The sequence below is a fragment of the Vulpes vulpes genome, chromosome 15, assembly GCF_048418805.1.
Source record: "Vulpes vulpes isolate BD-2025 chromosome 15, VulVul3, whole genome shotgun sequence".
NCBI classification, from domain to species: domain Eukaryota; kingdom Metazoa; phylum Chordata; class Mammalia; order Carnivora; family Canidae; genus Vulpes; species Vulpes vulpes.
Window position 1 is genome coordinate 83498936 of NC_132794.1, and position 135214 is coordinate 83634149.

Genomic DNA, 135214 nt, shown 5'->3' on the forward strand with positions numbered 1-135214 from the left:
GGACAGGCTTTGAAGTCTTATTGTCTGGATTCCAGTCTTAGCTTCACCACTTTCTAGCCGTATGATTTTGGGCAAATTAGTAACTCCCTGAGCTTCAGTTTCTTGTTGGTAGATAATAATTGTATGTAGTGCAGAGTGTTTTTGTGAGGACAAAAGAGAATAATTAAAATTCCTAGAGCAATGACCGGTATATAGAAACTGCTTAATATGGGACAGCTCTTGTTGTTATTATTAATTTATTTGTTTCTTTTGTTTCTTTCCCACTACAATGTAAGCTCCGTGAAGGCATACATAGTCTATTCACTGTGACATTCTCAGCACATGGTAGCCCCACAATAAATATATATTAAATGAATAACTTTCTATGTACCAGGCATGATTTATCCATGGTTATTACAAAAACTCCATGAGGCAAGAATTATCATCATCCTCGTTTTACAGATAAGATTTTAAAAGGCTAAATACATCTAGACCACATAGCCAAAACATGGTGAGCCAGGATTCAGACCAAGTACCTCCACCCTGTTATACCACCTGGCTTGAAAGCCAGGGAGGACATGGAAGTGCAGTGAATGAGGCAGAAGCAAAGGGCAGGAAGAAGGAGAATTGGTTGTTTTGTGACCTTCAGTTTAGGTACCCTGGAAAAGCTGAATAGGTCTGGACAGGGTTTCTGAGTGCGTCTGACGGATGGGCAGGATTTATGGATAGAGATTGAGGAGAAAACACTTCTGGAAGCAGGAGAAGGAAGAAGTAGAACATAGGCCTGAAAACAGGAAAGCTCTGGGCATGTTTAAAAAGCAAATTGTCTGACTAGGATATGAATGCCCTGGGGTGTGACATATTGAGTCACTGCTGGCCATAGTCATTGCTAGAGTTATTGCATTATTTGAAAAGGGGTGATTGCTGAGGGAAATTATGCAATGCCAGTCTTCTCTGTGTCCAGAGGTGGAGACAGCTAGTCATCTTGAAGCAGACTTTTGTATTAATGGGAAAAATCACTTGAGTGACTCCTTGTCCAGGGAAGGGGAAAAATGGGGACTCTTTCCTGTGGTCTGGCCATGGCTGCCTCCTCCCCACAGCTCTACATGTAGAAACCCCGAGTAGTGGAGCCAGGAAATGATGAAAAGCAATTGGCAAAGGAGCCCTTCTGGAAGGGAAGAGACCACAACCACACTTCTCTTCCCAGAGCAGAAAGGTAAAAGCAATTAGTCCCGCTCACAGGAAGGGACACAAGCCATTTCTTGGAAGTGAAATGGTTTGTGTCCCCCTTGGAAGGGACACAGCCATTTCTTGGCCCAGAAGGAACTTGACCCAAGGTAAAAGCCATGGACTGGTGTCTTGAGTTTAACACAAAGTTAAGGTAATTGGTGTGGCACAGGGTGAGGACACAGGACACAGGGTCCTTTGGACCCCAACCACCCTGATCAGTATCATTCTTTGGAAGCATCCCTTAAGCACATAAGAGAGCTGAAAACCATGACCCTGGGGTCACAGCCCTGCTGTGATCACTCACAGCTCTCTTCATCGTTAGATATGTGTCCACAGACAGTGAGGGATGGAATGGCATAACCAGAATAGTGACACTATTGGAATGATAGAGCATCTAGAGTACCTAGATCTGGAAATGGTTTTGATGGCCACTTGTGATTTTTGGCTAATTTTGAAGGAGATAAGCTTTAAAAGCAGATATGAGTCTTTTTGCTACTAAGAAAAGAGGAGCTAGAGCAACTAACTGGAAAAAAAGAGATTGAAATTTGACCATATTGGTATTTTAACCTAATGATGTGGTTATAGTTTTCCAGAAATAAGCAAGATATTTCCCAGCAACACCCTGCAGCAATAAAGCAGGTGATAGTTAGCCAAGATACACTAACTAGTAGGAAGAGGGTAGGAAGAGGGAGGAGCCTGAGAGCCCAGGATAAGGAGCAATGTCAGGATAGCAGGAAGGAGTGGGAAAGCAGGTGGACGCCAGGGAAGACACAGCATGTCTATGTCTATGGCTGCTTCTGCCTTCAGCTAGTCCCACTTTCAACTTCAAAGATTATAGAGATGTTTCGAACAGGCTAAAACTGTGACACAAGGACTTAATTTTTATGTAAGGCAGACTCTCCCAACATATTATCTAAAAAGTTGTCAGATTGTATTCATGAAGATAAAATAATAATAATAGTAGACTGATTCTCACTGGTCATCAGGAAAGCTTTTGGGTTGGGCAGTGGCTGTCAAACATTTTTAGTCACAAATCTTTATTTGAATAAAATCTTTACAGAATTTCAATATTTAAACTAGAGAAATATGAGCAGTTTGGAGGGAACCAGTTGCAAGATCCACTGAGCCATGGATACCAAGATCTTCCATGTATCCCCCATCCCTGCTCCAGCAGCCCTGAGGAGTCTATTAGGAGTACCAGGGGCTTTGTAACATACCGTGTAAAAAATGCTATAGTGGGAGATGTGATCTGGTAAAATAGAGTATAAGTCATAGTCCCTCGTTTCTCATGAATCTTTACTTATAATACAGCTTCTCAAATCACAGCTGCTTCTAGAACAGAGAGGGTCCCATCCTCAGTCAAGATCACTGGCCCACCTAAAGTAATGGGTCACAAGTCTACTGCAGGCATATTTCCCTGAGAGTCAGCTGATGGTCAGTGTTCCAAGGCTCAGCCATTTCTTGGCATTGATTCCCAGCCTATGCAACACCCTTCAGTGATGGGCAACCTGAAGTGGCACCATTCCTTCATATTAACACCTGCAGCCAAGCCCACTTTGAACCAACCTCAAAGCATCCTCAGAGAGGAGAGCCTCTTCAGAGTTCCACTTTTCCAAGTGCCATTAGTGTCATCCAAAGGGTGACCATAGAGAGCCAGGCTACTCCCAGAATAATCAGAGATAAAGGTGACAGACACCAGCTTAGACTTTAGTGACAAGGCCTAGATTGAAGGACTGACAATCCCATGTTCACTATGGCTTGTTCACCATCAGATCTCACAAGCCTGGCACAGTACTTGACACATGTAGATGCTCAGCAGATGCTTGCTGAATGAGCAAAAGAATCACTACATCAGGAGATAGGATTTGCTCTGGCTCTGTCACTAATTAATGTGTAACTTAGGACAAGTCATTTCACTTGTTTGGATCTCAGTCATCCAATTATAAAATTAGAAAGTTGGATCATATAAGTTGTTCCTCAAGAAGTGAAATATTGTTCACTAAAAAAATAAACATTTTAACTCCCTAAGAACCCATTCATTTTCATTATTTGGGTATAATTTTGAATTCTGCATAAATTTAAATTGAAAAACAGTGGAAAAAAGCTTATTTTGGCGGGGGGGGGAGGGACAGCTTATTTCTAAATGTTTGCAAACTACTAAACCAAATGACCTATAGGATTCCATCAAGTGTTGATATTTTTTGAAACTTTATTTCCCAGATTATTCATAACCTATTCCAAAGAGATGATGAGATTGAACTAAAAAAAAGTGAATTCAATCTCCACTTGGGATTGTACACCAGAAACTAATATAATGCTGAATGTTAACTATACTGGAATTAAAATTATTTTTAAAAATTCTACTTGGGGGATCCCTGGGTGGCGCAGCGGTTTGGCGCCTGCCTTTGGCCCAGGGCGCGATCCTGGAGACCGGGGATCGAATCCCACGTCGGGCTCCCGGTGCATGGAGCCTGCTTCTCCCTCTGCCTATGTCTCTGCCTCTCTCTCTCTCTCTCTGTGACTATCATAAATAAATAAAAAATACCTTTAAAAAAAAATTCTACTTGGTTCCACCTCCAGATAAAACTGTGAAAGAGACTAAGGTAGGTTCCCATGTCATCTGTGCATCTTCATCGGACACCACTGACCCTTGGACACACTATCATGCTGGGCCAATAAACACCTGGAGCACAATCCTGGCACATGCTTCCACACCAAATCTATTTTCCATTATATCCCCCTCAGAACCTATTATGTTGATAAATCTATTGGATTAACAGAGTCATGCTAATGCCTTAGGATCACAGGCCTAGAATGGACATTATAGTCACCTGCTAAGTCATGTGGTAACCAAGGCCGAGAGGAGGAGAGTGATTTACCCAAGGCCAGAATCAATATACAGGTTTCCCAGTTCTCAGACCAGGGTTCAATTTACTGACCAGCAAGTAGCTCACATCCCTGACTATAAATGAAGATTGCCTGGAGCTTTGGAAAATGCTGTACTCAGTCTCTACCTCCAGAAAGTTAGAATTAGTCTAACATGGGTCCAAGCATCACTGTTTTTTTTTTTTTTAAAGAGTTTTTATCCAAGTGTAACATATATAAATAAAAGTGAATAGATTGTAAATATATATGTTAATGAATTTTCACAAACACCCATAAGCCCAGATCAAGAAAGAGAAGATCTCCAGCACCTAAAACTCCCACCAAAGATAATTATTATTCTGATTTCCAAAATATAGGTTGCTTTTGCCTGTTTTTGTATTTTGTATAAATGAAAGGTACAGAATGTCATCTTTGATGTCTCACTTCTTTGGCTCAGAATTATACTTTTAAGATTCATCTGTATTGTTTGCTGTGGTTATAACATGTTCATTCCCATTGTAGAACAGTATTTCATGGTGTGAATATACCACAATTTGTGATCCATTCTACTGTTGATGGACATCTGGGGAATTTCCTGTTTAAGAATACTATAAATAGTGTATATGCCAGCATATATCTTTTAGTGAACATATGCAAGCATTTCTTTTGAGTGTATACTTAGGAGTGGAGTTGCTGGGTCCTTTGGGTATACCTTATGTTCAGCTTCAGTAGACACTGTGAAACGATTACTTCAAGTGACTGTACCAATTTGCACCTCCTACCTGAACTGTATAAGAGTGTCAGTTATCCCACATCTTCACCCAAACTTGGTATCATCAGTCTCCTTGGGTTGTCATTCTGGTGTGTATGTCAGGATATTACATTGTTTTTAAGGTCCCCTCATGACCCTAGGGACAGAAAAGGATCAGAACCTCTGCTTTGTCCCTACCCTGATGACCAATTGAAGCTTATGAAAATTATGCTCTTGCTTTTATTGTCTGACTCAATGCTTCTACAATATCCTACAAGCCAGCTCAAAGTGTTAGGCCCCTGAAATAAAAAATGCTCTTATAGAGCTTTTCCTAATTTATACAAAAAAATAAGTTGGTAGATAAAAATTTTACTTAATTTTAAGTTCTCTGGTAAATTGTCCTTATACTTTTGGCACCCAGTGTTGCTTTCCACTAGCAAATGCTAGTAGTCAACAAAATAAACAAGAAATGAAACAATAATCTCTTGCAATCCCTCACATGGAATTCTAGAATATGCAATTTGCTTCTATAAATTTGTTGTTGTTCTAACAACAAGCATTTCCTGCTAAGTATACAAATTTCTCTGTGCTAAAAGGGCCCTTACGGTCTTTCATTCTCTTCTCTGGAATTCCATCTTTCTTACAGCTAGGAAAAGGCAGTCCTATATACCACATGATCCTCTTCTGCCTACAACTGACAGCATGAAGAATAAATACCTGGCTCAGGTTGAGCCAATCAGACCCTCTCTCTTTCAGCAATCAGGAATTAGGACTTAAAGGCTGAGTAAGTTATGTAGAGCCACACAGTTATGTGAAATTGGAACAAAAATTGGTACCAAATTACTTGGAAGCCACATAAAAGCTGATGTGACATTGGCACAAGCAGAGCTTAGGAGTGTATATCTGCAAGAGAGCTTGAGAGCAAAATTAAATACAGATTGCAGGGGCAGCCCTGGTGGTGCAGTGGTTTAGCACCACCTTCAACCCAGGGCCTGATCCTGGAGACCTGGGATCAAGTCCAGCGTTGGGCTCCCTGCATGGAGCCTGTGTCTCTGCCTCTCTCTCTGGCTCTCATGAATAAATAAATAAAATCTTTAAAATAAATAATAAATATGGATTGCACAAAATAATTTCAGTCTCAAAAACCCAAATTATTTTAGATATCTAGTACTGTAGCAGGACAAGTGGAGATGGATGGCAAATACTTTTGCCATTAAAAGAGAAAGGCATGAAAAAAAAAAAAGAGAGAGAGAGAAAGGCATGGAGCCTGAAATAAAGACCCAGACTTAGAAAAAATTCTCTTAGGGGGCACTTGGGTGGCTCAGTGGTTGACCATCAGTGTTTGGCTCAGGTCGTGATCCGGGGTCCTGGGATCAAGTCCCACATAGGGCTCCCCAGAGGGAGCCTGCTTCTGCCTCTGCCTATGTCTCTGCCTCTCTCTGTATCTCTCATGAATAAATAAATTAAATTAAATTAAAAATCTCTTAGCATGTCAAGAAGGGTAATCCTGAAGAAGTCCTCTTGAATAAGGATGATAAATGGAAATTGATGGTTCAGATGCCATTGATACTAATTTAAGGTGCATTGAATATCATTGATTTTAGTATTTGGTATCATTAAATATTATCTATCATGGTTTTTTCATTATTTGATGTGCTGTCTTTGTGGTGTATTTTAATGAAGTAAGATAATTCATAAGCCTTCATCAGCTCATGTACTTATTATCCATCTAGCAAAATTTTGCCCATACAGTCCTAAATCTTTCTAATATGAATTCTCCAATCATGTGGCTATTAGGTAGCAGATCTCTCAAGTTAAAGATGAACAAGTGAATTAACAGACAAGTTAGGAGGAAACCAGCAGTACTCCATTTAACAGCTTATTACTTTATTTTTAATGAATATATCAGTTAGACTTGGCTATGTTTTGCTATGGTAACAAAACTCCAAATTATTAATTAATTATTAAACAGACATAGATGTATTTCTTGTTCATACTACATTTGATGTATGTTGGCAGAGAAGCTCTATTTATCATAGCAACTCTGTGACTTTGTTGAAGAAGGGCTCCATCTCAATGTAGACTTCCACAAAGACTGTACTATTGGGAAAGGAATAAGGGGCACCCTGCTCTGACTTTAGAAGTTTCCATTCACATTTCTTTGGCCAAACCATGTTATATGGCAATGCCCATGAAAGAAAATGGAGAAGTGCAAGCTCACCATGTGCACAGGAGAACCAAAATATGTGGGACTAGTCTTAATGACTAATATGGTGTGTGTGATTACAAAGTTATATTGTATGCTTTACTGGCTGGCTTTTCTGCTGGCAAAGTGGCTTCTTATTTGTCTGATGGAATTAAGTAAGTCAATAATTTCTGGTGTCTCACAGGTGCACCGACACCTGAGTTCATTTGAAAACTGCTGGCCCAACCCATGGTGGGAATTCCAGTTAAATGGACAGGGACACAGACAATCCTGGTCACCACAACTTAGGTCAGTCCTATTTCCAGACCATGGTGTACATGAAATATTATAAATCTGGGCACTAGTTTGGGTTTTGGGAACTGGAGAACTGGAAAAAATAAATGGGCCTCTCTGAGAGAAAAGAATCCAGCCAGGTATTCTGGGTCCTATGTGATTTAGAGTAATACCGCACCACCACAGTGAGAGAGTAGGGGTGGTGGTGAACACCATAGTGTTATGTGGTGAACTGGCTTTAAGTCTCCGAGAGGTATCTTCCTTTCCTGTCAAGTGAAGAAGTGAAAAAGGAACAATTTTTAAGTACACACCCCTTCAGAGAAATAAATCAGAATCAGAATCCCAGTGTATAGACACAAAAGTGATGCTAAAATGGGGGGAGGAGGGGGACCAGCCCCACATTCCATTATACCTCACAGAAATAACTCCAGGGAACTCGACTTTTAAAATCTTCTTCCCTGGGACCCTGTTACTCTAGTTTTAATGGCAGCGCTTCCTGGTTCCGAGTCTAAAGAACCAGCGCTCTTCCGGTTGCGTCCAAGGGGCGAGGAAGAGGAGCGGCACGAACGTTGGTGACCAGAGTATTTAGCCTAACTGGCAAGCGAGCCATTCCACCTCCGGGTGTATGTGAGCACCTGGAAGTGTCGTGAGGAGTGAAAACTCTGCTCTCCGAGTTCTGCCGACCGGCGCTGACTATCCCTCGCCTGATGCGGCCACGTCAGGATCCTCTCTGCCAGCCAGAGGGCCTTGAAACAAAAGGAGGAGGCCCCTTTGAGCAGCCTCTCTTTTTGATGAAAATGCTGCGTCGTGCCGCATTAAATTCTGCGAGAGCTTTGCTGACGTGAACAGGAGCGCACACAAGCACAAGACGGTGGGTCGTGGGCGCCGCCATGTTCCTCCGGGGCGTTGGCTACCGCCGCTCTGGGAGAAGCTCTGTGCGCCGTCCCTGCCGCACACCTGGGAGGAGCCGCGGGGGCTCAGGCAGACCCAGAGGGTGCGCGGCATGAAGGTCAGCCGGATCCAAGGCTTCTCGGCCATACAGGACGACGACAAGGACACATAGAAGAAGGAACCCTCCGCTCATGCATCTATCTGAGCCTCCCCTTATTCTGTCACCTTCATGCAGTTCAGTGTATTTACTGGAAACTGTTGTGTTGCAGTCCCAATGCTAATAAGTGAGCAGTTTATGTGGAAGAAAAAATAAACAGCCAGCATTCACAGAGACCTTGTTCCCCGGCCCTGTGATTGGCCCAGCCTGGACCCAGCCCCTCACCCTTCCAGGCACCAAAAAGGCCCTCCCTTGCCTATCCCCAGGGCTTTGAAAACCGTTATTATTGCAATCCCAAAGCTCCGTGCCCAGGACAGCTAATAACGCTGACATCTTTTGCCTCTACTTGCGGGAGGGCAAGCTGTGCCTGTAATTTCGAAATCTCACAAGCCAAAGCTCTTGTTTCAGTGCCCAGGCTGTTTCCTCTTCTCAAGCGCAGCTTTTCCATCATCCAGGTGTCATGAGTTTTGTTGTAAGGCAGTTGAAGGAGATGCGCATCCCATCCGAGATTTTGTTCAAGAAGTTGGTAATTCTCCAGGTAGTTAATGAGAACTCTGGGAGACACTGGGAACGCCTTCGGAATGTTAAACAAAGCGGCTTTTATTCTGCTGGTCTTGCTGCTCCTGCTTCCTCACAACAAAGGGACTTACTGTGCTGCCACTGGGTGTGTCTGAACATCAGTTGGCCACCAGGGCCCCAGGCCTTCCTTTGGCTTGTTGAGTTGGTCTCCTGTCAAAGTGTTTCCGATGGAAAAAGGACAAGACCTTTATTTTAAGACTCATAAATACCAGAAACTACTTTCCAGTCAATGACATTTAAATGCTATACTATTCATCAATAAGCTCGGTCTTTATCTAGGTCATTTGCTTTGTCTTTATCCGAGCCATTCTCTAGCTGCTTGCTACTCAGAGTGGTCTGGAACCTAGACATCACCTGGGAATTTGGTAGAAATGCAGAACTTTAGGCTCTATCTCAGACTGGGCCAGAATTTGCCTTTTTTTAACAAGATCCCCAGGTCAGTGCTCTAGTCTATAAAACTATAAAAGATTGAGTGACATTGTCAATGGTGACAGCCCAGCTGTCACAGAGAAGGACATTATGTGTCTCAGAAAGCAGTCATGGGGAGACCTGGCTTCCAGTCCTGACTTGGCCACTAACTCACTGAGTGGCCTTTGCCAAGTCACTTAACCATTCTGGAATCTTGGATTGAGCTGAACTCCTGACTCTCCAAGTGCCTGCTCTGAGGACAGAAAACAGAAAGGTAAGTGCTCTCCTATATGCTGATGACATGGTTTTACGGCCCAACACTTAATAGACAGTTGTCTCCAAGAACTAATTACTTTAAAAAAGAAAAGCTTCAGAGCAACTACCATAGTCGTTTTGTTAACTGTTCTTCAGAATTTGTTCTATCAAACACAGATCTCTCTTTAGCAGCTCCATTCATTTACCTGAGGGCACTTTTTGGTAACCTCTTTGTCCTTGGGTTCTCTCAGCTTCTAAAATGTGTACAGTCACATCTGCTCTGTCATACAGGCCTGTATGAGGAGCTGCCGAGAAAGCACCTTGAAAAGTGTGAGGTGCTGCCACACACACTGTAAACTGACAGCCTTTTGGGGAATGCCACTTGGTGATATGAATTTTTATTTTTTTTTATTTATTTTTTATTTTTTTTAAATTTTTATTTATTTATGATAGTCACAGAGAGATAGAGAGAGAGGCAGAGACACAGGCAGAGGGAGAAGCAGGCTCCATGCACCGGGAGCCCGACGTGGGATTCAATCCCGGAACTCCAGGATCGCGCCCTGGGCCAAAGGCAGGCGCCAAACCACTGCGCCACCCAGGGATCCCTGAATTTTTATTTTTATTTATTTTTATTTTTTTTATTTTTTTTATGATAGTCACACAGAGAGAGAGAGAGAGAGGCAGAGACACAGGCAGAGGGAGAAGCAGGCTCCATACACAGGGAGCCCGACGTGGGATTCGATCCCGGGTTTCCAGGATCGCGCCCTGGGCCAAAGGCAGGCGCCAAACTGCTGCGCCACCCAGGGATCCCGGTGATATGAATTTTTAAAACCTTTAAAATATGCATAGCCCTCCCAGCAGATCTTCCACTAGGCTTTATACCCTAGGTAGAAGATTAGGAATGAGTGAGACGGCTGTTAATAACTATAGTATTGTTAAGAATAGTGAAAAATTGTAAACAACCTAAATGCCCAACAAGGAATTGGTTAAATCATGAACCAGTAAAAATAGTAAATGATGGTACTCACGTTATTGAATTCAATGGAAGCAAACAGTGCTTAAAACAGGTATTGAAAGATGTAGAAAGCTGTTGATTTCTCACTGATTAATGAAAATATACTGAAGACTATAGTATGGAGTGTAATTAGATTCCAATTTGAAAATAAAGTGTATAAAAATGCACAGGAAAAAGACTAAAAGCCTGCACATTGTTTATGAATGCTGATACGTTCTGGTTATGGGCAGTTGTATGTTCCTTGTTTTGCTTATCTGTACTTTCCATAGTGCAAGTGCATTACAATTTTCAGAAGGAAAAAGGTTTTGTTTTGTTGTTTTGAAAGAAAGAGATAGCATTCCTAACAAAATAGAAGCACTGTTTATATCATCAAGGTGTTCATCAGTGGAGGAAGCTCCCTCTGGCTGGGAGAGAGCAGACTTTCAATTAATACCCCTGCAGCGTCTACGGGGTGGAGGGTTGGAGGGGTGGGGGGTGAGGAGAGCTATCTTTTGCATTCAGGGGCTTAGAGGAGAGAGAATACTAGGGAGTAAATCATAAATTCTTCCTGGAGGACAGAAATGGAAACTCACAGCCCTGTAAACAAAAAGGCAGCAGAGGTAGGTAGCATGCTTCCTGAAAGGCTATCAAAGCACTACTTCAAAGCCAGCAGTTCTCCCCTCTCTTTGACCAAAAGCAGCAAGGACAATTCACCTGCCAGATGGTCCTTCTAAAACCCAAAGGAAGATGATTTGTTTCAACAGGGTAGAGGAATTTGATTCCATGATCTTCCCTCTTCATTCATTGAAAGGTACTTTTGTCTTCTTCACTTAACATACCTCTGTCTAGGGGCGCCTAGGTGGCTTAGTCTGTGAAGTGTCTAACTTTGGCTCAGGTCATGATGCCAGCATCGTCGGATCAAGCCCCAGGGCAGGGCCCTGCATCAGGCCCTGGGTAGGCTTTTCCTACCAGCATTAGGGGAAGCACTGGGCCTTGCGCCGGCTCTGCACTCAGTGGGCAGTCTGCTTCTCCCTCTCCCTCTGCCCTTTCCCCCGCCCATGTTCTCTCTCAAATAAATAGAATCCTTAAAAAATAAAATAAAAGCTCCATCTAGAACAGAACTAATACTGATGCAAAACCTGCTTTGTCTTTTCCATAGTAAATATTAGTGATGGTGAAGGTGATGGTAGTTAGTGGTAATACTGGTAGTGATAGTAGAGGAAGTAGTAACAGTAGTAATAATATATGCTAGCTATTTGCCCATTTGATTTTATTTAAATCTTCATAAAAACCCTTTGAGGTTGGGAGTATTATGAAGGAGGAAATCAAAGCTCAGAGAAAGTAACTGGCCCAGAGTTAGTAGGAGCTGGAAGCTGGATTTTAATTAAGTTTGTGAACTCCAAAAATCTTTCTTTCTACAGTAACACACTAGAAAATTAAGATGCTACCAGTCCCAGTTATATTTATCATAAGCCTGATGATTATAGGCTAATTCAGCCCTTGTTTTACCCCCATACATGGCCTGAAGTTGGTTCTGGAATTGTCTACAGGAGTCATATTATATTCAACAGGCTCAAGATGCCTTTTTTTGAAGTTCAGTCTCTTCTTATGTCAACAGTTATGAGATGCTTAAAATATTTTCCTCTCCACTTTACTAAAGAACCACTTCACTTTCTAGGAGATAGTACTCTTCCTCCTAGATAATGTACCAGCCAACATTCCCTGGTTTGGCTATCACTAGTGGGAGGCTTTCCCTAGTCTCTGCCCTGCTATAACACTATTTGCTGATGAGCAGAATTTCACATAAGACTGGTGCATTCTGACCTTACCCAAGAGTATTTAGTTAGAAAAAGATAAAATTTTATTTCTCAGCTTTTACAGAGTGATTTGATGTCTTACTTTTCCCAGTGACTGATAGTATATAGCAGGGAGACATTTCTGCAGTGGTCTAGGTATCATGAAACCATCTGCCTGTCTGGGGAACCACCAGGCAGCCTTCTGCTAAGCCAGAAATGTAGGAATTGTCTGGGTATCAGAAAAGATGTGTCTCCCAAAGGCACTGGTGAGTCAATGGAAGCATGTTAGACAGAGTCTTTGTACTTACAGAGATTAGAGAGAAGCAGGAAATGCAACAGGAATATTTTCAGATGCAAGTAACAGAAAACCAGCAAGGAATACCTTTTAAAAAAAAAGTAGAATTATTTTTCTCCATAACAAAAAGTCTGTGGGTAGGCAATCCAAAGTTGTTTCAGCAGCTCAACAATATCATCAAAATCTCTATATGTTTCCTGTTTTCTACTCCAAATCTTCAGCATGGTGGCTTTTCAATTTTGCCTGTCACATGTCTCAAAATGGCAGCCACAGCTCCGGATATTATATCTATGTTTAAGGCAAAAAGAGAGTGTAGAGTGTTGCTAGCCATGTCTGATGATTTCATTCAAAATGCAAAGTCTTTCTAAGAAGTTCCTCAACCGATTTTTTCTTAGATTCCATTGGCCAAAATGGTTACATGAACCAGCCCTCACTGTAAGGGAGGCTGGAAATATAAGTATCTGGTGAATGAAATTACAGTGAATCACTTTGACTAATCAGATTCAATCTCTGAAACTAGGCCATTGCCATCCTAAACATAACCAGGGTAATCAAAACAGCTAAACAAAATCATGGTATTGTAGGGTGAAGGGAGGGATGGCAGATAACTGGCTAAAATTGTCACAGTGAGTTAGGTTCAAACCAGTCTAAGAAGACACCAGTGGAGTTTAATGTCTAATGGTATGAACACTTGGCCATCTCAGCTGCACATCAGGCTGAAGACATACCTTGTGATTCCAGGCATGCCTCACTTAGGAGGGAAAGTAGAACCAACACCAGGGGGCAGCCCAGGTGGCTCAGCGGTTTAGCGCCCCCTTCAGCCCAGGGCGTGATCCTGGAGACTCGGGATCCAGTCCCAAGTCAGGCTCCCTGCATGGAGCCTGCTTCTCCCTCTGCCTATGTCTCTGCCTCTTTCTCTCTCTCTGTCTCTCATGAATAAATAAATAAAATCTAAAAAAAAAAAAGAAGTCAGCAATAAAAAAAAAAAAAAAAAACAGTCAACGCCAGAGGCAGCAACAGCTGCTCTGGAATCAGTGGTGACAATGGTGTATGTTAATGTTCTTATGTGAGCCAAATGTTGATATGTGTCCTCAGATTATAATCTGTCGAGTCACTTGGAATCTAGAGGTCTCTTTGCTCCCTCTCCCACTGTTAACTTCTTGGATTAGGTACTTATAAACTTCTCTTGGGGTTTTTTTTGGGGGGGGAGGGGTTATTGCAGAGAGAGGAGTATCTTAAGCAGGCTCCATGCACCATACGAAGCCTGAGGCAAGGCTCTGTCTCACAATGTTGAAATCATGATCTGAGCTGAAATCCAGTTGGCCGCTTAACCGACTGAGCCACCCAGGCACCCCTAAACTTCTCTGTGGACTATGGATCTCTAAGAATTTCCCTTCCATACTTAGGCTCTTGCTTTCTGCAAAGAAAGAAAAATACACCTAAATGCCCACCAAACTGAGAATGGTTTGGTATGGTATATATTTACAGTGAAAAGTATGGTATATATTTACAATGAAATATCATTCGGCAATTAGAGAGATTGATGTAGTTCTGTATGTGCTGATAGGGAAAAATCTATCTCTAAGGTGTTTGTTGAATGGTAACAAGCAAATTGCAAGACAGCACATTGAGCATGATACCACCCACATATGTCTAGGATAAGCTTTGTGGTGATTGTAAAACATGTCCATAAATTCTATTACAATTTCCTTCAATTCCTCTTCCTGGAATGTGGGCCATATGTAGTGATTCACTTCTAATAAATAGAATGAAGCAGAAGTAGTAGTATGCAATTTCAGACAAAGTCATAAAAATGCTTTGATTTCTTCCTCACTCTCTCTTAGATTGCTCACTCTGGTGGTTAGTTGCTGTGTCACAAGGACACTTAAGCAGTCTGTGGCAGTATCCATGTGGCAAGAGATTAAGCCTCCTGCTGACAGCCATATGAGTGAGCCATCTTGGAATAGTGTACCTCTGTTAGCCAGCTCTGACACATCCAGTCAAGTCTTGGATGGTTGCAGCCCCTGCCAACATCCAACCATATGAGAGGCCATTAGAACCACCCAGCTAAGCTGCTCCTGGATTCGTGACCCACAGATAATACATGTTTGGTGTATAAGCCACTACATTTTGGTGTGAGTTGTTAAGCAACAATGAATAACTGATATGACCTCCTTATTTGCATATGTAATAAGACTCAAGCCCTTACTCTGCATTAGTCACTGTTTTAAAAGCACCAACATTTAATCTTCACAACAACCCTATGAAATAGAGAACAATATTATCCTTATTTTATAGAGGAGAAACCAAGGCATAGAGAAGCAAAGTATTTTGCCCAAGGACATATAGCTATTCGAGCCCAGACAATCTTAGAGTGATTAACCTCTTATACTATATTCTGTGTGTATATGTGTGTGCATGCGCGTTGCATGTGTTTTGGTATGATGTGTGATGTGTGCATGGAAAAAGTTTAGAAGATACATATCAAACTGTTGATTACAATTACTTTTGGAGACAGAGATAGAATTGGAAAGAGATAAGGGAAAAGGGAATTTTTCACATTTTTCTCAACCAACTTCTGTATTGTTTGAAGGTTTTTGCAACAGAAGTGTATTAATGCAATATTTGCATAATTAAAAATTTAACTGAGCTGGCTAGCAGATGTACTCTATTCAAAGAAATGAAGTGTTAGGGAAAGAATGGCACTTCTGAGCAAATACACATCACTGATAGATTTGCTGAGGAGAGAATCAGATTGGCACCTTCAATGGATTTGCAGGGGTTAGAGGGAGCGCTCCCAGCCCCCTTCCCCTCCAGCCTTGAGCTTCCTCCCTTTCCCACCACCTATGAGGCAGGTAGAAGATGTGTTCACTCTCTGACCCAAAGAATTCTTACAGGAGTACCCAGGAGTCCTGCCATCTGCTCCACGGCTGCCCACACGCTTGACATGTGGTGTCCTATCTGGAGACCACAAGTAGGACAGTTGGCCAGGACACAGAATCTATTTTTAGTCTGGGCCAGAGACTGGTTCAGGAATAGACTCTGAGAGGAAAGTGACTGGGGTTTCTCCCTTGTGATTGAGAAGGATCATATGGCTAGTGTGCTCCCTGACACTCTTTGTCATTGTGGGGAAGATATATTTAGTGTCTGACCTGTGATAGAACTGTCACTGGAACCTCACTGCCTTGGTAACTTCAGGGCACTGGTCACAACCTAATCCTGCCTATTTTTACAAGCTCACATTGTGGAGTGGTGATAAGAGTTATCTTTCTGATGCAAGATAGGATCAGATGGGCCTGCTCTGGTGGCCAATTGCAGTCTGCATGGGGTGATGGATGGCCTTGAACTTCTGATATGTGAGAAGTCACACACTGCCCACTTTCCTCCCAGGTGGCTACAGTGTGATAGAAGGTTCACCTAGCTTGTAGGAATAGATCTGTCACATGTGAATGCCATACACTTTATTCATATGTCCATGAAGAAGGCTTTTTCCTCACCCCTAAGGGATAAGAAACCAGGTCTCATAACAAACTTTTGCCCCAAGAGTCTTCTTTTTTTTTTTTAAGATTTTATTTATATATTCATGAGACACACACACACACACACACACACACACACACACACAGAGGCAGAGACACAGGCAGAGGGAGAAGTAGGCTCCCTGCAAGGAGCCCGATGTGGAACTTGATCCTGGATCCTGGGATCACGCCCTGAGCCAAAGGCAGACTTAACTGCTGAGCCACCCGAGCATCCCAAGAGTCTCCATTTCTTGAGCAGCAACCACTATCGCCTCATTAATCCCAGTAATATTTCTCACTGAGCCCTCAAAATTATCCCTGGGAGATTGCCTCCGGAAGCCTCTACAAACCAATACTATTCCTCCCTATGATGAAAACTACAAGCCATCCTGGGCTGGAGGAACTGAGAAAGACAGTAGAGGAGACTTGACTAGGAAAGATGGTGAGGTAATACTGAGTTCTGAGAGTGGTGGTAAAGTGAAGGAGCCTGGGTGCATTTCTATGGCAAGGAGAAATCAATGACGGCTGAATACTGGGCTTTGGACATTAATAAGGGTTGGTGGAGACCTTCGGTATAAGACAGTATCAGGACTGCTGCTTTTATCATATGACCCTGGGTGTATTCTTTCCCTAGTTTTGTCCTCAGATGTTCTACCTATAAAATGAATGAGTTGTACAAGAACGTTTTATGACCATTTCTAGCTCGGAGATCATATAATACATATGATATATCCTGTAATCCTATAATAAATAATATTTACTGTAGCATAGAATTCAGTGACTATTAATTGCTTTGCCCCTGAAGAGAGTTTTCTCTTCAGTGTTGTGTGGAAGGGACTGCTGGTAACTTCCCAATATCCTTTCCCCTTTCTTCATTGGTAAAGGAACTCTAGTTTTTAATCAAGCAATTTCACTTAGCTTCCTACATTCCCAGCAAGATAACTATGTTCTATCCAATGAGATATATGTGAAAGTGTTATGTGAACTCTCCTTTAAGAGGAAGAAGCTGCTGTGATGGAGATAGTCTCTGCCTTAGAGATTATTAGATTCTGTTTTGAGAGAGAAATAAAACTGGAACAATTAACATATACATGACAAAAGCATGTATGTTAAAAAACTAGATGTTCTATTCAGTCTTTTAGGAAGAAGTAAGTAAGTGGAAAATTTTGAACTTATCTATTCAACAAATATTGAGTTCCCATTATATTCCATATTCTGCTGAATTAATCATCTACAAAATTTGACCTCAAGGTGCTCTCAAACTCAACAAAAACACAATTGACCTAATATTTTAAAATCATATTTAACATTAAAAGACAGAGTTTTCCCCCCAGCTCTATTGAATAATGGAAGCATTGGCAACATGAAACTTGTATTCCCACCTGTCAACAATTAGCCAGAACTGGATCACAAAGCCTCCTCTCAAGAGGGTTGTGTTCTCCAGTTTATGACAATTGTTACCATTCATTTTCTTTACATCAAACTACTTTATCCATCCCCATTATTTCTCCCCTGTCCCTGTAGGACATTGGGAGTGGTGACCCTTGCCCTAAAAGCTAAGCAGCAAAGGGAGTCATATATTCCCATTATCATCAAAAACAAACATTTTTTTGAGCATTTGTATATCAAAAGACTAAATTTGAAATATAGTTGGGCCTAAAATCTACTTTGAGCCTCTGTATTGGTTGTTTGGAAAGAAAAAGAAAAAAGACAGGAGGAATGATGAGGAGGAGCAGTACAAAAAACAACAGAATCCTGTTTCATCCTTTAAAGGAAAAATAACACTTCTTCCTGCTCTGTTTGTCTGCCTGAGATTTAGATGTGATGATGGCTCTCTAACATCCATTTTTGACATACGAGTGAGAGCTACACCCTAGTAATGATGGATCAGAGATGTGGAAGGAGTTTGAATCCCTGAGGACTTCATGGAACTGCCACTGTTAACAAGTATTATGGAAAGAATAGCACCTTGGAGGTGGAAACTGTCATTTTGTTTCCTGTCATATGAAGCCTTAATCTTACTGATTGCAGGGTTCAAGTCCAAATCTCAGGCCCACCTGTGAGATCTTCCTTGGAGTCCCCAGTTTTGTATAGGAGCTCGATCCAGCTGCTACTACATTGACGATCCCAAACACTTCTTTATTCCCCTATTACTTTCTGGTAGTCACAGGGATCACTCCAGCCATTCCAAGAAGTCATGTAAACACTGCCTTGGGAATCTGATCTTACCTGGCTGTGTGGATGCTTTGGGAGACAGATAATAGAAAACCCAAGTCAACTATTTTAAACAGTAAGGACATTTTGTTACCTCAGTTGATGAAAAGTCCAGAGGTAAAGGAGTTTCAGGGCTGGCTAATCCACTGACTCAGCAATGCCATCATGGGCTTGGGCTCTTTACACCGTCTGCTGTGCCATCCATAGTGTATTGGCATTTGTCTTCAACATGACCCTTTTTTGGCTGCAATTACTCCAAGCATTCTGCCCTCATCCAACAAACTCCGAAACCACAGAATCTTAAGATTATAACCTTCCCTATCATGGCTCCTTAAGATGAAAGAAAACCTTCCCCAAAACCCCTACCAACAAGTTTCCCTTCAGGTTATATCAGTTAGTGTCGTATCAGGGCTCATCCCCAAACCAGTCACTGGCAGAAAGGGTAGAATTGTGGTTGGCTGAAACTAATCAAGACTCATTCTCTTGGGACAGAGGAGGGTAGGTAGGTATTCTCTTACACCATGGCCACCCAATATCAAACAAAACTGGAGCTCTGCTTTGAAGGAACAAGGAACAGGAAATGGATATGTTGGATATGCAGTGAACAACAGCTCCATCAAACCATGTGACCTTGGGTCATTCATTTTCCCTCTCTGTGCCTCAGTTTCCTTATCTGTAAAATGGGAAGAATGACTAGACTATCTCTAGGGCCTCCCACTTATCTTCCCAGTTGATTACGAGTGCCTATTGCTAGTGGCAGAAGATACTCCCAAACTGACTGACATTTAGGAATCACAGCAGCATCAATAATAGCCTAAGAAAGTCTAGAAAGGACTCATGGAAGTGTTAAGGCTGTGGTATCCTTGGCTGTAGCCTCCTTCTCCAGGGAGCCCCTTTATTTTTTTATTTATTTTTAATTTATTTTTTTTTAATTTTTATTTATTTATGATAGTCACAGAGAGAGAGAGAGAGAGGCAGAGACACAGGCGGAGGGAGAAGCAGGCTCCATGCACCGGGAGCCTGATATGGGATTCGATCCCGGGTCTCCAGGATCGCGCCCTGGGCCAAAGGCAGGCGCCAAACCGCTGCGCCACCCAGGGAGCCCCAGGGAGCCCCTTTATAATATAAAAGCCCTCCTTAGTCTTCTCTCGGGCCATTGGCCTTTCCAAAGGATGCTCATGCCCATCACTAACTGACCTCACCCATCTGCCCAGTCACTCATTCATTTGTTTGCCACTGAGGATCTGCTGTATTCTCAATTCTGTGTCTGATCTCCACTCTGCTCTACTAGGGGATAAAATGAGAAAAGACTTAGGGGTAGGGGGTTGGGGACAGATGGAAGAAGAACTATACAATCCAGGCCCTTGTTTTCCCTCTGCCAGTCAGTTAAATTCTAGTTCACAACTCACTTCCCCCAGGAAGCTTACCAGCTTCCTGCTCAGCCTGGAGCCTGTATAATCCTGGAGGCATGCTGTGGTCTTCCAGGAGAATGAGAAGTCACAAAATAAATTATGATGCATCTTTCTGAAGCACCAGGTGATGTGAAGATTAGGGGAGAGAGTGAGTTAAGTAATGAAAACTAGTCAGTGGTTTAAAAATATTCTCTTAGATTGAATTAACCGTGGACATGTTAGAAAGCAAAGATGGTATAAGGTTTTTAAAGAAATTAGATTTCTAAGAAGTGTCAAACTTTAAGTCGTGGCCTACAGATCACTTGGGGAGTGACAGATACCATCCTCCTTGGTTGGATAGGAAACTGGGGAAGAGATTCTGAGAACCCATTTATTCAAACCCCTGGCTCTGGCACTTAACTGCTTGATAGCTTAGTGTTGTTGGGGGAAGTATTTAACCTCTGGAAATCTGTTTTCTCTTCAGTTAAAGGAATGCCCATTCTTAAATGGAGATGTTAACTATATACTTCACTAGGTTAGTGTAATGGGTAGAAGCGATATTGCCTGGAAATGCTTAGCATGGAGTACCAATAAATACTAGCTTTTATTAAGTAATAAGTGCTTAGTAGTTAAAAAATAACAAATAGCCAGTATGTGTTTAACATCTATATGCCAAGAACTGGGGGAGGTATTAGGGAAATAAAGGTACAGAAGGGAGTATTTTGTAATTAAGTGCCTACTTTGTGCCAGGCACTGGGCGTAGCCTAAACCACAATCTTTTTATATACACTTTTTCATTTAATGAAAGAGAGACAATGCAGTCCCTGTCTTTTAGATGCAAGACAGTGTGCAGAGAGCACAGAATACTCAGTGCTTGGAACTTCACTTTATAGGATCATCATGGCCATGACAGTAATTTGCACTTTCCCAAGTGTCTTCTCTCTTTTTTTTTTTTTTCCAAGTGTCTTCTCTTAAAGCCCACTCCCTTTAATTAATACAAATACACTCTGTTAATTATTAATACATATTTGTTACAGTCAGTTATCAAAAGCAAAGAGCTAAAGACAATGTGAGCAACTGCCAGTCACCAGAAACCTACCAGCTCTAATTTATTTTATCCATCCAGCATCCTGGATTATTTTATCACTTTTGGCACTTTACTTTTTTATCACATTTGCATTCAGACCATATGCCACAGCTGAAATTCTAGCTGTATTCCTTTGCCATCTCAACAACCTTGGACAAGTCACTTGACCTCTTCAAATTTCTTTTTGTCATTTGTAAAATAGGAATAAAAATAGTTCTTCCTCATAGGATCAAGTGGTTGCTTCCTTATGTGTTAAGCAGAACAAAAATAATTCCAACCTTATACAATTGAATGAGGTAATACATCTAAGCCCTTAGCACATGGCCTGGGACATGGAACATGTAAAATGAGTGAGATAGTAGCTGTTATAAAAATTATTATTAGCTCCTTACCGCTCTGCATAACCTTTTACCAGAGCTAGCACACTGGTTCATTTTGCTACTTAGTATGAGTCATCTCCTGTCCTATCTCATGGGATAAATATGAGAAAACCAGTGGGAGTCAGTGAAACACAGAAGTGAGTCCTCAGCTAGAATAATCCATCTTTGCGGATGGTGATAGAACTACCCCTAACAGAGCAAATACTGTATTGGACCCTTCACACGCCTCTTCAGACTTACTCCTCAAATTATTCTGTGAGGAGGATATCCTGTCCACGACTCCACACTGACTCTTCCTGGGCCCCCTTATTCTTCCTTTAGAATTTAGAGGGGAAGATTTCTCCTCTGAAATCAATAGATATGTCCCAGTTATAGTGTTTCCCTGGATAGCTGACACCCAACAGGATGATATCATTTTATATGATCATTCCTTACCCACGTGTTAGCCTATTTTATTTTCTTTTCAGGGTGTTTATATGTGCATCTGTGTATATTCCATTTTCAGCCCAAGTGAGCAAACTCACTTTAGCTCATGAGAGTCCACATCAGATATTTTTGGTGCTATAACTCTTCAGAAACAGGAAATAGTCCTTCTTCCTAAATAGAAAGGCAGACCATTTCCATATGTTACTTCCAAAGACCCTTGAGAATTAAGGAAGAAGCTACTGGAGAAAAAGCTCATGGCAGTGGTGTTTGGCGCAACTGAATTGACATTGGGGCATCTTAACCCTACTGGGCCTCAGTTTTCTCTTCTGCAAGATGAAGACATTGGGCCCATGACCTTAAGCTTGCTTCATTTACCCATTAAACAAGTAACTATTGAGGGATACCTGGGTGGCTCAGTCAGTTAAGTGTCTGCCTTCCACTCAGGTCATGATCTCGGGGTCCTGGGATCGAGACCTGCATCAGGCTCCCTGCTCAACAGGGAGACTGTTTGTCCCTCTCCCTCTGCTTCTCCCCACCCACTCCATGGGTCATGCTCTCTCTCTCAAATAAATAAATAAAATCTTAAAAAACAAAACAAGTAACTATTGAGCTCCTGCTGTATGCCAAGTACTTGGAATGCCACAAGACCAAGACAGACTAAGTCCTGCCCTCATGGACCTTCTATTCTAGTCATAAAGACAATCACCAAATAACTTCAGACAATGAAGAGTACTGTGAAGAAAATAATGAACAATAATGAGATAGTGCCTTGGGTGGGGTGGGGGTAAGGTACTTTCATTGGGATAGTCAAACAAGGCCCCTGAGGAAGCCACAGTTAGGCTAAGAATTGAGTGAGAAGGAACCAGCCAAAGAGGAAGAGGGTGCCAAGCAGGGGGGATGGTTATAAAAGTTGCAGAGTGTTCATTGAGGAAACAATCTGGGTGTATAACACAGGAGGCACTGAGCTAGCTCAGAAGAGGAGATGCTGCTTTCACAAAGGCTGTGATGGCATGGACCTCCAGCCAGTCTATAGATGGGACATGACCTAACGACCCCTCTAGGAGCAAACATTTATAAGTGCCTACTGCGTGCAAGGCTCAGTGCCTCCAAGTTGGAATCACTGCTCCAAGCCAAAAGACTGGAGGGAACCAAGAAGAATGCATACTGACCTTTCTGAGCAGCAGCGACAATGATAAATGACAGGGGATTTGGATGCTTGCCCTTGACTATAAGAGGAAACAGGCAGATTGTGGGCTAGGGTTCATGTTCTGAAGCTTAAGTTTCACCAGCTATTCAGTTTCTAGAGCTGCTTGCTCCCACAGAGCATGGCAGGCATTTGGACTCAAGACCAAACAGCTATCAGCCAAGATCTCAGAGCCAGGGATGCACGGGCAGCCTCACAGAGCATGCAGCCTCTATGTGGGGACAGATTGACCTCATGGGTTCATGGGTGACTGAGGCTACCTAAAGGGCTGTGCTGGGAGTCAGAACACCTGGGTCCAGGCCCAGCAGTGCCCACATGAGTCAGGAAATCTCTCCAGCCATTAATATGGAAACAAGGGAGCATCTGCTGGGGCCAGGCATGGCGTGGGCTCCTCTCGAATGGGATCTCATTTAATCCTCCACACAACCCCTTGGGGAAAGTGCTAGCTTTATCCCTAATAGATGAGGCTGCAAGAAGTTTTGCAGCCTGCCTGAGGACACTCAGTGGCAGAGGTGGGATTCTAATTTGGGTCAGGCTAATTTTAAGTTGTCCCATTCTTTTAGCAATTCATCAGTTACATGGGAATAGTAAGTATGTGTGTGCTACTCTCCTCACATACTTGTTGGGAGACTCAAACAAAATGAGAAGGTGATTTGTAAACACGGACAAGCTATTCCTAGGCCTGCTGGTCCCAGTGTAGTTTCCAGCAGCACTGCTGTCTGCACAGCTTCCTGCCCACCCCTGCCCACCACCTATTTCCCAATCCTGTATGGAGCAGCTACTGGGACCACCGCTGCAGGTACCCCTGGAAGTGCTGCCCCTATGGCCCCTGCAATGGTGGTACATCCCTGCCCTTCTCCAGGGCAGCAGCAGCCCTTCCCCCAGCCTTGCTGGGAAGTCTTGGCATTTGGCCAGTAGGATGGGGAGGCTGTGTGGAAAATCTGAGGAGATGTTTTTCTTTCTTGGGAAGAAAGCCAAACTTCAGTTCGCTGGAGTTGTATAAATTTTGTACCCAGAGAAGATCTCATTTAGAAAGGAAAAGGAAAAAAATCTCTTGCTATTTGTGTAATGAGCTGGGTTGGCCGAGCCAGGGCTAAACCCCACATATTTGGCCTAACTTGCTGTGTTTGCAAAACAGGCCCATGTTCCAGGAGATGACTGGAAGACCACAGAACAGCCAGGATTTCTCTGCAGGTTTCTTCAGCCCACTTTCCATCCCCTTGCTCCAGTCTGGGCCTGTACGTTGGTCTCTTGGGCCTAGAAGGCTGGGGAGCTCAGGGGAAAGGGGGGCCACGGCGATCCCTTTTTGCACATACCTGTTCCACACCCTACCCCTTCAGCCCCATGAAACCCAACTGACCGAAGGACACTGCCTCTAGGAAGCCTTCCCTGGGCCCTGAGGCTGGGTCATGGCTCTTTCCTAAGGGCTCCCACAGCACCTTGTATTTATCACACTGTATTGTTGAACTGGCCACCAGCCAGTCTCCCCTTCCCATTGGTTAGGGACCCCTTATCTTGGATCTCAGTAAAACCCTGCCTTGCTTATCACTGGGCTTACCACAAGGCCTCTAGCAATTTGTTTATATAGTTGTTCCCACCCCCCAGACTCCAGGCTGCTTGGGAGCAGAGAACCTATTCTAATCATCTCTGTGTCTCTAAGACTTAGCACAGTGCCTGACACACAGCAGCTGTTCAATACATGCTTGTTGAATTAATTAACATGCAGAAGATAATAATAGCATGCCATATCATGGGGCAGAGTGTGATTAAGATCCCAGCAAATGCTGTGAGCTCAGAAGGAGTGATTGCTGTGGGGTAGAGCAGGAGGAGATACTGTTGTAGAAAGAGAAATTGACATGAGATAAAGCACAAAAGACAGGATGGAGAATGGCTGGAGGGTAACAGGAAGAGTGAAAGTCTGAGCTTTAAAAAATGTAAATCAGATTATGGCCTACTCCTACTTAAAATATCAAATAGCTTCTTCCTGTATTTTGGAAAAAATCAAATGTCTTAATCAAAAGCTGTGAGGCCCCATGAATCTAATCCAGGCCTCAAACATTGGAAAAGGGAAACTGAGACTCAGAGTGACATTTATAGGGATGCTAGATCATAATGTTTCTATTTAAAACACCTTTTGTTTAGGGGCACCTGGGTGGCACAGTTGGGTAAGCATCCAAATCTTGGTTTCGGCTCAGGTCAAGATCTCAGGGACCTGAGATCAAGCCCTGAGTCGGGCTCTGTGCCCAGTGTAGAATCTATTTAAAACTCTTTCCCCCTTTCTTTCTGCCCCTCTGCACCATGCTCACCCTTGTTCTCTCTCTCTCTCTCTCTCTCTCTCTGTCTCTCAAATAAATCTTTAAAATAAAATAAAACTCTTTTGTTTAAAAATTGTTTTTAACAAATCGTGTAATATTTTTACCACAGATGTATTTGCCTTCAGTTTGAAATCCCTGGTACAATTTTCCAGATTTTTTTTTCCTATGTGAATCAAGTTCTATGAGCCTGCCTTTATATAACACAGTTGATTTTCTGTTTTTTTCCATCATGGCCGATTTGAAAGTTGCCCTATTTAATACTGTAGGAACCTATTCTGGAGTTGTTTATCTTTTAAATTGCTGTGGGACCTAAATGGTAACAGCCTTCAAACTAGGTCTCATGAGAAGCAAGGACAGAAGAATTATTTGTTTTTCTGTCACTGGCTGATGAGGCCCCTCTTCATGCCAGCACAGGCCCAGGAGTGACTGATGTGGGCCTGCCTTATAAGGTCTTTATGATCTGAGAGGTGTGTACCAATATCAGATGAGAAATTTGAGCCAGGCACTGCACTGACCACTTTGTCTTATCTCCTTTCCTTCGTCTTCTCCCAGTAACCCTAAGGGATAGTTATTATTACCTTCATTTTGTAAGTGAGAAAACCGGGGCTGAGAGAAACCAGACACCTAAGTCTCACACTAAGTCTCACAAGTGAGCATCAGTGTGGGACTGTGAACCCAGATGTGTACTTTGCCTCAGTCTAAAGCAAAACAGGATTAGCTATATAAAGGAAGAGAAGAAATTGCTTCAACCATTCTGAGTAGAAGAAACCAGCCCACAGAGCCCTTCATCCATCCCTACCCCCATTGAATGAGGTAATAGTAAGAGCGAACAGTTGTTAACCATCTGCGTGTATAATGCGCTTTGGCGTGACTCTATTCCTCACAATAACCTTTAGTGAAGTAATACAATCCCGTGGCAGCAGCGTACGGAATGCAACTCCATTTTACAGTGGGGCTTAAGAGATGCTCAGAGAGGCTAAAGAATTTGTGCTAGGTCACACAGAGGCTGAGCCAATATTCTCTCTTTTTTTTTTTTAAGATTTTATTTATTTATTCATGAGAGACACAGAGAGGCAGTGATGTAGGCAGAGAGAGAAGCAGGCTCCCCTCAGGGAACCCGATGTGGGACTTGATCCCAGGACCCTGGGATCACACCCTGAGCCAAAGGCAGCCGCTCAACCACTGAGCCACCCAGGTGCCTATCTCACTCTGTCTTGATGCAAAGGTTCTTTTGTTTTTTGGTACCCCCCCCCGCCCCCCACTGCTCCCAATTTAGAAGAGACAATGAGGATCACACTATGAGGTTAACTACTTATGACTCCAGGAAAATCTCTGAGAAAGGACTACAGAAATTGTGCTCAGTGGCAAAGGGCTGAGGCAGAAACTTGCAGGAAATATATAGAAGTTTCAGCCTCTAAAAAAGACCAGTGAGAATGGGCCCAGGAGACTGGAACAGACAGAACTGTTATATTACTGCAGGGTGGGACCGACCGACCCTTCCAGCTACCATTACCAGCCCGGAAACAGCCTGGTTCCAAATAGGGCCTGGACTAAAGTCAGGTTACCCAAAGGTATAACTGACCACTAGACCAATCTAGATTTTATTTATTTAGGTAAATAAGAGAGAGAACAAACAGGGGAAGCAGCAGGCAGAGGGAAAGGGAGAACAGGCAGAGCTTCTCCCGGCAGAGCAGAGCCCAATTCAGGGCTTGATCCCAGGACCCTGAGATCATGATTGAGCCAAAGGCTTAACCAACTGAGCCACTCAGGTGCCCCAACTAGACCCAATCTAGATTGAGTAAAAGGTATATAGTCAAGTTTAAGGATTAAAAAAAAAAAAAAAAAAAAAAAAAAAAAAAACAGCAAAAGCCACCAAGGAACAATCCACGATGGCAGACTACAAAGAATACCAATGGAAATTTAGAGAGACCAGGATGCAGACTGACAGGATTGTTTGACTGCCCAGGGCCTGGCACAGAGCCAGCAGGTATTTCCAACACAGTGGAGTCCTTTCACAGCCCAAGCCAACTAAATGCACATGGGAGAGTCCAGATGGGGAGAGAGAGAGAGAGACAGTAGAGAGAGGGAAGAAGAAAGAGAGGAATCGAGACAATGACATTGACTACACCAGTCATTGTACTCCATCAACACATACCCCTGAGTGACTGTGAGGTAGGAGATCTGCTGTCCCACGGAAGAATAGGTCCCCTCAAGCGTCTCTTAGCAAGAGCATCAAATGACAGTAGGGTGTTATTTTCCTAATGCAGAGTCATGGGGAATTTTGACTTTAGGGTGAAGCTTTTAACCTTTTGTGCTGACCGTGGAATTATTCCCAGGGCAATGAGACTTCACTGTTGACGGATGCCTGATGTGGTGAATCACCTTCTGAAGGCCCAGGGCCCAGAGCCTGAGTTCTGACTTGACCTGATGTTATGAAAAGTGGTTGTTTGGTTCTTTTTTTTTTTTTAAGATTTTATTTATTTATTCATGAGAGACAAGGAGATGGAGGCAGAGACATAGGTAGAGTGAGAAGCAGGCTGCCTGTGTGGAGCCTGCTGTGGGACTTGATCCCAAGACCCCAGGATTATAACCTGAGCTGAAGGCAGATGCTCAACCACTGAGCCACCCAGGAGCCCCTGAAAAGTGTTTTTTGTTTGTTTGTTTGTTTTTGTTTTTTTTGCTTTTGTTTTGTTTTTAATTTTTTTAATTTAAATTTTAGTTAACATACAATGTAATACTGGTTTCAGAAGTAGAATTCAATGAGTGGTTTTTTTTTTTTTTTTTAAGATTTATTTATTTTTTTATTCATGATAGAGAGAGAGAGAGAAGCAGAGACACAGGCAGAGGGAGAAGCAGGCTCCATGCCGGGAGCCTGACATGGGACTCGATCCCGGGTCTCCAGGACCGCGCCCTGGGCCAAAGGCAGGCGCCAAACCGCTGGGCCACCCAGGGATCCCCTGGTTTTGTTTTTAAAATAAATTCCTTACCACTAGCAATTATAGCATGGCAGGATAGACCTACTGGGAAATGTATGATGGAGGCTCTTCAGGAAAAAAAAGAAAGCTTTTTTTCCCCCTATTGTCTCCCTCTACTATCTCCCCACCCCACCCAACCCCACCAGCCACATCCCTGTACTCCGGGAGATCTGAGGTTCTCTTGCACCAGTGGAGAGTTTAGCAGCCTTTGTTTTTGAAAGCTTAGCCCTGTGGAGATATAGAAAAGGCTGATTCAAGATGCAAAGGCAGGTAGAGTTCTTGGAGGGAAAGAACTTTGGGCAGAGGGGCAGGGAATATCTGAGAGGCAGGGACATGGACCCTGCTCCTATGTAAGGTCCCACAGAGGCCTAACCTCAGATGGGGGATGATTGCCAGATGCCACTGGAGGCTGAACACTAAGCACAGTGTTCTTGAACTGTGAGAAGTGTCCCTGTGGCCACGCCTGTGGTCAAAGAAAGGCTTAAGGTTTACAAGGGAGAGCAAGGCCAGGACAGTTGGAAGCCTTCCAAGAAGCAGTCTTGGGCAGATAACAGAAGATCACAGCACCAGACACCAGCACAGGGAAGCAGAAGTAGCCATGCAACAATGGAGCTACCAGGAGTTACAGCCCAGACCCTCCCACATTTTCCCAGACCCAGGGATCTTATACAATCCAATGGAGGGGAAGTAAGGAGCCCAACTAATGCCTGATGTTGAATTTCTCCTCTACCTGAGGAGTGGGAGAGAAGGTGCTCAAATTATTTTTAAAAAATGAGTGAATGTATTGTTTCTTAAGCCTGAGATCCACTCCATACTTTCTTCTTAAATATCATTATTACTGTAATAATAATAATAATAATAATAATAATAATAATACCTAACATTAGCAGAGTGTTTTTCCATTTACACTTTTCACATGCAGAAGTTCCTGACTCTGGATATTATTATCCTTTGGGATATAGATTATACAAAGAACTCATGGTCTTTGATTTCATCCTCAAAAGTGGGGACCTCTTTCATAACACCCTTCAGTACTCTACTAACACTTGCTATTATCTATCTCAACCTTCTTGAGAACTTAGTTTCTTTAAATAATATCATTGGAACTCCTCTCTGAACAAGTACCACTAGATGATCTCACACGTGTGGCCATTTAATGACCAACATCACTGACATATACTAGATGCTCAATAAATGTCAAAGTAAAACAAATAAGCAAAGAAATTATTTGATTACTTTGATTAGCTGGGTTTTTTAATTAATAGGGTATTTCATAGAGCAGTTCTGAGTTTACAGAAAAATTTGAATAGACAGTACAGAGTTCCTGTACACTCCCTCCCCTCCCCTAGCACATACACACTTTCCTCTCTTATTAACATCTTGCATTGTGTGGCACATTTGTTACAGTTGGTCATACAATATTGATGTATGATTATCAATTATTAATTAAAGTCCATAGTTTACAACAGTGTGTTTTGTATGGTCCTATGGGTTTTGACAAATAACATGTTTTGTATCCACTATTACAATATTATAGAGAAGAGTTACACCACCCTAAAAAGCTCCTGTGCTCTGCCTTGTCAAAACCCTCCTTCCTTCCCTGATAACTGCTGGCAGCCACTGATCTTTTACTGTCTATTTTTTGCCTTTTCCAGAATGTCATATAGTTGAAATTAGACACTGTGTAGCCTTTTCATATGGCTTCTTTCACTAGTAATAAGTACTTAAGTTTCCTTAATGTCTTTTGTGCCTTGATAGTGCATTTCTTTTTAATGGTGAAAATTTTTCCATTGTATGGATATACCACAGTTTACTCATTTATTGAAGGACATCATGATTGCTTCTAATTTGGAGCTCTAATGAATAAAGCTACTATAAATCTTTGTGTGCAGCTTTTTGTGTGGTCATAAGTTTTCAGCTCGTTTGGGTGAGGTCCTAGGAGCATGATTGTTGGATTGCATGGTAAAGACCATGTTTAGGTTTATTAAGCCTGGTTTTTAAAACGCGATTTCTAGCTAGCATTATCTCAGGAAATAGGGAAGAGAATGATTAGTTATGAGTTGACCTCATAGTGTAGAATTATAAAATGGCCCTGCTTTTATGTATACTAAACCTATTGTTTAGCTTCACAGTGTACACTTAAGTCCTATTATGCTTGGATTTGGCGAATAATATGCTATAAAATCACCCCTATAATTTCATTTTGGCCCTTTCAATTTGGCTGCCAAGATAGACTAGTCTGAAAAGATCCCTAGCCACTGAAGTTAAACATCCTAGTGAAAGAGACAAGAAATAAATACTCAGTTAAAACCTGTTCAGGTGGAAGTACTGGATAGGAAAAGACCATACATAGGCACACAAGAAAAGAAATGAGTTTTTCTATTAACTTACAGTGAATCTGCATGTGCAGCCAAACTAGGATTGGGGGAAGAGGAGGAGAGTAATTCAGGGACAATTTAGCTTTAGAGAAATACTACTCCAAAGTCAGCCACCTTTCTCTGTACCTTTATATCATAGCTTCTTTACCTGGTACATCCTCTCCAATTAAACTGAAAGAATCTTACCTTTTTCCTAATGTTCCTTACATTGCTACTTTGCACATGGTAGGTACTCAAGAAGAGCTCACTATATTGAAAGAAGTTTTCACCAATATCCACATGAAAAAAAGGATTCCAATTTTACCCTCAAAGTTCAACTATTGCAAAAGTCAAAACCAGAAATATCCTGCTCTTGGTAATTAAGTGTTTTTAAGTGGTTTTGGAATGAAACCAGGATATACATTTTCAGAGTTTTGTAATCATTAACTATTCTCCACCATCCGAGGAAATGTGAACCTGGATATGCTCCAAGCACCTTAGCAACAAGCCAGCAGCTTCCAAAGAGAGCCCCCAGTCCTCTGATGGAGCCAGAATCCCACAGACAAAGCATTATTTATATCGACATAGACTCTTTTGCTTCTGAAGCTAGAATCCCAAGAACCAAGCTAATGAGAAGACTCAGTGCCAGCATGTCATATTGAGTTAGGAAGGCCAACCCATTAACAGTCCATTTCTCTGTGCTCAGCCCAGACTGGAGGAGATGCAGGACAAACATATACAGTGGCTTCTGAAAGGCCCCAACACGATGCTTGAACACCAAAACAGTCACTGCTTAGCTGGGAGTGTGGGAAAGGGCGCAGACCATGGAATGCTTTCCTTTTTTTTTTTTTTTTTTTTTTCATGGAATGCTTTCCAAATGGATGAGCAGTGTCCTGCATAGAATAGCAGAGGCTGCCAGCTGCAGGCCTGGGCAGTGTGATGCTCCCAAACTCCTGAGCTTTGTGTTTGGTGAGCCTGAAGGTGAGACCCACCCCTTCTCCTTTCCTAATCCCACCTCTACCAAAGGCCTTATCTAGGGCTTAACCACTGGCACAGGTGGAAGATGCAACCTCAGCATGGCATTAAGTGTCCCTTAGTTTCAAGAGGATAATTTCCTTCTCTGAAAACTCCAGTGGGAGGTGATGTTTCTCTGCATCCCCATCTAGAATCACCTTTGAGTGTTTCCTGCCTCTGAAACATCTGAGTGACTTAGCAAGCTAAGCACAGAAGAGGGCTTCAGTTTGTGTTAGTAACAGCAGATGATCACTAAAATATACTAAGCTCTGCACATGGCAATATGCTAAGCACTTTACAGCCATTACCTCACCTAATCTTCATAAGAACTCCATAATTTAGGAATATCATGAACCCCACTTTACTGAAGGGAAAACAGAGCCTTAGAGAATCTGGGTTAGCAGTTCTCAGTGTAGTCCCTGGACCAACAGCACTGATACTACCCAGGAACTTGTTAGAAATGAGCATTTTCAGGCTCTATTCCTGACCTACTGAGTCAGAAACTGGGGGCAAGGCCAACAGTGAATTTCAACTGCAGGTGATTCTGACACATTCTAACATATGAGGACTCCTGGATTGGACAACTCATCTGAAACCACACAGCCAGTAGGATCCTAATGTCAGCACACCTCTCCTACCTACAATCACAAACTCCATATTCACAGAATTGGCAGTTGTGAATAGATGCTTGGCTGCTGAAGTGTCTAATCAGATTCATCAGGGGAATAAAAGAGGAGAAGCAACCTGCCTTTTCTACATTAAGGCCTCTCTCTAACTTCATGAGATACTATCACATTCCTCAGAGGAATGAAGATTTTCTTCCCTCTAAATACCTCACCCCACCCTAGCCACATAGGCTATACCCTGGCCTTATTCAATCTTCATTTCACACCCAAGATAGCAGACAGAACAACTAAAGGGATGGAGAGTAACTGACATTAAAAACTAAAAAGTTAAAAGCATTCTGTATTATTTTCCAAGGGCTACCATAACAACATATCATAAACTGAGGGTGGGGCTTAGAACCATGGAAATCTATTGTTACAAGTTCTGGGGGCAGGAAGTCTGAAACCAAGGTGTTAGCAGAGCCATGTTCCCTCCTAAGCCAGTAGAGGATCTTTCCTTGCCTCTTCTAGCTGCTGGTTCTTTGGCTCATGACAACATAACTCACATGTCTTTCTTCCTGTATGTCTTCACATCATCTTCCCTTTATATGTGTCTGTGTCCATATTTCCCCTCTTAGTAAGGACACCAGTCGTATTGGATTAAGGGCCTACCCTACTCCAGTGTGACCACATTTTAACTAATTACATCTACAACAATCCTATATCCAAGTGAGGTCACTTTCTGAGGTACTGGAATTAGAACTTCAACATGAATTTGAGAGGAACATAATTCAACCACAATATCTATTTATGATGGTGATAGATGAGTCTACAGAAGGTTTCATGCATGGTGTTTGCTGTAGAACCTTTTAAAGATTCTTAGGCTGACATCAACAAAGCCATCTACCTGAAGGTAGTAGTTTCCATCATGGTTGGTGATCAGAACCACCTGGTATCAGTTGAAACTGCAGCTTCCCAAGCCTCATCCTAGACATCCTGAATTAGAAAGAGATTCAGTGATTTGTATGTTAATAAGCGTCCCTGTGACTTTGATGTAGGCAGCCTTCAACGTACTCAAACTTGGGAAGCGCAATTCTAGCCAATCCACATAGGGTGCTCAACATTCTGGCCCACGTGATAGTCAAGCATCTTGGAGATACTACCAGACTCCCCCAATCCTCCAGACCCTGTGATGCTCATAGTGAGTTATAAGTTCAGACCAGCCATCTCCAGAACACTTGAGAGAGATACCCATAGGACTTCTCTAGATATTTCTTTCCATTATGATCCCAGGCTATCTGCTTTGGTCCACAGGTAGCACTAAATGGTCAGAGAAACCTGACTTCCAAGACAGATGATTTCATTGAGTAAAAGTCAAGTTGAATCAGATCCCCTGGGATCCAGCTCCACTAACCCAGGAACTTCTCCCTTTTAGAGAAACAGAGACAAGGAGGCCGCTGAGAGCTGGTACCTACCAGAGGCACTTTCAGTACTCTGAGCTGAGCCTGGGAAAGCAGCTGTGTGGAAGGTGGAGGAGAAACAGAAGTCAGCAAGGGAAAACATCAGGGCAAGTTTAGCACCACATCTTCTGTGACAGGCCACATCTTTCTTCCACAGCCCACCTCAGACTGCCAGTTAGCAGGAAAGACAAGGGAATCATGTCTGTAATAACAGTCCTCACTAGGTAAGGAGGATTACAAGGCAGCAGAAGGCAGTAGAATGAGCCCTGGAGTGGATGTCAGGACTCACTAACTCATTATACCTGTCAGGACCTCCATTTCTTATCAGTTGAGTTCTCATCATTCATCTTCTTGTGAGAAGGAACAAATACACACTCAAGCCAGCCCAGGAGGACTTATGAGGATAGGGATTCCGTGGAATCGGGGGAAGGAAAAATCTACCTGCCTTCATGGGAACCAGGAAGATACTAAGAGCTGTAGGTCTGTCTGTCAAGGGCTGTGTGATCCATCTCTTCTACCCTGTGCCTGTGCTCACTTCCTCCTTTCTCTCCATTAAAGGGTTTCCTCTCCATTAAAGGGCTGAGGCCACTACCTCAGCATGCACAGTAGTCATCCTGATTGCCTCAGTTCCCCAAGACCACATGGCCTTTCAGCTTAGTTCCCCACAACTCACTGACTTAGTTCCTCAATGTTCCAAATCCAAATTCTTGGAGGAATCTGAACCTATTCTGGGTCAAGAAGCCTTCCTTCCACCAGTTAGCTGTGACTAAGTGGTAGACCACAGAGCATAAACCCAGGCATCTGGCTGTGGGTAGAAGCAGCCCAGAGCAGGGTGCTGTGAATGGGTAGCAACCCAAGGCATGGCTACTACAGTAATACTAACAAGTCATCACCATGTTGTAAGTACCTACTAGATGACAGACACTGAGCTACATCAATACATACAATCCTTAATTCAGACATTCAAGATAATTATCACAGATACAGAAACAGAAACAGGCTCACAGAGCTGAGCTTACTTACTTACCTAAAGTCACTCAGCTAGTACAGGGTTGAACAGGGACTCCCAATTCAAGCCCTCCATAGCAGGACATTTTCGTTTTTGTCATCTAGCCTAGAGCAATTAGGTCAGGAGATGGTACCATTTCATTGTGTCAGGAGAAAAACAGAAGTTAACAATCTCTATCTGCCTATCTGTCTGATTATATTGATAATAAAATAAAATAACCAACTGAGAAATGCATTGAGAAAGTGGTACAAAGATAAATTTGAAGTCTTGAACATGCCTGCTTTCGCTCCCCCACAGTGTGGTATTTACTTACTGGACATTTCCCTGAGGACTGCAGAGCATTTATTCACTGCTGCTCTGAGGCCAGAATGGGTCATAGCCACAGCAAGGGTCTTAGAGCAGTCTAAAATCCCATGGAAGGGACCACCCACTGCTTACAACCTGGTGGTATGACCCCCACATAAACAGGATCTGAATTCTTAACCTGGAGCTTGGCACTTCAAGGCAAGTGCTGTTTGAATTGAAGTAACTTTCTTGTTTTTCAAGAAGTTTAGCCTCCAATGCCAGAAATGGTCAGTCAGGCTCAATTTGGGTATAATAGAGCACAAGCCATAGTCACAGAGGCAACACTCTGTGTTAAGAGTCAGGCCCTTGGAGTCTTTGTCCTGGAAGGAAGAAGGGTTTCAGAGACTCATTCATACTCTGACAGGTTGGGGAACATCTGAAGCCATGCAACAGGCCTTGCCTTTTGGCCCTGTGATGTTTCACTTTATGTATCACTGGCCTAGGCTATGGTGCTCAGTTGTTTGGTCAAACATTAGATGTTGCTGTGGTGGTATTTTTGCAGAGGTAAGTAACATTTATAATCAGTTGACTTGTGAAACAGATTACCCTCTAAAATGTAAGTGGCCTTTATCTAACAAATTGAAGGCCTTAAGCACAAAAACTAAGCTTTTCCAGGAAAAAAGGAATTCTGCCTCAAGAAATCCTGGGTTTCTAGCCTGTGGCTTGCCCTACAGATTTCAAACTCAAGACTTTTTACCTGAATTTCCAGATTGCTGTACTGAAATAATAACTCTTCCTCTTCCTCGTCTCTCCCTCTCAAACTCTGACTGAATCTATCCTCAGGAACTGCTAATAGTGAGAAGGAACTGCTAATGGTGGCCAGATGATATCCCCTCACACTGAGGGACTGCTGTAGGTCTGGCAGTAGGCCAGACTAAGGAAGCAGATAATGATGTTCAGTGGCCAGATGCAGATATTGCAGACTGAGTCCCTTCTCCTTCCATAGATTCTGTCTCTCCCCCAGACTCAGGCAGCCTCAGACTGCTCACCAAGGCTGGTATAAAGCCTCACTACTCAAAGTGTGGTCCACAGACTTGCCCTGTGGCAAGGGCATCACTGGGAACTTACTAGAAATGCAGATGGTCACGCTCCACCTCAGACCAGCTGAATCAGAATCTGTGTTTCAACATTCCTTAGTTACTCAAAGACACATAAAGTTTAAGAGGCACTTGTGATTGAAGGCAGCCTGAAATTCCAGGATGAACAGTGGAATGTTAAGAGATATGTTAGGTGGTAGGAGAAATGGGTAGAGTTCCTGATTAGATTCTAGACAGCTCTGAGCACATAGGCAAAATTAATACACGTGCTCAGAACTAACAAGCAAGAATAGGTTTCATTGATGAGGTTTCCCTATATGACAGGCACCAAACTCAGCACTTTGCATGTATTAACTCTCCCAATCCTCCCATCAAAGTATGAACAAGGTACTATTACTCTCTTCATTTTTCAAATGGCAAAAACATTTTTCAAATGGCAGAGATTTTTTTTTAATAAATTAATTTTTATTGGTGTTCAATTTACCAACATACAGAATAACACCCAGTGCTCATCCCGTCAAGTGTCCCCCTCAGTGCCCGTCACCCATTCACCCCCACCCCCCGCCCTCCTCCCCTTCCACCACCCCTAGTTCCTTTCCCAGAGTTAGGAGTCTTTATGTTCTGTCTCCCTTTCTGATATTTCCCACACATTTCTTCTCCCTTCCTTTATATTCCCTTTCACTATTATTTATATTCTCCAAATGAATGAAAACATAACAGTTTGTCCTTCTCCGATTGACTTACTGCACTCAGCATAATACCCTCCAGTTCCATCCACGTTGAAGCAAATGGTGGGTATTTGTCGTTTCTAATGGCTGAGTAATATTCCATTGTATACATAGACCACATCTTCTTTATCCATTCTTCTTTCGATGGACACCGAGGCTCCTTCCACAGTTTGGCTATTGTGGACATTGCTGCTAGAAACATTGGGGTGCAGGTGTCCCAGCGTTTCATTGCATCTGAATCTTTGGGGTAAATCCCCAACAGTGCAATTGCTGGGTCGTAGGGCAGGTCTATTTTTAACTCTTTGAGGAACCTCCACACAGTTTTCCAGAGTGGCTGCACCAGTTCACAGTCCCACCAACAGTGTAAGAGGGTTCCCTTTTCTCCGCATCCTCTCCAACATTTGTGGTTTCCTGCCTTGTTAATTTTCCCCATTCTCACTGGTGTGAGGTGGTATCTCATTGTGGTTTTGATTTGTATTTCCCTGATGGCAAGTGATGCAGAACATTTTCTCATGTGCATGTTGGCCATGTCCATGTCTTCCTCTGTGAGATTTCTCTTCATGTCTTTTTAAATGGCAGAGATGTTAAACAACTTTTATCTGGTCACACAGAAAATAAATAGTTGTGTCAGGATTTGAATTCAGAAAGCCTGACTCCATAGCTCTATACTATTTCTCAGATTCAAAGCAGAGTCTTCACAGCGTTATATCACATGTATAATAGAAGCTCAAGCATGGACTAATTCAATCTGTCTATAGGGTTTGAAAAAAAACTTCATAAAAGAGGCAACTTTTAAAATGGTCTTTGAATGATATCAGTTTTATAGGAGTTATAAATTGGGTGTCTTCCATGCATAAGAAGGCTCTTTCTATAACCATGTTAGAGTTTCCTTGCAGCCAAGTACACTCTTGTATCCATGCTATTCCCTCTGCCTGGAGCATCCCAACATCATCACACCTCCCTTTTACCAGGACACTTGATTTCACCTGATGAGTGTTATCAGGTTTCTAAAACTCCCAGACTAAGTCAGGCTTTCCATCAGAACTGCTTTTCCCTCATGACACTTAATGCCAGCTTATAATTAAACAGTTACCATGAAAGCATGTCTGATCAATGTGAGATTCTGTGAGCTTTTTGAAGGCAAGGACTATACGTAATCCTTTTTTTTAGAATGTGCAACATAATTTGACATATGTACACATTGTGAAATAATTACCACAATCAAGTTAATTAACACATCTATTACCTTACAGAGTTAGCATGTTTTTTTGTGTGCGTGTGTGGTGAAAATACTTAAGACCTGTTCTCTTAGCAAATTTCAATTATACAGTAAAATGACTGTTATTAACTTATAGTCACAATACTGTGCTTTAGATCCCCAGTGCTTATTCATCTTATAACTGAAAGCTTGTATCTTTCGACCAACATCTCTTTGTTTCCCTTGCCATCCTTCCCCCCTCCCCCAGCCCCTGGCAACCACGATTCCACTCTGGTTCTATGAGATCAGCTTTTTAAGATTCTGTGGAATTTTAAAGTAGGATATCTTCTGGATTAATCTACATTGTCACAAATGGAGGACATTCTTTTTATGGCTGAATATATATATATATATATATATATATCTGCAAACTTTGGGTTTACTCATCTTGACTCATTCCTACTTTGGAGCCACAATGAGCACAAATAGGTACTTAGAATCCTAATTACTTGTACAAAGTTGTGCCATTATCTCCAAAGCACGGAAAATAAATCATGGAACATGTTTCAACAATACCATGGCTTCTCCAAAAATCCAGATATATATATAATATATATCTATATATATATCGTTTCCTTTATCCGTTCATCTGTTGACAGACAGGTTGTTTCCATTTTTTGGCTATTGTGAATGATGCTGCAATAAACATGGGTGTGCAGAAATCCATTCAAGACAGGATTTCATTTCCTTTAGCTATACACCCAGAAATAGGATTCCTGGATCATATGACAGTTCTATGTTTAATTTTTTTAGGAATCTCTATATTGTTTTCCATGGTGGCTATGCCAATTTACATTCCTACCAACAGCATGCAAAGGTTCTCTTTTCTCCACATCCTTGCTGACACTTGTTTCTTATCTTTTTGATGACAGCCATCCTGACAGGTATGAGTTAATATTACATTGTTGCTCTGATTTGCATTTCCCTGATGATTCATGATGTTAAACATCTTTTCATAGAGCTGTTGTTAGTTTGTAGGTCTCCTTTGGAAAAACCTCTGTTCAGGTTCTCTACCCATTTTGAAATCAGATTATTTGGGTTTTTTTTTTTTTTTTTTTTTTTTTTTGCTATTGAGTTATATTAATTCCTTATATATATATTTTTAGATTTTATTTATTTATTCATGAGACACACACACAGTGAGAGACAGAGACATAGGCAGAGGGAGAAGCAGGCTCCATGCAGGGAGCTGATGTAGGACTAGATCTGGAAACTCCAGGATCACACCCTGAGCGGAAGGCAGATCCTTAACTGCTGAGCCACCAGGTGTCCCAGAATTCCTTATATATTTGGGATATTAACTCCTTGTCAGATAGTTTGCAAGTATTTTATCCCATTCCATGGCCTTTTCATTTTGTTGTTGACTCTTTCCTTTGCTATACAGAAGCTTTTTAGTTTGATGTAATCCCACTTGTTTATTTTTGCTTTTGTTGCCTGTGTTTTTAGTGTCATATTCAAAAAACTGCCAAAACCAATGTCAAGGAGCTTTTTTCCTATTTTATTCTAGGAGTTCTATGGTTTCATATTTTGCATTTAAGTCCACAATCCATTTAGAGTTAATTTTTGTGTATAGTATAAGGGTACAATTTCATTCTTTCACATATGGCTATCTAGTTTTTCCAGCACCATTTATTTAAGTAACTGTCCTTTCTCCATTGTGTATTCCTGGTTCCCTTGTCAAAGATTGGTTAACCATATACATGTGTATTTATTCCTGGGACCTCTACAGAACTGTACCTGGTCCTGCTCACTTGTGAATCTCTAGGGCCTCCAATGCCTACAACACGGTCAGCATTCAGTAATGGTTAGATGTGATGATCAGGGGGGAGGAGCAAGATGGCGGCGGAGTAGGGTCTCCAAGTCACCTGTCCTCAACAAATTACCTAGAAAACCATCCAAACATCCTGAAAATCTACGAATTCGGCCTGAGATTTAAAGAGAGACCAGCCGGAACGCTACAGGGAGAAGAGTTCGAGCTTCTATCAAGGTAGGAAGACGGGAAAAAAGAAATAAAGGAACAAAAGGCCTCCAAGGGGGAGGGGCCCCGCGAGGAGCCAGGCTGAGGCCGGGGCGAGTGTCCCCAGGACAGGAGAGCCCCGTCCCGGAGGAGCAGGAGCTGCACCGACCTTCCCCGCGGAAAGGCCTCCCCGGGAATTGGAGCAGGATCCCCAGAGAGGCGGGGATGCCCTCGGGCTCCCTGGGACAGTAACAGAGGAACTGCGCCCCGGAGAGTGCGCCGAGCTCCCTAAGGGCTGCAGCGCTCGGCGGGACCCGGAGCAGCTCGGAGGGGCTCGGGCGGCGGCTCCGCGGAGGGGGCTGCGGGGCTCCGGGAGCAGCTCAGCGGGGGCGGCTCGGGCGGAGGAAGAAGCTCCGCGCGGAGGGGGCGGCGCGGCTCCAGGAACAGCTCGGAGGGGCTCGGGCGGCGGCTCCGCGGAGGGGGCTGCGGGGCTCTGGGAGCAGCTCAGCGGCAGCGGCTCGGGCGGAGGAAGAAGCTCCGCGCGGAGGGGGCGGCGCGGCTCCGGGAACAGCTCGGAGGGGCTCGGGCAGCGGCTCCGCGGAGGGGGCTGCGGGGCGGGAGCGCGAATCCAACAGCGCAGGCCCCGGAGCACAGGGCGCCGGGACACAGCCCAGGATCCGGCCTCCCCCGGGACAGGCAGAGGCCGGGAGGGCCCAGGACAGCAAGGACGCTCCTGGCTGGAACTGAGCAGATCAGCGGCCCCGCCCCGGAGCCTCCAGGCCCTGCAGACGGAGAGCCCCGGAGCTACTGCGGGAGCTGACTCCGGGGTCCCAGAGCTGCCCCCGCCACTGTGGCTTCTTCCCGGGGCCTCACGGGGTGAACGACCCCCACTGAACCCTGCACCAGGCAGGGGCAGAGCAGCTCCCCCAAGTGCTCTCACCTGAGAATCAGCACAGCAGGCCCCTCCCCCAGAAGACCAGCGACACGGACCAGTTCCAAGGGAAGTCAAGGGACTTAAAGTACACAGAATCGGAAGATGCTCCCCCGTGTTTTTTTTTGTTTTTGTTTTTGTTTTTTTTTTTTGTTTTTGTTTTTTGTTTTGTTTTGTTTTGTGCTTTTTTTTTCTCTCTCTTTCCTCTTGATTTCTGATTGCTTCCCCCACCCCCCCTTATTTTTCTTTTTTCTCCTTTCTTTCTTTTTCTTCTCTTTTTCCCCTTTTTTTTCTTCTTTCCCTTTTTTCTTTTTCTCTTTTCTTTCCTTCTCTCTTTCTCTTTTTCTCCTTTTCCCAATACAACTTGTTTTTGGCCACTCTGCACTGAGCAAAATGACTAGAAGGAAAACCTCACCTCAAAAAAAAGAATCAGAAACAGCCCACTCTCCCACAGAGTTACAAAATATGGATTACAATTCAATGTCAGAAAGCCAATTCAGAAGCGCTATTTTACAGCTACTGGTGGCTCTAGAAAAAACCATAAAGGACTCAAGAGACTTCATGACTGCAGAATTTAGATCCAATCAGGCAGAAATTAAAAATCAATTAAATGAGATGCAATCCAAGCTAGAAGTCCTAACGACAAGGGTTAACGAGGTGGAAGAACGAGTGAGTGACATAGAAGACAAGTTGATGGCAAAGAGGGAAACTGAGGAAAAAAGAGACAAGCAATTAAAAGATCATGAGGATAGATTAAGGGAAATAAATGACAGCCTGAGGAAGAAAAACCTACATTTAATTGGGGTTCCTGAGGGCGCCGAAAGGGACAGAGGGCCAGAATATGTATTTGAACAAATCCTAGCTGAAAACTTTCCTAATCTGGGAAGGGAAACAGGCATTCAGATCCAGGAAATAGAGAGATCCCCCCCTAAAATCAACAAAAACCGTTCAACACCTCGACATTTAATAGTGAAGCTTGCAAATTCCAAAGATAAGGAGAAGATCCTTAAAGCAGCAAGAGAAAAAAAGTCCCTGACTTTTATGGGGAGGAATATTAGGGTAACAGCAGACCTCTCCACAGAGACCTGGCAGGCCAGAAAGGGCTGGCAGGATATATTCAGGGTCCTAAATGAGACAAACATGGAACCAAGAATACTTTATCCAGCAAGGCTCTCATTCAAAATGGAAGGAGAGATAAAGAGCTTCCAAGACAGGCAGGAACTGAAAGAATATGTGACCTCCAAACCAGCTCTGCAAGAAATTTTAAGGGGGACTCTTAAAATTCCCCTTTAAGAAGAAGTTCAGTGGAACAATCCACAAAAACAAGGACTGAATAGATATGATGACACTAAACTCATATCTATCAATAGTAACTCTGAACGTGAACGGGCTTAATGACCCCATCAAAAGGCGCAGGGTTTCAGACTGGATAAAAAAGCAGGACCCATCTATTTGCTGTCTACAAGAGACTCATTTTAGACAGAAGGACACCTACAACCTGAAAATAAAAGGTTGGAGAACCATTTACCATTCAAATGGTCCTCAAAAGAAAGCAGGGGTTGCCATCCTTATATCAGATAAATTAAAATTTACCCCAAAGACTATAGTGAGAGATGAAGAGGGACACTATCTCATACTCAAAGGATCTATCCAACAAGAGGACTTAACAATCCTCAATATATATGCCCCGAATGTGGGAGCTGCCAAATATTTAAACCAATTAATAACCAAACTCAAGAAATACCTTGATAATAATACACTTATACTTGGTGACTTCAATCTAGCTCTTTCTACCCTGGATAGGTCTTCTAAGCACAACATCTCCAAAGAAACGAGAGCTTTAAATGATACACTGGACCAGATGGATTTCACAGATATCTACAGAACTTTACATCCAAACTCAACTGAATACACATTCTTCTCAAGTGCACATGGAACTTTCTCCAGAATAGACCACATACTGGGTCACAAATCGGGTCTGAACCGATACCAAAAGATCGGGATAGTCCCCTGTATATTCTCAGACCATAATGCCTTGAAATTAGAACTTAATCACAACAAGAAGTATGGAACGACCACAAACACGTGGAGGTTAAGGACCATCCTGCTGAAAGATGAAAAGGTCAACCAGGAAATTAAGGAAGAATTAAAAAGATTCATGGAAACTAATGAGAATGAAGATACAACCGTTCAAAATCTTTGGGATGCAGCAAAAGCAGTCCTGAGGGGGAAATACATCGCAATACAAGCATCCATTCAAAAACTGGAAAGAACTCAAATACAAAAGCTCACCTTACACATAAAGGAACTAGAGAAAAAGCAACAAATAGACCCCACCCCCAGCAGAAGAAGACAGTTAATTAAAATTCGAGCAGAACTCAATGATATCGAGACCAAAAGAACTGTGGAACAGATCAACAGAACCAGGAGTTGGTTCTTTGAAAGAATTAATAAGATAAACCATTAGCCAACCTTATTAAAAAGAAGAGAGAGAAGACTCAAATTAATAAAATCATGAATGAGAAAGGGGACATCACTACCAACACCAAGGAAATACAAACGATTTTAAAAACATATTATGAACAGCTGTACGCCAATAAATTAGGAAATCTAGAAGAAATGGACGCATTCCTGGAAAGCCACAAACTACCAAAACTGGAGCAGGAAGAAATAGAAAACCTGAACAGGCCAATAACCAGGGAGGAAATTGAAGCAGTCATCAAAAACCTCCCAAGACACAAGAGTCCAGGGCCAGATGGCTTCCCAGGGGAATTCTATCAAACGTTTAAAGAAGAAATCATACCTATTCTACTAAAGCTGTTTGGAAAGATAGAAAGAGATGGAGTACTTCCAAATTCGTTCTATGAGGCCAGCATCACCTTAATTCCGAAACCAGACAAAGACCCCACCAAAAAGGAGAATTACAGACCAATATCCCTGATGAACATGGATGCAAAAATTCTCAACAAGATACTAGCCAATAGGATGCAACAACACATTAAGAAAATTATCCACCGTGACCAAGTAGGATTTATCCCTGGGACACAAGGCTGGTTCAACACTCGTAAAACCATCAATGTGATTCATCATATCAGCAAGAGAAAAACCAAGAACCATATGATCCTCTCATTAGATGCAGAGAAAGCATTTGACAAAATACAGCATCCATTCCTGATCAAAACCCTTCAGAGTGTTGGGATAGAGGGAACTTTCCTCGACATCTTAAAAGCCATTTACGAAAAGCCCACAGCAAATATCATTCTCAATGGGGAAGCACTGGGAGCCTTTCCCCTAAGATCAGGAACAAGACAGGGATGTCCACTCTCACCACTGCTGTTCAACATAGTTCTGGAAGTCCTCGCCTCAGCAATCAGACAACAAAAAGACATTAAAGGCATTCAAATTGGCAAAGAAGAAGTCAAACTCTCCCTCTTCGCCGATGACATGATACTCTACATAGAAAACCCAAAAGCCTCCACCCCAAGATTGCTAGAACTCATACAGCAATTTGGTAGCGTGGCAGGATACAAAATCAATGCCCAGAAATCAATGGCATTTCTATACACTAACAATGAGACTGAAGAAAGAGAAATTAAGGAGTCAATCCCATTTACAATTGCACCCAAAAGCATAAGATACCTAGGAATAAACCTAACCAAAGAGGTAAAAGATCTATACCCTAAAAACTATAGAACACTTCTGAAAGAAATTGAGGAAGACACAAAGAGATGGAAAAATATTCCATGCTCATGGATTGGCAGAATTAATATTGTAAAAATGTCAATGTTACCCAGGGCAATTTATACGTTTAATGCAATCCCTATCAAAATACCATGGACTTTCTTCAGAGAGTTAGAACAAATTATTTTAAGATTTGTGTGGAATCAGAAAAGACCCCGAATAGCCACGGGAACTTTAAAAAAGAAAACCATAGCTGGGGGCACCACTCTGCCAGATTTCAGGTTGTACTACAAAGCTGTGGTCATCAAGACAGTGTGGTACTGGCACAAAAACAGACACATAGATCAATGGAACAGAATAGAGAACCCAGAAGTGGACCCTGAAATGTACGGTCATCTAATATTCGATAAAGGAGGAAAGACTATCCATTGGAAGAAAGACAGTCTCTTCAATAAATGGTGCTGGGAAAATTGGACATCCACATGCAGAAGAATGAAACTGGACCACTCTCTTTCACCATACACAAAGATAAACTCAAAATGGATGAGAGATCTAAATGTGAGACAAGATTCCATCAAAATCCTAGAGGAGAACACAGGCAACACCCTTTTTGAACTTGGCCACAGTAACTTCTTGCAAGATACATCCACAAAGGCAAAAGAAACAAAAGCAAAAATGAACTATTGGGACTTCATCAAGATAAGAAGCTTTTGCACAGCAAAGGATACAGTCAACAAAACTCAAAGACAACCTACAGAATGGGAGAAGATATTTGCAAATGACATATCAGATAAAGGGCTAGTTTCCAAAATCTATAAAGAACTTATTAAACTCAACACCAAAGAAACAAACAATCCAATCATGAAATGGGCAAAAGACATGAAGAGAAATCTCACAGAGGAAGACATGGACATGGCCAACAAGCACATGAGAAAATGCTCTGCATCACTTGCCATCAGGGAAATACAAATCAAAACCACAATGAGATACCACCTCACACCAGTGAGAATGGGGAAAATTAACAAGGCAGGAAACCACAAATGTTGGAGAGGATGCGGAGAAAAGGGAACCCTCTTACACTGTTGGTGGGACTGTGAACTGGTGCAGCCACTCTGGAAAACTGTGTGGAGGTTCCTCAAAGAGTTAAAAATAGACCTGCCCTACGACCCAGCAATTGCACTGTTGGGGATTTACCCCAAAGATACAGATGCAATGAAACGTCGGGACACCTGCACCCCGATGTTTCTATCAGCAATGGCCACAATAGCCAAACTGTGGAAGGAGCCTCGGTGTCCATCAAAAGATGAATGGATAAAGAAGATCTGGTTTATGTATACAATGGAATATTACTCAGCAATTAGAAACGACAAATACCCACCATTTGCTTCAACGTGGATGGAACTGGAGGTTATTATGCTGAGTGAAATAAGTCAATCGGAGAAGGACAAACAGTGTATGTTCTCATTCATTTGGGGAATATGAATAATAGTGAAAGGGAATATAAAGGAAGGGAAAAGAAATGTTGGGAAATATCAGGAAGGGAGACAGAACATAAAGACTCCTAACTCGGGGAAATGAACTAGGGGTGGTGGAAGGGGAGGAGGGCGGGTGTTGGAGGGGAATGGGTGATGGGCACTGAGGTGGACACTTGACGGGATGAGCACTGGGTGTTTTTCTGTATTTGGTAAATTGAACACCAATAAAAGTTAATTTAAAAAAAAAAAAAAAAGATGTGATGATCATATCCAGCTCTCACTCATTGCCACCCATCCCCTCCCCCACACGGAAGTTGGAGAATGGGCTGCAACCACCCTCCCCTTGATTAATAAATGACAGATGAAAAGGCTATCAAACCTGCAAACTTTGGGTTTACCCATCTTGACTCATTCCTACTTTGGAGCCACAATGAGCACAAATAGGTACTTAGAATCCTAATTATTTGTACAAAGTTGTACCATTATCTCCAAAGCATGGAAAATAAATCATGGAACGTGTTTCAACAATACCATGGCTTCTCCAAAAATCCAGATCAAAAAGGCATAAAACTAAGTTGACTCCTTCTATATTTAAGGTACTGTGAGCTTAATTCAAACTCCAATAACATTGACGCAAAGGGGCAAACTCTTCAGAATTATATAAGAGGCTCAACAAGTTCTTACAAGCAAATTCTCTTTTCAATACGAAAACCTTCTTTCAGAGGACAGCATTGTTTTGATAAGGGATTAATTTAGGGGTAAATGAAAGGATTCATTGCAATTCAGAGCCCTGCTTCATATGGTCTGCTTGGGAAACTATTGCAAAGCCCTCATCCCAGGCCACTTGGCTATGATGGTGTTTAAATAAAGGCATGTCTTTTTTTTTTTTTTTTTAAGGCATGTCTTTTTAAAATCTGGTTGCCATTTATCAAAGCTGCAATTCTTCTTAGGTCCCAGTTCCATGTTAATTTGCTTGTTTACCAAGTCTTAGTTGGTCTTTTTTACCCCCAAATATAAATATGTCTCAACTTTGATTAAGGGCTGAGGATTTCTAAAAAGCAAGTCAGAAAAAAAAAAAAAAGGCAGGTCAGACTTCAGAATGTTGGAGGAAGGCCTTATCAGACCCCATCACACACATTTTGATTTTGTGAAAATAAACTCACTTAAAAACCAATAAATAGCCCAACTTTTGGGACCAGTGACAGTGAAAACAAATCATAAATATAGTTGTGAGCTCTACTGGCAGAGGTTTCTTTTACTTTCCAAACACAGCAAAGAATCTACTAAGAGACATTCAATTCTCCTATTATTCTGGCTTGCCCAAAGCAAATATAATTTGGAGCAGAGATATCCAGGAGCCCAGCACAATTATGTGGATTGAAGTAATTTATTTCAAAAGGAAACACTTCTCTAGAAAAAGGAATGATCATGTTTATAGTTTACTCACAAGAATACAGAAATTTTAGGAAACTAGAGAAAGAATTTCTTCAATTCTGACTGTCAATCTCCCTACTGACCTCTAAAGAGAAATGATTTGTTTATGCCTCTGCTCCGTCTTCTGTTTTCTAGCCTCGTGCATTAAGGAAAACAGAAAGGTCAACTTATCTCTGCTAGACAAGTTCTGGCCAAATATGGATTATTGAGGGCCAAATTCTGAGATAAGTGCCTCATGAACATATTGTAGGTGGCCATTGCCCTCCTGAAGTTTTCTGAGTATCTGAAGCTCTTCTGGGCAAGTCACAAAAGTTTGCCTACACAAATACCTTAGTGTACCTATTACCTACTTCATCCTATTGGCCTGCCCTCAACCCTTACTCCCCGCAAGATTCCATTCTTTCATATAACCAAACACATGACAGACAAGCAACTGAGTCTTTGGTTGAAAGTCTTCTCACTGAAACATGAATGGCCACAGGTTAAAGCACCTGGGTAGCTTTTCAGCTTCTCCACAGATAGACTTGGGGTAAGGCACTAAGCTATGTTGGCCTTGCCCTTTCTCTTAATCTCCTTCTTTTTACTTTCCTCCCCTATAAATTGAGATGGTTGAACCAAATGGTGAAATCCTGTTCAGTTTTATCAGTCAGTGGATCTGCAGGATTTATTTGTGGTCAGTAAATGGTCAACCTAAGAGATTCGAGTTTCTCTTCCTAAGCCTTGGCCTTCCCCTTTCACTGCTCTCCAGCAGCTCTCTTGGTTTGGCCTCTCCCCACAGCTTAGTCCCCAGTTTGGATGCTGAATCTACTCTAACATGAAGAAATCCTCAAACACAAATCATATGCAAGTTTTCAAAAAGTTATTCAAATCTTACTCATTACAAAAAGATTTAGCAGGGACTTAGAATAAAAGATATGATAAGATTAATTATAGTGCACAGCTATGATACCAGATTAGATGTAGCTGAAGTCAGTACCTGGGTCCTTAATAAACCAAATGATACATGTCAGAGTTCAGCCTAGTACTTCAGGGTCCTTCTGTCCTTCAATGCAGGTTATAAATAAATTCTGTCCCATGCTTTCTCCATTCTCCACTCATACTTTCCAGCTACTTCTGGAGATTATATCCAGCAGACATGGGCTTTTATTCTCCCTGGGAAGTAGAATAAGGGCAGTAGATACTGGGAGAATAGAAAGCTGCCTCTTTTCTAGGCCCTGCCTTCCTAAGAAAGCAAACAATGGTTCTCTTAATACTCTGGATCTTTCCTACACTTTAGTCACTCACCTTTGGGCCATCTTAATAACCTTTGCCACCCTTCCCTGGTTCCTGTAGACAAGTAGTTCCCAACCCTGGCTGGCCATGAGAATCATTTGGCAAGCTTTAAAAACGCTGGTGCCTGGGCCTCAACACAATTGATTTAGAATCTCTGTTAGAAAGGCCACAACATCTGTATTTATAAAGCCCCTGGAATGATTCTAACATGCAAATTGGTTGAAATATACTTCTGTACATTTTCACCTTTGGACTTCCTTCCTTGCATTGTCTGCTGGGTACTTCTAGGTTTGTAGTATATTATAATCAGATATTCCTTGGGGTTGTGGGAAGGAGTTTAGGGAAAGCAAAGACAATGTCATTATTCTCACCCAAAGGCAATTTTTTTTAAAAAACAGAAACAGAAAATAATTTCCACTTAAGAGAAACAAAATAACAAAATAATTACATGTGATATACTTTTTTTTAGCAGCTTTTAGAAGTTAAGATATGGGCATATTCTATTTATTCACATATTAATGTATTTATTAACATATTGCTTTATTATAAAAGCAATTCATTTTGTTTTCAGATACAATACAGTAAGTCCAAATGAGCAAATTCTTGATTCTTACAAGTAATTAGTGACAGAAAGTTTGGGGGAAATATAAGCAAATTCTATCAAAAGTCCATCCCTGTGATGCACTAATGGTCATTAAAAAGACAAAAGGTGTAAGGATCTGTTTTCTTTTGAGGCTAAAAGATATCTTTGCACAGACAGGATGAGAGGCATTTATTCAACAAAAATGTGTTGAATTCCCATATGGTGCTGAGTGCTGCTCCAGGGCTGTGTATGGGGTTGCAGTTTGAACCTCCCCCATCACGCTTTTCCACCTCACATCCTACCACTTGATTATTCATATCCTGTACTTCTCATTGAATCATCTGACAATATTTTGATCCTCTTGTTTTCAATCATTTTTTTTTCCTTCAGTGGCCTGTCTTCATCATTAAGTTTCACTTTGGTCTCGGTCTTTTGGATCTCATTGTTTTTGAATGTTCTACAGTCCTTCAAGGGTTCTTATACAAAATTCAGCCAGTTTTATAGTTCTTAAAACTTATAAACATCTCATTAATTATGTAAAGGAAAAATTCTCAAAGGCAGTTACACCTGTTATAGTCTGCCAGTCTTACTTCAGAAGCAGACTTAATTTTGTCACTGTCATTAAACATGCCACCTGAATTTAGGGGAAAGTGCAAAAGCATTTGACATAGACATAAAATAGCAACTCATATATCTACATCTGGGAAGTAAACTCTTCCTCATTCAGCACTTTCTGAAAACCTGACCGCACTAAAACAGATTGAACCACTCCAACCAGGCATCTCAAACGGACAAACTCCTGGCTCACTCAGCTGGCATATGTGTTTTCATTGGCACTAACAGTATTTTGGCTTTTTATTGAATTTCCATATCTTTGAATGGACCACACCTTCAACTGTGTGCACCTCATCCATTTCACTTATTTACACTACTGGCTCTTGAAGGCATTTGAATGTATGACCCCTTATAAAAATGGAAATTTTTCTGAAGAGTGTTATGTCCTCCCCAGTCTCCTTAAACAGAATACGTGGAATATAACTTACTCTTCTCGGGATCCCTGGGTGGCGCAGTGGTTTGGCGCCTGCCTTTGGCCCAGGGCGTGATCCTGGAGACCCGGGATCGAATCCCACATCAGGCTCCTGGTGCATGGAACCTGCTTCTCCCTCCGCCTGTGTCTCTGCCTCTCTCTCTCTCTCTGTGACTATCATAAATAAATAAAAATTAAAAAAATAAAAAATAACTTACTCTTCTCTTAATAATTCACAGTTATCATTTTGAAACTCAGTGATTATACCAGGTGGGAATGCCCTCATGGATCATGCAGGTTTTTGGACACTCAGTAATCCCAGGCTGCTATGCTTCTTGAGTTTTTAAAAACTTTTGTGTTGTCCTTCCTATCTTATTTTTAACCACTTCATTTCATTGTTGCCAGTGTGACTACCACCACTGCCACCTTCCTTCCTTTCTCTCTCTCTCTCTCTCTCTCTCTCTCTCACACACACACACACACACACACACACACATACACGTATCTCTCTTGCACACACAAAACCTTCCTAACCCTTGTCTGTTCTGTGGGCTAGGAAATTAGAAGGTTATTTAATTAGAATTATATACACAGGAGTAGTATATAGGCTCTGAGTTAGGAAGTTCTTAAGGAAGATGCCTCTTTATAATAGTGAACTTTATATAATGAACTTTAGTGCAAGTTCTTCATTAACAATTTTGACTGTTCAGATAGCTACATTGTTCAATTATAGGCTCTTAAAAAAAAAAGACTAATAAGTACATGACTTCTGTCTAATGGAAGAGTCAGCAATTGAAATTCTGAAAATTGGATTTCCCATGAAGAACCCAAAGCTCCATCACTAAGCCAAATAAAAAGCATGCTCACTGACCTTCAATTCTTGGCCATCACTGCCAACTACAAACCAAACAACTAGAAACCAATAGACACAGATGTTGTACTTTTCCTTGGGTTGAGTAGGAGGCATCAAGAGCATCTATGCACCTAACACTATAGTATGAGTCGTTCATGTTTAGCAGCAAGCCAGTTTTCCTTAACTATGGCCAAACTGGCCCAGTCAAGAACCTCTTCTCATTCTGCACTCCGGCCACAAGAGCAGCTCACTCAGAGGGTCTGGAGCTGCCTTGCTCCCCTCATATCCTGTCAGGCCCACTGCCCAGCTCAGCCTAGGTATTTGTCCCTTCTCACCTGAAGTGAGCACCCCACTGAATTTTTGCTTCTTATCTCCCACTCCCTGAGCCATCTTGGTCAGACTTTCTAACCCTCTGTTCTATTGGATTGCTTCTAGGTAAAGACAAATTCTGATCTGTCTCCATATTAGCTAGAGAAAAAGAAAAAGTATACATTCTTTAATTCTCTTGCACCTTACCTTACTACAGCCCCCAGTGTTTTAGCCAAGCACATTTATCTCTTTGCTTTCCTACCACACTATAGTCATGGCCACTTCCTGTCTTTGCCCTTGCTCTTGTGCCCCTCTAGTATACCATCTCTTCCCCTTTGTCTGTCCAAATCCACCCATTTGTATTTCTCCTCAAGAAGCCATTGTCAACTACTTTGCTCCTCTGTGGTTACTCCTTCCATCCAACTCCTAACATCTCCTAAAGTTTTAAGCCTTCCTTTTCTTTTCCAACTATCCTGGACACAGGCCCTGGAGTAGAGCAAAAGGTTCTTACCCAAAACCTCTTTGGTGGCTCCTGACCAGTTTCAATCCCTCTAAATACTAACCTGTTCAAAGAACACAGCTGACCTTGTAAATGAAGAACTAGCCCTAAGAAAAGCTAGGTTTCTATTTGAAGAAACTGCAGTATTTCTCCCACAATAATACATTGCCCTTCCGGTTTTATGGAAAAAGTGTGGGTGGGCTAGGTTTCCAGATAACTAACTAGCAAAGAAAGGGCAAGTCAGCCTCCTCTCCTCCCCCAACCACCCACTCCTGCCAGACAACATTTAAAATGCACTTCAATATATATTTTTCATTTGAAAAGGAAACTACTCTTGATGTTCTGTTTCTCTCATTTCATTAAGGATGGAGGTCATCCACAGAAGGGGAAGGGTAGTTTTCAAGAAGGACTTGGAGGGAGTGGATGTGGGGTGGGGGAACTCTCTCATCATTTCTTGTTAGCTTGCTTCACTCTTTGAAGAGAACAAGCCCAGCTTTCATACTGAATTATTTTCAGTGTGGCCTTTGCCAGGACTCAGCTCTCTCTGGCTGAGGCAACACCCAGAAGGATTGAGTGATAGTTCAAGGTCAGACAAGGTGTCTAGACAGGACCAGCCAGAGAAGATGGCATTAAGACAGCTGGGAGATAAGGGAATGGAGAAGGGGAGAAGGGAGAAGGCAGTGTGTATGTGTTAAGTGGAAGTCTAGGGAAAAATGGAACCTGGAAATTTCTGCCCTCAAACCCCCATCCTCTGCCCAGTCTCTGTCAGCCTGCCTATGTCTCTCTTATACACACAGACACTTCTGTACAGAAACACGTTCTTCCCTTTCCCTCCCCTTCTCTCCTAAGGCATTTCTATAAATAAACAATGAGTCTTGAGCCTGCCAGTGGCCCATTATTAACTCTTGCAGTGTTCTGGTTGTACGTATATAAATCCTCACACTGCTCCTCACTTCATGGTCTGTAAAGCCTTTCCCAATATTTAATCTCTTCACTTGATTCTACCTCCCACACTTTAAGGGTCCTGTAAGCTCCTCCTCACCAGTCCCATACACAGAATCATGAGCACCCCACACCCACACTCTCAAAGTTCTTAGCCTTAAAACTATAAGCTTCAGGTCCTGCTGCTCAAAATCACTTATGGTACAGGCCACATATTTCTTAAAACATTTATTTTTGCATTCCTATTATTATCAGAGCTTCCATCTAGTAAACATTTACTCTGTTCCAGGTACTGTGCTACGTGCCTTACGTATATGATCTCAGTTGAATTCCACAACAATCCTGAGTTATCGATATGATAGAGGCATTTTGTAAATGACGGAAGTACTGCTGCCCAAGCTCTGATGTTGTTACATGACTGCAATCCTAAGGGGAGAGTATGGATACTGAGTTTTTGAATGCTACTGTGTATGACTGTCACACAAATGTTCTCCACCCCTTCCGGGCCGTCCTCTTACTGAGAAGGAAGCCTTCGGCATTTGCAGTTCCAGAGCATCTACTGAGCAGTCTAGTCAAACATCTGGAATGCCAGGATTAATATCTAATTAAATTTCCCCATGCCTGCAATGACATCTTCTACTTCAGTGAATGTTTATTTTGCTGGACTCTGTACTGGTATTATGAACAGAGCAATAAAATAGACAGGTCCCACCTTCATGGGGGGATGAAGGAGTTTACAGACTAGTTAGGAGAGAAGGTCTATAAATGAACATACAGTTAAATACATATACCAGTTCACCAAGAAGTTCCAAATCAACAGAGAGTAAACATGACATAGTTTTAATTTTTTCCAAACACTATTCTCAACTATACTATGTCAAATTATCTCCCTTACTATTTGTTCCCCTTAAAATATCTCAGATTCCATTACTTCCTGTCACTTTTCTGTTATTGGAATTTAGTCTAGACCAATTTAAACTCTCATCTCATACCTGATCCAAAACCCTCTGCCCTCCCAGAGGACTTTGCTGCCGAGGGGTCCTTGAGCTCTTTCTCCCCATCCTCTAGCCTTTGCCACCTGTAGCCCACCTCACAGACCCTTGTTGCTGGAAACCCCCTCATCCAGAGGGTGGCTATCTTGGGTGGGTCCAGTACCTTCCTTAGTGTCCTTTAGACTGATGGAAAGTTTAGGCTTCCTGCCAAGCCATAGGAGAGACCCTGCCCCACTGCCATCCTTTCTTTTAGCCCTGCCTTCTCTCTTCAGAGTTTTCCCCAGGACAAAAATAGAGTGCAGACAGTAGTACTACTGCCCAAGCAGATGTTCAGCCAGGAAATATAACACTAGTCATTCCCAAAGTGCACCTCCAGTTCTTGGCTTGGAGGAGGGAGGATGTACCCCTGTCCCTTGCCAAGAGTTCTGCTCCTCCTCCAAGTTAATTCTGAGGAGCAAACCCTGCCCCCTTCTCCAGCTCAGCCTTCTCCATGCACACCTAGGCTGGGGCTAGGGGTGAGGTATCAGAGCCAGTCCTGCAAATTCAATTGTGGGAGCTCTCTTAGAAACATGGAGTGATTAGCACTTGTCATGTCACCTTTGGGCCTTGGCATCCATTTCAAGATAATAGAAAAGATCTCACTCAACATCTTGTTTCAAATAAAACTGTAATTCAAGGAATATAATGAAGAAGAGTAGGGTACTATGAGAGGAGATATCCATGCACTGGAATCAAATTTCTTGGGTTCAAATGCCAGCTCTACCCCTTACTGTTTGCCCTTGGGTAGGTTACTTAATCTCTCTGTGCCTCAACTTTCTTACATGTAAAATGGTGATGATAACAGTACCCACCTCATAAGATTAGATAAGAAAATGAAAGTAATATTCTTAACATGCTACCTGATACATTAATAAATGCTCAATAAATCTTAGTTCCATAAGGACATGAATTGAGGACTCCAGGCACTTCAAGGCACTCAACAAAATTTGATGACATAGTAAATAAAGGAGAGTATCTGGGACTACCTGTTTGAGATTGGGTAGTCAGAGAAGACCACTCTGAGAGCTGACACTAAAGCTTTAAGATGAAGGATGAGGGGGACGTCAGCCAAAGAGCAAAAGAAAGGCAAAGGAACAATGGAATTAGTTATAGTATCCTCCTAATGATAAAATTTCTTCCAAGTCCAATTTAGACAGACTGTACTTGTGTCACATTACATAATAGACCTAGAAAATGTGCCTTGGACATTTTAATATGATATGTAAATACAGTTATCAGATGCTTATTTTCTTGAGATCAAAGGTTCTAACTCCTAAGAGCGAAGGTCCTCCAAGTGCCTCTTGTCCCTATCACAGCAGCTCTGATAGCATTTTCGCTGCTGGTGGGCTGGTCAGGGGTCTTCTGGAAGCCCCTGGCTTCTCCAGGACACATTGCTTGTCTACAAAAGACTCAGACCAAAGCTCTTCACTTTTTCTGTAATACCACCCAGGACAGGGTCCCTGCTCCCCACCCTGCCACCCCCCGCCACCCCCCACCAAGGCAAACCCATAAAACTCTACAGAGATTGGCCTCAACCCACTGCCCATGACCTCTCTATGGTCCCCTATAACTGACAGCATCCTGCCCCTGCCCATCTTCTAAGAGATGAATTGGAGGAGTGACAGCTAGACAAAGAAGCAGGGTGAGGAAAAGTGTGGGAGCAAAGACAAGTGGGAAAGCCATGGCCAGGTTTGCCCAGGCACAGAGCACACCAGCTAAGAATTTTCTCCGCAGCTGGCAAGCACACAAAGAATAGTGAAGAAATACCAACAGAAGGATGCTGACAGTCCTCAAGGAACTAAATGGCTGAAATGTAAAAGAGGAAGCAGAGTAAAGCCTTCCAAGATTAATGGGGCCCAGAGCAAGAATGCCAGGAAAGGCCCCAGCCTGGCTGGTCCCCTTCTGTCCCCCACCCTGACCTCATCCTGCACCCATCACTCCTGTTCAGTGGACATGTGAACTCTCCCACCCCATCCTCCAAATAGCTACCTCTCAGGACCTTGGGTGCAGCTGCTGCTGGTAGAGTCAACCCTCAGGAGAACACAGAACAGAGGTGGGCGTGGGCCCTGGAGGTGGAGTTAGCTGGGTAACAGGGGTCCAGGGATACCATGAACATAGTCTAGGAGGAGATACATGTATGGGCTTCAGGTGGTGGGACATCATTTTCCTATGTCCCAAGTTAAAACAGTGGCATCATCTTCTACTCTGCCCTCTACACTTTCCCCAAAACCCAGTTTATCTCTGTCTGAGTTACCTTAGCTAAAATTTCATGAAATGTGTGTGTATATATATGTATATAATATATATATTTTTATATATATAAAATCAATTTCATGAATATATAAAATTTCATTTCATGAAATGTGTGTGTATATATATTATATATATAATAAAGTATATTAATATTAAATATGTTTTAATTTTTATTTTAGTATCATATTAATTTTAAATTTACTTTCTACCCCTGGATGCCACCGAATAAGCATCGTTAAAGTCTCCCCCTCCCAACGCCGTCATGTCTAAGTCAGAGTCTCCCAAAGAGCCTGAGCAGCTGCGGAAGCTCTTCATCGGAGGTTTGAGCTTCAAAATAACCGATGAGAGTCTGAGGAGCCATTTTGAGCAATGGGGGAATGCCTATGGACTGTGTGGTAATGAGAGACCCCCAAGCACTCCAGAGGCTTTGGTTTCCACACGTATGCCACTGTGGAGGAGGTGGATGCAGCCGTGAACGCAAGGCCACACAAGGTGGATGGAAGAGTTGTGGAATCAAAGAGGGCTATCTCACAAGAAGATTCTCAAAGACCCGGTGGCCACTTAACTGTGAAAAAGATTTTTGTTAGTGGCATTAAAGAAGACACTGAAGAACATCATCTAAGAGATTATTTTGAACAGTATGGGAAAATTGAAGTGATTGAGATCATGACTGACTGAGGCAGTGGCAAAAAGAGAGGTTTTGCTTTTGTGATACTTGATGACCATGACTCTGTAGACAAGATTGTCATTCAAAAATACCATACTGTGAATGGCCACAACTGTGAAGTAAGGAAAGCCCTATAAAGCAGGAGATGGCTAGTGCTTCATCCAGCCAGAAGCCGAAGTGATTCTGGAAACTTTGGTGGTGGTCGTGGAGGTGGTTTTGGTGGGAATGACAACTTTGGTCTTGGAGGGAACTTCAGTGGTCAAGGTAGCTTCGATGGCAGTCGAGGTGGTGGTAGATATGGTGACAGTGGGGATGGCTATAATGGATTTGGTAATGACAGAAGCAACTTTGGAGGTGGCAGGAGCTATAACGATTTTGGCTATTACAACAATCAATCCTCAAATTTTGGACCCATGAAAGTAGGAAATTTTGGAGGCAGAAGCTCTGGCCCCTATGGTGGTGGAGGCCAATACTTCACCAAGCCACGAAACCAAGGGGGCTATGGCAGTTCCAGCAGCAGCAGCAGCTATGGCAGTGGCAGAAAGTTTTAATTACTGCCAGGAAACAAAGCTTAGCAGGAGAAGAGAGCCAGAGAAATGACAGGGAAGCTACAGGTTACAACAGATTTGTGAACTCAGCCAAGCACAGTGGTGGCAGGGCCTAGCTGCTACAAAGAAGACATGTTTTAGACAATACTCATGTGTATGGGCAAAAAATTCGAGGACTGTATTTGTGACTAATTGTATAACAAGTGATTTTCATTTCTGTTCTGTGGAAAGTGTAAAGCATTCCAACAAAGGTTTTTAATGTAGATTTTTTTTTTGTACCCATGCTGTTGATTGCTAAATGTAATAGTCTGATCATGATGCTGAATTAATGTGTCTTTAAATTTTTTTTAATTTATATTAAATTTTATATTACACATATTAACATATATTAAAGTAGATAGATGCATATATATCACAAACCTGTTTGTCATGAGAGACCAGACTTTGGAAATTGGAAAAACAAAAGGAACATTTCAAGGCCGTCTCCACCTTTGAGAAATATGAGAATCTACCTTCTATATCATATCTTAAGTCACAGGCATCCAGTGGCTGCCACAGCCTTAAAAGCATGACAGATCAAATGCCATTTCAAGTAAATACTTCCAACATAAAGTTCTAAGATCCTAAAACAACTTTATGACACTGACAGTTGTCATGAAGATAGTTTAAATGAACTTATATATATTATATGTGGTTTACTACCAGGGTGGCTACTTTCGGGATTTGTTTCCATTTTTTGTTTGTTTGTTTGTTTGTTTGTTTGTTTCCAGCCAAGGACTTTGATACCAACTAAATCAAGATTCTGGCTAGATGTTAGGGTTGATTCCACTTGACCTAAACAGTCAGAGCTGGAGTTAGCTTCCACAAGGAAGGGAGTGTATCATAAATCCAGAAATGGATATGTGAACAAGTAACTTATAGACTATTAACTAGGATATATCCAAAGATTAATTTTGAAAGTTGTTTCACCCAACAGTGTACATTACTGGACATTTGAATCTGTGTGTGTCTCTGGTTATAGTCGTTTTTAGTTACTATGAATCTGGTCAGCATTATAAATTACTGGTATAAAATATTTGCTGGAGGACTAGTATAAGCATGTGACTCACCAGCTCCTCTGACTCAGTGTACCCATGTGTGTCATGAGCTGTTAATACCTAGATCCATTAACAGAGAGCATGAGTAGGGCAAAGGGACTGTGTGAACTTGTACTAGCAAATAGCCAGGAGCCCCCACTAACTATCTTTATGACTATATCCTTTTGTGATATGTAGCATCTATTTCTTTTGTTGCTATAATGGCAAGTTTGGGGTGCAGGTGTGGCTTGATCATTGTTTCCAAGCACAATGAAAGTAGATGATGATATAATGTAGTTGGAACTTATCCAACCCCTGTGAAGAACCCCTGTGAGGATTCCTCTCTCTACCCAAATTTGACCCACCCTTAGTGTAGATAAATAAGAGCTGAAAGATGGTGCTCAGATTTAGAAAGGCAGGATGATGTATAGTTGTAGGTTACTGGTAAGACCAGCAAGGGGCTTTCACTCCATTTAGAATGTTATCAGAGGGTGCTTGCCATGTTAGACAGGATTGCCGTTTCTGTAATCTAGAACCCCAGGTATAAGCACCAGAAGCTAGAGAATAGCTGGTCCTGAGTAGAAATACCTAAGAATATAGCTTCTGTGTTTTTTTTTTAAAGAGGGGGAGGGGCAAGAGAGAGAGAAAGAGAATCTCACACAGGCTCCAGGCCCAGTGCAGAGACTGACTCAGGGCTTGATTTCATGGCCCCGAGATCATGACCTGAACTGAAATCACGAGTCAGACACCTAACCAATTGAGCCACCCATGTGCCCTAGAATATAGCTTCTGTTTTCATTTCTGCAGCAGCAATGAGAACTTCTACTCAACTTGATGTAATCTGGCACCTCGAAAGATTAAGAAAAACATAAAAATGGTTCATTGTGATTAATTCAAACCATATCCTAAAAGCTGGCAGACAATGGTTTCAAAACTCAGATATTCCAAAACAATTTATTATTTTGGGTTGCATAGGAAAGAGATCATCCCACCCACCCCCAATATTGAAAAGAAAATAAAAATTCTATATAGGATGTGAATGAGAAAGTTTCTACTGTGCTTACAGGTATCAGTAAAACCTGTCTTAAATTTTTATTATAAAGTATCATTTATATGTGAAATATGTATAATGTATGTGCAAAAATTTTGCTTAAGAAAAAAATGCTAGCAGTATTTTTAAATATTTAAATATCCCTAATTCTTTCCATCTTCCTCCCTAGGAATGACCACCGTGCCACATCCTACTTATTATTCCTTTGTTTTCTCTTATTATAGTTATAGCTCTAGACAGATTTGTATTTTCTGTATGTGTTTTCTGTATGTATTTTCCATAACCTGCTTTTTTGCTCAGCTTTATATTTGTAAGATTCATTTGTGTTGGCAGGATTAGCTGCCATTCATTTTCACTTATACTTTGTATTCTGTTGAAATAATAGGGTTTATCTATCCAATCTACCGTCAGTGGACATTTTGTGTTGGTTTCAGTTTTTGGTTTTACAAATAACACTGTTACAACCATATATTTCCTAATATATACCCCCTGGAGTTTCTCTATAGGATACACATATAGAACTGGAATTGCTATGCATTTTCAACTTTGCAATGCTAAATTGTCTCCAAAACGGTCATACCAGTTTATACACTCACCAGCAGGGTATGATACCCACTGTCTACAAGCTCACTAACATTTGTTTACAGATGTTTTAACTTTTGCCGTTCAGATGGATATGAAAAAGTATCTCATACTTTTAATTCGCATTTCCCTATCTTATTAATGAAATGGAGAATCTTTTTTATGTTTATTGCCCCTCCTGTTTCCTCTTAAATGAAATATCTATTCAAATCTTTTTGCCTGTTTTTCTGTAGACTTTTTCTTGTTATCAAAGTTCTTTACATATTCTGAATACTAATCGTTTTGTCAATTACAGCTTCTCCTTGTTTGTAGCTAATCTTTTCACTTTCTTTATGTTGTCTTTTGATTTTTAAAAAAATTTTAAATTTTAATGTGGTTAAATTTATCAGTTGTCTCCTTTTGGTTTGTATTCCTTTACCTTAGAAATCCTTTCCAATTCCAAAGTCCCAAAAGCATTCTATATTTTCTTCAAGAATTTTTAAAAGCTTTCCCTTTCCCTCTTTAATTATTCAAGCCTCTGGAACTGCTTTTAGAGCAAGACGTGAGAGGGTCCTGGTTTTATGCTTTTACATGTGGAAAACCATTTGTTCCCATGTCAGTTATTGTGAAGTCCATTCTCTTCCTACATAGTACCATTCCCAGCTCTTTTGCCAGCCAAGCCTTCATTGATATGTGGGTCAATTTCTGGGCACTCTGATTTGTTCCACTGGAAATTTTCTAGCCCTGCCCTTAGACCCCATTGTAATAGTGTAATTTTATAAGACATCTTGGTATTTGCTATAGCAAGTCCTCCCCTCTCCCCCACTTCTTCAGGAAATCCTTGATTCTTCTTGGGGCTCTTTCTACTTCCACACACATTTTAGAAGCAATTTGTCAAGTTCCTTAAGCGACATACCTGGGTGGCTCAGTGGTTGAGCATCTGCCTTCGGCTCAGGGCATGATCCCAGGGTCCCGGGATTGAGTTCTGCATCAGGCTCAATAGGGAGCCTGCTTCTCCCTCTGCCTATGTCTCTGTCTCTCTCTCTGTGTCTCTCATGAATAAATAAAATCTTAAAAAAAAAAAAAACCCTATTGATATCTTGTTTTTTATTGGCATTGTGTAAAATAGTAGACATCTTCATGATATTAAGTGTTCCTAACCATAAATATGGAATAGTTTTTGTTTGATTTCTTTATTGTCTTTCAATATGTACTTATAATTTTTTCCATAAATATTTTGTTAAACTTTTGTTATATTTATTCCAGAGACTTTTTATATCATTACTGCTATTGTAAAATATGCCCTTTTTCCAAAAATTACCTTTTCTATTTATTGCATGCATATAGATTGATATTCAGTTCACTTTTGGATGGTGGTCCTTGTATTAGTCATCTATTGCTGAGTAACGAATTACCCCAAATTTAGTGGCTTAAAACCACAAACATTTAGGGGTACCTGGGAGGTTCAGTAGGTTAAATAGGTTAAGTATCTGCCTCTGGTTCAGGTCATGATCCCAGGGTTCCGGAATCAGGCTCCCTGCTCAGCTGAGAGTCTGCTTCTCCCTCTCCCTCTGCCCTTCCCCCTGCTTATGTGCACATGCTCTCTCTCTCTTGCTCTCTCTCTCTCTTGCTCTCTCTCTCAAATAAAAATTTTTTTAAAAACCCACAAACATTTATTATCTCATAGTTTCTTTAAGTCAAAAATTCAGAAGCAACTTAGCTGGAAATTTTGGTCAGGGTCTCTCATTAGGCTGTAATCAAGATGTCAGCCAAGATGGGACTGAAGGATCCATTTCCAAGGTCACTCACATGGCTCTTTAAGAGACCTCAGTTCCTCTCCACATGGGCAACCCCAGTAGAGCTGCTCACAACAAGATAACTGACTTCCCCTAGTGCAAGCAAATCAGAGAGAGAGAGAGAGAGAAAGCAACTAAGATGAAAGCCACAGTGTCTTTTATAGCCTAATCTTGGAGGTGATGTGTCATAATTTCTACTATATTCTATTGGTTACACAGAGCAACTCTGGCACATCATGGGAGGAAATACCCGATGAATCTCAGGTCAGCACCATTAGGACCATTTTGTAAGCTGTCGCAATTTATATCCAACAACCTTGCTATTTCTCATATTTATTCTAATAATAATAGTAGTAGATTCTTTTGGATTTTCTATGCAGGTAAACATATCTGTAAATAATGATAATTTTCTTTATTTCCTACCAATCCTATTTTTATTTCTTTCTTGCTTTACTTCACTGGCTCAGATTTCCAGCACAATGTTTAAGAGAGGTGGCAATAGAGGAACTTATCTTAAAAGGAGTTTCAACATTTACCATAGTATGGTGTTTGTAGGTTTTGTTTTTATTTTGAATAGATATCCTTTCCCAAATTTCCTTTTATTACTAGTTTTAGGGCTTTTTTTCCATTAAGGGAAATTTTATAAACTTTTTTTGACATCTGTTGAGCTAACATTTTTATTCCCTTAATCTATTTATATGTCAGATTATAATCATTGATGTTCTAATATTAAACCAAACTCCATTCAGAATACTCAACTTGATCATAATACATTATTTTTTTATATTTTAATAATTTATTGTTTGTAAATCTTTGTATCTGTTAATAAGTGAGATTGGCTTACATTTGTCCCCAGTAGGTTTCAGTATCAAGGTCAAGCTAACTCATTAATAAGTTGAGGAATGTCCCCTCTTTTTTATATATTCTGGAATAGTCTATATAAGATTAGAAATATTTGATCCTGGGTGCCTGAGTGGCTCAGTCCGTAAAGCGTCTGCTTTCATTTCAGGTCATCATCCCAGAGTCCTGGGATCAAGCCCCATGTTGGGTTCCCTACTAGTGGGGAGTCTATTTCTCCTTCTCCCTCTGCCCCCCACCTTGTGTGTGCTCTCAAATAAATAAAATCTATTTTAAAAAAGAGAGAGAGAAGAAGAGAAAGAAATATTTGATCCTGGGGCATATGGGTGGCTCAGTTGCTTAAGCATCTACCTTTGGCTCAGGTCATAATCTCAGGGTCCTGGAATTGAACCCCTCATTGGGCTCTGCACTCAGCTAGGAGTCTGTTGGTCCCTCTACTCCTCCCCCTACTTGTGCTTGCTCTCTCTCTCTCTCTCTCTCAAATAAATAAATAAAATATTTGATTCTAGGGGTGCCTCAGTGGCTCAGTCAGTTGAGCATCTGACTCTTGATTTCGGTTCAGGTCATGATCTCAGGGTCATGAGCTCAAGCCCCACCTATGACTCCATGCTCAGCAGGGAATCTGCTTGAGTTTCTCTCTCCTGCTCTCGTCCTCTGCCCCTCCCCGACCATGCTCACTCTTGCTCTCTCTCTCTCTCCCCCAAATAAATAAATCTTTTTTTTTAAAAGAAATATTTGATCCTTAAATATTTGATACAACTCACCTGTAAAAATATCTGGACCAGGTATTTTGTTTGTGAGTGGGTTTTAAGCTACCAATTTTAAATTATTAATCTTAACTTTTAAATTACGAGTTTATTACTAGTTTAAAACCTGACTAGTTTTCTGTTTCTTCTTGAAACCATTTTAAGACAACACATTTGTCTAGAAATTCTCCACTTTATCTAAATTTACAGAGTTATCATCATGGAGTTCTCCATAATGCCCTAATACTTATTTATCCATTACCTATAATATGACTTTTTAAAATATTTTTTTCATTTTCTTACTTTTTCTTCATGCATCTTGTCAGACTTCTCTTTTTATTGATTTGTTTATGAATCCATGTTGGATGAAAATTCTTTGTGGCTTAGGTTAAAGGCACACTTTTACAGAGAGTTCTTGCATTTGCTTTTACTGAGCATCTGTGGGTACTGGAACCAGGGATCATTTTTAATAAATTTTTGGTTTGAGGTTTTTCAGAATACAAGGAATGTGATTTCAGATTACAAATTCATGTGAGGGCCAGATTATGGTTATGAATTTTAAGAGGAGTTTGTTGTTTCCCTCTACCCAGAGGTACAGGCATCTTTCCTAGTTGAATTTCTTTGTAAGAAGGGTTATATTATTTTCTTAATGTGGCTGTATCCTTCCTTGGTTCTAGCTATACTAGACATTCACTGTGACTACCTCCCAGCTTAATGGACACTAACTTTCACTTCTGTCCCCTTAGTAGCCATAGATGTTAAAGACTGATGTTGGTCACCAGGGGTTTAACAAGTGACTTCAGGACAGCTGCCAGCTTCAGTAAACATTTATTCTCTGGGGTCCTGCTTTGGCTTTTTATTTAGGAGGCAGAGTAGGCCATCAAGGCCATCCTTCCTAACAGTTCAGCATTGCTTTTAAAACATTACATTATTATATTAAAATATAATTTAGAAATATTTTATCTAGCATTTTCAGGTGTTTTTTCCTGGAGGAATTTTGGGGGGAGTAATACAGACTTTAATTTTTACATTTTCAAGGCCATACTCATCTTGATCATGCTGTATGGGGTATAATTTTGGGTGTGCTATGATGTACTTCTTTAGGTACTAGAACCTCTAAAATTCTTCCAGAAGGCAAAGGTAACTGAGATCCTTGTTGTAGACACTATGTGAAAAATGAAATACACCCACAGCCAGATACAGCCTGCAGGGCTATAGTTTACAACTTTTGATAAAAAGGATGTTATAATAAAAAAATCTGTTTTTCAAAATTGGGCCTTTTCAGTAGGCTGGTCATTTGTTTCACCTTGTTTAAGATAACCCATGCAGAAGCCCTTTTTGGAATTTTACATGAGAACTGGATCTACTGTTTCATAGAAGTACTGTCTCTCACTGCAGGGAGCTGATCCTCTCCTTTCAGTCCAGGACTGGTGCCCATTGCCCCCTCCCTATGTCCTCTGTGCAGCTCCAGCCTGTGCCCCTTTGGGAAGGTGGAGTTGAAGAGGGGGAAGCCCACTCCAGCTCTTCCCACACAGTCTCTTCCCCCATTTTAAAAGCTGAGGAGCAGCCCCCAAGAGAACCCTGACCCAGCAGAGTATGTGTGATGAACAGTAAGTACTAATGGGGACAAAAAGGGGAACAGTTGCAGCAGCTCAAGTAACTATCCCTGGACTCTACCCCTAGTGGTCAGGCAGTAGGAAGTGTCCTCACTATTGAGACTGGAACTATGTGAATAACCTTAAGTGAATCCAATTCCCGGTCCAACCAAACTATTTTTGTTCAGTTCTTTTTTTTTTTTTTTTAAGATTTATTTATTTCTCATGATAGAGAGTGAGAGACAGAGAGAGAGAGAGAGAGAGAGAGAAAGAGAGGCAGAGACACAGAAGGAGGGAGAAGCAGGCTCCATGCCGAAGCTGGATGTGGTACTTGCTCCCAGGACTCCAGGATCGCGCCCTGGGCCAAAGGCAGGCGCTATACTGCTGAGCCACCCAGGGATCCCCTCTTTGCTCAGTTCTTAAAACAGGAGAATCTCAGTTGATGGTTTATTTGACTAGCTGTGGCTTTGAGAAAGAAAACATACTCAGGTCTTGTATCAAACACTTTTATTCTTTAAAGTGAGAAGTTCACAAAGGACAGCTATAGGAGAGTGAAACATTTACAGTAGAAAAATTGTGGGTGCTAGCCAAACCTCAAATACTGTCATAGCAGAGTTATTCCAATAGTACTTTTCCAGCATGGCAGATCACACATGTTAAATTCAACTGCATTCTCTGAACACCTCTCAATGGATGTGCACAGTGATAGAAGCAAACATTCAAGGACTCCTATTCTTATCATCTTATAGAATGGATATATACACACCCCAAAACAATTATATTACAATACATCCAAACAATTCACATCCATTTAAAAAAATATTTTTACTTCAAAGTAATTGGTAGAAAGACAACACAAATATAGGCAAGAAATAGATTGCTACTTTTATGTGCAACGTACTGGATTCTTGAATTGAGAATCAGTGTCAGTCCTCACTTCCAACATCATGTCGAAAAAGTGTGGCAGAAAAATGAGTCACCTTCAATATGAAGGATTCGAATTGTGTACACTGGCAACACTCTCAGAGATGTAACAGTATCACAAACAGGATGCCAGTACACAGAATGGACCTTCTTATAAAGTCACTCATGAATTATCAGATGACCCTTCAGATATTTAGGAACAACATAATATTCTGGCTTAATCAAGGCACTTGCAAAGAGCAATCTTTGACATAACAGAATCCCCATGGTTGTTAACCACTGATGACGGTATGGTTTTTTTGGTTAGGTAGCATTCTGGACTGACTACCTAAGCATGATGCCTTGATCACAAACAAAATCACTTATAACATAAGGACTGCAAAACCAGATTTGTTTAAACTTTCCCCAAATGCTTTTTCACAAATCGTTTGAAAAGAAAAGCTTCATTTAAAATCTTGACTCTCCAGAGTTATTATTCACCTTTCCCCAATACCACTCAACACCCCTAAAGTTTGTTTGGTTTTTCTCCACAAGAATATAGAAAATAGAATCTTCCCTCCCCCAACACAAATTATTTCCTTAGGAGAGAACTGTAAAACCAACTTAAAAGCACAAAGTAGCCTTACATTTTCTCACCAATAGCGAAGTATCAAACCGCTCCTACACGGACTTGAGCTGCAGAGCCCTTTGTGCGCACTTTTCAGACATTCCTCATACCATTAAAACAGCTTTCTATCACCACCAACTGTCCTTTCTCAACCATTCCTTGCCCACCATGAAAGCTAGTGAATTGAGATGGAAGGAGAAAGGGCATTGGAACAGTACTGCTTTTACAAAAATAGGGTTCCAGGCTGTTACTTGATCCTCCAAAGCAATACTAGGCAGTATAGACCTCAACACTAAATTCTCAAGTGGCTGTCTTTTTATAGCCAGGTCTCAAAAGCTCAAAACTAAACCTACTGAAGGAAAGTAGCAAAGACTTCCTAATATTGAGCAATACAGACCCAGAATTACATGGGAAATATGCCAGGTCAAAACCAGTCACTAGGTTACTTAATCATCGATAAGAAGCCAAGTTCTCCATTCTCCCCCAGCTCTGCCATTCTGGGAAGAGCCCACTGGCCAGCCTTGGACTGCCAAAGATTGATGTCTCTGACTCAGTCTTGGGGGGCACCTGGTGGAATACACAGTCCTGAGATGCCATCTGTGTCTGCACTCCATCAGGTTTCCACTGCACATGGACAATTCTGTAATTCTGACCCTCGTTGTTGTCCCAGAAGACCTGCCCATTAGCATGGTAAGAAATGCAGAACTCAATTTTCTCCTCAGTTGGAATGACAGAGGGTAAGTCAATGGCAAATGAGAAGGTGTCACTATCTGAGGCACCATACACATTTTTCATGTAGTTACAGTCCACATCAGTGTAGCTCTTCCAGGTATCAAAAGTGATACGAATCTGAACCTTTTTCTCAAAGCTCACGTTTTTCACTTTCACAGTTCCAGTCACTGTTCGCTCTTGCAAAGAGCAGTTCTCCAGACAGACAAAATTCTTCTGAAAGTGGTTCCGAAAACTTAAGTAATCAGTTGAAGGCTGGGGAAAATCTAAAATCAAGTTTTTCTCCTCATGGAGTTTTAAGCCAGAGGAGATATCGTTAAGGTCCAAGAGATCAAACTGGAGATCCCACGCTGGTTCTTCTGGGAGGTCCGAGAAGACATGGATGGCGGTGAGAGAGAGCCCCTTGGAGTCAGCAAACACAACCCGCTTCTTGGCTTGGTCATGTGACTGCTTCCACTCATTCTGTGATTTGGCTTCCTGTTTTATATTGAGACATGATTTCAAGGGCTTTAACTTGTTCACAAAATTTCTTCGTTGGAGATCATCATAAGGGCCCAGGAAACTCTTCAGAGGTGGCGAATGAGCCAAGCAGAGCCTCATGGCCACATCCACTGGCATGACTGAATTTGTCAAAGGTCGCGGATCTAAAACCTGGATCATTCTGGAATACAAAAAGAAGAGGGGTTATCTGGAATGCTCTTCCCCTGGTTCCAAATATATATATATATATATACTATTTTTGTATTTTCTAAACTGTAACCAGCACAGTAAGCATCAGGGATGTGCTATCAGATGTAGTAAAATAAAACAGTATTAGATGATCAGATTTGCATCCTATATTTGGCTGTGCCCTGGCAGACTACAAGGCCGTGGGTTAACTGCTTAAAACATGTGGGGGTCTCAGTATCCCCATCTGAAAAATGAAAGGGCTGCATGTCATAATCTCTAATATAGCTCTAAGAACCATTTGCTTTGTCCGGAGCCAGTGGTTCTCAAACCTGTCTAATCACAATGGCCTAGAGAGTTTGTTTTCTTTCTTTCTTTTTAATGCCAATTCCTAGGACTTAGAGCTGCTGAGGCAAACCCTCTGTGAGTGGGGACTGGGATAGTAGAGATGCTCTTACAGCTTCCCAGGTAATACTGGTGACCAGACAAGTTCTAGAACCATGATTCCAGACTCTGCTCCTTCTAGCTGCTCTGATGATCTTGCTGTTAAATTGACTACCCTTCTCTGGAAAGGTAATCCACTTAAAAAGAAAAATAAATAGCAATAAAATTCTCATGGAACGGTTTTGAGAGAAGGCTGGAAAGAATGAAGTCAGAGGATTAGCTTTGCATTTTATCATGTTCTTCCTCATTTTCACAAATAACCAACTGAAATGCAGATCAGCACTTCATACACTTAAAGAAAAACTTCACACAATCTATATTTCATCTACAAAGATATCCATGACAAACCCACATTTAGGTGACAAAAGCTAATTACTTTAAAATTGGACTGTTTTCAATGTATGTTGTATATATGAATTAATGAAATACTTAATAGGAAATAAACCAAAAAGTTACATATCTCTGGGCAGTGATGACCTATTTTTATCTTTGTACTTTTTTTGGTATTTTCTAATGTTTGGCAATGGATATTAATAACTAGCAAGATAATAAAGCTATTTAAAAGTTTAAACATAACTATGCTCAGCAATGTTAAATTAAGAAGTTCCATTTAGTTTTTCCTGGCCTTTAGCCCTTCATACGTATTGCCAAGCTTATGGATTCTTTTTTCCCTGTTCTCTCCTTACAGATAGGAGGTATATGTATACTATAATGACATTTCTCAATCTGGATTCAGTAATTTTCCATAGCAGCTCTAAGCACATAGGCAAGTGGTCATTAACACAAAATGGATAATGTAAGAACATTCACAGAATTTATTAGTCCTGATATTTTTCTGGAAGACCTACACACTTAGAACAAATGAAAGCTAAAGCTATATTTGTGAGCCTAATAATAGTTAACAGGCAGGGTTTTTAGAGAAGTGTTCTGCTAAGTAAGTTATGTCAGGGTAAGCTATTTAAAGTAGTTTTATGGAGGGTTTTTATTGTTTTGTGATTTTGTTTTGCATGTTTTACTTTTTGCAGTTACAGAAAGACAGTTTTAGGATTTGGTGAGTTCCTGGCCAAAAGTTAGAAAATCATCATTTGCTCAAACTCCCCGGCTGAGTTTACTATGGCAAACCGTGATAAGAAGCGTGGAGGAGGGCGAAAGAATGCAGAACGACACACCGCAGCTTCCCCCAGGCTAAACCACACAATCGGTAACGCCAAGGTGCTGTTCCCACAAGCTGCCCCTGTCCTTGGGGCATTTGTGCGGGATCAAAAGATCAAAAGATAACAGATACTAGAGCTAAAGCTGACTCACAGTTCAGAGTTTCTGGTTTGGGATGCTAATTACCAAAATCAGCTTTGGCTGAGAAGCTCTGAGCAAATCTCCACCAGCCGAGGCTTCCCTGGGGCCAGATTCAGCTCAGCAGTCAGCCAGCTAGCCGTCCTCTGGGGTCTCCGTTTTCAGCGACGCCCGAAGGACCACGCAGCCCACCCGCCCTGCAGCTGTGCGCTCCCCTCTGCTCTGGTGCGGGGAGTCTGCGGCGAACCTACCTGGTGCAGCTCATTGGGCCACCGGGCGGCGGCGGACCTGCGCAAGTTCGCGCCCAGCTCGCAGCCACCTCCGTTCGGCAGGAGCTCGGGCGGATTGAGGGTGCGGCGTGGGAGAGGCCGCTTATCTGCCCCGCACCACGTGAACCCGTCCTTCGCACCAATCCCCGAGCGGCTGGCCCCGCGGCACGACCAATCAGCGCCCGGCTACGGCGCGAGCCCTCGCGCTGGGAACGTGATCGCCGCGGTCGGCGGGGGAGCGCCGGGGACGGCCCGCAGCGGCAGCGCGCTCGGTAACGCGGACCCTGGGCGGGGGGGCGTGGAGGCGGCGGCGTGCAGCACGTAGCGGGGGGGCCAGGGAGCGGCAAACCTCGCCCGGCTGGGCGCCGGCTCAGCGCGGCCCTAGGGGGAGCGGATGCCTTTGGCGTCCTGAAGCGTTTGTGCACAGTTAAACCTAAGCAGGGAGAGCTGTGGCTCCTAACAAATGTCTGTCATATTCGAGATGTTTATCTTTTTCACTGGTTGGTACATCTCCTCGTCTTCTCCCTCGCCTTAGCCTAAGCATTCGGAGGTTGGGTGCATTTTTAAATTAGGGTGAAATCAAAAAATCCACCACAGAGTGGACCCAGGCTGCTAAGAATTATTATCAACCTCTACAAGTGTTGCTAATAAAGCATGCTAGACCCGTAGAACAAGGACGTGGCGTTTAATTAAAAGGCACTTTGTATTCCAATCTATTCTTCAGTTTTTCTCCTTGGAAGAGAAAACTGAAGCCAGAATGAAATGGCCTTTTTTGCTCACAGTGGTCAATCCAAGTCTCTCAACTCCGTTCTGATGTCCTTTGGCAGTGAGGTGGAAACCAAAATGTCAAAATATCTCCCTGTAAGTATCATGACTCTCCCAAGCCAGTTACTTTTGCTGAGGTTTCGTTACTTTGTTTAGTTTGGGGAGTTTTTAGACCATCAATTACAACCATAAAATTAAATATCTAAGTCGAGTATAAATTGTTTTTCTAAAAACCCATGTCCTAGCTTTCCTCTATTAACTTCCATATCCATGAGTCAATTAAAGTGTGCAGGGACGCCTGGGTGGCTCAGCGGTTAAGCGTCTGCCTTCTGCTCAGGGCGTGATCCTGGGGTGTTGGGATCGAGTCCCACATGGGACTCCCTGCATGGAGCCTGCTTCTCCCTATGCCTGTGTCTCTGCCTCTGTGTATGTGTGTGTGTGCCTCTCATGAATAAATAAATAAAATCTTAAAAAGGTAATAAAAGTGTGCAAAATGTACAATGTTTTTAAAAATTCCTGTGTATTTTAAATTACTGTCAAACACTGGAATTTTTTTTAACATTTCATTTATTTATTCATGAGAGCCAGAGAGAGAGGCAGAGGCACAGAGGGAGAAGCAGGCTCCCCACAGGGAGTCTGATGTGGAACTTTTTTTTTTTTTTTTTAAAGAATGTTTTTATTTTTTTTTTTAATTTTTTTTTTTTTTTTATGATAGTCACAGAGAGAGAGAGAGAGAGAGAGGCAGAGACACAGGCGGAGGGAGAAGCAGGCTCCATGCACCGGGAGCCCGACGTGGGATTCGATCCCGGGGCTCCAGGATCGCGCCCTGGGCCAAAGGCAGGCGCCAAACCGCTGCGCCACCCAGGGATCCCCTGATGTGGAACTCTTATCACTGGACTCAGCCTGAGCTGAAGGCAGACCCTCAACGGCTGAGCTACCCAGGCATCTCTGGAATTTTTAAAATAGAGTTTCTAAAATAAAAAGAAAGACACCCATGCTGAGTATCACCAGGGATGGTACTTAATGCTTGGGTTTCGTTTTTGGAAGGAAACATCCAACTAGTAGCAGATCTTCTAGCCCCCCAGCCCAACCAAAACTAGCTGTAAGTGACACAGTCTCTGGGTTTGACACTTACAAGCTACATGAATCTAAGCAAGTTCTAGCCCCAACTTCCTCACAAAGTGGAGATAGTGAAATTGCTCCAAAGATTACATAAAACTCTGCTGCTGAGAAAACTTAGCAGTGTCCAGTGCATGTGTTCAACTCCTGGTAATTCTCATATCAGTACTCCTCAGTTTTAGTTATTATTCCATTACTACAGGTGGCCAGTACCTGAGCTATTATACTGATAGATAGCTACTGTTTATTGGGCCTTTACTATGTCCAAATACTGTTTTAAGTGTTGTATTGTTGTGCCCAAGATCGCGAATCCGAGAAACCGCCAAGGAGCCGACACCGATGCAATCACATGAGGGTTTATTTACAAGCTCGAGCCTGGGTCCAAGTGCACCCGACACAGCGGAGCAGGGACTTGGACCCAGAGACTAAGAGGCGTAGCAGGTTTATAGGGGCCAGTGGCCCATGGGATACGCAGGTAGTTGCTCGGTCATGTCGGTCCACACGCAGGTGGCCAATTGAATTACACCTTACCCTATAGTATCCACTTGAGCTGGCCTGTTACTGTGGTCAGAATCGGCGTGCAGTTTTGGCGGGCACAAGGCAGGGTTACATTGTTATGAGCCGATTTCCGATTAGGGTGTGCCCAGCGGTTGACTAGGGTGGGGCAGCGCCTTAAGCAATAAGCAGGTCATGTGGGGGTCATACAGGAGGCGGCGGGTGTAGCACAAAATGGAGTTAGTCCTGCTCTGCTTGTCCAGGGGTAGGGGATTTTTGTTAAATTTCCTGGGTCTCACAGTATGTGTCTTACCTATTTTTATCTCAGAACAACTCTAGACGGTGTATACTATTATTAATTCCACTTTTAGAGATAAGGAAAGGAAGGCACTGCGAGGTCAAAAAATCTACCCAAAGTGGATCTGGGGATTAGAAGCTGGTTGATGCCAGAACAAGAACCATTGTACCATATTGTCTTCCTTTTTTTTTTTTTTTAAGATTTTATTTATTTATTCAGAGAGACAGAGAGAGAGAATGACAGGCAGAGACACAGGCAGAGGGGGAAGCAGGCTCCATGCAGAGAGCCTGACATGGGACTCAATCAAGGGTCTCCAGGATCACGCCCTGGGCTGAAGGCGGCACTAAACCGCTGCGCCACCGGGGCTGCCCACATTGTCTTCCTTTTTTTTTTTTTTTTTATAGTTTATTTTTTTATTTTATTTATTATTTTATTTATGATAGTCACACACAGAGAGAGAGAGAGAGGCAGAGACACAGGCAGAGGGAGAAGCAAGCTCCATGCACCGGGAGCCCGACGTGGGATTCGATCCCGGGTCTCCAGGATCGTGCCCTGGGCCAAAGGCAGGCGCTAAACCGCTGCGCCACCCAGGGATCCCTGTCTTCCTTTAATTACCCATTGACAATTAGCATGATAGATGGTGGAAGGTGCCTGACATTATCACTGGTTCTAAGTCTTTTTTTTTTTTTTTTCCACAGATGATAAATCTAAAACTCAAACTGAGCTGCTTACCAGGGACTGGTTAGGTCAGAGCAAAAATTGGAACACTAGGGATCCCTGGGTGGCGCAGCGGTTTGGCGCCTGCCTTTGGCCCAGGGCGCGATCCTGGGGACCCGGGATCGAATCCCACGTCGGGCTCCCGGTGCATGGAGCCTGCTTCTCCCTCTGCCTGTGTCTCTGCCTCTCTCTCTCTCTCTGTATGACTATCAAAAATAAAATAATTAAAAAAAAAAATTGGAACACTACGTAGAGTTTTTTATTCTACTCATGATCACATGTTAAACTAAAAAAGGGGATATTACCAATTAAAGTTATAGAGAAACATAAAGTATTAAGACTGTATTGTGATCTCATTTTGGAGGAAGAATGTGGGGACACCTGGGTGTCTCAGCAGTGGAGTGTCTGCCTTCGGCTCAGTGTGTGATCCTGGACTCCCGGAATCGAGTCCCATATCGTACTCCTTGCACGGAACCGGCTTCTCCTCCCTCTGCCTATGTTTTGCCTCTCTCTCTCTCTCTATGTCTCTCATGAATAAATAAATAAAAATATTTTTTTAAAAATAGAGGAAGAATGTGCATGCATAGAAAGTAGAATATGTTCTATCAAAGTGTTAACAGTGCTTATTTTTGGATGGTGAGATTATGAGTAATTAAAAATTTTTCATTTCACTTCTTTGTATATTTTCATTTTTCTACAATGAACAGGAACTACTAAGAAATCATTTTTAAAGGGTTTTTAAACTTTCAGATTCAACTACATACAGCCTACCTAGTAGGTACCAAGAACTGTGTGGGAGGCTTTCACATAGTTCTATGCTGCTTACCACAGTCCTTTTGAGTTTGTACTTGTTTCCATTTATGCTGCTTTCTCTCCTGCCCCCTGGTGCTGACTGATGCCTTGAAATCAGGAAAACAGGCTCTCTCCAAAGAGGAGTCAACACTCAATAACCCTCTAAACTGGGTCCACCTCACACCCCACTTTTAAAACATCCCTGTAAGAGAACAATTTGGGTGCAGGTGTGAAGGTGCAATTGTTGTTGCCAAGAGTACCAGAGATTAAAGAAACAGTGGTTAAAATTGTTAAGGAAAGTGTAGAATACCACCTCAGACCTGTGTGGTATCTCAGGTGGGGTGACAGAGAAGAGGGGAACAAATAAAAGATAAAATACTTGGCCTCTCTAATAATCTATTGGGAACAAAAATGTAGAGGTAAGAAAACCAGTACCCATACCAGGTATGGCTAAGTGGAAAATAGGTCATATGAACATTATACACGTTTGCTATATGTCCATCAGGACTTGAGAAAAAGGAGAGGTCTCTGGCTAGCCAAAGAGGACCAGAACATGTAGGGTGACTGCAGGGAGATTAATGTGGCTAGAAGTGAGGATTCTAACTGCAGAAAGGGAAGGAGAAGGGTATTGGGAGAAGGGTTAAAGGAGAACTTTAACTGTTACAAGAAAAAGAAAATCCCCTGAACTGTCTTGAAAAAAAAAAAAAAAATAGAGATCTGAGTGTAAAACAAGGAAATGAGTAAAGAGTGAAATAGCAATCTGACTGTAAAGGAGAGATCATTCTCTTGTGTAGTTACATCTCCAGGTTGCTTCAGTTTCTGCATAGTCATTGAAGATTAGGGTAAAGGAAAACATGTTAGAAAGGACCTATGGGGGATCCCTGGGTAGCGCAGCGGTTTGGCGCCTGCCTTTGGCCCAGGGCGTGATCCTGGAGACCCGGGATCGAGTCCCACGTCAGGCTCCCGGTGCATGGAGCCTGCTTCTCCCTCTGCCTGTGTCTCTGCTTCTCTCTCTCCCTCTGATGTGACTATCATAAATAAATAAAAATTAAAAAAAAAAAAAGAAGAAGAAAGGACCTATGGGGGAAAAAACTCTAAGCCACCACTGAAGAGCATTTTAAAAGGCTTTAATATGAATATTATGGAAGATGGGAGAGGGGATGAGTTGTACGGGGAATGGATAGGAACTAGCCAAAACGTACTAAGTAGGAAACATCAACATATGAAACATCAAAATGAAAAGTAGTAATATTCTGAAAAAAATAATAATGACATACTATCAGCTAAAAATTTATTACTAATTTACAGTGTTTTTAAAATTGGTATTTATGCATGAATAAAGAATCAAATCAAAATAAAGAGTATCCAAATCAAAAAGGAAGAGATAAATTGTCACTATTTGCAGTAACGTGATATTATATGTAGAAAGCCTTAAACACCCCATCAAAACACTGCTAGAACTAATAAATGAATTCAGAAAAGTTATAGGGCACAAAATCAATATGGAAAAATCCACTGAATTTCTATACATTAATAACAGACTATCAGAAAGAAATTAAGAAAGCAATCCTATTTATAATTATATCAAAAAGAATAAAATATCTGAGAATAACTTTAATTAGAGGAATGAAAAGACCTGTTCAGTGAAAACTCTTAAGACACTGATGAAAGAAATTGAAGAAGACACCAAAAAAATGGAAAGATATTCTGTGCTCATGGCTTGGAAGAATTAATTTTGTTTAAATGTTCATACTACCTAAAACAACCTACAGATTCATTATAACCACTATCAAAATTCCAATGGCATTTCTCACAGAAATAGGATAATCCTAAATTAGTGTTGAATCACAAAAAAAAAAAAAAAAAGCAAACAGCCAAAGTAATCTGGAGAAAGAACGAAGCTGGAGGCATCACAGTCACTGATTTCAAACTAAATTAAATATATAGTCATCAAAACAGTATGGTACTAGCATAAAAACAGACACATGGTCAACAGAACAGAACAGAGAGACAAGAAATAAATGCAGATATATATATATATGGTCAATTAATTTATGACAAAGAAGCAAGAATACACAATGGGAAAAGGACAGTGTCTACAATAAATGGTTTTGGGAAAACTGGACAGCTCCATGTAAAAGAATGAATTGGATCATTACCTGACACCATGTATAAAAATTAACTCAAAATAGATTAAAGCCTTAAATGTAAGACCTGAAACCATAAAACTAAAAGAAATCATAGTAAGGCTCCTAAACCAGTCTTAGAAATGAGACTGGATTTGATACTGAAAGCAAAGACAACAAAAGGAAAAATGAACAAATGATATTACACCAAACTAAAAAGCTTCTGCACAGCAGAGGAAATGAACACAATGAAAAGGCAACCTACTAAATGAGAGAAAATATTTGCAAATATGATCTATAGAAGGGATTAAAATCCAAAATACATATAGAACTCATATAACTCAATAGTAAAAACTAAAACAACGACAAAAAAAACCGCTCTAAAAATATGGCCTGAGGATCAGAATAGACATTTTGCAAAGAGGACAAATTATGCAAATTTGTATATTTTGCATATATATTTTGCAAATGTGCATATGTATACATTATTATACATATACATATATGTGTGTGTGTATATATATATATATACACACATATATACATATACATTATACAAAATGGCCAAAAGGTGCATGGAAAGGTGCTCCCTATCACTAATCATCAGGGAAATGCAAATCCAAAGCACATTGAGATACCAGCTCATACATGCTGGTGAGGATAGGAAGAAAAGGGAACGTTTGTGCATTGTTGATGGGACTATAAATTGGTAGAAAACAGTGTGGAAGTTCCTCAAAAAATTAAAAGTAGAACTACCATATAATCTGGCAATTCTGTTTCAGAGTATTTATCTGAGGAAAATGAAAACACTAACTTGAAAAGATATCTGCACCCCCATGTTCTTTGCAGCACTATTTATAATAGCCCGGATAAGGGAACAACCCAAATGCAAATGAATAAAGATATGTAAGTTGTTGTACACATACACACATGCACACACACACACACACACACTACAGTATTATTCAGCCATAAAAAAAATGAAATCCTGTCCTTTGTGACAACATGGATGGACTCTGAGGGTGTTAATGTTAAGTGAAATAAGTAAGTTAGAGTAAGACAAGTACAGGATGATCTTGCTTTTATGTGGAATCAAAAAAAGGGGGAAAAGTGGAGCTCATAGATACAAAGAACAAATTTGTGGTTACGAAAGATGAGGAGTGGGGGATGAGAGAAATAGGTGAAGGTGGTCAAAAGGTACAAACTTCCAGTTATAAAAATTAAGTCATGGGCATGTAATGTACACATGGTAACTATAGTTAGTAATACTGTATTGTATATTTGAAAGTATATCAGAGAATGAATCTTAAAAGTTCTCATCAGAAGAAAAAAAATACTTGTATCTATGCATGGTGATGGATGTTAACTAGACTTACTGTGATCACTTTACAATACATACAAATATCAAATCATTATGTCATATACTTGAAACAAATATAATGTTATATGTCAATTATACTTAAAAAACTAAAAATAAATGATCATTTGGTACATGGAAAGAAAAGAATCAGATTAGTGAGATCAAAGAGTCCATAAGTAGTCCTACTTACATATGAGGATTTAATATTTGATACAGGTGGGCATATCTAATAAAGGGAGAGGAATTGATTATTCAATAAATGGGCAGCTGGCTGCCGGTTTGGGGCACCAGTTAGATGGATGTATACAAGAAATTGTTTTTATTTCATACCTCTATGGAGGAGGACTGAAGTGCTTTGACAACACAGCAACATCCACAACTAAGGCAGCTCCAAAGGGAATTCTGCAAGCAGACTACTGGCCTGGTTCAGCCTACTCTGGGCACTGTCATTTTTGTGACTTGGAGAATTTTCTTTTTAGCTCGGGGGGCTTACAGGAAAGCACTGGGGTGAGGGCTGAATCCACTGAGTAAGAGGAAATTGATACAATGTATACTCCTAATCTTCCCTCTCTCCAGTCCCTCCTCTCTAAAAAGCTGAAGGAGTCCCTGCATGGGCCCAGCTTACTAGGTTCATCTGTGCTGGGTGAGTCTGATGCTCTCAGCATGTTCTCATTGCCTTGTCTGGGCTGGATGTGCAACCTCGTTTCAGACCCATATTTTGCAAAATCTTAGCATTCTGAATCATTGTGACTTTGCATTCTAATTCTTTGCTTGCAAATTCAGAAAACCTATGAGATACAGGAGCTATCTGTCTAACCACTTTACTCCCAGGCTCATTTTGTCTAGGGACAGATATTTTCCTGCTCTGTCATCTAGTGTCTGGATTTAGCTATGAACTGTGGTTATTGAAGTTTTAGAGTGCCTTTGATGGAAGGAATCCAACCTGAAGACAGATCCCCGATTTAAAAGATAGCACAATACTTCCTTTCTTAATGTAACAAAATAAAATATCTCCTCTTGCCATCCACTTCCCAACACAAACACATCACAGCACCTCACCCCACTCCACCCCACTCCACCCCCCTCCCCTCTGGACATGAGTCTTAGTAACTACTGGCTCCAATAGGTGTTCAAAACTCTTTATACCCTTTTGAAAACTGTAGCATCTCCATTACCCATGTGGAGTCAAAGTAGATCTGGCCCAAGCTATGGCTTTGTGTCAGGGAATAAATCAGGGAATTATTTTTGTTTAGCTGCTTGCTATATGCCTAGGAAGTAGTGAAAAGTTCTAACTGGGGAAGAAGGAGGAATTGGAGAGAGTGAGCAATTTCCCACATCCTACTGAGTCAGTTGTTCTCACTAGGGCCTTAATATTTTGTCTGAAATATAGTAAATCCTCTAGAATGTCAGCCACAGTGCTTAAAACCACATTTCAAAGCCTACTTTCTCCAAACCTTGTTTACTCTCTTAGTAAAATATTAAATTGTTTTAGATGAACAATTTTTAAGTCATCATACATGGTAAAGTTGGCAGTTATTTGAGATTGTCAATGGGAAGAGAAAATACTTCAAAATTCCTTCACTTTTCCTATCAAAAAACCCCTCATGTTTTGGAGAAAGGAAACATTGGAAAATGATAACATCGAATAAAAAAGCATTAGGCCTTGATTTCCTGTATAGGTTGAGTTTTCATTGTTTTAGAGTTTTGAAGCTCCATTGGTGATTAGAAGAGGTTTTTTTCTTTCCAAAGGAAGGATTGAAGAAATAATATGAGAACAAACGATGTATCCAGCACTATTAAGTTGTTTCCCATATTTTATGACAATCACTGGCCACAAAATTGTTATAATGCTTCTTTTAAATCAAGTGCTATTAAGTTAAAAAGAACAGAGGACTATTACTTAATATAAGACAAACAATGAGTATCATTTTCTCTTGTCTTCTATCCTGACTCACCTCAAAAACCAAAGTTTTGATGCTATTTATGGAATTATGCTTTTCCGTGGTTGATATTGAAAGAGGTTCTTATTTTGCAAACCACAAACAGAAATGCAGGATTTGATTGGAAAAGATCACAGGGGCAGCACTTGAGCAATAAACTGGACTGGATAAATAATGTAAACCTTATTGCTCAAGTGCTGCCCCTGTGATTAGTCCTTTAACTTTACAAATGCCTCTTATCTTTTCATTTAATTCTCATTAAAACTCTGTGAAGCCTCTCTCATTATTCCATCTTACAGATGGAAACTGAGACTCACTGAGGCTGAATGACTATAGCAGGGTTTGAAACTATTAAGTGATGGATTTAGGCTTTGATGCCAAGATTTAACCTCCCATGCCAAAACCTCATCTGAGTAATTAGCTGGTTTGTTCATTCAGTTAGGATCCAAACTGAGTACTCTGTTGGATACTCCTCTCTTCCTCTCATATTTCATCATTCACCAAGTCCTGCCTGCTTTTACCATCTCAGTATGTCTCAAAATCCGTATTTTCTCTACTCTTTCTCCACTCACCAATCTCTCACCTGGATTGTCAAAATTAGCCTTATAACCTGCCTTTAGCACCCTATACTGTGTCACTTAGATGCATCTTGCTCACATCCAAATGTGAGAAATGTATCAAATGTACCTCTGATCACAAAATCCTGCAATGGCTGCCTATAATTTAAATCTACCAAAATAAATAAACTACTAACATTCACAGACCCCATTTGTCATTCCCTAACCCTGTATGTACTCTAACACTGTCCCTCTGTGTGGAGAGCTCTCCTTCTATTCACCTTTACTTGACAAATGTCTATTCCTCTTCTGAGGTTCAGCTCAGATGTCATTTCCCAGAAGTACCTTCCATAACCTCCTCTCCAGCCTGCTTCATAGAACTTCCTCTGTGTTTTTTTAAGGCCCTGGAATTATCTTCATCATTTCACATACTATCTTCTTTTATAAAAATCTATTTGTATAGTTGTTTTTGTTTTTGTTCTGCAACATTCTATGGAAAGAGATCTATAAATTGTCTTCATTATTTGACAATGTTTTAATTTTTAAGGAATGATTTTTATCCTTAGAATATTAAGAGTTGCCTATTATGTAAAAATTGAAGAGAGAAAATAGATTTCATTCTTTTAAAAAATGTAGTGGAGTAACATTTCTCAATTTGTTTTATTCATCTAGGATGATAAATGTTGCCTATCACAAATAAGTCTATAGAAGACTAAGACTAAGGAAGAATTATCTAATGGCACTCTGATGGCTATTTTGAGAAGGAAAAAAGGTCCAGATCTCACAATTATTTGGTTTTTTTGTTGTTTTTTTTTTAATAAATTAATTTTTATTGGTGTTCAATTTACCAACATACAGAATAACACCCAGTGCTCATCCCGTCAAGTGTCCCCCTCAGTGCCCGTCACCCATTCCCTCCACCCCCCACCCTCCTCCCCTTCCACCACCCCTAGTTCGTTTCCCAGAGTTAGGAGTCTTTATATTCTGTCTCCCTTCCTGATATTTCCCACACATTTCTTCTCCCTTCCTTTATATTCCCTTTCACTATTATTTATATTCCCCAAATGAATGAGAACATACACTGTTTGTCCTTCTCCGATGGACTTACTGCACTCAGCATAATACCCTCCAGTTCCATCCATGTTGAGGCAAATGGTGGGTATTTGTCGTTTCTAATGGCTGAGTAATATTCCATTGTATACATAGACCACATCTTCTTTATCCATTCATCTTTCGATGGACACTGAGGCTCCTTCCACAGTTTGGCTATTGTGGACTTTGCTGCTAGAAACATCGGGGTGCAGGTGTCCCGGCGTTTCATTGCATCTGAATCTTTGGGGTAAATCCCCAACAGTGCAATTGTTGGGTCGTAGGGCAGGTCCATTTTTAACTCTTTGAGGAACCTCCACACAGTTTTCCATAGTGGCTGCACCAGTTCACATTCCCACCAACAGTCTCACAATTATTTGTTTAAAAAAAAGAGGAATATTTGCTTAGAAGAGATTTTATTTTTTTTTTGTTTTTTTTTAGAAGAGATTTTAAAAGATAAGAAATTTTGAACCCTATAGCAAAATACTTGAAACAGCTGACTGTTTTTCTTTTCTTTTTTATTTTGCTTATAATTAATTTCCTTCTTTCTATATTTGTATTGAGATATAATTGACATATAAGTGTCAATTGTGTAAGTTTAAGGTATAGTGTTTTTTTGTATATTTTTTATTGGAGTTCGATTGGCCAACATATACTATAACACCCAGAGCTCATCCCGTCCAGTGCCCCCCTCAGTGCCTGTCACCCAGTCACCCCATCCCTCTGCCCACCTCCCTTTCCATTACCCCTTGTTTGCTTCCCAGAGTTAGGAGTCTCTCATGTTTTGTCACCCTCTCTGATATCAGAGGTATACAGTGTTTTAATTTGATAAATTTGTATATTGCAATGTGACTACCACAATAACATTAGCTACCACATCACCTCACATTACATAATTGTCATTTTATTCTTGTGGTCAGAACAACTAAAATCTAGTGTCTTGGTAATATAAAAATCTGTTTTGCATTTATCTCCTCTGCTAGACTGTAAGCCTCTAGAGGGCAAGGACAACGTCTTCTTACTCATTTGTGTATCTCTAGCTCTTGGCACCTGGCACTAACAACACATGCCCATTGAGTAAATTGGATTTGTTAATTAAGAAAAATGGTTGCTGGCTTCAAAATCCTTCACAAACAGAAAAAATAAGATAACATTGAAACAATGTGAATTTGGTGAATTGGCAGGTGTCAAGAATATGAATTTTCTTTCAGAAGATGCTTTCACAGTCTAGAAGGGAGTGCTGTCAAAATTACTAAATGAAGATGGTGTGCCATTAAGTTGGCACTCAGAGGGAAAAGTTATTTCAAAAGTACCACAGAGCAGTGCCAACCAAACCACCCAATCAATGTCCCAGACTCAGGAGCCTCAGCAAAAGCACACATTGTCCTGGGTCAGGGCAGATTTGTTTTCAGATCACAAGTCAGGCACCAGGACCAGGACAGATCTACACTTGAGTTTCTTAAGGCAGTAACTCATCAGGAATTATTTTAATATCTGTAGAACCATTTATCATCCTTTGATTCTCTTGCTATTTCTGGCTGTTGTCCAGCCTACCTTGTTCTTCATGGAGTTTCAAATGTCTCTTTCCTCCTTTACCTCCTAGTGTGTCCTGGATTTGTCCCTCACTATATCATTTATATAAAATTACCATTGACTTTAAAACCTCCTGGAAAAATTCTGGTGACTCTTGTACTCCCCTAACCGTGGAAAGTACACAGGTCACATAAGTCTCTCCCTTAATGTGCTACATTCTGTGTTTGTTTTTGCTGTTTCCTCTGCCCAGAAGCCGTTTACCTGACCAAACTTTATCCATCCTTCAAGGTTCAGGTAAAATGTCCAACGTTAAGCCTTCCCTAACCCTAGAAACAAAAACAGAATTCCTTGTTCTCTTTTCTGTATTCCAGAGACAAATTTGTTTAGACAGTGAGAATAGCTTTTGTAACACTATTATTTATTTGTTTACTTTACTGGTTCTCCTGGTAGACTATGAACTCCTGAGGGCAGGTACCAAATGTAACCCATCTCTGTATACCTTGCACTTATCAATGCCTGGAACATGTGGACACTCCAAAGATACTGTTGAAATATCCTGTAGTCTTATTGGCTCGTTAAGGTGTCAGGTTCACCTAAAGTCAACAAAATCTATTTTAGTCAAAGTTGGGTCACATGCAAAGAAAAATTCGAAGACCAAACAATGTGGCTATCAATTATTCAATAGGGATGCCTGGATGGCTCAGTGGTTGGGCAGCTGCCTTTGGCTCAGGTTGTGATCCTGGGATCCTGGATCGAGTCCCACATCGGGCTCCTGCGAAGAGCCTGCTTCTCCCTCTGCCTGTGTCTCTGTCTCTCTCTCTCTGTGTCTCTCATGAATAAATAAATAAGTCTATAAAAAATATATTCAACAAATATTTTTCGGGCTTCTATAGAGCTCACTGCACTCAGGACTGAAGTATAAGAAAAAAAGACCACCTGGGTCCTATGTTCTCAGTCTAACAGAAATACTCTTATTAATCAAATAATTGTATGATTATGCAATTTAATATGCATATCAGAAGATAATTGGAGGGTACTATGAAAGCATGTGATAAAGGGAAATGACCTAACCTGGGATAAGTCAAGGGAAGATTCTTGCCTGGGTACTGATACTCAGGCTGGGAACAAAGGGAAGAGCAGGCATTGGCTAGGTGAAAGGCAGGCATAAAAAGACAGAAAGAAATAGCATATAAGGTACAGAGTACCTTAAAAAAAATACAAGGGCCTTTCAGATGCACTTGGCCACATTCTTGCAACCTACGTTTTGCCTGGGAAAGCTCACATACATGGACTACACCAGCAGGCTTCTGTCCTTTGACTTTTGGTTGGGTTTGGTCAACAAGAGGCACTAGCAGGAAAGTAGAGGGTGGGAGGAGAATGAATCAAAGTATTTATTCCCCCAGCTTCTACCCTGACAGGTGGCTATGGTTGGTTGGCTTTAACTCTCTACCTACAGCCATGATTTCTGTCAGGTAATGCTCTCCATGAATCTATTCCTTTGGCTCTGTAGTGGCTGCATTTCCTTGTCCTTCAGACCTACAGGTGGGGAACAATTCCCAGAGTTATTGTCCCCAAGACTTCACTCTTAGTTTCTTCAAATCCCTCCCCCGGCCTCCACACATCAATGTAAATTAGACACTCTTCAAATTACCCATTTTGATTTATGCTATTTTCCTTCCAGAATGCTGATTGGTAGAAAGGGCAAATGAGAGGCTCGATCACACAGAAGGTTTTTAATTATGATAAGGGCTTTAGGTTTTACCCTAAGTGCCATGGGAAGTCATTGAGAGGATTTAAGCAGATGAGGTAGGTGATCAAGTTTGCATTTAAAAAAAAAAATCACTCTAACCATTGCTGTGTAGAGAACAGATGGGAAGAAGTGCAAGAGTAGAAGCAAGGAGGCTTGTTAGGAGGCAATTGCAGTCATGAAGATGGCAAATGATGGGCCATGATGGAATAAATTGATATTGGCTACAGAGATTATGGCACAAAAGTAGGAGGAACTAAGAAACAATGAAAGTCCAGCAAGATTTTTAACTGGTGGTTAAAAATAGTGTATGTGGCCTACATGGTCTCATTGACTGGACAGTAGACCCCAGACTCCTTATTCTGGCTTCCAAGACCACCCAGCTCTGATCACTGAACCCCTTTCTTCTCTTCATGTACTTTCCCTATGGCCCAGATGAAGTGACCTCCTTACCAATCATAATGTACCTTGCACCTTGTAGATTCTTTCAGGAATGATCTTGCTCTCACCCATGTCCTACCCATCCTCCAAGGCCCAGCTCAAAAGATAATAAGTAATTAGAGCTAATAGCCTCTGAGAACTTACTCCTTTTCAGGTCCTGTTACCAAGCATTAGCTCATGTAATCCACCTACCTATGAAGTAGGGCTATCATTCACCCCATTTTATAGATAAGGAGTCTGAGGCTCAGCAGAAATTAAGTGCCCAAAGTCACACCATGTTGGACTTGACCCAGACCTGGATGACCTCAAAACCCATGCCTTTGATTCCAATCTAAAAATGCTTCTCAAATAAAAATAGTTAACTTTATTGATGACTTACTGAATGACATGAGGTATGCTGAGCACTCCCTTGAATTATTTTATTTGATCCTCATAACAGCCATATGAGTTAGGAACCAATTTTAATATCATCTTTAGAGAATGAAACTAAAGCAGAGGAAGTAAGAAACTTGCTCAAATACAACCTTCCACACAAAAGTTTGCCAGATTCCCCACACTCTTGAAAGTCATCCCTCCCTTCTCTGAAATTTGAGGCACCATAATAACATCACCACCCTCTGCTTCATTTATTTCTGTTTAACATGTGTCATCTTTTTTTTAATAATAAACTACTAGGGCAATCTGGATCTGGTTCACTGTCGATTCCCCAAAGCACCTGCCCATAGTTCCCCCATTCCGGATAGTTCCTTGCTCCAAGCAAGTGTTACAGTAAGCACTTATAAAAATATTTAACACATGAGTAGCAGAATACTTACAGCATACCAACAAGGAACTCCAGCAGTGCTGGGGAATGACCGAGTATTCATTGGCATTTGTCCAGAACACACTGCTAGGCCCTCCAACCAGGATACTGCCAGTTACCTATCAGCCATCAGACTTGCTGGATCACATTTAACTTAAAAAACAGGGACTATGGGCAGCCCCGGTGGCGCAGTGGTTTAGCGCCGCTTGCAGCCCAGGGCCTGATCCTGGATGCCTGGGGTCAAGTCCCACGTCGGGCTCCCTGCATGGAGCCTGCTTCTCCCTCTGCCTGTGTCTCTCTCTGCCTCTCTCTCTCTCTCTCTCTTTCTGTGTGTGTGTGTGTGTGTGTGTCCCTCATGAATAAATAAATAAAATATTTAAAAAAAAAAAAAACAGGGACTATGTACACTCCATAGTAGAAAAAAAGGAATTAGATTTCTGTTTATTATAACCAGCTTGTTGGGTAGTAAAAATAATCATAGTGTTGGAGGACAAGAGTTTAGAAGACATCACATTCAGCTCTGCTGTCTACTGCTCTTAATTCTGAATCCATTAATGACTTATTGGAGCCACAGACCCTTTATCTATAAAATAACAGTTACAAAAACTGTCTACATGGGACCACTGAAAGGGCAGTTAAATGAGATGAAACACATAAGTAAAGCAGCTATAGTAAGGTGACTGAGTGGTAAATCATAGATATAATTAAGTGTGAAAGTAGTATATTCCACTCACTACATTTTAGGAGGGTCATTGCCAAATAGGAAATTTAAGAGAGGACAAGAAGATTGTTCCACATGCTGCCTAAAGAGCTAAAGGAGTTTGGCCTGGGAAGACAGAGAATGCACAAGATACATTTTTTAAAAATCTATTAAGTTTACCTATGGAAGAAAGAATAGACTTTTCTGTAGCTCCAAAGCTGAAATAGAACAAATTTTGGTTTAATATAAGAGAAACCTTTCTAACAGCTAGGGTTTTTTTTTTAAGATTTTATTTATTTAGTCACAAGAGACACACACACAAAGAGAGAGAGAGAGAGAGAGGCAGAGACACAGGCAGAGGGAGAAGCAGGTTCCATGCAGGGAGCCCGACATGGGACTCGAACCCGGGTCCCCAGGATCACACCCTGGGCCAAAGGCGGCGCTAAACCGCTGAGCCGCCCAGGCTGCCCTAACAGCTAGGTTATTCAACAATGGAAACAATGGAAAACTAGTGAGAGTTTGCTCATAGAACATGCTCAGGCAAAGCCTGGAAAATGTGTCAGAGATGCTAAAGACAGCATGCTTTATGTGGGAGGATGGTCACAGTGCTAAGGGAGTTTCGTTCCAATGCAGATTCTGTTATTCTATTATCCAGAAACTCAAATACATATTGAAAAGTTGGGTAAAGAAAGATCTAAGGATTCTGTCCACTAGATTGTTAATTCTGGAGTGGTACAAATTAATCTATCAGGTGCAATGATTTAGTTCCACCCACATTCATGTAGACTTCTATCCTTGAATCCTGTGTGAGGATGAGTCAAGGCTGTCATCTAGGCATCTCTCCAGACAATAGACTCATAGTTTCCTAAAGTTAGATGGGACCTATGAGGTATTCTGATCCAATTTCAGATCAAATATCTTTGATAAGGAGAGTAATCTCCCATTCCTTAGTCGATTACACAAAGAAAAACAATCCTGTACATTGGAAATAAACATATATGCTGATTCCCATGAACACTCAAACTTCAGGCGCCACCACAGTAAGTACAAATGCTCTTTAACCCATCCATTCATAAAATATTTATTTAATCCCTGTTCTGGGCAGGATCAAGGGCCAGGTATGACTGGATATTCAAAATGAAATACGTTCAGATCCTGCCCTTTAGAATCTCATGGAGGGATCCCTGGGTGGCGCAGCGGTTTGGCGCCTGCCTTTGGCCCAGGGCGTGATCCTGGAGACTCGGGATCGAATCCCACGTCAGGCTCCCGGTGCATGGAGCCTGCTTCTCCCTCTGCCTGTGTCTCTGCCTCTCTCTCTCACTGTGTGCCTATCATAAATAAATAAAATAAAATTTTAAAAAAAATAGAATCTCATGGAGATGAGATATGTACATAAAATGGTTAAACTAAAAAGTGTAAAGTGGAGGTTGCTGTAAAACTGATCCAGGTAGAATGATCTGAGTGTATGGACAGAAATAGCTCCCGTCAGCTAACATGATGGGAAGAGCCTTTCTGAAGTGTATGAATCAGGTCATGAAGAAAGGATAGGACCTGGCAAAGATGGGAATGAGAATATTTCAGGCAGAGGGACCAAAGGAAATAAAGGCACAGAGGTGGAGAAATGTATGTGTTTGTATTAAGTAGTTCAGTTAAGGTAAGAGAGGAAAGCGGGAGTAAAATCAGATCACAAAGCATCTTTGAAAGCTGCATTAAGAAGCTTGAACTTTCTACTGTGGGCAATAACATGCCTTTGAAGGCTTTGAGCAAGGAGCACATATATATTAACTCATGTCTATATTACTCATTTAATCCTTACAACAACTCTATGAGCAGGAATTACCATAACTCCATTTTGCAGATAAAGCTCACATTCATCCTCATGCCAAGGATTTATCATGATGACTTGAAAACATACCAAATCCCAAATTGAAGAGCAGAATTATTTTATAAAAAATAAGTTCTTGACCATATGTTTGAAATTCAGATTAGGTAAAAGATCATGGCTTACATAATACAACTGTCAATGGGGTTGATGTATGTGAAAAGGAAACCATAGGCCTTGAGTAATTTTCCTTAGGACACACATCTTACTTCAATACCTGATAGTGCCCCCATGTCCCTATTCTAAGGTTGTCCAGATTAAATGATCAAGGGGTCAGTATTACCATCCAGTGGCCTGTTGCACTTCACCTAAATGATCAAATAGGCAAGGCAGCCCTGGTGGCGCAGTGGTTTAGTGCCGCTTACAGCCCAGGGTGTGATCCTGGAGACCCTGGATCGAGTCCCACGTCGGGCTGTCTGCATGGAGCCTGCTTCTCCCTCTGCCTGTGTCTCTGCCTCTCTCTGTCTCTGAATAAATAAATAAATAAATAAATAAATAAATAAATAAATAAATAAATAAAATCTTTAAAAAAAAAAGATCAGATAGGCAGACCAGTCAAAGTCTTGTTTGGTATCAATTCCAAGAATAAAATTGGTCATTAATGGTTTTCATAACCATATTTTGGAAGAGACTCAAGCTAATAGCCTGCATTTTGCCTTCTGACCATCTATTTGGGGTATATAACCAATAAGAAGCATGTTAACCAATTGTTCACCTTTAACATTCATGAATTACTTCAGGGAATTTTAAAATAGAGACCAATCTTTTGAGCCATTCAGAATTTATGTCTAGATGGTCTCATGCCACAGCACATGGGCATGTGCTTCGTTAGTTCATATTTCTATAACCAGAGATTCTGGGGAAACCTAAATGAAAACTGAGTGTGTGAGTAACTTGCATCAACTGAATTAAATGGGGCTCCCAGGAAACAAAGTCCATCAATGTCAATGAATAGAATTTAGGCATATGTGGGCATGGATGGTAAGTAGGGTGATGAATGTGAGGGACCCACAGAGCCAAATCACAGAAGGGGAAGGGAATTGTGGAGCCCCCAGGAGAAAATCCACCATAAGAAAAAAGACTGGCTTTGTATGTTGGACTTGGCAACAGGATTTGAGCTGAGAGAGAAGAAATGGTTTTCAGGTATAGCAGGACAGTTGTTACTTGAACCTACCTCTACTCAGCACCCTACCCTGAAGGAAGTGTATAACCCTGAAAGAGCTGTGGCACCAACCTACCCTGCTATAACACCCCTCTAATAGAACCTAACTTCAAGGAGAACTCATTTCTCAGTCCATTCATCTTTGAGTAAAATGGTGAGTGTATGCCCTGAGCTAGAGAGCATTGGTGGCAAGGTTCTGTTGTGACCATCTGGGATAGCTGACAGACTTCCCAGAGCAGAGCAGCAGGAAGCAGGCAGCACAGGCAGCAGCCCTAGGAAGCATAAAGCAGGCCTGATGCCGGTAAAATCAGGGGAATGACCCACAGCCTAAGTGTGCATGACACAGGCACTATGCGCAGGCTGTATGAACTGGGTAATACTGTGATCCAGTGAGAGAGGATCCCTGTGAATGCAATGAGACACCCTTGTAATTTTCCAAGCTTCTAGAAAAGAGAGGGAATCACAAAAGTAGTTGAGAGGCAGAAATAAGTAATCTTATTAGTACCCACCAGAGCAAAAGCAAGTGACCCTATTTGTACCTAAATACCATTAGTTATGCAGTTTGCTATGCTTTTATAACACCATACCTTTGTTCTGAAGTCTGCTTTGCCTGATATTGCTCAAGCTTTCTTAGCAATCGTTTTTTTTCATGGTGTATCATTTCACTTTTAACCTATGTTTTCATACTTAATGTCTGCTACCTGCAGAAAGCATATATTTGGATGTGGCTCTTTTATCATGCTTGATAATTATTTCCTTTTATTGGAGTATTTAGATCATTTGCATTAATGTGTAGTTATCAATAGATTGGATTTATAACTACTATCTTGCTATTTGTTTTCCATTTACCTAATCCATTCTTTATTCCTTTTTTTGCCTTCCTTGGGATTAATTGAGTCTTTTTTGAAGATTTTATTTTATCTAAACTAAAGGCTTATATCTTATACTTTTTTGTTTTTATTTTTTAGGGTTTGCTCTAAAGTTGAAGATATGCATCTTTCTCTTATTGCAGTATACCTCTTTTTAAAAAAGATTTTATTTATTTATTTATTTATTTATTTATTTATTTATTTATTTATTTGAGAGAGCATAAGTGCCAGTGGGAAGAGGAGCAGTGGGGGAGGGATAAAGAGAGGGAGAGAACCTCCAGCAAACTCCACACTGATCAGAGAGCCCAAGGTAGGGCTCAATCCTATAACCCTGAAATCATGACCTGAGCAAAGCCAAACACTTTTTAAAGAAAGACAGTGAAATCTAGTCACTTGACAATCTAAAATTCGAGTATCTAGCATACAATAAGAAACTATTAGAAATGCCAAGAAGAAGGAAAACAGGACTATTTGGTCTATTTAAGGCAGATGAGTGAATCCTTGATGGCCAGAAACAAGTCCTTCCAGTTGTTTTGGGATTTTTTTTTTTTTTTTGCTCCAAGTTTTTATTTAAATTTCTTTTAATGAACACACAGTATAATATTAGTTTTAGGTATATATTTAGTAATTCATCACTCGCAGTGCTCATCACAAGTGCACCCCTTAATACTCATCACCTGTTTAACCCATTCCCCTCCACCGACCTCCCTTCTAGTAAACATCAGTTTGTTTTTCAAAGTTAAGAGTCCGTTTCTTGGTTTGCCTCCTTTTCCCCCTCTATGTTCATTTGTTTCTAAAACTCCACATATGAGTGAAATCATATGGTATTTGTCTTTGACTTTTTTTTTTGCTCAGCATAATATTCTCTAGCTCCATCCACATCATTGCAAACAGTAAGATTTCATTCTTTTTTATGGCTGAGTAATATTCCCATGTATACACACACACACCCCACAACTTCTTTATCCATTCACTATTTTCTCTAAAGATTTTATTTATTTATTTATTTATTTATTTATTTATTTATTTATTTGAGAGAGAGGAAGTTCACAAGCAGAGAGGAAGGGTAGAGGGAAAAGCAGACTTCCCATGGAGCAGGGTGCCCTGATGTGAGACTCAATCCCAGGACCCTGGGATCATGACCTGAGCCAAAGGCAGATGCTTAACCAACTGAGCCACCCAGGTACCTCCATACATCATTCAATGGATTTTCGGGCTCTTTTTATAATTTGGCTATTGCTGATAATGTTGCTATAAACATTGGGGTGCATGTATCCCTTCAAATCAGTATTTTTTGTATCCTTTGAGTAAATACTTAGTAGTAAATACCTAGTTGCTGGTTATATGGTAGTTCTATTTTCAACTTTTTGAGGAACCTTCATACTGTTTTGAGTGGCTGTACCAGTTTGCATTCCCACCAACAGTGTAAGCTTGTTTCCCTTTCTCTGCATCCTTGTCAAAACCTTTTGTTTTCTGTATTGTTAATTTTAGCCATCCTGACTGGTGTGAGATGATATCTCATTGTAGTTTTTATTTGTATTTCCCTGATGATGAGTGATGTTGAGCATCTTTTCATGTGTCTGTTGGCCATCTGTAGGAAAAAATGTATATTTGTGTCTTCTATGCATTTTTTAACTGGATTATTTGTTTTTTGGGTGTTGAGTTTAAAAGTTCTTCATATATTTTGGATGCTGACCCTTTGTCAGATACATCATTTGCAAATATCTTCTCCCATTCTGTAGGTTGCCTTTTACTTTTGTTGATTGTTTTCTTCGCTGTGCAGAAGCTTTTTTTATTTTGATGAAGTCCCAATAGTTTATTTTTGTTTGTTTCCTTTGCCATAAGAAGACATATCTAGTAAGAAGTTGCTCTGGTCAATGTCAAAGAAGTTAGTGCCTATGTTCTCTTCTAGGATTTTAATGATTTCCTGTCCCACATTTAGGTCTTTAATCCATTTTGAATTTATTTTTGTTTATGGTATAAGAAAATGGTCCAATTTCATTCTTTTGCGTGTTGCTGTCCAGTTTTCCCAACACCATTTGTTAGAGACTTTTTTCCACTAGAAAATGGAATGACAATGCTTTGTCAAAGATTCGTTGACCATATAGTTGTTTGGGTTCATTTCTGGGTTTTGTATTCTGTTCCATTGATCTATATGTCTATTTTTATGCCAGTACCATAGCATCCTGACCACCACAGCCTGGTAATATAACTTGAAGTCCAGAATTGTAATGCCTCCAGCTTTGCTTTTATTTTTCAAGATTGCTTTGGCTATTCAGAGTTTTTTATGGTTCCATACACGTTTTAGGATTGTTTGTTCTAGGGATCTGTTGGTATTTTGATAAGGATTGCATTAAATGTGTAGATTGCTTTGGCTAATACAGACATTTTAACAAAATTTGTTCTTCCAATCCATGAGCATGGAATGTCTTCCTATTTCTTTGTGCCATCCTTCAGTTTCTTTCATCAGTGTTTTATAGTTTTCAGAGTACAGATGATTTACCTTTTTGGTTAGATTTATTCCTTGGTATCTTACTGGTTTCCCAATTGTAAATGGGATTGATTCCTTAATTTCTTTTTGTGCTGCTTCATTATTCATGTATAGAAATACAACAAATTTCTCTATGTTGATTTTGTATCCTGTAACTTTGCTGAATTTGTTTATCAGTTCTAGCAATTTTTTGGTGAAGTATCAAGTTTTCTATATAGAGCGTGTCATCTGCAAATAGCGCAAGTTTGACTTTTTTCTTGCCAACCTGGATGCTTTTATTTCTTTGTGTGTCTGATTGCTGTAGCTAGGGTTTCTGGTACTATGTTAAATAACAGTGGTGAGAATAAACATCCCTATCTTGTTCCTGACCATAGAGGAAAAGTCTCAAGTTTTCCCCATTGAGGATGATATTAGCTGTGGCTCTTTGATATATGGCCTTTATTATGTTGAGGCATGTTCCCTCTAAAACTACTTTGTTGAGGGTTTTTATCATGAATGATGTTGTACTTTGTCAGATGCTTTTTCTGCATCATTTATTGAAAGGATCACATCCTTTCTTTTATTAATGTGATGTATCAAGTTGATTGATTTGCAAATATTGAACCACCATTACACCCGGGAATAAATTCCACTTGATTGTGATGAATGATTCTTTTAATGCAGTGTAGGATTAGATATGCTAGTATTTTATTGAGAATTTTTATATCTATGTTCATTAGGGATATTGACCTGTAAGGTTTTTTTTTTTTTTAGTGGAGTCTTTGGTTTTGGGGTCAAGGTAATGCTAGCTTCATAGTATGAATTTGGAGATTTTCCTTCATTTTCTATTTTTTGGAATAATTTGAGAAGAATAGGCATTAACTCTTTTTTAAGTGTTTGATAGAATTCACCTGTAAAGCCATCTGGCCCTGGACTTTTGTTTGCTGGGAGTTTTTGATTAATGATTCAATTTCTTGGCTGGTTTTTGTCCTGTTCAAGTTTTCTATTTCTTCCTGTTTCAGTTTTGGTAATTTATATGTTTCTAGGGATTTATACATTTCTTCCAGGTTGTACAATTTGTTGACATACAGTTTTTCATACTCTTTTCTTATTAATGTTGTACTTCTGTGGTGTTAGTTGTTATTTCTCCTCTCTCATTTCTGATTTTATTTATTTGGGTCCTTTCTCTTTTCTTTTTGATAAGTCTGGCTAAGGGTTTATCAATTTTATTAATTTTTTCAAAGAACCAGCTTCTGGTTTCATTGATCTGGGCAAAGGGGGTTTTTTGTTTTTGTTTGGTTGGTTTTTAGTTTCTATATCATTGATTTCCACTCTAATGTTTATTATTTCCCTTCTACTACTAGCTTTAGGCTTCATTTGTTGTTCTTTTTCTAGCTCTTTTAGGTGTAAGGTTAGGTTATGTATTTGAGATTTTTCTTGCTTTCTGCTGTGGGCCTATATTGCTGTATACTTCCCTCTTAGGATCACTTTTGCTGCATCCAAAGGTTTTGGACCATCATATTTTTATTTTCATTTGTTTCTATGTTACTTTTTTTTTATTTTTTCTTTGCTTTCCTGACTAACCCATTCATTTTTTAGTAGCATGATGTTTAACCTCCATGTATTGTGGCCTTTCCAAATTTTTTCTTGTGATTGGCTTCAAGTTTCATAGCATTGTAGTCAGAAAATATGCATGGTACGATCCCAATCCTTTTGTACTTGAGGCCCGATTTATAACCTAGTATGTGATGCATTCTAGAGAATGTCCTATGTGCACTTGGAAAAAAAAAATGTGTGTTCTTAAAATATCTGTTAAATCCATCTGGTCCAGTGTGACATTCAAAGCCATTGTTTCCTTGTTGGTTTTCTGTTTGGATGATCTATCTATTGATATAAGTGGAGTGTTAAAGTCCTCACTATTATTATATTATTATCACTGAGTTCCTTTGTGTTTGTTATTAATTGTTTTATATATTTGGGTGCTCCCATGTTGGGAGCATTCATATTTACAATTGTTATATCTTCTTGTTGTGTAGCTCCCTTCATTTATAATATGGTGCCCTTCTTCATCTCTTGTTACAGGCTTTGTTTTAAAGTCTAGTTTGTCTACTATAAGTATTACTATTCCAGCTTTTTTTTTTCTATCCATTCTCATGATAAATGTTTCTGCATCCCCTCACTTTCAGTCTGGAGTTGTCTTTAGATCTACAATGAGTCTTTTGAGGGCAGCATATAGATGGGTCTTATTTTTTTTATCCATTCTGACACACTATGTCTTTTGATTGGAGTGCTTAGTCCATTTATATTCAGAGTAATTGTTGATAGATATGTATTTAGTGCCATTTTATTATTTGTTTTGTGGTTGTTTCTGGAGATTTTCTCTGTTCCTTTCTTGCCTTTGTCAATTTTGGCCTTTCCTTCCCATCCAAAGAATCCCCTTTAATATTTCTTACAGGGCCGATCTAGTGGTCATGAACTCCTTTAGTTTTTGTCTAGGAAACTCTTTATCTCTCTTTCTATTCTTAATTATAGCCTTGCTGGATAGAGTATTCTTGCCATTCAGCACACTGACTGTATCATACCACTCTCCTTTTGTGGAGAGATCTGCAGCTAGCCTTATGGATCTTGCCTTGTAAGATAGGGACTCCTTTTGTCATGCTGCTTTTAGACTTTTTCTTTACCACTGTATTTTGCAAATTTAATTACAATATGTCGTGGTGTTGATCAGCTTTTGTGGATTTTGATGGCAGTTCTCTAGAGTGCTCCTGGATTTGGATGTCTGTTTCCTTACCCAGATTAGGGAAGTTTCCATCTATTATTTCCTCACATAAATTTTCTGTCCCCCTTTCTGTATCTTCTTCTGGGACCTCTATGATATGAATATTATTACGTTTGATAGAGTCACTGAGTTCCCTAAGTCTATTCTTGTGTTGCATAATTCCCCTTTCTCTCTTTTGTTTGGCTTGATTATTTTCCATTATTTTATCTTCTGTATTCCTCACCCATTCCCCTGCTTCTTCCATCCTTGTGTTCATCATCTCTAATCTGTTTCAAAATCAGTTATTGTATTTTTCATTTCTTACTATTTTTTAACTCACTTATCTCTGTGGTAAGGGCCTCCCTGAAGTCTTCCCTGCTTTTCTCAAGCCCAGTGAGTATCCTAATGGTTGTTGCTTTAAGTTCTTCTTCAGGCATATTACTTATATCTGTTTCAATTGATCTCTAGCCATGACCTTTTCTTGTTATTTCATTTGGGATGAATTCCTCCATGTTGACATTTTGTGTAGGTGTCTACTTTTGTGTGTGTGTTGGAAAAGCCTGTTATGTTTCCTGCTCCTGAGAACAATGGCTTTATGAAGAAGAGGTCATATAGTGTCCAGGACCTGGCACTTCCGGGAGTATCTCTGGTGTGTATGGCATGCACTCTGCTGCTGTGTTTTGGCTGCCCTATCCTTCAGGCCAGTCATCTGCAGAGACTCTCCTTGCCTATAATGGGCAGTGTTTGAACCTTGGCCAGAGTGTGGTGAGTTTTCACTAGGTGTGCTCTGCTCTGCTTGGTAAATGAGACCTGATGCTACCTCCAATAGAAATGAAGCCTTGCAGAACTCTCTGGTTAGGAGACGTTGTGCATGCACAGGTTTCTGGGGAAGGAAGGAGTTGTGCTATGATTGAGGCCTACTTGCCTGAGAAGGGCAGTACTGGCAGAGCACAGTGTGGGGACAGGGAGGCAGTCGGGGAAGCTTGGTATAAGCCAGCATTGGCGCTGTGCTGTTTACTGAAGCTGGTTTATGCTGAGGGACCAGGGAGGGAAATGGCTCCAGGTAGCTCCTTTGTTCCCAGAAAGGGGACTCCATGCTTACTGCTCTCAGGGAGGCACTCCTAGAAAAGCAAATGATGTCCCCACCACCCCACTGCCCTGTGCATCCCAGGTGTTTTTAAGACACTGTTGTCACCCTGTCTGTGGCCAGGTTGTTTGCCTGCCTTCTCTCCAGGAGTAGGACACTGCACTTCAGGCTCTATTCCAGCCAAGCCTGCCAACTTTTAAAACTCCAAACTGTAGGAACACCTTGGTGGTTCAGTGGTTGAGCATCTGCCTTTGGCTCAGGGCATGATCCTAGAGTTCTGGGATCAAGTCCTACATCAGGCTCCCCAAAAAGGAACCTGCTTCTCCCTCTGCCTATGTCTCTGCCGCTCTCTCTTTGTCTCTCATGAATAAATAAATAAAATCTTTAAAAAAAAAAAATAAAACTCCAAACTTTAGGGACGTGGTATGGGCAGAGGCCTGCACTATCTTTGAGGGGAGAGTCTCACTGCACTGAGACTGATACAGGTTTAATCAAGAAGGAGAAGGGCAGTCACACTAGAGTGCAGGGACATGAGACTGGCAGCAAGCAGACTAGGCAGCCAGATGTGTGGTGAGCCACCCTCAGCACCTGGTTCTGCCTCTGTGCTGAGGGGTGGGGGAGGGCACTAGTACTGTCTGGTTCTTTTGTCCCCAGAGAGGGGTCTCTGCAAACACAACCTCTCACAGATGAGCTCTGAGAAGAGTAAACAATTTCCCCATGTACCCCAGGTGATCCGCAGATCTCTGCCTCCACCCTGTCTGCCCCTAGTTGCTTGCCTGCCTTCTCTCTAGGAGTAGAGCAGCACACACAGGGCTCTATTCCAGGTAAGCCTGCCAATTTTTAAAACTTCAGGCTTAAAGCCCCACTGGTTTTAAAAAAATGAAAATCAATTTCCCTCTTTTTCCCAGCCAATGACTTTGAGGAAATGTTCTCCTTATATGTGCCCCTCTGTGTTCTCTTCTCTCTCTCTCTCTCTCTCTCTCTCCCCCCCTTCTCCACAACCAAGGCTCCCTTTCCTCCATAGCACCCATTACCCATTTTCCCCCAAACCACATCTCCACACTTCCTACCTTGCTCAATGTGGCCTCTTCCCTTCCTCTAGTTGTGCAGTTTGTTCTGTCAGTAATCAGGTCGATTTCTTGAGTATTCAGTTATCTAGTTGTGTTGGAGGCACAAGGCCAGCCTAGGGTCCTCCTACTATGCCATCTTACCTCCCATTTATTGCTACTCTTTCATAACATTTGGGGACCTACATTTTTCCCTCCATGTTCTATTGCTAAGATTCATCCATATTCTTATGTATAGCTGCGAGTCATTCTTTTGAGTGTCATGTAATAGTACATTATGAGAATAAACCATAAAATATGCATTCATTCTCCTGTTGATGGGCATTTGGGTAATTTCCAGCTTTCTGTTATGAATATTCTTTTAGGCGTTTCCTGATACATTTTTGTAAGAGGTTTTTTTTGTATATTCAATATTTTAACTAACATTTTAATTAGAAATGACTACTGATTGTATCAAAACCTTTTCTTGGCATTTACTGTTGACTTCATATTTTTTCGTTAATTTAGTAAGGAATTCCTGTAGGGAATTATATTGTTGGATTTCCTAATGGCAAACCTTTCGGGCGTTCCTAAAACATACTTAGATAGGGTCTATTATTCTTTCAACACCATCACTAGATGGACTACATTTTGTGAGTCCAGTTTTTTTGAGGTACAATTTAGAGAAAGTAAAATTCATCCTCCTAAAGTACATAATTTGATGAGTTTCACAAATAAATTCAGTCATGTAACCACTACCACAATCAAGATATAAACATTTCCGACACACCAGAGTATTTCCTTATGTTCTTTGTAGTCAATCTCCTGTCCCATTCCAAATACCTGGCAACCACTGGTTTGATTTCTGTCCTAGTCTCATCATTTCCAGAATGTTGTGTTTTACAGAAAATCACACAGTATGTAGGCTTTTGTGAAAGTTTTAAATTGCTCTACATAATGTTTTTGAGATTCATCCACGTTGCTGCAGGTGTCAGTAGTTTGTTCCTTTGCTATTGTGGAATAGTATTCCCTCCTATAGGTGTGCCACAATTTGTTTATCCACTCACCAGTGGATGGACTACCAGATTTTTTGTTTCCAATTCTTGACTACTATGAATATATTTGCTATAAAAATTTAAGTATGCCTGTGTGTGAACAAATGATTGCATTCCCTTGAGTAAATACACAGGTTTGAGACTGCTGGGCCATATGACAAATACAAGTCTAACACTCTAAAACTACCAAACTCTCCCAAAGTTGGTGCACTGTTTTGCATTCCCAACAGAAAGATATGAGAGTTCCAGTTGCTCTCTATCTTTGCCAGCATTTGGTATTGTCAGTGGGCTGTCTGACTTTATTATCGAACTCTAAGAGTTATTTATATATTCTGGATACAGGTCCATTTGTATATATGTGTGTGTGTATATATCTATATATATTGCAAATATTTCTTCTCCCAGTGTGTACCTTGCCTTTCATTTACTTCAATGTTGTCTTTCAAAGGGAAGAAGTTTTCTTTTTCTTTCTTTTTTTTTTTTTTTGGAAGAAGTTTTCTATTTTGACAAAACACATTTTAATTTTTCATTTCATTTCAACTTCATTTTTCTTTTATGGTTCATTTTTTTATGTCCTATTTATGAAATCTTTGCTTAACCCAAGATTACAAAGATTTTTCTCTGTTTTTCTATGCTTTCTTCTAAAGGATGTATAGCTTTAGCTCTTACACTTATGTCTATAATCCATTTCAATTTAGTATCTTTACAGATATAAGATAAGGGTCACGGTTTTACTGTTGTTGTTACTGTTGTTACCCTTTTGTCTTTGCTTTCACATATAGACTTCCAATTGCTTCAGCCCCATTTGTTTAAAAGGTTGTCCTTTCTCCACTGAATTTTCTTTGCACCTGTGTCAAAATTTGACCAAATATGTTTGGGTCTATTTCTGGAGTCTCTATTCTGTTCCATTGTTCTGTAAAACTATTCTTTTGCCATTATCACACTTTCTTGGCAAGTGGTAAATCTAAAATCAGGTACTGTGAGTCCCTAATTTTGTTATTATCTTTCAAATGAGTGTGCTAAAGTTTTATTTAGAATCTTTTCATATATATGCATAAATTAAACTACAGAAGCATTCAGTGCTATATTTATCAGATTTTAGTATTAAAGTTATGCTTGTTTCATAATATTAATTGAGTGACTTTCCATACCTTTCTATTTTGGTTAACCTATTAAAGAGATTAAATTAACTCTTTTTTAAAGGTTAGATGGAATTCAGTTACAAAACAATTTCAGGGCAACCGTCTCAGGTCCCCTCCCTTCTTAGGAGCTTTGTATGTCACTTTGCTATGGCTCAATAAACGATTTTCTGCCCATAATTCTATCTGGTATGCCTCTTCATTCTTCAAAGCATAATGTCCAGGAACCTAGGGCACTGATAGAGAAAAAATCCTGTAACATTTATGGGGACTTGTCCGAGATCTCCATCATTGTTAAGGATAACTAACCATGAGTAATGGACAGCATGTCTGTCTGTCTCTCTCTCCCTCTCTCTCTCTCTCTTTCCTTCTCCCTCTCTCTTTTGTTTGTGTTTGTTGAAATGATGGGTACCCATCAGCCATGTAAGAGTGCAACTGCCATTCTCAAGTCTCGAGTGACAGGTTCTTTGGACTCCTTTCTGACTGATCTCCCAATAGAAAGAAGGTGGGAATGTTGGTTTGGTAAGGACTCCGAACTCCTTTCAGGGCAGATCGCCAGATATGAGGGCTCTAGGGCAAACTGAGCAGCAATTGAAGGGCCTGACCAAAAAATAAAAATAAAAAAATAAAAAAATAAAAAAATAAAAAAATAAATGAAGGGCCTGACCAATGCTACCCTTTGGACACCCGAAGGTTCTCAGAGGGACCTGGTGCCTTACTTGCCAATGCAGGCATTCAGAGACAAACCCCTGTACTATTCTTTTCTCAGCTGATTCTTCCCCTAGGAGAATGAGTGGGAAAACCCAGGATGGTCCCCTGGATATTCTCTTCTGAGTGGTTCGGGTGTCCTCCAGGGGATCTCACTCACAGTTCTCTGTTACAGTGAGGAGCAGTCTCCTGTTTCTGACTCCTCCTATCCTGGGCATTATCCCTCAAATTGGCTACATCATCTATGTGAAGGAATAGCCAAGCAGAACAAAAGAACTGAGATAAGGGATTTCCAAACTTTTTGGTTCTATCAGGGTTTATCCCAGGTGAATTTCCTCTCCCTGGATGCCCCATCTTGTCCCTCCATGTAGACCAGACAGAACAACTCTATTTGGTTCTATCAGGGTTTATCCCAGGTGAATTTCCTCTCCCTGGATGCCCCATCTTGTCCCTCCATGTAGCCCAGACAGAACAACTCTATTAAAAGAAGTCTAGTGTATCCATTGATCTCTAAGGGAGTCTTAAGGGTGGGGAACCAAGGTCACTCTCTGGAGGTAGAACCAAGCCTGAGTAAGCTTAATAACTCCCAGCACCTTGCAGAAAGGACAGGGCCTCTGGCTGTCTGTTGCATGAGTAGCTAGAGCCACACACCAGGAAAAGATGAGGAGGAACTGAGGTGGGGATGCCTTTGCCTCTCTTCCCAAATCTCCCTGATCAAATATATACACATATATATAATTAAATATAAATTATTATATATAATATATATTTTATATATTTTTAAATGTAAATTATTATATATAATATATAACTATATATTATATATATAAATTTTATAAAATTTATAAAATATATATAAAATATATATAATTTTATCTATATGATAATTTATAGTATATATAATAATTTATAGATAGATAATTCCCTTACTCCTTTAAAGTCCCTTCCTGGCATTATAAGCTATAGGAACAGTATCAGATCTGTAAATCACTCAATATCATTTACTTGGATACATTTACAGGGCAAAGGCAACTCATTTTCTTTTGTTCTGTGGCATGGCCACAATACAAGTTGGAGGAGAGACATGGCCACCTGAATGACTTTGCCTTCCTAGTTTTACTGGTGGAAAGGCGGCTTATTTTCTTTTGTCATGATCTCAGCAATGTAGGATTGATCCCATCCTCCTGGCTGCTCTCTTCTTCTGTCCCCCTCCCTGGGGTGGGGCTGAAGGGGAAGAAACTAAGGAACACCACATCCACATCAAAAGTAGATAGGCAAATGGAGTCTGCAGGGGAATCTCCACCCCTGGCTCCATCCTTCTTAAGATCAGGTCCCTTACCTCTCCCATTCTATCCTGGAATCCCTGGTGGTGCTCGAGGGCTTTACCCTCTACAAGAACTGGTAGTGCTAGAAAGGGGATCAAGGAGAGGTGCTGTTGCAAAATCTGAGATGAAGAAGGACCTCAAAGTTTTCTAAACTTGGACCCTCTAAGCAGAAAAATAAGGGGTTCTGACCACTGCTGAAAGATATGGGGATCAAGGGATGGGTGAGCCCATGGGTGGCTTCAATTTTCCAACCAGAGCCTGGGCTGTACCTCCTCAAGACCCCAAGTGGAATCCTAATGATCCCCTTGGAAACTGGAATTGCCGTTATTTCCAAGCCTGCATCACAGAGGGATTGAGCAGTACATGGGGGCTTCTCCCTCGTTTGTTTCCCAGATTAATGGCTATAAATTAGAGCCTACTGTGGTTAGTCTACCTGGGGACAGAGACTTTAAGGAATATTCCCAAACAGTTGCCGAAACTCCCTTTATTTCAGGGAAATTCCCTGTCTTCTCTGGCTTGACATGAACTGCATATTTCCACCTTGGTGGAAAAAACATGGCATCTGCTTGTCTGTCCAAGCTGACGAAGTTTAAGAACTGATAATGATCTAGGTTTGCTAAAGGTCAAATAAGCTTGTGTTAAAATGGCAATTAAACTTGTCTGTCTCAAAGTTTTCATGGGTAATTGTTAAGGTAACTTACCGCTGATAGACAACAGAATCTTTGATTTGAGAAATCATTTCATCCCTCTTCCAAGAAGCTTCCCAGCTCCCAACCTCAAAATAACCAACCTGTCCCATTTCACCCTAGGGACCAAGTGCTTGTTAGAGCAGGTCTGGGAAGGCCCACATACAGTGATTTTAGCCACTCCAACAGCAATCAAAGTGCCTAAATTTGAAGCCTGGATCCATCATTTCAGAGTCAAACCCTGGTCTTCAATGGTGCCTAACAACAAGGAACCAAAATCCCTATGTGAACCCAGAGAGGACCTCAAACTAGTCTTGAAGTGACAAGACACAGATCAAGTCTTCATAAATGTTACTTTCCCTATATCCCATCATCCTTACTGCATTCCTTTTGCCTGCCCTCTCCTCACAGTGTGTGGGGAGTTCACTAAAACATCCTCTATCTCTCATCAGACTCCTGGCTATATTTGGTTCTGCATTGTGCTTTGGGCATTGCCTCCTAAATGTCCTAATCTGCTTTATATCTTCCAGAATAAAGGTCATCAAACTCCAAATGGTGGTTCATATGGAACCTCACATGGAAGTCAAACCAGACCTCTACAGGGGACCCTTGATAGATCAGGATAAGAAGAACCCTAACTGCCCCCCAACCAATGCCTCTGACCAGCAGGAAGTAGCTATAATCGGTTGTTGCTCTTTTTCCCCAAGAGCAGTCAGGGTTACCTCTTCAGAGTGGGAAATGATGAAGGATGGTTGGAAGGCAGGCAAGCAGGGACACAGGACCCCTGCCCTAAAAGGAAACCACTCTTAAAAGGATTTTACACCAGGGTTAATCAGATTAAAACAGCCTGCTAACAAGCCCATAAAAAACCCTAGATTTAGAAACCCCCAGTGGCAACACTCTCAGGTCTCCTCCCTCCTGAAGAGTTTTATACTATCACTTTGCTATTGCTCAATAAACCTTGCTTTGCTGCCCACAAAAAACAAACAAACAAAAACACAATTTCAGTAGGTTTTTTTTCTAAAGGAAAAATTTAATAATATTTTTCATTTCTTCTATCCTTTTTGGCTTTTTGTCTCTTTTTGCACCAATTTTGTTCACTTATATTTTGTCAGAAAATCATCTATATTGTTTAGACTTTCGGATTTATTGAAAATTTTCCATTTATAATTTATTAATATACTTTGAATTCATTTTTTAAAGATTTCATTTATTAAAAAAATTATTTATTTATTTATTTGACGGAGAGAGAGTACATAAGTACGTAGAGTGGTAGACAGAGAGAGGGAGAAATAGGCATCCTGCTGAGCAGGGAGCTTGATGCTGAGCCTGGACCCTGGGATCATGACCTGAGGCGAAGGCAGATGCTTAACCGACTGAGCCACCCAGGCGCCCCAGTATGCTTTGAATTTGTGAATGTGCTTACAAACATAGGAAACTGAGGTACAGACAGATCAAGTAATATGCCCAAGATCACACAGTTAATAAGCGGTAAAGTCAGGATTTGAACCCAAGGCGTCCAAGCTCCATAGTCCCTACACTTAACCACTAGAAATCCAAGAATACTGATGGAGAGTGACCTTTAAGTTCTGTAAATCATCTGATGAAGTCTTTCATGATATCCTTAGGGACATTATGAAGAAAGATTAGCTACAGATTTTGCCAAAGAACCTTACCAAAAAGAGAGTGCTCCATCTTCAGCTCTCTTCTTTAAATCCATCAAGAAAGAAAATAAAGGTTTTGACTAAGAGATCTTAAGACATGGAGGAGAATATAAAATGTGGTTCCTAAATTTGCAAATGATGAAAAATGCATCTGCTAGCTTAATAGCAAAATGGAATTCAAAAAAATCTTCTCCACTGCATCCTAGTTAATCACACAGACATAAACTGAACAGATTGTAGGCCCCACAAGAGTGAAGTCCAAATATATTTTTATCCATCCATATGCACAAAGCTCTGAGCAGAATTGTAGCTATTTAGTAAATATTTTTTAATACCTATTGAAAGAAAAATATATTACTGAACTGCAACAGGTGTACAAGTTTAGAATGAAGATGGCATGGTTAAACATTGAGACAAGCAGGGGAAAAGTTCTGGTTTGCCATGAGCTCAGTGTGAATCAACAGTGCAGTGGTGCAGGATTTGGCATGAGAAAACTCTAGATCTGCCTCTAAAATAAGTCACTTAAACTCAGAGCAAAATAAAATTAATAATAATTATTCAAAAGATTATTTTGAGGGTAAGATCACTCGTGCGAAAAAAACTTTGCAAACAATAAATGTCCATTATTAAATCTTATTGTTATTAGAGTATAAATCCCTACAGCAAGTTAAGAATCACTTTGAGTTTATCTATAATTTCTCAGTTGGTTTTTTTTTTTTTTTTTGGTGATGAAGATTAAGAGAATATTTATGAAGTTCCTTGTTAGATGTCTGGAGCATATTAAATATGTAATAAATCTTCCCATAAATAGTTTATTCTTTCAAACACAGAGACTGTAAGTATATATGTAACCATACATATATATATAATCAGATGTATGGTAGGATTTATGTCAAAATGTAAAGAGGTTTTCTCTGGTTATTCCTACTATTATCACTATTCCGGATTTCGAAGGCATAATGAAAAATTAGATGGAAAACGTATCACCCTGATTTCTGGTTTCTTACTCCTCTCTCATGAACAAGAATCACTTTTTTGTTATAAAAGAAAAATCAACCTATAAAGACAATAAAAAGATAGCAGTTGCCAAGGGGGAGAGGAGGAGGGGGAGGGATGAATAATTGGAACACAGAGGATTTTTAGGGCAGTGAATTACATTATCAATTGGCAAAACCAATAGAATGTATAACAGAGAGTAGACTCTAATGTAAACTGTGGATTTCAGTTACTAATAATATATCCATATTGGTTCATCAATTGCAACAAATGTGAGATTGTGAGAAGACTCAGTTGAGTGGAGAGGCTTCAGGAAGGAAAGAAATAAAAAGCTTTTTAAGTCCAGTATTCTTTTTTTTAAGATTTTATTTATCCATGAGAAACACACAGAGAAGAAAGAGGCAGAAACATAGACAGAAGGAGAAGCAGGCTCTCTACGAGGACCCTGATGCAGCACTCGATCCCAGGACCCTGAGCCAAAGGCAGATGCTCAACCACTGAGCCACCCAGGCGTCCCTAGGCCTGGTGTCCTAAGAAAGAGCAGACCCTGCTTTAATTCCACCTCTGTCAATTAATTACTAATTCGGCAAGTGATTAAATCTCTCAGAACCAGTTTCCTCTTTCATAGATTGAAAATAACAATTCTTTTCCTGCAGGCTCATTGTGAGGACCAGATTTAAAAAGTGTAAAGTACTTCCCCTGAGAGATAGTGGATACCTAATACATCTAGCTATTACTGAAAAGAATGGTGTCCTAAACCCGTGCTTCTCAAATGGTAATGTACAAATGAATCACTGGGCATCTTGCTGAATGCAGGTTCTGATTCAGTACACCCGAGGCAGAATCTGAGCTCTTTCTTTCTTTCTTTCTTTCTTTCTTTCTTTCTTTCTTTCTTTCTTTCTTTCTTTCTTTTTAAGATTTTATTTATTCATGAGAGACACGCAGAGAGAGGCAGAGACATAGGCAGAGGGAGAAGCAGGCTCCTTGCAAGGAGCCCAATGTGGGACTGGATCCCTGGACCAGGATCACGCCCTGAGCCAAAGGCAGACACTCAACCGCTGAGCCGCTCAGGTGACCCAGAATCTGAGCTTTTTCATTTCTAACAAGCTCCCAGATGATGCTGATGCTGGTTGCAGATTCTAGAGTCTTTCAACAGTGGAAATCCTTGACAAGGAATGTTTAAGAATCAATTTAACAACTGATGTCTATTTTCAGAAGAATTGTGACTCTGAACTACACAAAATTTGCAAAATGGAGGAGATAGCTATCCCTTAGAGGATGAAACCTGAATCTAAAATTATCTGAATCAGGTCAGTGTTTCACCAGATGAAATTTAATTACAGTTGTGGTTGCTATCCAGGGAAGCCAAACCTCAGATGGTTAGAAAAGTGTGCATAAAAGAAGGAGGTAAAAATCTAATGGTCAAGCCTCTCATTGACCCTCTTCCCAAAGGTCCACCCAAAACATCCATCAAAAAGAAATCCCTCCTATGAAAAAATCATGGTGTTTAAATCGCAGTACTCTGCATACATCTTTTTTTTCCCCATGCTGCAGTGCTTCCCAGCTCAGCTAATAATCAGAAGCATCACCTGGGGCATTTGCTCCCACCCCTAGAGCTCACAAAGTTCATGGAAGCAGGTGGGAGAATCCCAAGCGTCTGTTATTTCTAAAACAGTAATAGTTTGAGAAGCCCTGCCTCACTGCATTCATCTCCTTTCTTTCCAGTTTCAAATTTAGAGCAGAGGAGTTAGCTGAACGTAACCCATCCTACCTGAGCCTGAGTTTTTGTCATGTAAACCAAGAATAACAAAAGCTTCTGCATAAGGTGTAAGGTCGTTATAGAGACTAGATAAAGTAATGGCTGTCATGGCCACTTGTAACCTGAATACAAATTAGTTTTCCATAAATGCATTAATTGTGTCACTGAACAAAGCCATTAAGATGCCCCTTGGGTTTGTTTTCTGTTTGGGGTTTTTTTTTTTCCCCGTGTGAGATTTTACCATTTAGCAAGAGAGTTGGTAAACCAAAGGTCAGGTTGACAAAAAGCCTTGCTAAAAGCCCAACTTTGCCTTTTCCTGTTTGAGGCACCAGGGAAAAGATGGCAACCTTCCAGATCTGTTATAAAACTGATGATGGTAGCTCCTTGTTCCCCTCTCAGAGAGGTAGAGTTGCTTCATAAATGATGAAATCTAAAAGTGTCTTGGAAACTATAAAACTCCATACACATTGTCGATGCCTGCCTGTGCAAGAGCTGGAAAGGGCAAGGCATCGGTTTTCAGATCTGGTATCTCACCCCTACCCGACCTAATCCCTACCCAAAAAGGTATGATCTGCTGACAGGATGCCCAAGTCTGAGGTATGACTCCATCAGCAGTTCAAGAAAGGCAAGAGTACTCAGAGTTTCTGGGGCAAATGCCAGTCCCCCAGAGTGGAGTTGAGGGAGCACTGCTCAGCAAGCCAAGAGGTCAGCCCACCATCTGTATGCCTGGCATCTTTGCAGTTTCCCAAGTTTAGTGATAAATGGTGCCACACATTTCCCCCACTGGTGCTCGCTGCAACTGTCATCATGCATCATATTTCAAGAGTGGAATTGTAGATCCTATGCCTTGGAAGAACTGGTTTCTGATATCTGCAGTCAAGCACAGACTTATTAAGGGATCAGGAGTGGGGAAAGATTTTACAGGATAAAACTGTTTCCATGATTAAAAGTGGGGGAACTGAAACAGCTGTCTGGGAAAATAGAGTATGTCACAGAGATGGGAATCAGGGTGAGGAGAGGCGAGATAGCACACCGGCACTGGATGGACAAGATGACCAGGCGACCCCCAGAGCTAGTGAGTATAGACAATCAGCTGCTCCCAGCCAAGAAAGCTTGTGAGGAGGAATTCTTGGAAACAAAGGAGCAGGGTTCAGCAGTGAAGTTTAGAAGAGGTAGGCTAGGAAAATTCATACCCCCAAAATTAGACTACAATACCTTATATTTTTTCCAGACATTTTTCAAACCTCTTTTTCTTACCAAATTTTACTCACTTAGAAGCCAGCAAGAAATGTGATATCACATATAAAAAAAAAACTCACAACAATCCCCAGGTGTAAATAAGGAAATTTAAAAGAAGTTAAGTGACTTGTCCAAGATCACATTGTAGGAAATGGGAATTCAGAATTTGAACCCCAGTGTGGATGGCTCTATATACCATGTTCTTTGCTGGATGGATCCCCTTGGGTGAAGTCTAGGCTACACAGCTGGTGAGAGAATGGGGCATAACTGTGGCTTTACAAAGTCAGCAGAAGCTCTGAATTCAAACTCGAATTCACACCCTTATCCCAATCAGGTTCAATTATTCTGTTGTGCCCAAGATTGCAAATCCAAGAAACCACCAATGAGCCGACACCGATGCAAACACACGAGGGTTTATTACAAGCTCGAGCCTGGGTCCAAGTATACCCGACACAGCGGAGCAGGGACTTGGACCCCAGGTGGGTTTCAGCTTAGTTTTAAGGGCTGGTCTAGGGGACCTCCAGAAGGGGCAGAGGAATTTCTCAAGTTCTGTTTACATTTTGATATGGGGCTTTAAAGGGCATTGAGCCGGATCCCTGGGTGGCCCAGCGGTTTAGCGCCTGCCTTTGGCCCAGGGTGCGATCCTGGAGACCCGGGATCGAATCCCACGTCGGGCTCCCGGTGCATGGAGCCTACTCCTGTCTCTGCCTCTCTCTCTCTGTGACCATCATAAAAAAAAAAAAAAAAAAAAAAAAAAAGATTTATAAAAGAAATAAAGGGCATTGAGCTCTGTTCTTATTCTAATATGGGGCTTTCTAGGACGTTAAGCTGGGGATCCCTGGGTGGCGCAGCGGTTTGGCGCCTGCCTTTGGCCCAGGGCGCAATCCTGGAAACTCGGGATCGAATCCCACGTCGGGCTCCCGGTGCATGGAGCCTGCTTCTGCCTCTGCCTATGTCTCTCTCTCTGTGACTATCATAAATAAAAATTTAAAAAAAAAATCTAGGACGTTAAGCTGTCAGCTGTTTTCTTCCAGTAACTGAAGTAATATAAATTTCAGCTCTTATTCACAGGGCCCTAGGATGGCTGCACTTGTGCTAACCCTGAACTTAAAGTGGAATGGCCTTAATTTTCTTGGCCTCCACAATTCAGGGAAAATGTTCATGTCACTCTGTAAGGTATTCTAGGGGAATGAGGCTATATCACTTAGAGTCAGTTAGTTCCCTACGATTCAACCTCCTTTTGCACTTGTCCAACCATTCTTTTCATCTTCATTTTAGCACTGTAAAGATTTGAAAATTTATCTAGGGTGAAACATCTGACTTACTGCATTTCTAATAGTGAGTATATGTCATTTCAGAGTAATGAAATCAAGACCGTGTTTGGGTGTCAGGAAGTGGTAAGAAACTTTTTTTAAGATTTTAATTTATTTATTTGAGAGAGAGCACAAGCAGAGGAAGGGGGAGAAGCCGACTTCCCACTGAGCAGGGAGTGGGAAGGGCCTGATCCCAGGACCTTGGGATCATGACTTGAGCTAAAGGCTGATGCTTAACCAACTGAGCCACCCAGGCACCCCGGGAGGAAACTTTTAAAAGTAATCTTGAGCCAGAAGTCAGAAGAATATTCTTTGCATCAATTCTTTTCATGCTATGTAGAGCACAAAAGATAAGGATGGAACTCCACAGAGACATCAGGGAGAGAATATATGACTCTAAAATTCAAACCTGTGTTGGTGGAAATGAGAACAGTGTACTTGAGTAAATCAAGCATGTCAGCTTTATCAAGAACTTCAGTGAAGGGGACCAAACAAGAAAGATCTGTGGAGGATGACAAGACTTTCCTGTCCACAGGAGAACAGCACAATGCAACAACCACCTAAAACCAGAAGATACCGTCCGCTACTCTCTAAATACCCATTTAACCTGCTTCACCGAGACACTGTACAGGCTTGGTGTTATCTGTTACAGCTGAGCACCAGAGACAGGAGAAGCACAGAAGCAACTCTGTGAATGCCCAAGTCAGAAGAATATTCCTGTCACAGCCAAGAAGGCCAACATCCAGACAAGGTCATAAAAAAAAAAAATCAAAGGTAGACCAAGAGGAAATGTCTCTGGAAAGGTCCAAGATAAAGATGTGATCTGAGGGGACTGATTCTCCAGAAGCAGCTCTGGCCCCTGAGTGAGTACCTGACTTGAAGAGTTACTACTCTTCTTGAGGAGGTTAATACCATTGTGGTAACAACTTCAGCCCAGAGGTTGTATTGGCCTCCTGGGCTGGAATTGCAGCCTCTGTCAGGATATGGAAGCAGTGGGATAACCGTAAGAGACTTAGAGCGTCTGTGGTCCACGAGGGAAGTCTCCCTGTAGACATGGATGGTTGGATTCACCTGCAGTTTTATGCTGGACCAGCCTGGATTCCAGAAAAACAAGGGAAAATGAGTACATGCTTCTTGTTCCCTTCTTGTAGTTTCCCAATATGGTATGCTCCATGTATTCAGAGGAACAATGTGTTAATAAAAAGCCTCCAGGGGCACCTGGGTGGCTTAGAGGTTGAGTGTCTGCCTTTGGCTCAGGTCATGATCTTGGGATCGAGTTCTGCATCAGGCTCCCCACAGGGAGCCTGCTTCTCCTTCTGCCTATGTCTCTGCCTCTCCCTCTGTGCCTCTCATGAAAAAATAAATAAAATCTTTTTTAAAAATACAAAATAAATAAAAAGCCTCCAATGAGATTAGAAGATCAGGGGAAAGAGCACATTTGTGCTTGAAAGTGAGGGGTGGAAAAGTACTACAGTCAGCTCCACTGATGGCCAACATGTACTCCATGCTTCCTGCTTACAGGGCTTGTAGACCAGTGGGTTGCAGACTGGTGGATTGGCCACAGACCCCCCCCCCCCCCAAAAAAAAGTGCCTGCTTTGGTGTGGGATGTGTGCATTAGTATATGGAGACTCTTAGGGTTTTTTCATTTGTTTATTTTGTTTTTTAAGTAAGCTCTATGCCCAATGTGGAGCCCAACACAGGTCTTGAACTCACAACCCTGAGATCAAGACCTGAGCTGAGATCAGAAGTCTGATGTTTAACCAACTGAGCTACCCAGGTGCCCCATGGAGACTCTTATGTTTAAAAATGGGAAAACATTTCACAAGTTATCATTCATTCCAGTTAATAAACACCATTTATTAACAAAATGTTAATAATGTCATTTATTAAAAACTTTTTGGTAACTACCAAATGTCTACCTTTCTGAATAGAAATAACCTTAATAGCTTGAGAGAATATCTTCAGCTGAGCATTGTGAAGGATTTGAGTAAAGAAACAGCATAAAAAAAAAAAAAAAAGAAACAGCATAGTTTGTTTCCATTCTCATTTTCCACTTCAGAACACAGACTACCTTAGGAAGGCTCTAAGTGTAATGACTCTGAACTGTTGATTACTCTAAGTCAGAGTAAACTGTTATTCTCTCTCTTGCCCTTCCAAAACACATAATTCTTAATTTGGAAAATGTTGTTTTGTATTTTTTCTTAGTAACATCAAACATCTATGGTTTAGCTCTGGGCTAAAAGCACAGGGTACCTTGCCAGTATTATTTCCACTTGTAAATGTTTTGTGTATTTCTGCTGCTTAAAAATGTCTAAGGCTGCTTTCCAATCATAAATACATAATATGTTGAATTTAAAATGTGTATATAACTCATCAGCTGTTGTATTTAGACCATATTCATCACATACAAAATATGGTTAATGTTCTGAACTCAAAGTAGGATTAAAGCCAAAAAGCATGATTTTCTTTTATATGACAGATTTTTAATTTTTTGTGTACTTCCTAAATTTATGGTCATGGAAGTCTCAGAAAAGAATGGATGTTTTTCTCTGGTCTTGTTTTCACAGCAGTTTCCAACATTATTTTATTATTGTGAGTAGAAGACTTCTGCGTTTCCCCCAACAGAGGAAGTTGTAAAAGTAATGCACTGGAAAGAGTGGTAGAGTTGGAAAGTTTGTAACCATTGTAATGTAGATGGTTTGAGTAAGAGTCCTCCATAAACATTAAAGATAAAAAGGACAGTTTTATTGTTTTTTTTTAAGATCTTATTTATTTATTTGAGAGAGAGAGCAAGCAAGCATGAGTGGGGGTGAGGGGTATGAGGCAGAGGGAGAAGCAGACTCCCTGCTGAGATGCAAGGCTTAGTCCAGACTCTACAATCATGACCTGAGCCAAAGGCAGATGCTTAACCGACTGAGCCACCCACGTACCCCCAAAAAGGAAAGTTTTATTGAGGAGCAAGATATTTCCATGGCCTCACAGTGTCTCTCTACAGATTGCTCATTAGCAGTCAGAATTTTCCAGCATAATAAATAATATGCACACTTTATTCCTTTATAAAAGATATAATCAGGGGCACCTGGGTAGCTCAGCTGGTTAAGGATTCAACTCCTGATTTTGGCTCAGGTCATGATCTCAGGGTCTTGAAATCAGGCACCATGTGGGGTTCCTAGCTCAGTCTGCTTCAGATTCTCTCTCCCTCTCCCTCTGCATCCCCCCACCGATCACCACACACATTTACTCACATCCTCTCTCTCCCTCTCTCTCTGTCTTCCAAATAGATAGTTTCTTCAAAAAAAAAAAAAAAAAAAGCAGAATCATTTGGTGTCTTGGCTTGTGAGCAGGTCACCAACAGAGATCTCTGGGAACTAGCCCAGATGTATTACCTGTTTTCAACAGTGCCACAAAATAAAACTAACAGCAGCTGATGACAATTGAGCAGTTGTTTAACAGACCTTAGGTTAAGCACTTACCTCATTTGAAGCTGGCAACAACCCAAATGAGTTTCCTGAGGATGGAGGTTATGCTGTCTTGATCACTGCCGAACTACCATCTCTTATCTCTTTACCTGGAATCTAGCAGGTCTGAGGTAACTTCTTGTTGAATGAATAAATATCAGATACTTATTAGTGCCATTTCACATTCTATCAGCCTCACCTGTCTCTTGTTCCAGCCTCTGTACAGGCCAGCAGTACAGTGGCCTCTGAGCAGCTTCACACAGGTACAAAAGACATGACTGACCTGTACTCCATACTTCCTGCTTCTTGCCTTGGGGCTGCCCTTTGACACAGAGGTCTGTGTGCCATGAAACCCCACCACGTATGTGCACTGTGGAAATGTGGGGGAGTTATTATCTAAAGAGACATACCTTTAACCAGTGAGAGGCAAGAGTCAATGAATGAATACACTCTTTCTGTTCTTCTCTCCAATGCACCATTTGGATCCAGAATTTCTTTGGCTTTTGGAGGACCATCATAATGGTCCCTTGGGATAAACAGTTAGTAGCAACAACTCAGTAACCTACCCTCCTGTATCTTGTCACATTCCCTCTCCCTGTCTTCCTGCCTTTCTTTGTCTCTCCATCTTGCCCCCTGGGCTCACCATCCCTAGTAAAGAAATAGCACATAAATCCTTTATCTCAGGCCCTTCTTTCTGGAGATCCCAGTGTAAATGAATCTACTTTTGAATACTTTGTCTAAAAACATTACCCAGATGAATTAGTGTACAGTGGACCATCTTATTTTAATTACTGAATTCCAATCAAAAGGAATGAAGAATGCCTTCTTCCAGAACCACATAGCCCACCACCCTGGATACCAACGGTAGCTATTTATGTAAGCCATCAGAGCATGGCCCCAAGGCAGTAGGACCCCATTCCAACTCCTGTAACTCTTATTTCTCCCCAAGAAGCCTAGCCTCCACAGGACTCTTTGAGGACAGGAGGATGTAATATTGCTGTGTCAGGGTTCATCTCAGAATGCTTAAAACAAATGTTTACAATAAATAGTGGCACAGTGATACCTTCCAGGAAAATTATACAAATTCTAGAAGTTTATCAATTCTACTAAAAAGCAGAAAACTTAAAAAGGAGCTGATAGGGGAAACAAGTAACAGTAATTAATAAAATAATAGATGTGATTTTTTTTCCCCTAACATTTATTGACTGCCAGGCCAGGCACATTAGATCTTTACAAAAGCCCTTTTGATAACATTAATTTTAATTTACAGGTATCTGGAGGGTTCAGACATTCTCACTGCTATAAACAGATGCCAGCCAACTTCCAGACTTCTTTTAAATGAGAGAGGAATACAACTCTTTGTTTAAGCCAGCGTTATGTTGATAATTTCTGTTATATGTAGTTAAGGTTAATTATAAATGTTATATTTACCTAATTACAAGGGATTTCTTTTTTTTTTTTTAATTACAAGGGATTTCTGATACAACTTTTGGTTCAAGCCTCAGTTCAAAAACTAGGGAAATATACTTTAGTAGATATTCTAAAAAATTGTAGTCATAAGATACTCTTTCAGTGTGCATCAGAGAAAAGAAAATCAGGAATTATCTGATATAGGGAAAGTATATCACAGGAAAAAAGTTAAGTCCCACAAGACGGCTTCTCAGTGGTCTTTCATAGGCATAAGGACTGTATTTTTTACCCCCTACCACAAAATTGATACACAGAAAGTGGTAAATAGGAACATACCTACAGAGATTTTCAGTAGGACCATAGGAAATAATTAAATTTCCTTCATTTATTTATTTAAAACTATTTATTAAGGGGGTGCCTGAGTGGCTCAAGCAGTTGAAGGTTGGACTCTTGGTTTCAGCTCAGATCATGATCTCCGGGGTCATGAGATCAACCCCCATATCAGGCCCCATGCTCAGCATGGAGCCTGCTTAAGAATCTCTTTCCTCCCTCTGTCTCTCCCCACTTGTGTTCGTGCTCTTTCCCTCCCCTTTCTCTCTCGCCTAAAATAAAAAACAAAAACAAACAACCATTTATTAAGCCTCAGGAAGCTACAGAGATGAAATTCTAAGACCTGCCCCCTAGGAGGCTGGGTTTGTGAAAGATATGCACAAGGAGACAGCCTCCACGCTCTCGTGAGTCACAGAGGAGGTTCTAATCCAATGTTGAGGGAAGAAGGAAGGCTTTCTAGAGGAGGTGATGCCCGAGTGAGTCCTAAGAAGTGGGTGTCCCAGGAAAATAAATCCAGGTAAGGGTTAGCAAGAAAGACAGGGAGAGAGCCCCGAGTGTGCTGGAAGAACGTGGAGCAGCGTGGTATAACAGGAAACATGGGATGGAGTGAGAAAAGAAGAGGCCGCTGCTGCATAAAGGGGCCATGTCATGAAGTCCTGGCACCAAGGTGTTTAGATCTCATGGAAAACTATACGGAGCACAGAATGCTTTTAAAAGAGAAGTACCTTTAGAACTCTTGTAGTTTAGAAAAATACTTTGCTCTGGGTGAGCTACTGACCCTTCCTGCTCTAATACTATTAATCAAGGAACTGGTGCAATTTTTAAAAATTAAAATTTGATAGGAACCTGCAAATAACTCTTGTCCTCATTTGGGACTGTAATTTGGCTCCCTGAATGTTCATGTTTGATTCTTTCCTCTTGGGATGTGCCTAGTGGATGTACCAAAGTCAGGCAGGAAAGGAGATACATACCATTTGTTTGATATACCAATTCAAGCAAAAGCCAGGAGCAGGGACTGGAGCTGAGGAAAGGTAAGACTCAGGATTCAGGACTAGGGCTCAGTGACAATGATATCAGCTAGATGGCTGCAGGGATGGAGGACCTAATAGTTACCTGTGCTTACCCCATCTGATGGTTCTGTTAAGGGAATTCTCTTCATATTTGAACATTCTCTGCAGAGTCTATGGGCTTTCTAGGTAGGATGGGCCCTGGATTGAACCCCTGATGACTCCTGCAGCTTTCCCTACCACCCTCCACCTGCATTGGCCATCAGTGGTGAGTCACTCCTCAACAATTCCATACCTTCTTTTACATGGTAAGGAACAGGAAGCCAGGTGCTGGGCAGGGACTGAGTCTACTTCATTCATAATTGTATCCTCAGTACCTAGTATAGTACTGAGCACATGGTAGGCACCCCAAAAATATTTATGAAATAAACAAGTATCAAATATATCAATAGCCTTTGTGCATAAAGTAAAAATAGCAAACACATACCATATTTACCATGTATTCTAAGCCTTTTACAGATCTTTTACTCTCAAATCAACTTTATAAGGGAAATAATATTATACTATTATTCCCTTTTTACAGATGAGAAAAATTAAAAACAGAGAGGTCAAGTACTTGCCTAAGGTCACATAGCTATAAATATAAATTCTGCAAAAGGTATAAATTTCCAATTATAAAATAAATAAGTACTAGGGATGTAATGTACATAATGATTCTAGTTAACACTCCGCTGTTAAAAGGAATTAGGACTTATTACATGAGTGCTAGCATTTCTAGTTCCTTCAAGACTCCACTATTTTTCCAATTTGGGATACTGGAAGGCTAAGTTGTTAATTAAGAAGCATTATTAACACATAAAGATAAATTTGTTCATCTTCTGGATATAAATGGCAGTCCAAACACTTGAAGAAGGGAGTGAGGCTTGAAGAGAAAACCCTCCACTGCAGTCCCATTAATCTTCAAACCCAAATACCCAACCTTGGTTTATCTTATTAGGCTCCCAAATCTTATTCCCCCCAGTCACTAAGGTCCCTGTCACATTGGCTAGCTCTCAGCTCTTCAGACAAGCCAAGCACGCCTCTCCTCAAGGGCTGTGCACATGCTGTTCCCTCTGCTGCAAATACTCTTCCAGCAGGTTTTCTCCTGGCAGGATAATGTCTCACTATTCATGTCTCGGCTTAAATGTCACTCCTTTTCGAAGTCTTCCTCAAGTATCCAGTCTACAGAACTACCCTCCAACCCTTACCTCACATCCCATTGACCTGCTTTCTTTTCTTCAAAGCGGTTACCAGTAACAGAAATAGTCCTTTTTGTTTGCTTGGTATTTCCTTATTTCTTTCATTTTCCCACTTTGGAATATCAAATTCTTGAGGCAGATCAAGGAGGCTGGCGGCAAAAAGGAGTGTAATTCATATTTGCCCAATGACAAATGATTCAGCAAAGTACAAATATTTGCCAGGCACTGGCCAACAGCAAGCCAAATGAAGAGAGGAACCTCCAATCTCCACGCACCTGTCTCTCAGTGCCTGAATTGTGTGGGATAAAATGCCCAGGGCCAGGAGATTCTGCATCAGAGACCCACTAGTGACACTCAGTTGCCTGCAGAGGTCCCCTTGCCAGTCTGAGAAATTAAACTGGCAGCTTTGGGTATGAAGCAGATGCCTGTGAAATCAAACTAAGAGGAGGCTTAGCAGCACCCAGGATGTTGGAAATCTGAGTGACTGCTCCTAGGCCTGCGGCAGGGAGAATGTTGGTCCTGCCTCTAGATACCAACGGGGAGGATTCCTGTTGTTTTTCCAGTTTTGTGTACTGGAGTGTAGCATGAGATTTCACTTGGAAAAAAAAATGTTTCTTTGATTTCAAAACAAACATAGTTTGGAAACTATTTCCTTAGAGAATTTCTCCTCATTGTATACTAAGTGCTAAAGGAATTTTTTTTTAACTCAATATTCAGAGTAAATATTTTAATGATTGTCCTTCCCAGGTAGAAACTTGAAGACTTCAAGGCCAAGCACCCAGCTTGCAGGCCCAAGTAGCTGAACCCATTCACCCCTCTCCGCCCACCCTTGTCTCTTCACCAGGTGATAGGTAGCACACATTGCCTGCTCAAGGCAAAACACGTTAGAAATGTAGAGCACTCAAACATGCCACTGACCTATACCTATACTTCATATGAGAAAGTAGGAGGAGAAGCCAGGGAAGTAATTGCGCTAGAAATAACTCAATTGATGGGCATCCTACACCCAAAGCCCACCAGGTGCCCACGCCTGCTAGGGGTAAGGTAATGGCAGGCTTGCTGGCAGCTAATGATGCATGTCAACATCTCAGAAAGTTTTGGCAGAAAGCTGCTTACAGGCTTTGAAATGATTGGGAATGTTTAGCTGAAAATAAATGCCTTTCTCTCACTTGCACTTCATGCCTTTAAGCTCCCAAGGTATGGCTGTGCTGCTGCTCAGGGGAGAGTAGTGAAGATTTTGCAGCAGTGCTCCCCAGCCGCCCAGGCCCGGAAACACAGAGCAGCCATCCCCACACCTCTGCATTGTGACTGCCACCTCGCCGCTGTGGACAAAAGATAATCAGTAGCACTGGAACCTGGCCAAGATTTGACAGAATGAAGATCCGGCATCTAAACACAGGGCATTCATTGGCTCCAGCATCTGAGCTCTGTCTGTGAGGTGTGTTTCAAGGTCATAATAAATTCAGAATGACCTCAGAGATCAGGACACCCTGCCTGTGACCCAACTCCCATTTACTCAGCTTCCATGCCACTTTTATGCTACTCTTCCTACAGACCAGCCTCTTGCTGGGACATCAACACAAAGGTGTGAGGTGACATTTGAATCCTCTAAGTGCACAGGTGGTGACCGCACACCACCCTCAAGCTAGATAGTAACAGTCGCGACTATATTTAGGGACAGAGATTAGCACAGGCTTCTGTAGGGACTCCAAGTACTGGCACAGGGGCTCTTTGCATTGCACCAGGAGCCTATTAGCAAAATAGAAGTTGCTCCTGGCCAACTGGCAACACAATCACTTGGAACTTCAGCCAGGGAGAGAGCAGCCTCTGATCATGAAAGAGCCACACCCTTGCGGTCAGCCAAAGGATGGATTGAATCCAACTGCCTGTGCATCTATATCTTTGCTGGGGGTCAGTTACTAAATTGCTATCATGGATAACCAGCCACAGCCCTAGTCCTGAGGCCGAAAGTGTGCCACTGGGGGCAGGTGGGGAAGTGGAGTATCTATCACTCACAGGAGCTGGGCAGGCATCCCAGTTCACAAGAGGTGCTAAGAGACCGTGTGGCCCAGGTCTCAGTTCCCAAACGGCCTCAAGTTTCAAATTTTGAAATTATCTGCAAAAGAATTATATACACAGTCACCAAGATACCCTGATAAGGGCAAAGGAAAGTGACATTCAAGGTGAAACTTTAAAATAGCTGATTCTTACTGGACGACACTGATGGGAGTAAATTAAAATAATGACAGACACTTCTGTAGTGTATACAGTTCTAAGAGTCGAGGGCCCCTTCTAAGACTTGCATTTAACTCTCACAAAAACCCTATGTCCATTTGATAGATTAAGTAACTTAGGTACAGAAAGGAAAGACCAAATAACATGCCCCAAATCACACAGCTCATAAGATCACACAGCTAATGAAATGTTGGATTAGGATTTGAACTCAAGTTGTCTGGGTTCCAGAGTCACTATACTTACCTACTATGAGCTACTATGAAGTACTTACCTACTATTTAAAAAATAAATCCTCAGTAACAGCACAATCAAATTGCAATTTTATAGGTTAAAGTAGTCACCTCTTAGCATGGAAACACTTAGCATTTCACCATTTTTTAATATCCCAAGAGTCTCTAAAAATGGAAGAAACTCAGGCTCTCTAAAAGATCTCAGGCCAGTCCAGCAACAACTGGGCTTCTTCAAGAGGATTGCTCCTACTCTAGAGAATTCTCTAGAATACTCTAGTAATTCAAGTTCTGGTCGAGGCTGCTAGAGACCCCATCCGTGGGCCTCCTCCTGTGCTATGGTCAGCCTTCATTTGGTCATGGCCACATCTCAACCCAAAGCTCTCAAACTAAGAATCTAGGGAGTTTGTCTCTAAAACTGGTAATTCCAAGGCCCCCAAGGGCTTTCATTTTGTCCCAGCCCCTCCAAGAGAGTAGCAGCATCGGGGGGCAGTGTCAGGCACAGCCCAGATACTGGGAGGCTCGGATACCTGAGCTAAGAAAGGAAAAGGTAGTTCTTTAAAGCTGGCAGTTGAGTTGTGATCTTTAATAGAGCCTAGATATGCTAGAGAAGAACAGTGTGTACAATTCATAATTGATAGATTGACAGTAGGGTTTATTGACTCAAAAACCTATCTACTGACCCTCCCTGAGAAGGCACTGTGCTAGGCACTATGGGGAATGGAGATAATTGAGACATGATAGCCCAGAACAGGGGCACAAACACACTAACACATCACTCTATCACAGTGTGGTTGGCAGAGTAGATCATGGCAGGGCTGAGTGCTATGAGACCCCACTTCGTTCTGGAGAGGGAATGTGTGGAAGGCTCCTTAGGGAGCTGACATTTGCAGGCAGCCTCTAAAGATGAGCAGACATTGACTTAGCCAAGCAGAGAGCTGAGTGAATGACAAAGAGAATCCCCAAATACCATTGGACCCAAGCTTCCTGTTAAGTAGTTAATTTAATTAATATTTACTGAGCACTATTATATGACTAATGCTTGACTAGAATTCCTTTTTTTGTTGTTTTATTTAAATTCAAGTTAGTTAACATATAGTGTATTATTAGTTTCAGGGATAGAATTTAGTGATTCATCAGTTGCATATAACACCCAGTGTTCATCACTTTAAGTGCTCTCCTTAATGCCCATCACCCAGTTAGCCCATCCCCCTACCCACTTTCCCTACAGCAACCCTCAGTTTGTTTCCTAGGGTTTAGCCTCTCTTATGGTTTGTCTCCCTTTCTGTTTTCATCTTATTTTATTTTTCCTTCCCTTCCCCTATTTTCATTATATATATATATATATATATATATATATATATATATATATATATAATAGTTTCATTATATATATATAATAGCTTCATTATATATATATATATATGTGTATATATATATATATATCATATCTTCTTTATCCATTCTTCTATTGATGGTATCTGGGCTTTTATAGTGGCCATTGTGGACATTACTGTTACAAATATTGGGGTGCGGTGCCCCTTCAAATCACTGTGTTTGTATCCTTTGGATGAATACCTAGTAGTGCAATTGCTGAGTCATAGGATAGTTCCATTTTTAATTTTTTGAGGGATTTCCATACGATTTTCCAGAGTGGCTGCACCAACTTGCATTCCCACCAGCAGTGTAAAAGGGTTCCCCCTTCTCTGCATCCCTGACAACATCTGTTGTTTCCTGACTTAATTTTAGCCATTCCGACCAGCATGAGGTGGTATCTCATAATGGTTTTGATTTGTATTTCCCTGATGCTGAGTGATTGAGCATTTTTTCATGTGTCTGTTGGCCATTTGTATGTCTTCTATGGAGAAATGTCTGTTCATGTCTTCTGCCCTTTCCTTGACTGGATTTTTGTTTTTTAGGTGTTGTTTGATATGTTCTTTATGAATTTTGGATACTAGTCCTTTATCTGATATGTCATTTGTGAATATCTTCTCCCATTCCATTTAGCCCTTTGCTGTACAAAAGCTTTTTACCCTGATGAAATTCCAATGGCTCAGTTTTGCTTTTGTTTCCCTTGCCTTTGGAGATGTGTCTCGCAAAAAGTTGCTGCAGCAGAGGTCAAAGAGGTTACTGCTTATGTTCTCCTCTAGGAGTTTGATGAATTCCTATCGTACATGTAGGTCTTTGATCCATTTTGAGTTTATTTTTGTGTAAGGTATAAGAAAGGGGTCCAGTTTCATTCTTCTGCATGTGGCTGTCCAATTTTCCCAATGCCATTTGTTAAAGAGACTGTCTTTTTTCCATTGGGTATTCTTTCCTGCTTTAACAAAGATTAGTTGACCATAGAGTTGAGGGTCCATTTCTGTATTCTCTATTCTGTTCCATTGATCTATGTGTCTGTTTTTGTGCCAGTACCACACTGTCTTGATTACAGCTTTGTAATAGAGCTTGAAGTCTGGAATTGCTTGGATGCTTGGATGTTTGGATGCTTGGATGCCTCCAGCTTTGGTTTTCTTTTTCAATATTCCTTGGGCTATTCAAGGTCTTTTCTGCTTCCATACAAATTTTGGGATTGTTTGTTCCAGCTCTGTGAAAAATGTTGATGATAATTTGGGCACCTAGGTGGCTCAGTCAGTTAAGCATCTGCCTTCAGCTCAGGGCCTGATCCCAGGCTCCTGGCATCCTGGCATCAAGTCCAGCATTGGGCTCCCTGCTCAGTAGGGAGTTTGTGTCTCCCTCTCCCTCTGCCCCTCTGTTTATACTGTCTCTCAAATAAATTAGTGAAATCTTTTTTTAATGTTGATGGTATTTTGAGAGGGATTACATTAAATGTTTACATGTTTAAATGTTTACATTGCTTTGGATAGTATAGATTTATTTATTTATTTATTTATTTATTTATTTATTTATTTATGAGACAGAGCACAAGGGGGGGAGGGGCAGAGGGAGAAGCAGATTCTCCACTGAACAGGGAGCGTGATGTGAGACTTGATCCCAGGACCCTAAGATCATGATATCATGACCTGAGCTGAAGGCAAACACTTAACATCCTGAGCCACCCAGATGCCCTTAGTATGGACATTTTTACAATATTTGTTCTTCCAGTCCATGAACATAGAATGTTTTTTCATTTCTTTGTGTCTTCCTCAATTTTTTTTACAAGTACTCTATAGTTTTCAGAGTACAGGTTTTTTACCTCTTTGGTTAGGTTTATTCCTAGGTATCTTAAGGTTTTTCGTACAGTTATGAGCAAGATTAATTGATTTCTCTTTCTGCTGCTTCATTGTTGGTATACACAAATGCAACAGACTTTTGTGTGCCATTTTATATCCTACGACTTTACTGAATTCCTGTTATCAGCTCTAGCAATTTTGGGGGGTTTTCTGCATAGAGTATTGTGTCATCTGCAAAGAGTGAAGGTTTGACTTCTTCTTTGCCAATCTGGACGCCCTTTATTTCTTTTTATTGTCTGATTGCTGAGGCTAGGGCTTCCAGCACTATGTTGAACAACGGTGGTGAGAGTGGACATCCCTATCATGTTCCTGACCTTAGGGGAAAAGCTCTCAGTTTTTCCCCATTGAGGATGATATTAGCTATAGGTCTTTCATATATGGCCTTTAAGGTGTTGAGTGTGTTCCCTCTATACCTACTTGGTTAAGGGTTTTTATCAAGAAAGGATGGTGTATTTTGTCAAATGCTTTTTCTGCATCTATTGAGAAGACCATGTGATTCTTGTCCATTCTTGTATTAATGTGGTATATCACAGTAATTGATTTGTGGATGTTGAACCACACCTGCAGCCCAGGAATAAATCCTACTTGATCATGCTGAGTAATCCTTTTAATGTACTATTGGGTCCTGTTCAGCTAGTGTCTTGTAGAGAATTTTTACACTTATGTTCATCAGGGATATTGGTGTGTAATTCTCATTTGTAGTGGGGTCTTTGTCTAGTTTGGGATCAAGGTAATTCTGGCCTCTTAGAATGAGTTTGGAAGTTTTCCTTCCATTTGTATTTTTTGGACCAGTTTCAGAAGAATAGGTATTAATTCTTCTTTAAATGGTTGGTAGAATTCCCCTGGGAGGAGCCATATGGCCCTGGACTCTGGTTTGTTGGGAGATGTTTGATGACTGATTATATTTCTTTGCTGGTTATGGGTCTGTTCAGGTTTTCTATTTCTTCCTGTTTAATTTTGGTCATTTATATTTTTCTAGGAATTAATCCATTTCTTCCAGATTGCCTAATTTGTTGGCATATAATTGCTCATAATATTCTCATAATTGTTTGTGTTTCTTTGGTGTTGATTGTGATCTCTCCTCTTTCATTCATGATTTTATTTGTTTGGGTCCTCTTTCTTTTCTTTTTGATAAGTCTGGCTAGGGGGTTATCAATCTTGTTAATTCTTTCAAAGAACCAGCTCCTAGTTTTGTTGATCTATTCTACTTTTTTATTTCTATATCATTGATTTCTGCTCCAATCTTTACTATTTCTCTTCTTCTACTGGATTTAGGCTTTATTTGCTGTTCTTTTTCCAGCTCCTCTAGGTGTAGGGTTATCTGTGTATTTGTGATGTTTCTTGCTTCTTGAGGAAGGCCTATATTGCTATATACTTTCCTCTTAGGACCATTTTTGCTACATCCCAAAGGTTTTTATTTTTTTTCATCCCAAAGGTTTTGAACTGTTGTATTTTCATTTTCATTTGCTTCCATGTATTTTTTTAAGTTCTTCTTTAATTTCCAGTTGACCCATTAATTCTTTAGTAGGATATTCTTTAACCTCTATGTATTGTGGTCCTTCCAAACTTTTTCTTGTGGTCGACTTCATTTCATAACATTTGGTCTGAAAATATACATGATATGATCTCAATCTTTTTGTACCAGTTGAGTCCTGATTTATGACCAAGTATGTGATCTATTCTGGAGAATTTTTTATGTGCACTCAAAAAGAATATGTATTCTGCTGCTTTAGGATAAGATACCCTGAATATATCTGTTAAGTCTATCTGGCCCAGGGTGTCATTCAAAGCCCTTGTTTCTTTGTTGATTATCTGCTTGGATTATCTGTCCATTGCTATGAGAGGGGTGTTAAAGTCCCCTACTGTTATTGTATTATTATCAATGAGTTTCTTTAAATTTATTGTTAATTGATTTATATATTTGGCTTCTCCCAAGTTAGGGGCACAAATATTTGTAACTGTTAGATTTTCTTTCTTTTTTTTTTTTTACTGTTAGATTTTCTTGTTGGGTAGACCCCTTTATTATGATATAGTGTCCTTTCTCATCTCTTATTACAGTCTTTGGTTTAAAATTTAGTTTGTCTGATATAAGGATGGCTATTCCAACTTTCTTTTGACATCCAGTAGCATGATAAGTGGTTCTCCACTCCCTCACTTTCAATCTGGAGGTGTCTTTGGGTCTAAAATGAGTCTCTTGTAGGCAATATATCAATGTCTTGTTTTTTTAAACCATTCTGATCCCCTGTGTCTTTTGATTGGAGCATTTAGTCTGTTTACATTCAGAGTAGTTATTGAGTGCTATGAATTTAGTGCCATTGTATTACTTGTAAAGTCACTCTTCCTGTAGATTGTTCCTTTATAGTCCTTGTTACTTTTGGTCTCTCTTTCCCACTCAAAGGGACCCCTTTTGTATTTCTTATGGGGCTGGCTTGGTGTTCATGAACTCTGTTAGGTTTTGTCTTGGAAACTCTTTATCTCTCCTATTCTGAATGACAGCTTTCCTGGATAAAGTATTCTTGGCTGCGTATTTTTCCCATTTAGCACATTGAATATATCTTGTCAATCCTTTCTGGCCTGCCTGGTCTCTGTGTATATGTCTGCTGCCAGCCTTGTGTCTTCTACCCTTGTAGGTTAAGGACTTTTTCTCCCCAGCAGCTCTCAGGATTCTCTCTTTATATTTGTACTTTAGAAGTTTCACTATAATATGTCTGGTGTTGACCTGTTTTTTGTTGATTTTGAGGAAGGCCTATATTGCTATATACTTTCCTCTTAGGACCATCCCAAAGGTTTTCAACTCTTGTGTTTTCATTTTCACTTGCTTCCATGTATTTTTTAAGTTCTCTGTGCCTCTTGGACTTAAATAGGGAAAGTTAGGGAAATTCTGAGATATAATTTGTTCAAATAAACCATCTCCCCTTTTCCCCCACTTTTCCTCTTCTGGGACTCCTGTGATTCAGATATTATTTTGCTTTAGGGAATCACTGAGTTCCCTAAGTCTACCTTCATTATCTAAGAGTTTTATTTCCCTCTTCTTTTCATCTTCATTATTTTCCATAATTTTATCTTCTATATCACCTATCCTTTCCTCTGCTTCTTCAGGTCTTGTAGTGATTACATCTAGTCAGTTTTTCACCTCAATTATAGCATTTTTTATTTCAGCCTGACTAGTTTTTAGGCCTTTTATCTCTGCAGCAGGGGTTTTTCTGCTGTCTTCTCTGCTTTTTTCAAGTCCAGCTAGTGATCTTATAACCATCAATCTAAATTCTTGTTCAGATATTTTGCTTATATCTGCTTTGAGCAAGTCCCCAGCTATGATATCTTCCTCACCTTTCTTTTGGGGAGAATTTCTCTGTCTTGTCATTTTGGCTAAGTTTCTATATTTTATGTATTAGAAAAGCTTGTTTGTTTCCTGCATTTCAGAGTAATGCTATATTAAAAGAGATCATATACTGTTCAGGGCCTGGCAGTTCAGGAAATGTTTCTGCTGGTATATGCTGTGTACACTCTGCTGTTGCATTTTGGCTATTCTTTCCCACTGGACTATCCTCTACAGAATTCCTCCTGCTTGTGGTAGGGGGTGTTTGGACCTTTAAGTAGGTGTGTTTTGATTTATTTAAGATAAGCCTCACATCTGCTACATTCTCTCCCTTAAATTGCGCAGATTGTTTTCTTAGTCCTCAGATCATATTCCTAGTTGTTCAAAATATTTCGATGTTGATCTACCTGTGTTCAAGGGATGAGGCAAGTTCCCCCTACTACTCTGCCATCTTAACTCCTCCCCTTCTTGACTGTAATTCTTAAAAATGAGAGAGACCTACCTGGAATTCTTCATAAATATTTTAAAACGATAAAGAATTAGGTATTTCTCAAGTCTAATGCATGTTTATCTTCAGAAACTAAACTCAGCAGAGGCCATAGGGCAAATGTAGAATTGTGCTCTTGTGCACACACACACACAACCTCCTTGAAGATGGGGACAATAGAGATCTTTCAGAGCATTTCCATCTTTGAACTTGATTCTCTTCCTACTCTGACTCCTTGGATTATATCTGTTGGGTTGGCATCCTTTTGAAGGATTGTTAGCAATAGATTCATATTCCTGTTGGGGCCTTAGGATATGCCTGATCCCCATCAGGGTGGCTGTGATCAGAAACAGATGCCTACCAAATGCAATCATGGTGAGGCTACCATGCCATCTTTAGGGATGTTGAATGCCAGTCTCACTCTTGTTTTCCATCCCTTTATTGCCCTCAAATACTATAGAAAAAAATCTGCTTATAAGAGGAGGCCAACCAGGCACTACACTTCACTAAAGCTTCCAAGCCTAGAGCAGGCTGGAGCTTCCAGAAAGACCCTTAAATGAAATGTAGAGTTTTAACTAACACCTATAATTGGATACTTTTATTACTGAGTTGACATCATGTTTATGACAATAACTAACTGGAAAATCTTTAATTATCTACACATGACTAGAAAATTCTGGGGACCTGCTCTAAACATACTTGAAGGCAGAAGGGAACTAGCTCTACAAAATAGATTAAAGCAGGTTGTGGGGGAAAGAATTAAGTTGGTTTGTCCTTGTGTTCTCCAAAGTTCTGCCCTTACAATGTAATGTTTACCTAGTTTCCCCAAGAATTCTCAATATTTTACTAGCCCAGCAGGTTGAAAGATGTCATCAGCACAGTGTCTAGCTGGACTCAAATCCTGTTTCTGTACTACAGGTTTGTATAAAATTAGGCAGGGTCTTTACCCTCTGTGTGCCTCGATTCACTTATCGGTAAAATATGAGTAATCCTAGAATGGATCTCATGAAGCTGTTATGAAGACTCAATATCTTCAAAGAGCTTAGAACAGGGTCTGGCATATAGTATATGTCAATCATTGATAGCTAATATCATCATCCTAACCAATAGAGACCTTGAAATTAATCAAGGTCATCAACCTCTAAAGAAAAGAAGAAAAAGGTTGGTAAGCATTTGGAATCTTGCTGTAGTTAGAACAAGATCGTTGCCACTATAAGTGAGTCCCTTCCAGGGGCAGCAAAATCTTCTTTTACAGACTTCTGCCTGGAGGACCCAGTTCAATGCCTGATCATAGTCATTGCCAAGAAAGGCTTGTTAATCAAATGAATGAAGGAGTGAATAAATGAATGCCTCCTCTGCCTATGCCCTGGCCACTTTGATCTGGCTGCTTAGGAGCCAGGTAAATGGTAATAGTCTTTCATCTCTCTTTACTCTCAAGCAAGGAGCCTCCTGAATCTCCTGGGCTCTTCAGAAAACTCTTCCCAGCATGAGTTTCTCACTCTAACCTCTGATGACTGAGAGTAGACTGATTGTCCTGAACAGTGAATCTCAAACTTCAGTGGGGATCAGAATTGCCTAGAGTGCTTTTCAAAACACAGATTGTTGGGCCAACCCCAGAGTTTCTTATTTCATGTATCTGGGCCAAGAATTTACATTTCCAATAATTTCCAGGTGATGCTGATGTTGCTGGTCCTGGAACCACACCTTAAGAAACATTGTTCTAAAGCATGGATTTGATTCTATTATCACTGCTTAAAAATCTCAGAGTTCCCTTAAGTCCATGAACTAAAACTACTAAATAAAGTCCATACTCCTTAGTCATGAGCTTTCTAACTGAGCTCCAATCCATTTCCTGCCACTCCCCTCTATTCTCTAACATACTGAGCTACTCTTTATTTTGTAAACACTCCTCCAATGGACTTGCCTCTGCACTGTTTGTTCCCTCTGCCTGCGGTGCCTTTCTCTCTGCTGACAAAGTCCTACTTGAAGACCTGATCCAAATGACAGCCTCTGTATCATTTTCTCTGAGTCCCTCCAGGCATGTTGTGTGGCCACAGCCCACTGTACATGCCCCACTATTGCCCTTGTGTACCATCTTTTAGGCCTGTTATGTTACCTATTATGTTACTGGACTGTCATTGCCCTATAGTCATGGCAATGTATTATTTCTATTTGATGCTCAAAGCCCAGCACAGTGCTTGCCAAAAGGGCAAGCTTAGTATTCATTCACATATGACAAATAAGTAAATTCCAGACTGCAGTTGCCCCAATTGATATCTGTAGCCTGATCCACAGATGTTTAATATGTTATTCAGCTATCATAGTAGTAATGTTGCATAACACTCTCTCCCTATCTTAGGCTTGCTCTAACAACAAGTATTCATTTTTCTTGCTCAGCTAGGGCAGCTGTGCTTCAGGCAGCAGTTTGGCTGGGTGGGGCTGCAAGCTGCAGATTAGGTTCAGATTTTCTCTACACATTTCCTCATTCTGGGACCAGGAGCTACATGAGACATGTTCTTCTCATAATAGATCACAAGACATAAGAGGTCAAGCCAAATCATGCAAGCACATTTATAGACTCTGGTCATATCATGTCTGTTAATATTACTTTGGCCAAAACAAGTCACATCATCAAGACCAACATCAATAGTGGGGGAATATACTCTACCTTCACCATGTCAACAAAGCCAATGGCAAGGTATATGGAAGTATAATTTTATAACAGGGAGCCAACTGGGAATTGGGAAAGAAGAACTAGGAATAATAATCCACCCTACCAAATGTACTTTTTCCCATTTTGGGGTCTCAGCCATCCATTTATCTATTCAGATAATACCATTGCATCCCAGATACCAAGTACATCTCTGTTGCTAACCCTGGACATTGTGTAAGTTATTTCTGGAGCTCAACTTCTGCATCCACAAGATAGAGCAAGTCAAGCAATGGTCCAGAAAACCAGTGGTATCTGCCCTCTTGATAAGAAACAGAAAAATTGCATCCCAGATATTTCTATTACCTTTCTTAAGAAAATAATTGGCACTGCTTATTCTAAATTGTTTTGGAGATGGGGTTTTGGGTTTATATTTTTTTAATTTGTGTTTTTATTGCATTGTGTTTAAGAGGTGTCTAATTATTTTTAAATCTCACTTGAACTTCAGCCATGCCTGCAGTCGTTCAAGTACTTAAAAAGTCATCTGAAATAATAGATTATCCAAAATAACGTGCCATGTTATGGCTTAAGGGTGATTCTAGGTGGTCCGATGATTTACAGACTGTGGTATGGTCAGGCCCAGTGGGAAGTGTCCATTAGGATGGCAGAGAGAATTAAGAAATCAAAGGCCTCAGACAAAGATGTGTTCTTGTACCCAGGGCCATGAGATAGAAACTCTCCTATTACAGTACTATATATAGTGCTTGTGTCCTCTGAAAGTAAGAATTTTTTTTACAGAGTGTTAGGGATTTCATCTGGGCAGAGGGCACTATGACCTGTTCTCTGATGGTTAGAGCAGACCAACCCACTTCCTAGAATGGTAACTGGAGCTGATGAATTTATTCTTGCCTCACTGCTTCATTCTTGAACTCTTGTGTGCTATAGACCTGGGGCTGGAAACCCCAGAAGAGCTGGACTCAGCCACTGAATTCTTTTAAATTATCATTTGCAAAGTCATTATATTCATTAGTGGAAGCCCCCATAGTTAGAGAAATACCACTCCAGCCTGTCGTGTTAGAAAATACGATTTCCATCTTTCATTAATAAAAAATGTTACAGACTATGACATTTCTCTTTATTAGTCTAGTTTTTCCATTCATTATGGTACTTTCCTTGAGATAGAAGCCACATTCACTGTGATTTTACCTACTACCTAATCTAGAGGGCAACAAGCAGAAGGGAGCCCTTAAGAAGATAGTTACCATGGAAATGGGAGAAAAGGCAGGAAGTCCCCATTCCACTCTCTACACACCCATACATATGTTCTATTGCTAAGAATTACATTACATGATAGGTCTTTGACAGGGCAATGACCTCTCAAAGTTTGCCGTGTCCCTTCTCTCTGAGCTTTTCAGAGACATGTAGCAGCACGTAGCACACCCCCAGTCAGTGAACCTTGCCTCTCTCCACTACACAGCCTCCCACCTGCTTTTTAAAGCCAACCAAGAAATCATCCAGTATCCACATAGATTGCCAAAGAAAAGAGGCAGATGCTCTACGAGAGCAGTCAGCAGAGTCCAAAGAACCCCAGAGTTAGGAAACAGGGGTTGTGGCCCTACCGCATTCTGCTGCACTCAGCCCCCTTTCTGATCTCCTCCTCAAAGTAAGTTTTTCCACATTCTACTCTAGGTGAACCCATTGTTTGATTCTTTCCAAATTTAACACAATTTGTAATTATTTTCATTTTACGTGCTCTTAGTCTGTGCTGCCCACCAGAATATAAACTTATTTTGGCCATTGTATTCCTAGCACCAGGTATGCAATGATAATGATATATTATCAGCACTCAGTAAATAGCCATTTAGTGAATGAATGATATCCAATCATCTAGTTTCTAGTTTTAACATTCTATGACTTTTCATTTAGCCAAAACAAAAATAAAAAAACAAATAACAATTATATGCAAGAAAAATCAGCATTTTTGCTGTAGTTCTCAGGGAAGAAATGGGGAGATGGATGATTAAGTAGAAAATCCCCTGTTCATCAGCTGCTCCTTCTTATAATGTCTTTTCTAACCTCATAGAGAGCAATTTATTGTTTTATATATTTGTAATTTTTAAATACTCTGGGAAATTATTGTGAGCACAGAAATTGGAGAGTCTTTCTTATCTTTTGGGCACTTTCTTATCTTCTGAGTATCTCTTACCTGATCTGATAAATCATTTTAATTAACTTTTAGGTACATAGTTTAGCTTACTAACCAAATCTAGATTAGTTTTCCACTTTTATTATGTCAGCAGAGTTTTTGCTGATTTCTGCCCAGTCTGTCGACCCCAGAGAGGTCTCTGAATGAGAGATCAAATGAAACCTAGAAGCATAAAAATAATTAAAATATTCCTATAGACTGAAGTAGTTTAATTTTTCTTGTGTTAGCAGAAACCATCTGGGCAAAGTCACTATAACTGACTGCCATTAGCCACTTTTTTTTTACTATCATATTTAATTAAGATGGTGCTGATGGTTGGTCATTGGTCCTAGTGTCCATCCTTATGTCACACCATAGCCCTTCAATTGGCGTCATACTGAGCCATCCCAAGCTAATGGACAAACACAGATAACTGCAGGTTATGTTTCCTCACCCCCACACTCTTATCTCTTCTGTTATTTGGTGGCTTTGCCAGAGTTTTTATCTGCTCTTTGCTTATTTGTTTTCCAAATAGATAAGCTTATGTAGATGGCACTTGCTCCTTATAGTTGCTCCTGACACAGAAGTGGAATGCCCAGTCTCCTGGAAATATCTCCTCCAAAAACATATAGATTTGATCCTCTGTGCTGGCCTCCAGATAACTTCTAGCCAGAGCAAATATATCCACATAGCATCAGATGTTTATGGCCAAATTTAAGGCAAATCCTGGTGGTTTTGTTTAGAGCTTTTTCCTAAACTGCCTTCTTTCCAGGCATATTTTCCATCTTCCTTCATTCTAATCAGATCTAATTTTGCCTTGTTCCCCATGCAAGATTTGTGCTTTTTTGGATCCTTGCCTCCTGAATGTTCATCCCTTGTGGCTTTTTGAAGCCCGGGGCCATGAAGTTTCCCTAGGGCTGCAGGAATCCAGGTGAACAACCTGGGCCCCAGATTTTGGGTGGGGCCTGGTTATAGAGTATGTGTGTCCCCCCAAAATTCCTATATTGAAATCCTAACCCCTAATGTGAACGGAATTAGGAGATGGGGCCTTTGGGAAGTAATTAGTTCATGAAAGTAAAGTCTTCATGAATGAGATTAGTGCCTTCCTAAGAAGACACATGAGAGTTTTTTGCTCCCCATTTGCAGATACAACAAGAAGATAACCATCTGCAGACCAGGAAGCAGGCCCTTGCCGACACTAAATCTGCCAGCACATTGATCTTGGACCTCCCAGCCTCCAGAACTGTGACCAATAAATGTATATTGTTTAAGCCACCAAATTTGCAGGATTTGTTACAGCAGCCCAAACTGATTACAACAAGGTGGCTTAGAGCACTAGTGGAAGCAGTGTTGTTGTGAAAACAGATGAGTAAATGCAGACAGTAGCCAGCCTCCTTTCCCACCAGAAACCCTGGAATCCATGCCTGCTCATCCCATAGAGCCTCTGCCAGGCCTTCATGGAACCAGGCCAAGTCGTCAGCAATGGGCCAGGACCAGCTACTTTGAGTCAGTTGGATCACAGCAAGGCCCTGCCCAAATCTGTGCCCCCTCCCACACTCTTTGTCCGGGCAGACTTTTGTGGGGGTGTGTTGGCCAGCAGCCTGGTATAGCTTTCACATGTGGGTCTCCCTGTAGGAATCAACAATCACCAACCTCTTGGCTCTGTGGATGGGGACACTAAGAAGCTCTGCTCTCAGCCTCCCCAGGACAATCATGGCCCAAAGACCAGTACAATCTCTAGCTCTTGCAGGGATCCAGATAAATTGGGCTGGTGAGTGTATGAGAGGGGAAGGCTGTGTTTTCACTGTGGCAATGTGAGGAAGGGCAGAGCTTAACCCGGGACAAGGTAAGTTCTCCTATAAGGCCCCCTCTGCCTCAGGAAGTAAGTATGATCTGCCCTCAAGGCAACTCCTTCTTCAGACAAAGAGGCAGAACTGACCTGGGTTCTGCTCATTCTCCTCTCCTTGATAACCTGCTGCCCCTGTAGATCCTCGGGATAATGTCTAGCCCCAGCCACTATTCCTCAAAGCCAATGGGAAAGCAGCATCCCCAAACCTGCGCTTGGGACTGAAACCACTAGGGCTACCCAAGGGAGAAATTTGCAAATGGCCAGGCCTAAGGAGTCAGATGACTCAGAAAGGAATCCAGGGAGACAGGCCGTCAACTTAGAGATTTACCTGTGCTCACAAACAGAAAACAGAGGCTGTGTAACCACAAACAGGGCAAAAAAAAGTGAAAACTTGTAGGACAATGAAAGTCAGGCATGGAGCAAACAGGGGCAAGGCTGTCCCAAATGGGTAGTGTGGGTGGATCATAACAAACCCTAGAGAGACCTAACATCTCTCTCTCTGAAATTCTGGAATGCTTCCATTGGCTTAGGTCAGGGTCCTAAAGGGGTAGCTTCCCTGGACAGAAGGACCCCATCAGCCCACTCTTGAGAAAACAACATTCAATTTCAAATACTGATTGAGCACCACCGTATACTGGGAGCTGTGCCAGGCCCTGGGATATAGCTGTGAATATGACTGATCTATTCCTGTCCTCATAGCTTCCACATGGTAGAAAGTATAGACACAGTGCTAGTAGTTATAGGTGCAGTGAGCATTGCAAACAAGTTCAGTTAGCAAAGAAAATAACATTTTTCAACACTTCTTCACTGAATTCCTTAATGAAGAGAATTTAAAAATAGGTATCAGACTTAGGAACTCTCCATCCTTAGTCCCATGAGAAGTTTAAAAAAAAAAAAAAAAAGGTTATTTTAAGGGGAGTACTGACTTCATGGTGGTTCGCCCTGAACATTTATCCTAACATTTAGGTTAACCTGTTTATAGGTTAACCCTAAACATTTCCTAGCTGCTCAATAACTCATTTCAGTTTTATCATCTTTAATACCTAAATCCTTCTTGAACTACTTGATTCTGTTATAGCATTGCTGGGTTCAATATTTCTTATTAATTTATTCCAATCTTGTGATGCCTGGGTAGCTCAGTGGTTGAGCGTCTGCCTTAGGCTCAGGGCGTGATCCCTGGTTGGAGGATGGAGTCCCACATTGGGCTCCCTGTGAGAAGTCTGCTTCTCCCTCTGCCTATGTCTCTGCCTCTCTATGTGTGTCTCTCACGAATAAATAAATCTTAAAAAAAAAAAAATTTACTCCTAGTCTCTCAGTCTTTATCTTTCTGTTTGGGAGACCCCTTATCTCCTTACTGGATCTTCTAGAAACTCCTCTCTTCCCTTCACAACTTACTCTCCTCCCCTGGGTTTTTGCCATCCCCATTAGGTCATGCCTGAGTGGGGTGGTCAGAAATGGTAGAAAACCTAGTTTTGCTGCCAATGCCCTTTGCCAGTATCTGCCCACATCCTCCCCTGGCCAAGAGCAGCCCCTTCCCTGCTTGCTCCTACAGGCCCAAGAAGGACACAGGCAGTGCCTGCCCCTGCAGGCTGAAAGTCCTCATTAATAACATCTTTCTTGGGCCTAGGTTTCCTAGTTTCCAGAGCTCTTTCACAGACATTTTCTCATATAATACAACAGTATTGAAAGGTAGACAAGAGAGATGCTAGCATCCCTATGCCAAGTTTCACAAAGCTTAAATTAATCACCCAGCATCATAAAACTACCAGTGACAGATGCAGAAATTGAACTCAGGTCTCCTGGTTCAATGCTGGAGGCTAGAATTCCAATATCAAGGTGTCCACAGATTTGGTTTCCTCTGAAGCCTCTCTCC

The 135214-nt window shown here is 41.0% G+C and overlaps 1 protein-coding gene and 1 long non-coding RNA gene across 2 annotated transcripts; one reads left to right on the forward strand and one right to left on the reverse strand.

Annotated features, from left to right (window-relative positions):
• Positions 1–8723: 8723 nt before the first annotated feature.
• Positions 8724–61239, forward strand: LOC140595692 (uncharacterized). The gene is made up of 2 exons (XR_011997505.1): positions 8724–9613; positions 56480–61239. It is a non-coding gene; the product is annotated as an uncharacterized lncRNA (long non-coding RNA).
• A 4400-nt stretch (positions 61240–65639) lies between these two features.
• On the reverse strand, positions 65640–70360 carry PPP1R3C (protein phosphatase 1 regulatory subunit 3C). The gene is made up of 2 exons (XM_025990648.2): positions 70059–70360; positions 65640–68068 (listed from the first exon to the last, which is right to left on the reverse strand). Exons 1-2 carry the CDS (start codon positions 70070–70072, stop codon positions 67129–67131), a joined length of 954 nt encoding a protein of 317 aa, XP_025846433.1. The 5' UTR covers positions 70073–70360; the 3' UTR covers positions 65640–67128.
• Between the last annotated feature and the right edge of the window lie 64854 nt (positions 70361–135214).